This window comes from Chanodichthys erythropterus, chromosome 20 (assembly GCF_024489055.1).
Source record: "Chanodichthys erythropterus isolate Z2021 chromosome 20, ASM2448905v1, whole genome shotgun sequence".
NCBI lineage: Eukaryota > Metazoa > Chordata > Actinopteri > Cypriniformes > Xenocyprididae > Chanodichthys > Chanodichthys erythropterus.
Genome location: NC_090240.1, coordinates 6,457,795 through 6,601,973, shown reverse-complemented (window position 1 = coordinate 6,601,973; position 144,179 = coordinate 6,457,795). Strand labels below are relative to the sequence as shown.

At 40.2% G+C, this 144,179-nt stretch overlaps 2 protein-coding genes across 3 annotated transcripts in view; one reads left to right on the top strand and one right to left on the bottom strand.

Annotated features, from left to right (window-relative positions):
• spo11 (SPO11 initiator of meiotic double stranded breaks) overlaps positions 1–54,604 on the bottom strand; it is a 59,014-nt gene extending 4,410 nt beyond the window's left edge. The window contains exons 1-11 of the mRNA XM_067371248.1: positions 54,513–54,604; positions 53,238–53,351; positions 52,252–52,340; positions 50,185–50,251; positions 38,221–38,329; positions 37,989–38,075; positions 37,626–37,662; positions 25,841–25,950; positions 25,668–25,767; positions 24,534–24,571; positions 16,229–16,305 (exon numbers count right to left, since the gene is read on the bottom strand). Of these exons, the coding sequence (XP_067227349.1) occupies positions 16,229–16,305; positions 24,534–24,571; positions 25,668–25,767; positions 25,841–25,950; positions 37,626–37,662; positions 37,989–38,075; positions 38,221–38,329; positions 50,185–50,251; positions 52,252–52,340; positions 53,238–53,351; positions 54,513–54,604 (920 nt within the window). The remainder of the gene's footprint in view (positions 1–16,228; positions 16,306–24,533; positions 24,572–25,667; positions 25,768–25,840; positions 25,951–37,625; positions 37,663–37,988; positions 38,076–38,220; positions 38,330–50,184; positions 50,252–52,251; positions 52,341–53,237; positions 53,352–54,512) is intronic.
• A 22,434-nt stretch (positions 54,605–77,038) lies between these two features.
• bmp7b (bone morphogenetic protein 7b) lies at positions 77,039–143,918 on the top strand. 2 transcript variants are annotated; one of them, XM_067370685.1, is made up of 7 exons: positions 77,039–77,680; positions 115,926–116,118; positions 128,888–129,036; positions 133,585–133,788; positions 140,496–140,572; positions 142,536–142,646; positions 143,357–143,918. In XM_067370685.1, the coding sequence occupies exons 1-7, from the start codon at positions 77,281–77,283 to the stop codon at positions 143,504–143,506; spliced, it is 1,284 nt and encodes a 427-aa protein (XP_067226786.1). In that variant the 5' UTR covers positions 77,039–77,280; the 3' UTR covers positions 143,507–143,918. The 2 variants fall into 2 exon arrangements, with proteins under 2 accessions (XP_067226786.1, XP_067226787.1); XM_067370686.1 differs by lacking the exon at positions 143,357–143,918 and having other exon boundaries at positions 140,503–140,572; positions 142,536–142,642.
• The last annotated feature ends 261 nt before the right edge of the window (positions 143,919–144,179 follow it).

Genomic DNA, 144,179 nt, shown 5'->3' with positions numbered 1-144,179 from the left:
AATGCACAAAATTTTCCTCTGGGGGGCATGCCCCCGGACCCCTCTAGAGGGATCAATGTCCACACACCACAATCTCAAAAAATCCTGTGGGAAACACTGTTTTCTACACATCCTGGTTGTACAAACATGACATCAGTGCACTGCAAAGGCGTGCACTCATGCTCAGGATCTCAGTCCAGTAGTGTTTTTGGGATGAGGTGGAGCAGGAAGCTGGCAACATGAATGTGCTGATGCTGTCAGAATCAGGACGAAAATACCTGAGGATGTTTCCAGTGCTTTTTTGAATGCATGTCATTCAGACGGGTGAATTCATTTAACAGCTGACCACTTTTACATGCACTTTGTGCATTTCAATCCCTACAATCTAGATCAGAATCCAGATTCAAAGTCAGTAGCTCTGTTTCCATCCACCTTTATTTTTTTTTTTTGTCTTCCAAATTTTGGTATATGGCATACATAAAAAAAAAGGATGGAAATGTGCATAAATTCTAAAAATGCACATACAAAAATGTATTCGCTCTGCTTTAATTTAACCCCTCAATTTAACCCCTATCACCTACCGGTGTTCTTGGTCAAAAATGACCAGCCTGCAAAAAAATATAAATCTCTCGTTATGCTTCTTGATCACCAAATATTGAATTCAATTTTTTTGTCAGCTTGTTTTCTTTCAATAAGGACAGGTTTTGTATTTATTTATTTTTTAAACTGACTGATCATATGCCTTATTCATCTGAGCGTATGTACCTCAGTTTTTGAGTGAAAAAGTGATTTTTGTGGAAAATTTTACCAAAAAAAAACTAAAAAAGTACTGTTTATCACACTAGTGTGCTTTAATGTTAAGACAAGAAATTTGTTTTGAAATAAATTTTTATTTATTACAAAATGATACAAAATCACACTTGTTCCCGGTTTGAAGAAAACTTGTGATGACCGGCCTGCAGAAAAATAACTTATAAATCACTTGTTACGCTATTTTTATTACCAAATATTGGTTTCAATCTTTTTGTCCCCATCTTTTGGTACTGCGCCCAAACAAAATCTTACTGAAAGCTTACTGAAAGTTTTGAAATAAAAAATGTGAAACAACTTGATTAGATTTTAGATTTTGGCCTTGATTTTCTTGCAGCTTTAAAGTACAAAAAAAATATTTATATATATATATATATAAATATATATATATATATATATATATTTATATATATATATATAAAATATAAGGAATCATATTTTTACATTTTCCTAATTTTTTTTTTTTTTAAATTCACTTTCATATTTTTTTTCTTTCACTTCTAAAATAATCTGCCAAGTGTCCCCTTTATTAGGAGACCAAACTTAAAGGGCACCTATTATGCAATAATCCACTTTTATATGGTGTTTGAACATAAATGTGTGTTGGCAGTAGTGAACACAATCACCCTACAATGATTAAAATCCATCCACTCCTTTTTTTAATCCCCATTAAACCAAAGCAGTCTCATTAGAAAAGCCGTTTTGATCCTCATGCCCTGCCCACGGCCACTGACTGACAGTCCTGCATTACCATAGTTTCCGCCCTCAGTGAGTTGTACGATGTCCGCCTTTTTCTCCACGCTCCAGTAGCTGAATAGTAAACAATGTCTCATCAGTAATCCTGGTGTTCTGTTTTTGGATGTATGAGTGAACATAAGATTCTTCATCTTCTCCCAGTACAGGTGTAATGATTCACTTGTTTTCTCGATGCATTGATTACAAATCCTGACAATGCATATGCATCAATCTTGAAACATGTTTTTTTGAATCATGAATTGTTAATTTTGGTCGATAATCGATGTAAAATGCTAAGAATCGGATTAATCGTGTTTCTATAATGATTCAGTGCTTTAAAATATATAAACATTAAATTATTACATGCGCAAATTGATGGGAGGCGTTGTGCGCGTCACTCGAGCCCTCACAGCTAACAGAATTTTGTTATAAGAACATTCTCTAAATATTCAGTGTTGGTTCTGGGAACGTAAAAAACGTCCAGTTTTCTTGACGTTAGAGGAAAGTTTTTATAAGGTATAATGTTCCTCAAGCGTTCTTTCAACTTTATTTTGATCTAAAATTCAACATTCTAGGAATGTTGTTCCCTTTCGAAAGGGAACTATACACTGCGTTTGAACACGCTATGGGGAACGTCATGACGTGAACCAGTGTCTGAAAGCAATTATAAAATCTTACCAATCCCATTGGCCAGCTGAGCTGCTTGAAATTACGGAGCGCGCTTCTGACAGGCTGCAGCTGCCTTGGGAGCGTGTTAAGCAAGGGGCTGCACGTGGACAGCTTGACGAGCAGTTCCTTTTTGGCCATAACACAGCAGCCTTCCATTCCATCCTGATCTTCATGTTGAGATCGAGAAGGCATGAAAGAACCCATACTCGGCTCGTATTCACCGGCATGGGTATCGATGGTGTCGATGCCCCTATTGACGAGACGTTTGCGAACTCTCTCATCACAGGGCAGGCTCCGACACTGGAAGCTCCGGTCCTGCCTTCCAAGCCCCTTAAAGTGACTTCTTGCTTGAATGGCAGGGCATACATGGCAGCTGGTCAGGCTGGTGCGGCCTTACACACTATGGCGGTGTTACAGGCTTACCAGGCTGATTTGCTCTGGAACAGGGGCAGGGTCTGTCCCCTGAGGCGGTAGAAGAGCTGTGCCGCACCACTGATCTGGCTCTCCGGGCCACTAAGCAAACTGCTGCCTCAATTGGTAGATTGATGGCAGCAATGGTGGCCACAGAGAGACACCTGTGGCTGAACCTGGCTGACATCAGGGAGAAATAAAAGGGCTTTCATCTCGATGCACCGGTTTTGCCCTCTGAACTTTTTGGCACCTCTGTCGAGGCGTTTAAAATCTGCATACCGCTCAGATCTGATCCTGGGCCCAGACATACAGGAGGTCCTGGCCCGTCCCAATTTGAGGATCGTAGACAGGGCCAGAAGACCAGTGTTGCCTCTCGGGCACCTCCTCCTCCTCGGAGCAGGTCCCAGAGAAGGCAGGACTCCAGGAAGCAACGCAGATGCTCAGGCGCTTCTTACAGTCAGGCTGAGGGCTGGGCCCATGATAGTGGCTTGATAGTGAAGAGGCTCTTTTAGGCTTAAAAGAACCTTAGATTCCATCCTGTCCTGATGAGGAGTCTTCGGTGTTTGAGCCACAGGAAGGCGAGCTTGGTCTATATTTATGTTATAAAATATTTGACCCAAGTTTCCTGTATATATATATATTTTTTTTTTTCCTGGGCATGTAAATGAAAAAAAAAAAGAAAAAGAAAGGGGAATTTAGGGCTCTGAAGTTCCATTAGGTTGGCTAGAACTATTTATTTTTGGTGTTGGCAAACAAAATGGCCGCCTTTACAGCCACAATTGGTAGAGTAGTTTCTCCTCTGGTCATAGCTATAGTTTGTTTTGAGATTAGCACTCTTTACTTCAGATAGATCTATGTTTAGTGTCTGCCTCCTGGGCTGCTTGACATTGTTTGGCTTGGGTTGAGCTTTGCTCCTCTTAGCTCTAGTTTTAGAGAGTTATTTTCAGAGTAGCCTCCTCTCTAGTGAGAGTTTAGAGGCTGAGTTTAAGCCCCAGGCAGATCTATGCTTATGTGTGGCCCTATAGGCCCACAGCTACAGCTGGCCTAGGCTAGAGCTAGGGTACAGGTGATATACTAAAGCATTTCACCCTTTTTATTACTTCCCTTGTCAGGTTGTATAGTTTTCCTAGTTCTGGCCTCCACTTATCAGAGTTGTCAGGCAAAGGCCTATTACCCCTTTGGTGTAGGTGCAAGATAAGATAGCAGCTAAGGTAGAAGGCTATTGCTAGTCTCCCTGGTGCCGTTGTCTCAGATAGTAGGCCCCTTATCATTATATGGATAAGAGAATGCTAGTGTTGCGTAGGACCCACTTTTTCTAGAAAATTCATTCATACTGTGTTTTGTCTTTTCCCCTGAACCTCTTGAATTAACATTCAAGCTTGAGTGTAACGGTGTTAGCTTTGATTTAGCTCCCGTTCCCTAGGGTTCAGTACAGATGTAAGAACTTCTGGTTTGGTGAAAAGCGTCCATCTCACAGAGTTACAGCTCACACTGCGTCATGCAAAAACTACAACTTAAAGCATAAACAATGCTTTAAGTTGTAGTTTTTGCATGACAGTGTGAGCTGTAACTCTGCCACATGTTAGCACCTGTTTTTGTAGTTGTAGGCTTGGTTCTGGCCTCCTTTAGAGCATGGTGACTAATCCGTTCTCCCCTTGCTTTAAGTGTAAAAGGTGTTTTTACAGAGTACATGGCCTGCTGGATTGCATAGCTCAGGTTGAGTTTGTCTAGGGAACCTCACTATTCAGTTAGGTTCTTTTGTAGCTCCCTTAGAGTTTGAACACTGCCACAAGAGTTTATTGCATTGTTTGGAGTTGAAGGCTTTGATCTAAGCCTCCTTCTGAGCACAATAGCTTGTTGTGTCACAAGTTTTATTGGTAGAATTTTGGTCAGAGTTTTGCTCACTTAGAACTAGCACTGCCACAGGTTTGTGCCCGTGACGTCCGTGTCTTCTGAAGCAGTATGCCTGGTTTGGGCCTCTTTCAGAGCATGTTGGCAGAGTTTGTACTCCTCTTGCTTAAAGATATTTAAGTGTTTTACTGAGTACATTGACTGTTGGAATGTATTGAATAGAATTAAGCTCAGGTTGAGCTAAATAGTTAACCTCACTGGATGGTTTGGTTCTATACATGGCTCCCTTAGAACGCAGAAACTGCCATTAGAGCTGGCGCCATGTGTCTTTCTGAGCTGTAGGACCTGTTTGGGCCTCCTTTAAGAACATGATGGCGTAGATTTGTACTCCTCTTGCTTAAAGAGTAAAAGGTGGTTTTACTGGATACTGGAGACACACTGACCTGTCCATCTCGTCTTGTAAGTCAGGATGAGCAAGTGACAGGTGCTTGGTAAAGTTTGATGGTTCTTCATCATTTTTATATGCAAAGTAATTCCAAATTATGCATCTACTGCTCTCATTATTAATTAGTTTTGGGCGCGTTGAGCGAGATTCAACTGCTTTATCCATTTTATTCCTCTATGTTGTCACATTTGCTGGTTTTGTGTCAGTTTGGTTAGCACACTGCCACCTAGCGGTGAACTTTCGGAACAGCAGCATATACCGAAATGAGCAAAATCATAATATCGTACTTTCTGAAATAAAATATATACCGGTATTTTTCCAGTACCGGTATACCGCGCATCCCTACCCGTAGGGGGAGTGGTTCTGGCATTTCAGTTGAAGCTGCTAGTTCTGATGTTTGTCTAACCATTTTTTGGCAGGCACTCCCCTCAAGCAGGGTGGCGTGGGTATATCGGTCCCCATAGCGTTCAAACGCAGTGTAGAGTTCCCTTTCGAAAGGGAACGTCTAAGGTTACGTATGTGATCATGGTTCCCTGAGAACTTGGAATGAGACACTGTGTTACCTGCCATGCATCGGGGCTGCCTGCTAAACAGTCCCTTAAGACGATAAGGTACTGACTGCTTCTCTAGGCATTCCTTTTATACTTCCGGGTCACGTCGTTAATGACGTCATAGGCTGTCGCCGGCCAATAGGATTGGTGAAATTTGATAATTGCTTTCAGACACCGGTTCACGTGATGACGTTCCCCGTAACGTGTTCAAACGCAGTGTCTCGCGTAACCTGAGACGATTTTTAACCAAGAACATGAAAATGTTCATTTTCTTAATGTAAGTAGAATGTTATTTAAAGGTTAGTATGATGTTCCTGAAACATGCATTCAATCATTCAAACACCTGCTGTGAACAAGCACTGAAAGAAAGAGAAATAAGAACACAAATTAACTTTCTTCAGCCACAGCCTTAGATGAACTGAAGATTAAAGATATTCAATCCCTGATGATCTGATTAAACAACTCCACAAACAGCATTACCAGCTTCACTTATTGCTAACCAGACTGGCTTTATTTCTGTTAGACGTCTACAGAAGCTCTTATTGAGAATTAACACTCACTGGCGATACCAACACGTTTTTTTTTCTTACCAGTGTGAAAGTTTAATCTGTGGAATATCTTCTTTTATTTGTGTACACTCAGAGTAAAAACAAAATGTTGTGCTTTTTGTAAAATAAAGAAAACTAACATGATGCGTGATCTCTCTTCTCCCTCAGAACAAAGTCCAATCTGATAGTTGTCAGAAAATGATCTGTAACTTTGTGAATACTAATCACAAAAAAATTACTTATGTCTAAAAAACGTTGAAATGTCAGGTTTTAAAGTGAATATTTGTTTTCGATTTGACTTACACAATTTATGTAATCTGTATGAAAAGAGAGCCATGTCAGAAGACCGTGATTCAGCTCATTATCCGCTAATGCGGCCACGCCCACGGAGTGAGCGCTATTCAGACGCTATTGCTGTTTTTTCTGTTGTTTGATTTACATCATGATGAGCTTTGAGACATGATCACAGAGGGTTTTTTCACAGCCTACCTGTCTGAAAGAGCTCATTATTTATGCAGGTCATTAGAGCTCTTTATGCGAATCTTTTGTCTTCTCAGGTGAGAATCACCCATTATTCATGATGATTCACGCCTCCATGCATACTGTGTTTCTTGACCAAAGATGTTTTAGAAAATTTAAATCTCTCTATTGTTTTATATGAAGGAGTAAGAAGGATAATTTTTACATAATTTTGAAGCAAAAACTCTAGTCTACAATCTCCAATACCCAAAAGCCTTATGAACACATATATAATATTATTTTTTTGGCCTTATTTCGGTGACTTAAGGTTTTTGCTTTTTCAATAACCACGCATAAACATTATTCCTTCAAAAACACAAACATGTACATACATGTTCCTCACATATTATTGTAGCCTAGTTTGTGCTGTATACAGTGTAATGACACTTTTTCCATTAATATGTTTATGAACAACTAAAAAAAGCACAAATGTCAGGGCATGTCAAAACTTCTCCAGGCCCCAAATCAGCCTCAGACTCCAGAGGGTTAACAGAGGTTTAGATGTTAATGTCTTATTGAAAATGTTTAGTTTGAGGTCACCATCATGGCGATGAGTGATTGCTTTAGTTGAGCTCTTGACCCTTGACTTTTGTTGAGTTGCTTCTTTATCAGCAATTGCAGGTATTTTCAGAAAACATTTCTGCACTGATAAAGCAGATCAACTTGTCTGCTTTAATAACAGACGAATGACAGCATTAAAGTGGTTGAAAATCATTTTTTGCTGATTTAAGAAGATGCTATTGATAAATATAAACTCAACCAATGTGAAAAAGAACATTTGTAACATTGTTGTTGCATTTCAGATGCTGTGTATAAATAACACTGTCATTGGTAACTTTGTTAAAATCATGTTGTATGTCATTTATACACTCACAGACATCAACATTTGGCATATGAAACACAACAATGGTGACATGCTTGATGCCAGCATACAAAACACATTCATGGCTCCCAGCATGCATTGTGGCATGAATAAATTATGCAGCTACATTTTTTGATTGTCACTATTGTTGAGGTTTGTATGATAAGTGCTTATGTCTAAGTGTGTCGTTTTTAATTTTTAAAAAGTTTTGGAAAATATTACACAAATATTGCATGGACGGAGCGAACACATAATGTAAGTGTCTCACACACACAGTTCCAATGAATGATAAATTAAACTTAATGTTGTTAAACTGAATGTGCAAAGGAAACTGCTGAAATAACTACAACGTTTGTTACTATAGCAACAGTTAACACCTCGACAGTAACAGTAATCAACTCGGCTACCATAATATGTGAGGAACATGTATGTACATGTTTGTGTTTTTGAAGGAATAATGTTTATGCGTGGTTATTGAAAAAAACAAAAAAACTTAAGTCACTGAAATAAAGCCAAAAAAAATTTAAATCTGTGTTCACAAGACTTCTGGGTATTGGAGGTAGTTTTTGCTTCAAAATTATGTAAAAATTATCCTGACTACTTGTTCATATAAAACAATATATTAATTTAGTTTTTGTAAGACACTTTTTGTCAAGAAACACAGTATGCGTGGAGGCGTGAATCATGAATAATCCTATAATTCACACATGAGAGGAACCGGACATTTCCGGTTCAACGCTGCTCAACGCTGCTGCCTGCCAGTTGTCTGATCTACGCCCGGAGCTTCGTGGAGTTTATCCTAAATCCTTCTCTTTATTCCTATTCACATAATATAACTTTCTTATTTTTCACTAGATTACTTAACCTATTGCATAGTATTACTAAACGGAACGATTTATTACTAGCAATCCACCAGTGTAATCACCTAGTGTTAGCCATAGCCTGCTAGCTACCGTCTACTTTCTTTTTTCCTCTAAACCAACCTTCCTTGTCGATTGAATGGCGGATTTATCCGATGTATGTTATTCTGATCTGTCCTCGCCAGATCGGGAAGCTGTGGAGACGTTGCTGCCCGGCATTCATCGATCCACCGCGAGGCACAGCGTCTCGCACATCACCCTCGCCCCAGGCACCGGCAAGCGACCGAGACATCCAGCCAGCGAGTCCCGTGTGCGTTGCAGTTTTTCGGACGGCGTTCATCAAACACACGGTCAGTCATGTCCGACGATTATCATGTGTAGTAAATGCAACATGTACAGCTTAGCTCTTTCTGTCAGCAGTGAGACTTACACATGTGATAAATGCAGGGATATTGTCAGGCTGACAGAGAGAATCTCAGAATTAGAGACACGCATCCAAACTTTAATTGAGGATAGTGAGAATGAAAGGGCCTTAGATACTGCTTTGGATGCGACTAGCCTAGTAAACACTACACATTCGGTTCCGGTTTTAGAAGCCACGCAGCAGGCTAACTGGGTGACTGTGAGGCGGCATAATGGCAAGAACAAACACCACTCTTCCGTTCCGATTAGAACATCAAACAGGTTCTCCCCACTCAGTGACGCACCCACTGAGAATCCTGTTGAAAGTGCCCTAGTAATTGGCGATTCTATTACACGGAACGTGAAAATAGAGACACCAGCCACCATAGTCACATGTTTGCCGGGGGCCAGAGCACCTGACATCAAAGCAAATTTAAAAGTGCTGGCTAATGCTAAACGTAAATATTCTAAAATCATTATCCACGTCGGCACAAATGATGTTCGACTTCGCCAGTCGGAGATCACTAAAATGAACATTAAAGAGGTGTGTGAACTCGCAAATTCAATGTCAGCAGTAATTTGTTCTGGCCCTCTTCCTGTTCGTCGGAGTGATGAGATAGTTAGCAGGTTATCATCACTCAATGGCTGGCTGTCTAAGTGGTGTGCGCAGAATAATATAGGTTTCATAGACAATTGGAAAAGCTTTTGGGGCAGACCTGATCTGTTGAAAAGAGATGGTATTCATCCCTCCCGAGATGGTGCTGCTCTTCTCTCTAGAAATTTGGCAAATAGTCTTAGAGCTGAAACATGACAAACCAGGGCCCAGATCAGGACGCAGACAAACTGGCTACACCGACCGTCTGCTAGCCGCCTCACGTCACAGAACTCAGATAATTCACAGCACATAGAAACACTTTCACCTAGATATTATCACATAGAGACTGCGTCTGTACCTCGAACTAGTAAATACAAAAAACTTCCGAAACCTTTTAAGGGTGAAAATTTAATTGATGTTCAAAAAATGAAAATCACAGATAAATCAGATAAACAAATGATAAAGCTTGGGTTACTGAATATTAGATCTATTTCTTCAAAAGCACTTATTGTAAATGAAATTATCACAGACAATAAACTAGACTTGCTGTGTTTGACAGAAACCTGGCTAAAACCAGACGATTACATTACTTTAAATGAATCTAGTCCTCAAGGTTATGATTATCGACACAATCCTCGACAGAAAGGCAAAGGGGGAGGTGTTGCTGTAATTTATAGTAATATATTCAGAATCATTCAAAAGAATTTCAAATATAATTCCTTTGAAGTGATGGTGCTTTATGTAACATTATGTAAGTTGACATTTGTGCTGGCTACTGTATACAGGCCACCAGGGCACCATACTGACTTTATCAAAGAATTTGCTGAAATTGTATCAGAGTTAGTACTGGATGCGGATAAAGTCCTTGTTGTTGGTGATTTTAATATCCATGTAGATAATAATAAAGACGCATTTGGATTGGCATTTGCAGATATTTTAAACTCTATTGGAGTTAGACAACACGTGTCAGGACCCACTCATTGTCGTAATCATACCCTAGATCTAATACTGTCGCATGGAATAGATATTGATGCTGTTGAAATTCTACAGCAGAGCGATGATATATCAGATCATTATTTAGTCTCGTGCATAATACAATTAGCCAAGGCTACAAAACCACCACCCAGCCATAAATATTGTAGAACAATCACGTCTACCACTAAAGATTGCTTTATAAATAATCTCCCCGAGCAGTTTCATCGCCTTAGTATACCTGACAACTTAGAAGAACTCGATGCTGCAACAGAAACTATTGGCTCTCTCTTTTCCAGCACATTAGATGCAGTCGCTCCTTTACGTCTAAAGAAGATTAAGGAAAATAATCCAACGCAGTGGTATGATGAGCACACTCGGGCTCTAAAACGAGCTGTTAGAAAAGCTGAACGTAGTTGGAAGAAAACAAAACTAGAAGTTTTTCGCCTTTCGTGGAAAGAAAAAATTATTGAGTACAGAACAGCCATAAGAAATGCTAGATCTACTTATTTTTCAAATCTCTTAATAGAAAACAAACATAATCCTAGGTATTTATTTGACACAGTGGCTAAATTAACTAGAAACAGAGATTCAACTGCTGACATTTCCATAGAGCACAGCAGTAATGACTTTATGAACTTCTTTACTTGCAAGATTGATAATATTAGAGAGAAAATTATAAACATGCAACCGTCTACAGTTTCGCTTCAGACAGTGCACTGTAGTGTCCCTGAGGTAAAACTAGAATCATTCGCCGCTATAGGAGAGGAAGAATTATCTAAACTTATCAAATCATCAAAATCAACGACATGTATGTTAGACCCAATGCCGACTAAACTACTGAAAGAAATGCTTCCAGAGGTCGTAGGTCCACTTCTTGATATAATTAATTCATCTTTAACACTAGGACACGTGCCAAAAACCTTTAAGCAGGCTATTATCAAACCTCTTATTAAAAAACCTCAACTAGATCCGAGAGATTTAGTAAATTACAGGCCAATCTCGAATCTACCTTTTCTGTCAAAGATACTAGAAAAGGCAGTTTCAACACAACTGTGCTCCTTTTTTAGAAAGAAATGGAATCTGTGAGGATTTCCAGTCAGGATTTAGACCATACCATAGTACTGAGACTGCTCTCGTTAGAGTTACAAACGATCTACTCCTATCATCCGATCGTGGCTGTATTTCTCTATTAGTGTTATTAGATCTCAGTGCTGCTTTTGACACTATCGATCATAACATTCTTTTAAAAAGACTTGAAAACTATATTGGCATTAGTGGAATTGCTTTGGCATGGTTCAAATCATACTTATCTGACCGTTATCAGTCTGTGGTAGTTAATGAAGAGATGTCGTATCGATCACAGGTTAAATATGGGGTACCACAAGGCTCAGTATTAGGACCGTTGCTTTTCACTCTGTACATGCTGCCCTTAGGAGAGATAATTAGGAAGCATGGTGTTAGTTTTCACTGCTACGCTGACGATACTCAGCTCTATATTTCCTCGCGCCCTGACGAAACCTACAAATTCACAAAACTAACAGAATGCATAGCTGACATTAAAAACTGGATGACAAGAAATTTCTTATTATTAAATTCAGAAAAAACTGATATCCTAATCTTTGGACCAAAAACTTCCTCACGAAAAAACCTTGAATACTCTCTAACACTTGACGGGTGCTCCATTAAACCTTCGTCCTCAGTTAGGAACCTGGGTGTGCTCTTTGATACCAATCTTTCATTTGAAAGTCATGTTTCTAGTATCTGTAAAACCGCCTTCTTCCATCTAAAAAATATATCTAAATTACGACATATGCTCTCAATGACAAATGCGGAACAGTTGGTTCATGCATTCATGACCTCAAGACTAGATTATTGTAACGCTCTACTGGGTGGTTGTTCTGCTCGGCTTTTAAACAAACTACAGTTGGTCCAAAATGCGGCAGCTAGAGTTCTTACTAGAACCAGAAAGTATGACCATATTAGCCCAGTTCTGTCAACATTACATTGGCTCCCTATTAAACATCGTATAGATTTTAAAATCTTGCTACTTACTTATAAAGCTCTAAATGGTTTAGCTCCCCAGTACCTAAGTGAGCTCTTAATGCATTATAGTCCTTCACGTTTATTGCGATCTCAGAATTTAGGCCAGTTGATAATACCCAGAATATCAAAATCAACTGAAGGCGGCAGATCCTTTTCCTATTTAGCACCTAAACTCTGGAACAATCTTCCTAGCATTGTTCGGGAAGCAGACACACTCTGTCAGTTTAAATCTAGACTAAAAACACATCTCTTTGCTCTTGCATACACATAACACATTATCACTACATTAACATTTTTCAAATCCGTTAAAGGATTGTTACGCTGCAATAATTAGGTCGGCCGGAACCGAGAACATTTCCTATAACACTAGATATACCTGTACATCAGAATAAGAATGGCATCTACGCTAATATCTGTCTCTCTGCTTATCCTGAGGTTTGCCGGGTGCTGGATCCAGGCCGTATCCAGATCAGATGGAGAACCTGCGTCTGGACCTGACTACAACGTAGCCCAGGAGACAATGGGCCTAAAGATCCAATTCTGGCTGCATCTATAATTCAGATTTTTAATCCCCGTATCCGCTTACATATATTTATATATAATCTATTTTTAATCTCTATAATAAAAATGTATAATTCAGATTTTGATCTCCATATACATTTACATATATTATATATATCTTCCAAGGGGTTTTTTCCCTCCTAGGACTTTTTTCCCAGTGCTAGCACGCTGGGTTTTTCTCCTAGGGGTTTTTTTCCACCCCTGGAAGTCAGCCGACATTGGCTTAATGTAGCACCATCTTGTATATGTTACATATTACCACGCTTGTTTGTACAGTTTATTTTTAACCACTTCCCTTTTTTCTGTGCTTCTAATATGTAAAGCTGCTTTGAAACAATTACCAATTGTAAAAGCGCTATATAAATAAATTTGACTTGACTTGACTTGACCTGAGAAGACAAAGGAATCACATAATGAGTTGTAATGAGCTTTCAGTCAGGTCGGCTGTGAAAAAACCCTCTGTGATCATGTCTCAAGCTCATCATGGTGTATATCAAACATACAGAAAAAAACATATATTATATAATCATTATGTTACCTCCATGGCATTTCATATAGCCTTTTAGCTTAAAAGCATGCACATTTGGAGAAATATTGATGGATTCTCATATGTTTGTCAATTTTCTATATAGAGGAGTAATATTTATTCAATATTTATTGTCATCACTATGAGCACTGTATACTGTGTTTTCAATTCATACTTGTAGCCGGAGGGCGCTCTGTACACCTTTAGTCCACAAGTATCTCAGTAAAAGAAGAGGCATATCATGTGACATTCCAGGAACTAGCAGGCTTCCAGAGATCGCTTTAACATCCAGATAAACACTTTTGAAGACAATAAATACACGATCGAGATGATGTATACATGTATTGCCTCAGAATTTGTGTCTGAATAGCGCTGGCTTCGTGGGCGTGGTCGCGTTAGCGGATAATGAGCTGAATCACGGGTGTCTGACATGTGTCTCTTTTCATACAGATTACATAAACACAGAGTTTTTGTTTTTGATTTGACTTACACGATTTAAAACCTGACATTTCAAAGTTTCTTTAGACATAAGTCTAATTTTTTTGTGATTAGTATTCACTAAGTTACAGTTCATTTTCTGAGAACAATCAGATTGGACTTCGTTCAGAGGGAGACAAGATCACGCATCATGTTTTATTTTGCAAAAAGCACAACATTTTGTTTTTACTCTGAGTGTACACAAATAAAAGAAGATATTCCACAGATTAAAATGGTGTATAACACTTAATTGTATGTGCAACACTGATTTATTAAGTATTTATTGAAGTATTTTGAGTCTCTTTTACACTGGTATGAAAAAACCGAGGTGGTATCGCCGGCGTGACCACCGACCCGAGGGAGTTAAAGGGACACACACTAAAACAGCGCACTTTTGCTCACCCCCCAAAAATGGCAACTGTATATACATTTTCTGAGGTATTTTCAGCTAAAACTTCACATACACTCTGGAGACATCAGATACTTATTTTAAATGCTGTGAAAATTGTTTTAAATGTGCCCTTTAAGTCTTTAAATTTAAGTTGGGGTCTGTTTCCTGAAAATGTGAGTGACATTTAAGGGGTTAATAGCACAGCGTCTCAAATGCTGTTTAATGCCAGTGCCAAAGTCTGTCATCAGAATTATTTGATATAATGATATGGCATCTGCCTCCGAACAAGATAAAATGACAGCGTTTACTGCGTTTCGTCTCCATGCTCTGATGTGCAAGTAATTTATGATGTAGGAAAAAAGAGCCAGTGGCTTTCCCAATTGCAGCAACTTCCATTTTATTACAAATATTTTGTGACAATTTCCCAGGAAGTGAAGATTTTTTTTCTCTTGAACATGTAAATGCTACTTAATTCACAATTGTTTTATGCACTAATCCAATTTTAAAGTTAAATTCGCAACTTTATGGAAACATAGCTATAGTCATTCTATTTGATGCAAACACTGCACTTTATATAAAATATAGGTTTATTATATAGATTCAGGTCAGTTCTACTTTCTCACCAAAATTAAGGTTACGCTGACTTGTGTACATTTTTTTATGAATCGATGATACACGAAATTGGGTTCACGAGAACGAGACATGATATTTTATCAATTTTTAAGAAATCTTCAATGACAAAATATGTGACAAAGTCACAAAATGCAAAACATTGCATTCTAAAATATTTTTTTAACTAATCTAGGGCTGTCACTAACGATTATTTTGGCAATTGAATAATCAGGTAATATTTTTTGGTGTGAATAAAAATAGAACTAAGTGAACAATAGCCTTTTAAAATGATTTAAACATATATAGTAACAATGAGGCAATGGTAATTGGTTCAAATAAAGTATCAAAAGCAAGTAATCATTTGGTTTTATTGAACAACATTGTTAAAATACATGTAATATACTACAAACAATAATCAACTCGTGTACGCATTATAACAAATGCCTGCAGAGGGTGCTAACCGCCTGGCGAATGTTGTTGTTACAATTTACAGAATGATCAAATTTTTGTTTAATACTGGCCAAATAACATTTAATTCAAATGTCCACATAATCTTTAATATTTGGCCACTTCTTTATGATAGAAATGCTATAGCCACTGTAATTTCTTAAACAAGAACATGTGGACATAAAAACATGCAAACTCAAAGTGAGAATTGAAACTTTTATTCTGACAATGCGATAAACAGCAAATCACTCCGAAACCCGCAGCGCATATATTTATTTAATTGAATTTAATCAAATTAATAAATTAATTTAATTGAACAACATAATTCAAGCACTGTAAAAGGTTTTGCCACAAACTCAACTCCATGCTGATATCACGAGACAGCTTTTCACCTCAACGAGAAATACTGCCACGTTTTAATTTCACTAAATATTACTGGGTCTATATCCAGACACGCAGCATAATCATGTGCACTTTCAGCATTTGAAAAAACGATTCATTTTTCTGGGGTGATGTTTTGTAAAGTATGCCAGATCATGGTGGTCTGCTGCATTCTCTATAAGCTACCACTTAGAACTGGGCTAAAAGATGGGAAATTGCAAATTTTTGTAGCGTGGCATTAATTACCATACTAAAGGACAAAAGAAACATAAGTGATACTAGATAGTGTGCCTTGCAAAGTGGCCATTGTTTAACATATAATTTACATGGTGCCAACAAGGAAATTTTATATTTTTTCTACTTCTGTAATTTACTCTATTTTCCTAAAAAGAGGTTCTGATTTCTGAAGTCCATGACAGTTGACACATCCACTTAAAAATAGCTTTCAAGAGGAAGGAAATAAAAAACAGCAACAGCAACAAAAACCAAAACAAAAAAAACCCAGAAAACGGAAACCAGAGCAAGCCCAGCCTCAATCACAAACCACAGAGCAGAGTAATGAGTTGACTTTCCCAAACCTCTGGATGTCTGAAGGCAGGAGGCCCAACCACAGCACACTGGGGACAGTCAGACTGTGGGCCTCGAAGGCCATTGACTGTGGACAAATGACAGTTAGAGTTCCTAAAGCTGGACGGCCAAAAGACATTAAACGAGCCAACATGATTTACTAAGTATATGTTTAAGTTTGTGTATATGAAATGTTGGATGCTTTGGAACGCATGCAAAAAATTATTTACTAAATCAGAATTTTTGTCTTTTTCAATATCAAATTTAATAAAATGTAATAATAAAAATGTAACTAACAAGCAAAACTGTTTAAGTATTGTTTTCAGTGACATTTTAAATTAAGGTTTTGTTTTTTGATGTTTTGAAAACAAATCTCAATTTGTAAGAAAAACTTCAAAAGTTCGGTGTCAGATATTTTTTTAATGGAAAAATGTATTCAGCAAAGACAAACTGATCAAAAGTGACAGTAATTAAGAAAATTTATAATATTATAAAATATTTCTATTTCGTATAAATGTTGTTCTTTTGAACTTTCGATTCATCAAGGAATCCTGAATCACGGTTTACACATAAAATGATAAGCAGCATGATTGTTTTCAATATTAATAAGAATTTTTCATGAGCAGCAAATCAGCAAATTATTACATTTTTAAATATATTACATTTATTTTAAATTGTAATACTATTTAAATTCCCTTTGTAGTCAATTTTATCCCTTAAAACTCATCTTTGATCACCAAAATGACATATTTAAAGTGCCCCTCTTTTGCTATTTAAAAGGTTCTTAATTCCTTTTCGTGAGCCTGCTCTGCTCTGATTGGCCAGATGGCCCAGTCTGTTGTGATTGGTCTACCGCTTACAGCGCATGTGGAAACAAACGGCCATTACCACAACTGATTCAGCTACAGTAAGACTTAGACAACATTGGGGAAGCGAACCCATAGGGGACGCTGCGGAGGCCACAACCTACCCTTGTAGGGGAGGAATTACATGGGAATACACATATGGACTGGCCCTGGGCAGTACGCATATGGAGTCCCTGGGATGGCTCCAGCCTAGAGATAGGACAAGACTCATCTGACAGGTGACAGTAGAGCTGACTCTGCTACGGGAAAGACAAGCTCACCGTAGGGAGTTTAACCGTGGATAATACACATATGGGACCACTCACGTCGGGGGTCACAACATATGGCACCCAGCCAAACATCAACGTTGGTGACGGACGTTTGGCCTAGCATCAGACACCCCGCAATGTCCGAGCCGCAAGGGGTGGCGGAGGAACTCGACAGGGTTCGCCAAGAGGGGAACTCGACTGGCGCAAAGGATGTACATATCCGGCCTAGGGGGCGGGACTGGCATAGCAATCCGACACTAGATAAGGGAAGATACCAATTCTACACGAAGGCTGTAGAATCTAGAGAACGTGTTGGGTGTCGCCCAGCCCACAGCTCTACAGATATCTGTCAGCGAGGAGCCGTGCGCCAGCTCCCAGGAAGAGGCAACTCCTCTAGTGGAGTGAGCTCTTAACCCGAGCAGGCAAGGCACGCCTTGGGACTGATAAGACAAGGCGATAGCGTCTACTATCTAGTGGGCCATCCTCTGCTTGGAGACAGCCTTTCCCTTCTGCTGGCCTCCATAACAGTCAAAGAGCTGATCTGAGGTCCTAAAGCTTTGCGTTCTATCCACGTACAGGCGCAGAGCGCGGACGGGACAGAGCAAAGCCAGGTCTGGGTCTGCCTCCTGCGAAGGCAGCGCTTGCAGGTTCACTACCTGATTTCTGAAGGGAGTGGTGGGAACTTTGGGCATATATCCAGGCCGGGGTCTCAGGATAACGTTTGAGTCACCAGGCCCGAATTCCAGGCACGATTCGTCGACCAAAAGTACATGCAGGTTCCTTACCCTCTTAACCGAGGCCAATGCGTCCAGGAGAAGAGTCTTAAGGGACAGTACTTTTAACTCCACTGACTGCAAAGGCTCGAAGCAATGACTCCGGAGAGATGTAAGTACCAGGGAGAGATCCCAAGAGGGTATAGAGGAAGAGCGAGGTGGATTCAGTCTCCTCGCCCCCCTCAGGAACCTGACAATCAGGTTGTGCTTTCCTAAAGACTTACCATCAACTGCATCATGATGTGCGGCAATAGCAGCAACATACACCTTGAGGATGGAGGGAGACAGCCTGCACTCCAAGCCCTCTTGCAGGAAGGAAAGTACAGACCCCACCGAACATGATCAAGGGTCCACTTTTTCAGAGGAACACCATTCGACGAACAGGTTCCATTTCAACGCATAGAGGTTCCTAGTAGAAGGAGCTCTAGTGGAAGTGATAGTGTCTACGCATCCCGTCCAGGGACCAGACATGGAGTTTCCAGAGATCAGGGCGCGTGTGCCAGAGGATGCCCCATCTATAAGTCAGAAGGTCCTTCCTCAGAGGAATGGGCCAAGGAGGTGCTGTCGCGAGGAGCGTCAGTTCCGAAAACCAGGTACAAGTGGGCTAATATGGAGCCACTATCAAGACCTGCTCCTCGTCCTCTCTGACTTTGCACAGGAGCTGTGCGAGAAAACTCACTGGGGGAAACGCATATTAGCGTTGCCAGAGCATCCGTGCCGTGTGCGCCCTCGATCAGGCAATAAAACAACTGGCAATGGGCTGTGGGCCATCTATCTGTATGGCCCCGAAACACTGCCAAATCAGCTGGACCACCTGGGGATGAAGTCTCAATAACCCTGGAAGCGGAGGCTGTTGTGAGAGCTCATCGGCTGCACAGTTGAGCACACCTGGGACGCGAATGGCACAAAGTGACCTCAGATGCTTCTGACACCATAGCAAGAGATGGCGGGCGAGTTGCGACATGCAACAGGAGCATAGACCACCCTGATGGTTGATGTACGCAATGGTCGCAGTGCTGTCCGAGCGGACCAGTATGTGCTTGTCTGTCAGCAGCTCAGTGCAAGACGTACTGCTAGCAACTCAAGGAAATTGATATACCAATGCCGTTGAGGCCCCGTCCACAGACCTGACACTGCATGCCCGTTGTATGTGGCTCCCCACCCGGTGGCAGAAGCATCTGTGTAGACCAGGCAAGTTTGCTCTTGTCCCAGTTGACCCCAAGACCCAACCGGCTGAGGTGAGCTAACACCAATCCCTGTGTTCGTACAACTGGTTTCACGAGCTGGCCAGAATGAGCCAGTCGTTGAGGTAGTTGAGAAATGCTAACGCCCTGTTCCTTGAGCAGAACAATGGCCACCATCGCAACCTTCGTAAAGATGCGGGGCAACTGGGCCAGCCTGAAGGGTAGGACTTTGTACTGCTATCCCGACCCTCGAACACAAACCGTAGAAACAGTCTGTGTCTAGGTAGAATCGAGACATGAAAGTATGCGTCCTTCAGGTCAATCGCTGCGAACCAATCCTGGGGACGGATGCATTCGAAAATGCGTTTCTGCATAAGCATCTTGAACAGCAGCCTGTGAAGGGACCGATTCAGAACACGCAGATCCAGGATTGGCTGTAGCCCACCGCCCTTCTTGGGTACAATGAAGTAGGGGCTGGAGGGACCGGCTCGACTGCATCCTTCACCAGGAGGACAGCAATCTCTGCCCGGAGGACACGTGCATTGTCCAGGGACACACAAGTGTAATGGACACCCCTAAGCACCAGGGGACGTTGGGCGAATTGAATCGCATAGCCGAGTCTGATGTTACGAATGAGCAAGCAGGACGGGCCGAGAAGCGCTAACCAGGCTTCCAGACTCCGACCCAGCGGGACCAAAGGCACCACAGATGTACCAGGCATGGGGCAGCGAAGCAGAGTGCTGGGACCCGACTTGGACGGCATAGTGGCCTGAAGTGGGGTCAGACTCTGCAAGGTAGCAGTGTGTATGGGAGACGGCACATAGAAGGCGGCCTCAACCAACACACTGGGACCTGCTGTCAAAGTCAGAGGGCGAGACAGAGCACCACTGCACACTGCCAGCCGCACCCTCTTGGGACCTGGAGGATTGGGAAACAGCTCTTTTTGTGAAAAGGTGGGTACCGATGGACTCCAGAGAGCCAGGGTGGGACAATACAAGACACAAATTCCCCCGGCCCTCCTCCGGGGGAGGGAGAGATGTGGGCATAATTTCCTGAAGAGCTGACATCCTCTCCTCCAGGTCACCTGTCTCAGGACCGCTTCCTCGTTCTCTTGCCACCTGGCTTGGCTGGGGTCTGAGCGGGCTGGGTGCCGCGTCCGCGACTGGATCCCTGCTGTCTGGCGGGAGTAGGCTGCTGCTTTGCTGACTTAGCAGGGGCGGAGGACGACGCAGGCGGACACCCTCAGCAACGAGTAAAATGAGGCTGTGCGGCCAGCGGTTGGGTGGAGGTAGCAGCGGACCACCGGGGCAGGATGTGTTTAATAGCCTCAGTCTGCTTCTGTGCGTCCAAGAACTACTGGGCAAAGCTCTCGACCGCATCGTCGAATAGGCCAACTTGACACATGGGGAGTCGAGGAACCGATACTTATCAGTCTCCCTTCATGTCTGCCAATGTCGGCTACAGGTGGCATTGCTGGACTACAAGAGTAGCCATCGTCTGACTAATGGAACGCACCATCACCTTAGTCGCCCGGAGGGCGAGGTCGGTGGCGGCGCGTAGCTCCCCCAGTAGCTGTTGGTCAAGACCACCCTGGGGCATGTCCACAAGTGCTTTGGCCTGATAGACCTGTAGCAGGGCCATGGCATGCAAGGCAGACCTGTCCACATGCTCTGTCAAGCCTGAGGAGAATTTACAGGCCCAGGATGACAGACGCGGTTCACCGATACTTTGGCTTCACAACTTTGCAGATCATTTACATTCACGGACAGCTACATTACACATTGCATGAAAGTTAATATTTGAAAAAGTGTAACAGAGGCACTTTAAATGTTTTTCCTTGAAAAAAAAAAAATCTTCATGCCTTAAAATAGCTTGAATGTAACTCTAGTCTACACCCTTGCCTCATTTAGAATGTGGTTCTATGAATATGCAAATTAGCCTCGCCTCCAATCACTAACACCAGTTCAGAGATCTACTAACTGACGATAACACATTGACGTGATCGGTTACATGGTAGTTTATGACGTCAGAAATACCACCGATTTCAAACTCTGTTTTTGAGACTGTCTTTGGTTCACTGCAGTTTTAAGGAGAAATTACTCAGCAATGGTTTTGACTTATGAATTTGCACATGGTTTGTCTTAAAGCATATTAAGCCACACCACATAGACATATAAACAACATTAAAATCTTGTATTTCACCACAGAGGGATTTTAACAATACATCTCATAATATGTAATAACATTCCACAATATTACTGTTTTTACTGTATTTTTGATCAAATAAATGCAGTCTTGATGAACAAAAGAGAGTCTTTCAAAAACATAAAAAAAAAATGAATGGTTGTGTATATTGTCCAAGAACAAGTCTTATTATTTAACACAATATTGCTTCTCAATAAGTATGTAAAAGCATATATATATATATAAATATATATATTATATATATATATATATATATATATATATATATATATATATATATATATTCATTTTTTTCCCCTTATTAATGTACACACAGCAGCCCATATTGACAGAAAAACACAGAATTGTTGACATTTTTGCAGATTTATTAAAAAAGAAAAACTGAAATATCACATGGTACTAAGTATTCAGATCCTTTGCTGTGACACTCATATATTTAACTCAGGTGCTGTCCATTTCTTCTGATCATCCTTGAGATGGTTTTGCACCTTCATTTGAGTCCAGCTGTGTTTGATTATACTGATTCGGACTTGATTAGGAAAGCCACACACCTGTCTATATAAGACCTTACAGCTCACAGTGCATGTCAGAGCAAATGAGAATCATGAGGTTAAAGGAACTGCCTGAAGAGCTCAGAGACAGAATTGTGGCAAGGCACAGATCTGGCCAAGGTTAAAAAAAAAATTCTGCTGCACTTAAGGTTCCTAAGAGCACAGTGGCCTCCATAATCCTTAAATGGAAGAAGTTTAGGATGACCAGAACCCTTCCTAGAGCTGGCCGTCCGGCCAAACTGAGCTATCAGGGGAGAAGAGCCTAGGTGAGAGAGGTAAAGAAGAACCCAAAAACCACTGTGGCTGAGCTCCAGAGATGCAGTCAGGAGATGGGAGAAAGTTGTATAAAGTCAACCATCACTGCAGCCCTCCACCAGTCGGGGCTTTATGGCAAAGTGGCCCGACGGAAGCCTCTCCTCAGTGCAAGACACATGAAAGCCCGCATGGAGTTTGCCAAGATGGTGAGAAATAAGATTCTCTGGTCTGATGAGACCAAGATAGAACTTTGTGGCCTTAATTCTAAGTGGTACGTGTGGAGAAAACCAGGCACTGCTCATCACCTGTCCAATACAGTCCCAACAGTGAAGCATGGTGGTGGCAGCATCATGCTGTGGGGGTGTTTTTCAGCTGCAGGAACAGGACGACTGGTTGCAATTGAGGGAAAGATGAATGCAGCCAAGTACAGGGATATCCTGGACGAAAACCTTCTCCAGAGTGCTCAGGATCTCAGACTTGGCCGAAGGTTTACCTTCCAACAAGACAATGACCCTAAGCACACAGCTAAAATAACGAAAGAGTGGCTTCACAACAACTCTGTGACTGTTTTTGAATGGCCCAGCCAGAGCCCTGACTTAAACCCAATTGAGCATCTCTGGAGAGACCTAAAAATGGCTGTCCACCAACATTTACCATCCAACCTGACAGAACTGGAGAGGATCTGCAAGGAGGAATGGCAGAGGATCCCCAAATCCAGGTGTGAAAAACTTGTTGCATCTTTCCCAAAAAGACTCATGGCTGTATTAGATCAAAAGGGTGCTTCTACAAAATATTGAGCAAAGGGTCTGAATACTTAGGACCATGTGATATTTCAGTTTTTCTTTTTGAATAAATCTGCAAAAATTTCAACAATTCTGTGTTTTTCTGTCAATATGGGGTGCTGTGTGTACATTAATGAAGGAAAAAATGAACTTAAATGATTTTAGCAAATGGCTGCAATATAACAAAGAGTGAAAAATTTAAGGGGGTCTGAATACTTTCTGTACCCACTGTATATTATATATATATATATATATATATATATATATATATATATATATATATATATATATATATATATATATATATAATCTGGTATTGCTAGTTTTGATTCTAAACATCTCATAGGAAAGAAAAAAAAAACAAACAAACAAACAAAGAAACAAAAAACATGATTGCCAAAATCTGCACTGTCAGACAAGGATTTACTTCAGCTATATTTTACTTTGTCACACCAGTATAGCGATGCCCCTGGGTAGTTGCAGTCAGTTCCAATGTACTCGGCAAATGTATTGTTTTTTATTTGAACCGTGCAATAGCGCCAGATACTCTTTAATCAGTAATGACAATCGGAAACATAATTAAGTTATAGTATTAACAAGATGACCCGCTAAATTAATTTTGGGAACGATGACTGACTGAATGTATTTTTAGTCCAGTGCCTGTATATAAGATTAGTATTGAATAAGTTCAGAGGCTGTCATATGTGGATCAACTTACTTTGTTGTGCAGTTTCAACAGTTTCAATATGAAAAATAACTTTTATATTGATTAAATGGATTAATTGCATTTTGCAAAAAAAAAAAAAACAACAAAAAACAAAACCTTGTCATGTATTTATTGCATTTTGGGGGGAAAAATCAGTTTTTATAATAAATCTTTGAAAATCAAAATCTGGATTTTAATTTTTAATGTCAAAGGTGCTATGTGAAAGTTTGAAACAGAAAATAGTGGTTTTCATCTTGCCACTTTCTTGGTAAAGAAAACACATTTTTCTCAAATTAATCAAAATGGATTTATAGCGTTTTGGAACCAAACTCTTTATATATATAATTTCTTAATTTTGATTATATATATATATATATATATATATATATATATATATATATATATATATATATAGACACACACACACACACACACACACATACTGGAAAATGACAAAAAAAAAAAAAAAAAACCTCATTAAGTAAAAGATTTTTGCTCTGCATGATTCTGTATGTGAACATGAGTTAAACATCCGAAATGTAGCCATATACTCTGCAGATGTGTCACATATCCACATGTAGAAACACTTTACTTTTTCCACAGGGTAAATTTTAAGTTCATGAATGAGTGCTTCCTCTTTTTTGTCTTGCCACAAAGAGAGAAGAATAATTACATGTCACTGCAATGCAAAACTCTGTGCAGACCTCACTGGAAATTGCACAGAAATAGTAGGAAACAGGACTTACCAGTGAGCCATACTTGTAGACGCACATGATCTCAATGCCTGGGGAAAAGAAAAAAAAAAGAGACTGATTCTGCAATCACCACCATACCCTTGCAATTATCCTTTGGGACAACTTAATTTGCCCAAGAACAAAGTAAAGCATTACACATGCACAGAGAGCGCTGGAGTCATTGATAATGACAGTGTCAGAAATAGCAGGGGCCTCCATGTTCATGCTAAAATGCACTAGACCTGCCACAAATGAAAATCACTGCAAGATTGGTTGTTCTCAGGGTCAGATCAACTCTAAGCATGCCTGTGTTTGTTGTCTCTGCATTAAGTGCACGTGTGTTCATCGTTCATTAACTTTACTGAGTATAAATTACATGATACCATTTCGATTGAAACTTGTATGTCATGTATTTAAACATTTAGAACACTTAAAATATTAACTTTAATTGTAATATTGAATAATACAGTACAGTTAAAATATAATCAAATACTTTACATGTGCTTGAATGTTAGTCAACACATTAAAATAATTTTACTTATTTAAAGCGTGTCAATAGTATTAAAACAATGACTTAAAATGTATCTTTAAAGTAAAACCTAATTTAACGTTTTTATGAATTGCACTTTTCAATAGTGTACTTAAGTGTATTAAGAAAAATAGTCATAATAGTGTACTCTTTTCAGTACACTTAGCTGGAGCTGGCGTTTTATTTCATTAATATTATATTATATTTCATTAACAATCTTTGAAAAAATATACTTTAAAAAATTGAATTACACTACAAGTGCACATTCAATAAAATTAAGTGCACTTGAACGCGTGTTTTCCCATTCATTGACTGTCAGCTCTCCTGTCCCCATGTTGAGAGAAATTGGCAGCAAGTGTAGAGGCGTTGTCTTATTTCACTTTTGATGTGAAATGGCCTTTACATTTGCCACAAATAGTAACGTAACACATTAATGTTTATTCCATAAAACCTAAGTAATAGAATTAGTTACTTTTTAGGGAGTAACACAGTATTGTAACAAATTACTTTCCCCAACAATGGCTGTGGGTAGTTGCCACCCTAAAAACCCCTCACCCCTGAATGAGCAATATGATGCTTGACCTACAAGCATGATTAATAAACGTGTGTGTTTGTACCATGAGGATCTGCATCCACCAGAGCAAAAACTGGGATGTGTAGTGTGTCCCACAGTTTCCTCACCATCAGTCTGCTGTTGACATCAGGCATACCTTTACCCTGATAAACACACAAGACCAAACATTCAGGCCTTGAAAGCACACACTAGCACTGATCTAACAAAGACGCTTACAGTTATGATGATGCATGGAGAAAGTTTGGTACAAAAATCATCGTCCAGTAGTCTTTGGAAAGTTGCATCTTTCTCCACTATCAGAACAAATTTTGCAGATGATACAATGTCTTATGTTGCTGAGGAATGTAATGGAACAGAGTATGAAATTCATATAGTTTTTCAAATAAAATATAAATGATAATATTTCTATATTTTAATGTTTACAGTACACATTCATGAATTAACCCTCTGGAGTCTGAGGCTGATTTGGGGCCCTGGTGAAGTTTTGACATGCCCTGATATTTGTGCTTTTTTCAGTTGTTCATAAACATATTAATGTTTAAAAAAAGTGTCATTACACTGTATTCAGCAGGAACGAGGCTACCATAATATGTGAGCAACATGTATGTACATGTTTGTTTTTTTGAAGGAATAACGTTTATGCATGGTTATTGAAAAAACAAAATACTTAGTAAAAATTATCCTGCCTACTCGTTCATATAAAACAATATAGATAGTTAAATTTTGTAAGACACTTTTTGGCAAGAAACACAGTATGCATGTATCACAGACACACCAGGCTCTTCACTCAACCAATCACAACGCACTCCCTCCCCTGAGTATTAACCCTCTGGAGTCTGAGGCTGATTTGGGGCTTGGAAAAGTTTTGACATGCCCTGACATTTGTGCTTTTTTCATTTGTTCATAAACATGTAAATGACAAAAGTGTCATTACACTGTATTCAGCACAAACTAGGCTACAATAATATGTGAGGAACATGTATGTACATGTTTGTGTTTTTGAAGGAATAACATTTATGCGTGGTTATTGAAAAAACAAAAAACTTAAGTCACTGAAATAAGGCCAAAAAAGTATAGTAAATCTGTGTTCACAAGACTTTTGGGTATTGGAGGTTGTAAACCAGAGTTTTTGCTTCAAAATTATGTAAAAATTATGCTGCTTACTTCTTCATATAAAACAATATATTGATTTAGTTTTTGTAAGACACTTTTTGCCAAGAAACACAGTATGCGAGGAGGCGTGAATCACCACTGAAATTGGGCCATTCTCACCTGAGAAGACAAAAGAATTGGATAGTAATGAGCTGAAATGACTTGCATATTAATGAGGCATTTCAGTAAGGTAGGCTGTGAAAAAAAAACTTTTGTGATGTCTCAAGCTCATTATGACATATGAAACATACAGAAAAATATCACAATATGAAGTAATGGTTTTATATTATACTTTAAAATATAATGTATTTCTGTGATGCAAAGAGTCTGAATATAGGCTTTTAGTTTAAAAGCATGCACATTTGGAGAAATATTGGATTCTCATATGCTTATGTCAATTTTCTATACAGAGGAGTTATTTTTATTTAATATTCACTGTCATTACTATAAGCGCTGGTGTTTTCAATTCATCCTTGAAGTCGGAGGGCGCTCTGTGCATTTTTAGTCCACAAATTCATCTAAAAGAAGAAGAGGCTATTCCATGAATGGAGTTTCCAATTCATACAGCAGCAGGAGGCAAAAGAAACAAAAACTCATCTAAAATTCATCCATAGAAGAAAAGTAAACAGGAACTAACTGCATGTCTTCTAGAGATCGCTAACCATGACTTTTACATCCAGATAAACACTTTTCAAGACAATAAATACACGATTGAGACGATGTATGCATGTATTGCCTCTGAGTTTGCGTCTGAATAGCGCTGGCTCCGTGGGCGTGGCCACATTAGCGGGTAATGAGCTGAATCACAGATTTCTGACATGGCTCTCTTTTCATACAGATTACATAAACACAGAAGGTTTGTTTTCGATTTGACTTGCATGATTTAAAACCTGACATCTTAACGTTTTTTTAAACATAAGTGTAATTTTTCTGTGATTAGTATTCACTAAGTTACAGTTCATTTTCTGAGAACTATCAGATTGGACTTCGTTCAGAGGGAGAGGAGAGATCACGCATCATGTTAGTTTTCTTTATTTTACAAAAAGCACAACATTTTGTTTTTACTTTGAGTGTATATAAATAAAAGAAGATATTCTATAGTTTCAATTGATATATTACTTATGTCTCTATGACAAAAAATGACTGAGTATTTTAAGTCTGTTTTGCTGCAATGTGAAAAAAAACCTGCAAAACGCGCCGGCGCGTTTTCAGACCTCAGAGTGTTAACAAGCTCCACCTGACACTCATCACAGTCACCATCAGCAGCACTACATAAGACACTCCAGATCACTCAGTCATTGTCCGGTCTCGTTAACGCATACCTACCTGTTATGCATACCTTAAGGACTCCTTTAACGCCTGCTTACCTGTCTCCAGTGTTCTCTATGACTCCTAGTGTACACATTTTAACTATTACCTGTGTCTCCATCCCCTTCTGTGTGTAACAGACGACCAGACCTACACCGTCAAAATACAAGATGAGCCATCTGGATCCATTTCAAGACCTGGTCAATGCACTTTGTCGCACTCTAACCAGCACTTCCACTCCGACACCTACAGCGACCACTTCCTCTTTCCCCGCTGCATCTCCTTCACCCGTTGCGGTCGCCAGTCCCATGGCCAAACCGGTGCCCTTCACTGGTTCGGCGGATGACTGCAACGGATTCCTTCTGCAGTGTTTGCTGGTTCTGGAGATGCAACCGCACCTGTATCTTGAAGACAGCACTAAGGTGGCGTACATAATCTCTCAACTCGAAGGAAAAGCTCTCCGCTGGGCCGAACCACTCTGGACACAGAAAAATCCCATTATCAAGTCTCAGGTTTCATTAACCATTTCAAGGAAGTGTTCGGGAAACCAGCCTGGGATTTGTCAGTCGGTGAGAGATTATGTCAATTGAAGCAAGGTTTAATGTCTGTGTCTGATTATGCCCTTCAGTTCTGAACCTTAGCTGCAGCAAGTGGCTGGAATGAACAAGATCTTATTACCACCTATCGTCAAGGGCTCGATCCATGTGTTGCATCTCGCTGCATATGAGGATTCCATCGGCCTTGAAAAATTCATCCAGTTATCCATTAGGTTCGCCACTCATATGCAACTGTCTCGAAGAGCACCAGGGCCAGCCGCTATTCCCATCTATCCTCCGCCAGCCAGAATCAGTCAGCCACCCAGAACTACCAATCCACTCAGTAACTGGAAAACTTCTTTGTCAAGTTCGTCTCAGTGCGGGACCTCTTCGGCATTCTCCACATGGAGGAAATCCATCTGCTGGTTCTGGAGGAATCAATGGCTGACGTGATTCTAGGGCGCCCCTGGCTTGAGCAGCACAAACCCATCATCTCCTGGAGGACAGGAGAGATCCTGAAGTGGGCTAACCAGTGCTTTAATGACCGTTTTCCTCAGTTTCCTGTTCCAAATCTTCCAAGTTCTGAAGAAGTCCCAGTCTGCGCTACTACTGTGGAAAGTCCACTCGAGAAACGTTCAACGGACATCCCTGCCTGTTACTCCAACTTTAGTGATGTCTTCTGTCCTAATAGATTCTCCAAGCTGTCTCCTCATCTGCCATGGGACTGTGCAATCGACCTCATCCCCGGTAAGCCAGTTCCCAGAGGAAAGATATACTCATTGTCAATCCCTGAGGGGAAGGCCATGGAGGAGTACATTAACGAGGCTCTGGCACAAGGCTACATCCACCCATCTTCTTCCCCTGCTGCTTCAAGTTTTTTCTTTTTGGCGAAGAAGGACGGAGGCTTGCGGCCATGCATCAATTACAGAGCTTTAAATAAAATCACCATCAAATTCAGGTACCCACTTCCTCTCGTCCCATCAGCGTTGGAACAATTACACAGCGCCACTGTGTTCACCAAGTTGGACCTCTGCAGTGCCTACAACCTCATCAGAATACGTGAGGGGGATGAGTGGAAGACAGCTTTTGTGACACCTACTGGCCACTACGAGTATCTCGTCATGCCGTATGGACTTGTGAACGCCCCCTCCGGATTCCAAGACTTTATGCATGAGGTGCTCCGGGAGTTCCTCCACAAGTCAGTCCTGGACTACATCAACGACATTCTGATATACTCCCGGAGCATGGCTGACCATCTCCGCCACGTTGTGGAGGTCCTCCAACGCCTGAGAGACAACCATCTGTTCCTGAAAGCCGAGAAGTGTACCTTCCACCAGTCCTCAGTGTAGTTCCTGGGTTACATTGATCGCAGTGGCGTCCGCATGGACGAGAGGAAGGTATCTGCTGTCAAAGACTGGCCAACTGGCCTACTTCCGTGAAAGAGTTACAAAGGTTCCTGGGTTTTGCAAACTTCTATCGTCGCTTCATCACACATTACAGTTCCATCACCAGTTCTCTCACAAACCTCCTCAAGAACAAGCCCAAGTCTCTGTCCTGGACTCCAGCCGCCACACAAGCCTTCAACATCCTCAAGGAAGCCTTTACGACTGCTCCCCTCCTGGCACACCCAGATCCAGAGCTCCCTTTCGTCGTCAAGGTAGAATCCCCACAAGCTCCATCCATGTGCCTTCTCCCACAAGCTTAACCCGGCGGAGGTCAACTATGACATCGGAAACCAGGAGCTTCTAGCTATCTAGCTTGCCCTGTAATAATAATACTAATAATGCATTTTATTTAACGGCGCCTTTCAAAACACCCAAGGTCACCTTACAGGTAAACAAGCAATAACAATATACATTATATAACAACAAAACTTAAAACACACATGCATCATAGAGACAGTAAAATTAGTAGTAAATCATAAAAAAGCCTGTGTAAAAAGGTAGGTCTTAAGACGGGATTTAAAAGTATGCAGACTGTCAATATTACGGATATCGAGAGGGAGAGAGTTCCATAGGCGAGGGGCCGCATGACTAAAAGTTCTAGCTCCCATGGTAGTTAAGCGTATACGTGGTAAGACAAGAGAAAGTGTGAGTGAGGATCTTAAAGTGCGCAAAGGGGTGTAGATATGAAGAAGATCAGTAAGATATGGGGGAGCGAGACTGTGCAATGCCTTGAATGTGAGAAGCAGGATTTTAAAGTCAATTCGATATTTCACTGGTAACCAGTGAAGTCGCTGGAGAGTTGGTGAGATGTGCATGGTAGAAGGGGTTCTAGTAAGAACACGAGCCGCAGAGTTCTGAACCAACTGAAGTTTATAGAGAAGTTTTGAAGGAAGACCAGTAAGAAGAGCATTGCAGTAATCAATACGTGAAGTAACCAGTGCATGAATGAGAATTGCAGTATTGTTCATTGAAAGGGAGTGACGAAGGCGATTAATATTACGTAGATGAAAGTATGCAGTACGTGTAATATTATTAATATGGGCTTCAAATGAAAGTGTGCTATCCAGAATAACACCCAAACTCTTAACCTGTGAGGAGGGATAAATGGGATGCTGATCAATATCCACAGAAATACTGTCAGATTTAGTCAGAGTGGATTTTGTCCCTACAAGTAGGACCTCGGTTTTATTATTATTAAGCTTAAGAAAGTTAGCTGAGAGCCAGTCTTTAATTTCAGCTAAACAATGGGACAAAGAAGGCGGTGGAAGAGAGTCAGGGGGTTTGGAAGACAGGTAGAGCTGGGTGTCATCAGTGTAGCAGTGAAAGTGAATACCATATTTCCTGAAAATGTGACCAAGTGGGAGTAGATAGATAATGAATAAGAGTGGGCCCAAAACAGAACCCTGAGGAACACCAGAAGTGACTGTAGATGATCTCGATCTGAAATGCTTTAATTGGACAAACTGGGTGCGACCAGAGAGGTACGATATAAACCAGGACAGGGGTGTGCCAGTGTTCCCAATAGAAACTAACCTGTCAAGGAGTATCTTGTGCGAGATGGTATCAAAGGCTGCACTCAGGTCGAGAAGGACAAGTATGGTTAATAAACCAGAGTCAGCTGCCAACAACAAGTCGTTAGTGATTTTCACAAGAGCTGTCTCTGTACTGTGGTGAGGACGGAAGCCGGATTGAAAAAGCTCAAACAGTTTATTATTGGAAAGATGGTCATAGACCTGTGTTGCAACACATTTTTCCAGGATTTTAGAGATGAATGGCAAGTTAGAAATTGGACGGTAATTATCTAGGTTAGATGGATCAGCCCCTGGTTTCTTAAGGATTGGGGAAATAATAGCAGATTTGAAAGAGGAGGGTACAGAGCCAGAAGCAAGTGAACAGTGAATAATTTTAGTGATTAGTGTAGATAATGATGGTATGCAGGCTTTGACTAAGTGAGTTGGTAAAGGGTCAAGCCAACAGGTAGTAGACTTGGATTCCCGGATGAGACCCAGTATCTCCACCTCGGTCGGTAATAAAACTGTTATGGCTGTTAACGGCCAATGCCTCCACTGTAGGAGTGGAGGCATTGGCTCGATGGAGCTAATCACCCATTTACGGTTCTTACAGACCATAAGAACCTCGAGTATCTACGGGACATTAAAGAACTAAATCCCTGCCAAGCAAGATGGGCGTTGTTCTTCACAAGGTTCAAGTTCACCATCTCATACCTCCCTGGATCAAAGAATGTGAAAGCCCTGAAGAAACTTCCGGCGATCCAGAACCAATCATCTCCGGGAACCTTTTGGTCAGCCCCATCACTTGGTCTGCTGAAACACTCCCCGAGCCGAGTGCCTCCACCAACGCCCCACCGGGTTGCCCCCAGGGATTGCAGTATATCCCACGGACATGGCGCACTCCCCTCATTCACTCCACACATTCTTCACTGGGAACTGGCCACCAGGGGTCAATGAAACCCTCTGGCTGCTTAAACAGCGCTTCTGGTGGCCCAATATGGCATCCGACATCAGGAGGTACGTACAGGGGTGCCGGGAATGTGCCATCTCCAAGACCCCGCGACATCTTCCCTCCGGGAAGCTCCAACTTCTGCCCGTTCCCAACCTCCCCTGGTAACACCTAGGAGTAGACTTTATAACAGATCTTCCAAATTCCAACGGTTGCACCTGTGTATTGGTGGTAGTGGATCGATTCTCCAAGTCATGTCGATTAATTCCCTTGCCTGGACTACCAACGGCTATGGAGACTGCAGAGATCTTGTTCAACAATGTGTTCAGATATTATGGACTGCCCGAAAATATTGTATCTGACCGTGGATCACAATTCATCTCCTGAGTATGGAAATCGTTCTTCAAGCTCCTAGGTGTGACCATAAGTCTCTCTTCTGGCTACCATTCCCAGACGAATGGGCAGACAGAGAGGAAGATCCAGGAGATCGGCCGTTTCCTACATACCTTCTGTCACGGCCAGCAGGACTCCTGGAACCAGTTTCTGGGTTTGGCAGAGTACACCCAGAACTTTCTACATCAGTCCACCACAGGTCTTACTACGTTTCAATGCGTACTCGGTTTCCAACCCCCACTGTTCCCCTGGGATGGGGAGCCATCAGACGTCCCTGCAGTAGATTACTGGTTCCGGGAGAGCGAGAGGGTCTGGGACTCAGCTCATCTCCAACTCCAGCGGGCCCTACACAAGCGCAGGACGACAGCGGACCTTTGGTGTTCCCAAGCACCCGATTACCAGCCAGGACAGAAGGTCTGGCTTTTCGACCCGGGACATCAGGATGCGCCTGCCCTGTAGGAAGCTCAGTCCTAGCTTCATTGGCCCCTTCACCATCACTCGGAGGATCAACCTTGTCACCTATCACCTGCAGCTCCCTCCTGAGTATAAAATTCACACAGTTTTCCACGTTTCACTGCTGAAATCTCACTATCCTTCTGTTCTTCCCTCCACAGAGCCTGGCGAAGCCAAGGAATCCCCCCTTCCACTCATCGAGGACGAAGGAGCGGCCTATACAGTTAACGACATCTTGGACTCCCGGCGCCGTGGTGGTCACCTGGAGTACTTGGTCGACTGGGAAGGCTACGGTCTGAAGAGCGGTCATGGTTCCCCAGGAATGATATTCTCGATCCCAGCCTTCTCGATGACTTCCATGCCAGACATCCTTACCATCCAGCTCCACGCTGCAGGGGGTGTCACAGACACGCCAGGCTCTTCACTCAACCAATCACAATGCACTCCCTCCCCTGAGTATTAACAAGCGCCACCTGACACTCATCACAGTCACCATCAGCAGCACTACATAACGTTAATGCATACCTACCTGTTATGCTTACCTTAAGGACTCCTTTAATGCCTGCTTACCTGTCTCCAGTGTTCTCTTTGACTCCTAGTGTCTCCGTGTCTCCAGTGAGTGTCATCGTGTCCTGTCTGCTCCACGTCTGCTTGCATCCCCGTTCCCTGGGAAAAGATAAGAAACCAGTCACCGCTCCAGTCACAAATTTGCCATTTACTCACCTGCTTTCTGCCATTCATCCTCTGGTTCTTTAATGAACACATCTTAACTATTACCTGTGTCTCCGTCCCCTTCTGTGTGTAACAGCATGGAGACATGAATCATCATGAATATTGCTGTGATTCACACCTCAGAAGACAAAGACCTGCATAATGACCTGCATAATGGCCCACATAATGAGCCCTTTTAGTCAGGCAGACTATGTGAAAAAAAACCCTCTGTGAACATGTCTCAAGCTCATCATGCTGTATATCAAACATACAGAAAAAAACAGCAATACTGTGAAATATTATTACCATTTAAAATAATGGTTTTCTATTATATAATTTAACACTCTGAGGTCTGAAAACGCGCCGGCGAGTTTTGCAGGTTTTTTTTCACATTGCAGCAAAACAGACTTAAAATACTCCGTCATTTTTTGTCATAGAGACATAAGTAATATATCAATTGAAACTATAGAATATCTTCTTTTATTTATATACACTCAAAGTAAAAACAAAATGTTGTGCTTTTTGTAAAATAAAGAAAACTAACATGATGCGTGATCTCTCCTCTCCCTCTGAACGAAGTCCAATCTGATAGTTCTCAGAAAATTAACTGTAACTTAGTGAATACTAATCACAGAAAAATTTAACTTATGTCTAAAAAAAACGTTAAGATGTCAGGTTTTAAATCATGTAAGTCAAATCGAAAACAAACCTTCTGTGTTTATGTAATCTGTATGAAAAGAGAGCCATGTCAGAAATCCGTGATTCAGCTCATTATCTGCTAATGCGGCCACGCCCACGGAGCCAGTGCTATTCAGACGCAAATTCAGAGGCAATACATGCATTCATCGTCTCAATCGTGTATTTATTGTCTTGAAAAGTGTTTATCTGGATGTAAAAGTCATGGTTAGCGATCTGTATAAGACATTCAGTTAGTTCCTGTTTACTTTTCTTCTATGGATGAATTTTGGATGAGTTTTTGTTTCTTTAGCGCCCTCCTGCTGCTGTATGAATTGGAAACTCCATTCATGGAATAGCCTCTTCTTCTTTTAGATGAATTTGTGGACTAAAAATGCACAGAGCGCCCTCCGACTTCAAGGATGAATTGAAAACACCAGCGCTCATAGTAATGACAGTGAATATTAAATAAAAATAACTCCTCTGTATAGAAAATTGACATAAACATATGAGAATCCAATATTTCTCCAAATGTGCATGCTTTTAAACTAAAAGTCTATATTCAGACTCTTTGCATCACAGAAATACATTATATTTTAAAGTATAATATAAAATCATTACTTTATATTGTAATAATATTTTTCTGTATATTTCATATATCATAATGAGCTTGAGACATCACAGAAGGTTTTTTTCACAGCCTACCTGACTGAAATGCCTCATTAATATGCAAGTCATTTCAGCTCATTACTATCCAATTCTTTTGTCTTCTCAGGTGAGAATGGCCCATTTTCAGTGGTGATTCACGCCTCCTCGCATACTGTGTTTCTTGGCAAAAAGTGTCTTACAAAACCTAAATCAATATATTGTTTTATATGAAGGAGTAGGCAGCATAATTTTTACATAATTTTGAAGCAAAAACTCTAGTTTACAACCTCCAATACCCAAAAGTCTTGTGAACACAGATTTAATATACTTTTTTTTGGCCTTATTTCAGTGACTCAAGTTTTTTGTTTTTTCAATAACCACGCATAAATGTTATTCCTTCAAAAACACAAACATGTACATACATGTTCCTCACATATTATTGTAGCCTAGTTTGTGCTGAATACAGTGTAATGACACTTTTGTCATTAATATGTTTATGAACAAATGAAAAAAGCACAAATGTCAGGGCATGTCAAAACTTCTCCAAGCCCCAAATCAGCCTCAGACTCCAGAGGGTTAAAATATAATGTATTTCTGTGATGCAAAGCGTCTGAACATTCATGTTACCTCTATGGCATTTCATATAGGCTTTTAGCTTAAAAGCATGCACATTTGGATAAATATTGTTTATGTCAATTTTCTATACAGGGTAATATTTATTCAATATTTATTGTCATCACTATAAGTGCTGGATACTGTGTTTTCAATTCATACTTGCAGCCAGAGGGCGCTCTGTGCACCTTTAGTCTACAAATGACTCAGTGAAGAACAGGCATACCATGTGACATACCAGGAACTAACAACAGAGGCTTCCAGAGATTGCTAACCATGGTTATAACATGCAGAAAAACACTTTTGAAGATAATAAATACACGATTGCGACGATATATACATGTATTGCCTCAGAATTTGCGTCTGAATAATAATAATAAATATTATGAATAATGCTCGCTCCGTGGGTGTGGCCTAATTAGTGGATAATGAGCTGTATCACGGATGTCTGGCATGGCTCTTTTCATTCAGATTACACAAAAAGAGAACAATTGTTTTTGATTTGACTTACACAATTTAAAACAATGTTTCTTTCAACATAAGACTCATTTTTGTGTCATTAGTATTCACCAAGTTATACTTCATTTTCTGAGAACTATCAGATTGGACTTTGTTCAGAGGGAGACGAAAGATCGCGCATCATGTTAGTCTTCTTTATTTTACAAAAAGCACAACATTTTGTTTTTACTCAGTGTACAAAAATAAAAGAAGTTCTATAGTTTCAATTGATAGTTACATAAGAAAATATTTTGAGAAATGACTAGGGCTGCCCTCGACTTAAGATTTTTATAGTCGACTATTAGTCGTTCATTTAAGCGTTTAGTTGACTAATTGTGCATTTATATTAATAATCTATTAATCATAACAAGCCTTTAATTGATAATCAGCTCAAGCTCAAGCGTGTGAAGCTTGGCACAGCGCACCGGCAAACGTAATGATTGTGAGTGTGACATGAAAAAACATATGGAGACTGTCATTTTTAATAATTTACTGATAATGTTTTCTGTGTTTTCGACGATGCTGACTGGTCATCTCTGCAGAAGTGGACGCGCCTATATGCAGGTTTCATATGGATTACATAATCTGCTACTACTTACATGTTTCAAGTGATAGTCATATTTGGGTTCAATGAATGATAGACGAATGTTTGGATTTCCTGCCGTTAACGATCTATCCCTCACGGACTATGTGACTTCGCCACTTCCTGTGAAGTTTTTTTTAACTGGCTAATAAAGTCTCAGTCGACCAAGTCGACTATTAGGGGGAAACCCTAAAAATGACTAAAACCTAAACTGAAAAAAAAAAAAAAAAGACTGAATTTTGCACCATCGACCCTGTTATTGAACTGAATTAAATCAACATTGAACTGACTCAAGCTGTATAATGACACTATTGTCTTTTTAAAAGTTGCTTTACAGCAGAATTTGAATTCGTCTTATATATGATGAAGTTTGCATCACTGATTCTGAGATTTTCCTGTTTATTAATGTGAAGCTATTTTGAAACAATCTGTATTGTATAAAGCGCTATATAAATAAAAGTGACTTGACTTGACTAGGGATTAGGGTGGCGTTCCTTTTACATGGTTTAAGTAAACAGGAAGGATACTTCTGATTCCATTAACATTGGAAGACACAGGGACAGCCTGGGAAGAAAAAATGAGAGAATTATGAAAACATTTCAAATCATTTCACAGCAAAAATGGAAAAAACTTGTATGGAAAAAATAAAGTCATAACTTCAAAGAGACAAAATGACTGAGTAGATTCAGAATGGTGTGTCAGACCAGTGGTCAAGTGGAACAGCTTTTGAGTTATACTGATGTGATTGTTTGACAGATACAGTCAAAATGTTGCGGGTCAAATTACAGATGAACGGCTTTGGCCAGAAGGGGATTATATGAATCATGCTCTGGCATACAATGAGCATTAAGTGAGCTTTACGGAAAGGTTGGCTGGCGATCTGGACTCACTGTGGAGTTGGAATTGCAGTCCACCTTTGTGCCATCTTCCTCCAAATAACACAGATCACCTGAGATAAAGCCTTTGGATGTTGCAAGCTGCGAGGATTATTAAAAGAAATTATTTACAATCTCTTTAGTGCATATGTAAAGGTTAAATAATAAATAACACTGACTTTATTATTTTTGCTTTTGTGTGAGTGTATAAAAGTCTATATTACACACTACAGCCATATGCACATACAACATGCAGACTCCTACGAGGAACCTTGAGCAAGCACGAAACGTCATCCACGATGGAATCCAAGGTCCTCTGTGTCCCAAACAGCTGTGGATCATTATAGTATATGTCCCTGATGGATAGAAGAGAAAACATTTCAGTGCGCAGGTGCCCTTGACAAATCACGTCATAAAAATCAAAGGTTCCACCTGCTCCAAATATCAGATGATTTATGATGCGGTTTGCTGATTTATAATCACATCATCACTTATTTCCACAGGTGGTTTGAATGAAGTGGTCTGCAAAAGCTGACAAAAATGTTAAAGGGTTAGTTCACCCAAAAATGAAAATTATCCCATAATTTACTCACCCTCAAGCCATCCTTTTAATTTTTTTGGTGAACTAACCCTTTAGATATTTAGACATGAAACAGGTAATATCTAAAAGGTGCTGGAGAAAAAACTTGCCAAATTATAGTCCTGCAGTATAACATGCTGAACTCCATCTAAAACTATTTTAAACACCATTTTACTCATTCTTTTATAATTTGTACGCATGCAAGCATGGAAGATGGATTTTTTGTACTTTTACACATGTATTTGTGTAGGTGATGTGCCGATCAGCTCAAACATCACAAGAATCCGCTTTTAAAAATTGGTCATCCGCCAACAACCCAGCCACACTATGATTTTCTCCGATTTAAATATCTGCACCCGACCCACACCCAGTGTTGGGTAAGTTACTTCAAAAAAAGTAATTAATTACTAATTACTAATTACATAATCAACGTTGTCGGTACTGACACAACCAAAAGTGCAAAAGTTGATACCACGGTAAGAATATTTAAAGATACAAATAAAACAATACTATAGGCCTATTTTTTTTTTTTTTCAGGTAGGTCTAACAGTATCAAGTAAAAATACCACAGAAGTTGAATAATCAAATTTAAAATAACTCTGCATAGTCATAACTGTATGAATTAAATATAGATTAATCCTTATTAAAGCTTTTCTTTTGTTGTTTGATTATCATTTATAATACAGACAGTCAATAATAGACAGTAGCATTTTTTAAAGGCTGCTATCACTAATACCTAATAGACGGAGACAATATGCTGTTACATGTGCTGTTCACATTCACATAACCAATGCAAATATACGACAAGACAGGCATTTTAACATAACTATGTGTGTATTTGAATGTTTAAGTGTAATAAACTGCGAAAATCTGACACTCGCGAGAGGCGGTTATGTGTGTGCGCTTTGGTTGAGAGCGCACTGACTGAAAACTGTCTCTCAGAAAGCACGCGAGTGGTTTTTCCTCCCTAGGACATAGCTTTAATTTTTCCGTTATGTTCTTGCCTACCTGTGTCAAAAAAGTGAAGTAACTGCTATTTCCATTCTGCAAAACAGTCACTCACTTCTGCCGACATCTTCAGACAGCGACTACACAGCCAACTGATGCACTCAACTGCACTACAGCTAACGATTTTAAAAAGGCAGCGTTCACTTTTACCTTTAGATGACAAATTTAGATTTTAAATTCAATATTGATTTATACAGAACTGTTGAACTAATTTACAGTATGTAATGCAAGTACATTATAAGTAACTGTAATTAAATTACCTAAAAATGAACAGTAATCCCTTACTTTACTTTTGCAGTGGATAAGTAATTTAATTACAGCAACAAGCAACACTGCCCACACCTGATCATCATATTCCAGTAATTCAAATTCTCAGTGTTAAGCGTGATGATATGCATATTGCACTGATTTTAAAGTAAAAAGGTCTTATTTTGGCAAAATTATATGTCTTTAATAGAAGCTTTACTACCCTAAAACTTAAATTAGAATGTCATTGTTTCTGACAATTCCCAAACACACATGCACAAGACATTAAATACGTTCAGCCCAAGCAAAGACTGGATCCCCGCTAGAAATTTTACGTTCCCAGAACATTACGTTACCTTGTAACGTTCCCAGTACGTTCAGAGACGGTCACGATGTGGAGTTCTTTTCAGATTTGGGAGATGTTATTTGGTGGACCTTCAGGGAACATTCAGGATGTTTTTTGAACGTTTGGGGAACCATATTACATTGGAAATGTTCTCAGAACATCCCTGTTGCCCTTGTCAAAAAACTGAATTGAAAATTAGAGCTAAATTGAATAACAAAAGTGGCTGTTCAAACAAAAACTATTTTTTTCTTAAATGTCTTACAAATAAGCTCTTTACAGATAATTAATATTATGAAACCTTTTCTTTAAAATGTTAATCTCTTGCAGTAAGTCATTAGCTAACAACAGCACATGCATGAGCAAATGTAACTTTTGTATCAATGCATCAGCAACTACACAGTTACTGCTTTTAAATAAAGCAACATGCAGCATAACATCAGTGTTTCTGGATCATCACTGACTGAAGCACAGGCTCTACTCTCCAGCACAATGGTAACCTCACAAAACCCAGACAACAGAAACAGAACATTAAACACTAACAGATCTCTCTAGATCTCTGCATCTTCACTTATAGAGCTTGGCAAACTACGTCACTGCGCGTTGCATTCTGGGTAGTCGCCGCCATGTTTTAGGTCACGCTCAGGAGCGTACAATGACAATAAATACAACTCACCAGATGAAAAAACGACTGTAATTACGTTAATTTTTTTAAAGAGCTGCTTCTACTTGCTGAGAATAAAGGACTAATATTTGAATCCCTTGTGTTCATTCGATCGCTCAGTCGTGTGGCCAGGACACGATATATACACACATAGAAATCATACTGACGCCTTCTATCGGACCACACACAGGACCAAAGTTATTTCTCTATTGCAGTTTTTAATAACTAAGTGGCACCGATATATCTGCCAGATAAAATAATAAACACAATATAGATTGATCTCAGCCAGCATATCATCATATCACCCTGATTTCTTCATGTTAAAGCATTAAGGGATAACATAAGAGCATGACCATCTGTAATGCAGCTCTGAAATTAATTATATTGTGGAGTCGCTACACCAAGTAAGTTTTACTGGACCTAAATGGAATAAATACATGATTTCTTACAGAGAGCTAAACCAAGCTTAACGTCTCGGTTACGTATGTAACCCTCGTTCCCTGAAGGAGGGAACGGAGACGTACGTCAGTAGTGACCGACGAATTGGGATATCGCTAGAGAGCCCCTATCAGCTTCAAGAAAACTAAAACAAGCCAATGAACATTGGCGTGCGATATTTGCATAACGCACCCCTCCCCATCCGGGGCATATAAAAGGGGGAGGAGATGCAATCGCACTCTGTTTTTCGCTGAGGAGACAACTGGTGTCCGCACTGCAGCGAGGGTACAGAAACTGTGGTGACGGGACGTACGTCTCCGTTCCCTCCTTCAGGGAACGAGGGTTACATACGTAACCGAGACGTTCCCTTTCAGTCGGTCACGTTCGACGTACGTCAGTAGTGACCGACGAATTGGGATCCCAAATAAAACGCCACAGTTACGAACCCCTTCCAGTGCCCAGCGCAAGCTCTAGCCACCCGTCGCACCAGGGGGACGGAGAAGGGGGCGAGCTTACGCCGGGAAGTCTACTGCTGTTCCGAAATACCCACTAAGTAAACTAGACTACACTGGGAAAGCGAACCCAAAGGGGACGCTGCGGAGCCACTACCCACCCAGAGGGGAAGGAATTTACGTGGAACATATGGCCTGGCCCGAAGGGCAGAACGCATACATGTCCCTGGGATGGCCCCACCTAAGTAGGGGGAGACTCATCTGACAGGTGACAGCAGAACTCTGCTAAGGGAAGACACGGACTCATCGTAGGGAGTAACCGTGGACCATGCACATATGGAATCACTCGCTAGAGGGATTACAACATATGGAACCCAACCAACAGACAACACCGAAGGTGGATGTTGGTCTGGCATCAGACACTCCGCAATGTCCGAGCCGAAGGGGAGGCGGAGGAACTCGACAGGGTTCACCGATCGGGGAACACGACTGGAGTCAAAAATGCACGTATCCAGCCCAGAGAGCGGGAATGGCATTGCAAGCCGACACAGAGAACAGGTTCAACGCGTCTACCGGCTAGTGGAAGCGAGTACACGGGAAGAAACCGGTTCCACACGTAAGCTATAAAACCTAGCAAACGTGTTTGGTGTCGCCCAGCCCGCAGCTCTACAGATATCTGTCAGCGAGGCGCCCTGAGCCAACGCCCAGGAAGAGGCCACTCCTCTGGTGGAGTGGGCTCTCAACCCGAACGGGCAAGGCACGCCCTGGGAATCATAAGCCAGGGCGATGGCATCCACAATCCAGTGGGCCATCCTCTGCTTGGAGACAGCCTTCCCTTTCTGCTGGCCTCCATAACAGACAAAGAGCTGATCTGAGGTCCTAAAGCTTCGAGTTCTATCCACGTAAACGGGCCAGGGCTGGGTCTGCCTCCTCCGAAGGCAGCGCTTGCAGGTTCACTACCTGATCTCTAAAGGGAGTGGTAGGAACCTTGGGCACATATCCAGGCCGGGGTCTCAGGATAACGTGAGAGTCACCAGGCCCGAATTCCAGGCACGATTCGTCGACCGAAAATGCGTGCAGGTCCCCTACCCTCTTGAGCGAGGCCAATGCAACCAGGAGGACGGTCTTAAGGGACAGTACTTTTAACTCAACTGATTGCAAGGGCTCGAAGGGATGATGCTGAAGGGATGAAAGAACTACGGAAAGATCCCAAGAGGGTATGGAGGGGGGACGAGGCGGATTCAGTCTCCTCGCTCCCCTCAGGAACCTGACGACCAGATCGTGCTTCCCCAAGGACTTCCCATCAACTGCATTGTGATGTGCGGCAATGGCGGCAACATACACTTTGAGGGTGGAGGGAGACAGCCTTCGCTCCAGACCCTCCTGCAGGAAGGAAAGCACGGATCTGACCGAGCATGATCGGGGGTCTTCTCGGTGAGAAGAGCACCACTCAACGAACAGGTTCCACTTCAACGCATAGAGACTCCTAGTGGAAGGAGCTCTAGCGGAAGTGATAGTGTCTACAACCGCTTGCGGGAGATCATTTAGAACCTCCGCATCCCGTCCAGGGACCACACGTGGAGGTTCCACAGGTCGGGACGCGGGTGCCAGAGGGTGCCCCCTCTCTGAGTCAGAAGATCCTTCCTCAGAGGAATGGGCCAGGGAGGGGCTGCCGTGAGGAGCATCAGGTCCGAAAACCGTGTCCGGGTGGGCCAATAAGGGGCCACCAACAAGACCTGCTCCCCATCCTCCCTGACTTTGCACAAGAGTTGAGCAAGAAGGCTCACTGGGGGAAACGCATACTTGCGAAGACCCCGGGGCCAACTGTGTGCCAGTGCATCCGTGCCGAGAGTACCTGCGGTCAGGGAATAGAACCACTGGCACTGAGCATTCTCCTGGGAGGCAAACAGATCTATCTGAGCCTCGCCGAAGTAATGCCAAATCAGCTGGACTACCTGGGGATGGAGTCTCCATTCGCCCGCAAGTGGAGGCTGCCGTGAAAGCTCTTCGGCTGCACGGTTGAGCACACCTGGGACATGACTGGCACGAAGCGACCTCAGATGCTTCTGACTCCATAACAAGAGATGGCGGGCGAGTTGCGACATGCGGCGGGAGCGTAGACCACCTTGATGATTGATGTACGCTACGGTCGCGATGTTGTCTGAGCGGACTAGAACGTGCTTGCCTGTCAACAGCTCCTTGAAGCGGCCCAGCGCAAGACGAACTGCCAGCAACTCGAGGCAATTGATATGCCAATGCAGCTGAGGCCCCGTCCAAAGACCTGAGGCTGCATGCCCGTTGTACGTGGTGCCCCACCCTAAGGTCGAGGCATCTGTGTGAACCACAGCGTGCCTGGACACCTGTTCGAGGGGAACTCCTGCCCGCAGGAACGAGGGGTCTGACCATCGAGTGAGGGCACGGCGACAGCTCGGTGTCACAGGAACACAGAACGTGCCACGTTGCCACGCCCATCTCGGGACCCGGCCGTGGAGTCAGTGTTGGAGCGGCCTCATATGAAGCAATCCGAGCGGCGTGACCGCGGCTGCGGATGCCATATGCCACAGGAGCCTCTGAAGGGCAGGACTTTGTACTGATATGCCCGACCCTCGAACGCAAACCGTAGGAAGGGTCTGTGACGAGGCAGAATCGAGACATGAAAGTACGCGTCCTTCAGGTCTATAGCTGCGAACCAATCTTGGGGACGGATGCATTGAAAAATGCGTTTCTGCGTCAACATCTTGAATGGCAGCCTGTGAAGGGACCGATTCAGGACTCGCAGATCCAAGATTGGCCGTAACCCACCTCCTTTCTTCGGTACAATGAAGTAGGGACTGTAAAACCCTGACTTCATATCGGCTGGAGGGACCGGCTCGATTGCACCCTTCGCCAGGAGGACAGCAATCTCCGCCCGAAGAACAGGAGCACTGTCCAGTGACACCTGAGTGTAGTGGACACCTCTGAACACCGGGGGACGCCGGGCGAACTGAATCGCATAGCCGAGACTGATAGTGCGGATGAGCCAGCGGGACGGGCTGGGAAGCGTTAACCAGGCTTCCAGACGCCGAACGAGCGGGACCAAGGGCACCACAGGCGCACCGGGAGTGGGGCAGCGAGGCAGAATACTGGGACTCGACTCGGACAGCACAGCGGCCCGAAGTGGAGTCAGATTCTGCGGGGTGACAGCTACGATGGGAGACGGTACACGTGGTACGGCCTGCACCATCGGGGCGCCCCCTACTGGCGAAATGAGAGGGGGCTGCGGACACCAAGGCAGAGCCCCGGGTCCTGACAACCGCGCCCTCTTGTGACCTGGAGGATGAAAGGGAAACAGCTCTTTCTGTGAAAAGGTGGGTGCTGCTGGACTCCGGAGAGCCAGCGGCGGAACACATACAACAAGTTTCTCCCGGCCCTCCCCCGGGAGTGGAGGGGCAGATGGAATCCCCCCCTGAAGAGCTGCTACTTCCTCCTCCAGGTCGCCCGCTTCAGGATCGCGACTTCCTCGACCTCTTACGACCTGGCTTGGCTTGAGCGGGCTGGGCGCCCCGGCCGGCGCCGGCTCCCTGCTGTTTGGCTGGTGGAGGCTGCTGCTTGGCCAACTTAGCGGGAGCGGAGGACGACGCGGCCGGGCGCCCTCGGCGACGAGCAGGCTGAGGTTGCGCCGCCGGCGGGGTGGAGGCAGCAGCAGGCCGGCGGGGCAAGACGTGTTTAATCGCCTCAGCCTGCTTCTGGGCAGCAGAAAACTGTTGGGCGAAGCTCTCTACTGCGTCGCCGAATAGGCCAGCCTGGGACACGGGGGAGTCCAGGAACCGATATTTATCGGTCTCCCTCATGTCAGCCAGGTTTAGCCATAGATGGCGCTGCTGGACTACCATAGTAGCCATCGCTTGACCAACGGAGCGTGCTGTCACTTTAGTCGCCCGGAGGGCGAGATCGGTGGCAGCTCGCAACTCCCCCAACAGATGCTGGTCAAGACCACCCTGTGGCATTTCCGATAACGCTTTTGCCTGATACACTTGCAAAAGGGCCATGGCATGCAGGGCGGAGGCGGCCTGCCCACAAGCTCTATAAGCCTTCTCCGTCAGAGAGGAAGAAAACTTACAGGCTCGGGACGGAAGGCGCGGGTCACCACGCCAGCCGGCGGCCGTAGGGCACAACTGCATCGCTACAGACCGTTCGACTGGAGGGATTCCCGTATAGCCTTTAGCCTCTCCGCCATCCAGGGTGGTGAAGGCGGACGAGGGGCCTGGCCTCGAACGAACACTATACGGCGTCCGCCAAGACCTGGTCACCTCGTCGTGCACCTCCGGGAAGAAAGGCATCGGGGCGGGACGCTGAGGACCAGCGCGACCCGCCCCGAGGTACCAATCGTCAAGCTGAGAGGGGCCGGGACAGGGTGGAGGGTTCCACACGAGCCCGACGCTCTCGGCAGCCCGGGAAAGCACAGCCATCAACTCAGGATCCGACTCGGCCACAGCCGCCACCCTGTGAGACGGGGGCTCAGCAGAGTCATCCTCTCCCGAGGACTCATGCTCGCCTTCCGATACCGTGATCGACATCTGGTCCTCCGCAGGTGCACCGAAGGACAATACCGGACGCTCCGAAGAGGGCCCGGCATGACACGGCGGTAACACCACTGGCTGCAGTGCTGCAGAGGCGGCAGGGGCCCGCGGAGCAACACTCGGCGGGGAAGCCCTAACCGTGACCCTCAAGTCACCCTGCCTACACGCCGACGAACCGTCACCCCGACCGGAGCCAGAGAAAACGGCCGCACGGGGCATAGGGGAGGGGACCCCCGCTCCCTGAGAACCAAGGAACGAGAGTCTCGACCTCAGCACCGCGATAGTCATGTTCCCACAATGAGAACATGAACCATCTACAAACGCGGCCTCAGCGTGCTGAACGCCCAAGCACGTGATACAGCGATTGTGCCCATCAGCAGGGACCAGGGAACGACCACACCCAGTAGCGCACAGACGAAATGCCATCTCCCCAGATGCAGGGTTCGTCTGTAAAGTCTAATAGAGGGGGAAACTCACAGCTCTTTTGTGAATGAGACACACAGGGAGTGTCACGAAGTGTGGTAAACACACACACACGGGACCCGGCCAAATCGCAGACCAAACAATTGGAATTACAGCGGAACGCTGTTTCACAGCCGATGTTGCCGCCCGGACCCGGAAGCTCGTGGACTCGCTGCAGTGTTGTTGCGCCAAACACGGTAAGAACGCTGTTTCTTCTTGTTTTAAAGATCTTCTTAGCTGTAGGACACCAAAGCTTGGCTCCGAAGCGAAAGACAGAGTGCGATTGCATCTCCTCCCCCTTTTATATGCCCCGGATGGGGAGGGGTGCGTTATGCAAATATCGCACGCCAATGTTCATTGGCTTGTTTTAGTTTTCTCGAAGCTGATAGGGGCTCTCTAGCGATATCCCAATTCGTCGGTCACTACTGACGTACGTCGAACGTGACCGACTGAAAGGGAACCATGAATCAAAGATGTGCTGCTTTATGAACACGGAGAGTGATCGCAATGAGCTATTTCACAAATAACATTTCTTAAACGTGTTTTCGTACATTATTAATGGCGTGAGCACGTACATATTCAAACAGATCAGAAGTTATGAATCTGTAATAAATACAAATTACAAAGCCACATTTTGGTCAAGTTTATTTTCATTGAGTTTCACTTTCACCATTGTGTCGTTTCTAAGCTGGAAGGCAGAAAATGAGGGACATTATAGCATGCTTAACGTGGCTTAATTTATCAAGACAAACAAAACTTAGTATGCTTTATTAGTTTGGTGTTTACTACAGAAAAGCAGATGAGCCCAGAATATGAACGCAACACATTTAACACAAGCATTTTCCTCTCATAAAGAAAACACTTAATGGACAGTGACTTAACGTGTAATAAGACGGGTTCTGTTCATATTCTGGGCTCATCTGCTTTGCTGTACATAGTTTCTATGGGAGGAGAACGTTTAACGTGAAATTAAATGCGTTGCGTTCAAATTCTGGGCTATTAGTATGATGTTTACTTACATTACGCCAGCATTACGCCACGTTAAGCTTTTTATAATGTCCCAAAAATGGGACAAAATGACGCTTTATTTCACATCCGTTTTCCACGCTGGTCAGTATATGCAGATAGTTCATAACACAGCCAGCGTTTACCATTCTAATATGTTTTTAACTGTATATTATAAATTTTAACATCTTCCTCCACTATTTCCCAGTCTCTACTGTACTGTCCGTGACCTAAAGTCCCAGAATGCAATGCGTTGCTGACGTCACGTTCCCAGACTCAATTACAAATCAATATTGACTTTATTTCTTTCATTCCAATCTTCTTAATGAGGTGTTGTTGTTTTATCAAAATTTATAAATGTCACCGTTACAGAGGTAAGCGCTTAATTTAGTTGGACTCCTGATCCTTCACATTTTGACTTTACTTTTTCTCCCATTGTTGTAACTGTGTGTTTCTAAAAGCACATGTCACAAAAATTATTATTTTTTTGCTATAACAAGTGTCTTGATAACACAATTAAAACAGCCAGAAAAAAAATCTAATGTTAAAAAGTCAAGAATCAAGAGCCTATCTAAAGCAAACGCTCACCTCCATAATGGTGACTTCAAACTTTATTATTTTCTATAAAATACCCACGTAGAAGGCAACGTTTTTGTGACCTTGAGCAACTTTGCCTAAAAGTTCTTTAAAAGTGATTAAAGTTCTGAACCTCTACAGAACATTTGGGACAAAAACATCCTCTTTTGGTAATGACAGTGTTGCAGTTCAAGGTTCCTTATATGACTTTAGGGGGACATTCCAAATTGGTAATTTTATGGTCAAAAAAGAATGTTACAAAGAGGACATTTGGGATATTAACAGAATGTTCCCACACGGTTCTCTGTTGGTCATTTAATAACGTTCCTGATATGATTTTAGGGGGACATTCTATTTTGGCTATTTTATGGTAGTGCGAAAACGTTACAAAGAGGACATTTGGGAAGTTAACAGAACGTCCTATAGTAATAGTCCCCTAAAAATTCCCAGAACGTCCTGAATGTTCCCTGAAGGTCCACCAAATAACATTCCCCAAACCTTAAAAGAACTCCACATTGCGACCGTCTCTAAACGTACTGGGAACGTTACTAGACAACGTCCTTAATACCAGTGGACGTTCTGAGAATGTTCTGGGAACGTAAAATTTATAGCGGGTAACCTGTCACCTAGTAACGTTCCCAGAACTTCCCAGGAGTTCTTTTAAGGTTTGGGGAACATTATTTGGTGGACCTTCAGGGAACATTCAGGATGTTCTGGGAATGTTTAGGGGACTATTACTACAGGACGTTCTGATAACTTCCCAAATGTCCTCTTTGTAACGTTCTTGCGCGACCATAAAATAACCAAAAAAAAAACGAACCCTTAAACTCATATCGGGAACGTTATTAAGTGACCAATAGAGGACCATGTGGGAACGTTCTGTTAATGTCCCAAATGTCCTCGTTGTAACATTCTTTTTTTTACCATAAAATAACCAAAACAGAACGTCCCCCTAAAGTCATATAAGGAACTGCAGCACTTTCGTTACCAAAAGAGGACGTTTTAGGAACGTCCCGAATGTTCTGTGACGGTTCGGAATTTTCATCACCTTTAGAGAACTTTTAGTGAACATTGCGCAAGGTCCTGAGAATGTCGCCTTCTACGTGGGATATAGGCTTTATTAGTTTTTACAGCTGTTACACATACCCAAAACATTATTGGTCCTGATTAACTACTTCACTAAAACGCTTCCACACAGTACTTTTCTTTCCCTTTGTTTTTATTTCTCCCTTTTTGACATTTCTCTCTGATCTGTTTTGCCTCCATTGCTGCTTAACAAGAGAACCCCACAATTGTGTCTGCAAATTAGTGCCTGACAAAAAAAATAAAAATTTAAAAAAAAATTTAAAAAAACATGCTAATATTTACATTGTGTTGGAAAACACTCTTCTCAGAATAAGTTTGTCTACATTTTGTGTACATTTTAGTTAAAACTGTTGCAGTAGAATTAATTTCTCATGTAGGTTTTTTTCCCTATGTGTTCTATATAAAGTCCACTAGGAGCTGTTCTAGGTAACTGTTTTCCTTTATTGGTTTTCCCTAAAGAGTTACATTGTTTTTGAAAAAAAAAGTAAAAGTGATGCACAATCATTGTGTTTTACTGTGAAATGAGAGTTCCTGTCTTTATTAAAATCAAGACATTCATTATCTCTCATTTGCCTGCGACAAACCTGCAATTAATTGGAAGGATATTTTTTATTACCCGACCTGCGGATTATCCGCAGCGCCCGCGGATATAACCGTGATCCGCGCATCACTAATTTGTCTAAACACAAGACCATGAAAAATGATCTTGTGAAGATGAAAAGTTTTAACCACATTTTAACCTATTTTGTGGAGTTTGTGGACATGTTGTGTGTTGACATGACTATCACTTACCTTTTAGTAGCATAGGAGTCACTTTGTACAAGTTTGTAAATAACAGACAAGAGCTTCAAAATCAGAGCTGTAAAACAGTAACATACCAGAAACAGTCATATCTGAAAAGATTTGTTACAATAAAATTTTACATTTTCTGCCTGTGCAAAACTTTCCACCACAATTCTATGTGCAGGTGGTTGCCAGGGTGCTGCTGCTATACGATTTCTAAGACGTTTTAGTGTGTTGCTATGCAGTTGCTAGGATGTTGTGTGTTGTTATTTACCAGTCCAAGTCAAAAGAGCCTCTATGATATTCTGGGGCCTGATGTATAAACGTTGCGTACGCACAAAATGGGCATAGAAATATGCGTACGCATTTTTCCACGCACATATCGGGATTTATAAAAAATAAACTTGGCGTAAATAAGTGCGCACCACAAGGATGCTCTTGACCGTGCGTACGCACTATTTTAGAAGAGTATGTGTTTTGGCGACACCAACTGGCCCAAATAGCAATAACTATTTAAAATGAAAAACTTCTAAATTATCCTATTACATCACCCAATAAATCAAATTGCATCAACCTGAATTATCATTATCAGCATTCTTAACCAGGTGCAAATAAATTTGAATTTACTATTTTTTTTTTTTAATGAATGGGCTATAAAAAGGTATGTGCGTATATAACATATCATCATAATGGATGCTCCCCCCCAGGGGAGACAAAAGTGATATGAATTGAGATAGTAGATGTGCTACTTTCGATCACTTTTCCAGTGACACACTGTTTTAATGGCAGCGAGGAGCGCTGGAAGCACAATAATTCCTCTTTAAACTAAACTGCAGATGTTATGACAAAATATTTTTTCGAGAACGACGATCAGTGATGCACACTTAACTTAGATATTATGGAAGACACTGCTGGATTCGGTGGTCGAACGGTCCGTTGTCCAGTTTGAATAGGTCCAATAATATCTTACTGTACAACTACAGCTGCAGGAGGTGTTGATGTCGTGTGAAGGATCTTCAAACAATTACCATTTGAAGGATATCATTTGAGTAAAACGGTAAGATTTGCATGTTTTCTTTTAAAAATACTTTGTCAGTGACGCGCCGAGACAGACAATTGTATTTACATTGCAGTAAATAAGTGCCTATAAATAATAGCTTATAAACTTCCTAAAAGTTATGTTCACCTTATCAGCAAAACTGCATAAATTTGCATAAATACTATCTGGCCAGTGGAAATGAATGAATCATCTCTATTCTAAAACCTTTTTCTGAAATATTTTATACAATTTTGTTTTATGGATATTTTGATATATTTATTCTAAAACAAAGAGGATATTGGATTATCTTTATCAACATAATGTGTGGCACAAATTGCATTTATAGTGCATATCTAATATTTTCCAATGTCTTGTACCTTTGACGGTGTCAACCGTGGATGTCACGTGGATGGGAACGTGTATGGAAATGATATGCAGATGAGGTTATGCATAGTAAAACTAGGCGTCGTAAGCTCCATATATGGTGATGTCGGGGAGGAGACGGGGTGGAGATGCACGTACGCACAATCTTCCGCTGACTGGGATTCATAAAGGGATTTGTGCGCAGGATCTGGCCCAAGCCATATATAAAGACCAGGGGCCTCATTTATAAAACTTTGTGTAGATTTCATCCTCAAAGTGTACGTATGCGCAAAAGCTAGATTCTGCGTACGCATGTTTTTATAAATCAGATTTTTTTTGTGCGTACGCAGAATCTAGCTTTTGCGCATACGTACACTTTTAGGATGAAATCTACACAAAGTTTTATAAACGAGGCCCCTGGTCTTTATATATGGCTTGGGTCACAGCATTATTGCAATTCTATGGAGATTTTTTTGCATGTTTTATTGTACCCCAGGCAGAAAATGTATGTCAGATTACTTTGTGGAATGAATTACACTCCTCAGTTTCATAACTGTAAATTTCGATATGTCCTTGTCAATGTCAAAAATAGATTTGTATGTTTGGATGGTACTTACTATTATATTATCTGTAAATATGTATATGCAAAATCAAGTAATCCAGGGTGATCTTACCAAATTTTGTGGTTGACGAAGCGCAGTCACATCGGAGAGCCGTTACAGAGGCATCTTCCTTAAGCACCAAACCAACAGACTTCTGAAATCTGAGAATAAAACCAACATTGCTTTTGCTTATTTCCATTTTCTTTTCCTTTTTATTAGTTTTTTGTTGACTGATATCTGGAAAGTCATAACATGCCTTGAATATGCACAAGAAATGAAGATGACTTCAGGTGTTACTTCATGTCTGGGTGTACGGGTGAAATGTTTTGGGGGGAAAAATAAAATCTCGATGTCTCATCTGAGAAATCTTATGATGATCATAACCAAATGTTGCTCTGGGAAATCTAAGTACTGTAAGGTTTTAATGTTGTGGGGGATGAAATTATTCACTTAAATGAGTGTTTCATTCTGCTATCTGCTATTAAAACTATCAGTCATTTGCACGAAGGATACCTTTATAACATAAATAAGCCAAATGCCAAGTCATTCTCCAAGTTGTCAAGCCCCTGGCCTTAGAGGGGCCCAGATGAAACAGGCTTTAAGCTTTAAGGAGGTTTGATGTAGATCTGACCAGACAGTTTTCTTTGTTCTGCACAAGAGCTATTACACCGCGCACAGTGAAAACCTCTTCATAGGATTGTAAGTGTGTACGAGAGAGGGGGCTCATCCAATCATGAAATTACAGCTATTTAGAGTCAGGAAGTTACTTCATTTGACTCATCAAGGTTCAGATGAAGTAGTACAGACAGACAGATGATAGATAGACAGATGATAGATAGATAGATAGATAGATAGATAGATAGATAGATAGATAGATAGATAGATAGATAGATAGATAGATAGATAGATAGATAGATAGATAGATAAAGTGAGACAAAGATAGATACAAACACAGAAAGATAAATAGGCCTAGACAAAATGATACATATATATTTTACAAACTTATTTAAATAAAGAACTGCATAATTAGACTGTATAAATAAACATGAGGCACACACCTGACATTGGCCCAGCTGGATCTTTTCGTCACTCTCAGCACAGGTGCTTCATCTTTAGACACAGTGATGACTATCGTTTGAATGACATTCTCAATGCGCGCCAAAACATCCTGTCTGTGGATGGGGGAGAAGTTATATTCAATTATAATGCCCAAACAGACAGGATGACCCTTAAGAAAAAAAGAAGACTTCAAGTTCATTTTATTAAGTATACTTAAGTAATGTTCAAGTGTTTTTAAGTATACTTCATGAAATATACTAATATCAATGTACTAGTAGTAAACTTGTAAGTGTACTATTTCAATACTGCTTGGAACTAAATTGGCCCACTTCTTAGTATATAAAAGTATGTTTAAGTGTACTACAAATGTAACAGTAGTAAACTAAGTGCACAACTAGTTCACAACTATGCTTCTCATCTGTACTATAAGTGAACTTATATGTATACTAGTAGTTTATTATTTTAATATTTGTAGTACTTTTTTAGTTTATGAAAGTACACTTTGAAGTGTACTCTCTGTAAACTACTAGTTTAGTAGTTTTATAATGCAAGCATACTTGTAAGTTTTCTTTAAGTGAACATAGCATCATACTTGTAGTTTACTATTTATATATAGTTTTTGCACTTTATACTACTATGTTCCAATTTAGATATTAATTTTTATACTTGAAATATACTTTTAACTGTACTTTAACTCTTTCCATTTTAAAAACATTTTATTCTAGCTTCATGCATCCTTTTTATCAACACTTGCCTGTGGGCAAGTTTCATAAAATAAAAAATAAAAAAATATATATAAAAAAAAGCAACATTTTAAACATTTTTGTGAAATATTATGTCTGGACATCAGAACTATAAATATTTTCAAGCAATAAGTTTATAAGACAGTATGTAAAACTATGTGGGGGGGGGGGAGTATTTAATAGGCTAACGTTACTCAAGCAAAAGATTAAACAAAACTACAAGTCAAGATTAGAATACTTAATAATACTTTTAAGAATATCTTGATCAAAAGATTGAGTAAGTACATGTACAGTCCATAGACATATACTAAGACAGTATAATTCAAATATGCTTGTGCAGTTTTAGAGTAACATAGTATAAAGCATGTGTCTGAGAAGTAAAAAGTATGCTGAAAGTATACTTTTTCTAATTGTTTTAGTTTAAAAGAAGTATACTAATAGCACACTTGAATAAACATCTTTTCCGTAAGGATAGTGAAGGCAAACTTTAAAATGAGAAATAAAACATAATATTTCTGCTCCTGGTGTCACCTGCTGATGTCCTCCTGGCGTTGGTCTGCCATTTCCAGACTCTCGCGCAGCGTCTCTCTTAAACTATCAACCTCAGTAAACAGGTCAGCCATTTAGATGAAGTATCTAAACTGAAGTCGAAATAGTTACAAATGTTTTGCCTCGCTGCAGTTGTAGTTGTTTGTAGGTGGAAAACGGTTTAGCACTTGGAGCGAGTTAGCGGATTAGCGTAAGAAGTGATGAAGCTCTCAACAAGTCGACGGAATGAGTGTCACTATTTTGTATATTAACGACTAAGTGAGAACGTAATCGAAGATGAAAACACTGAATATACTAAACGAGGTTTTGGTATGTATTTTGTTAAAATAATCTACTTAAAGTTCAACGCGTCAGATGTGAGCAGATAATGGCTATGCGCGCTCCTGCAGACCTGCACAGTTATTTGCCGCGCGCTTGTAAAGATTCTCTATTTTAGAATAAAAGTTGAACCAGTCTAGCGACTGAAAAAAAATACCTTTTATGTTCCACAGAGGAAAGAAAGTCGTATGAGAAAGAATACAGGTTTAGAACATCATAAAGTGTGAAAAAGCACACTTTAGCTTACTTAAAAAAAAAAAAAAAAAAAAAAAAAGTAGGCTACGTATTACGAAAATAGCTTACTCAAGTGTGAACTAAATATATTTTTTTCGGACACTAAAAAAAAATTAAATTAAAATGCATTATAGTTTAAATGCATATTAAATGCAGTTAGTTAACTTGAGTTTTTCTGACCTTCATATACTTAAGTAGGCCTAATATATGCAATTTCATATTTCTATTGTCTTTAAATATGCTTAAAGTGTACTGGCGAAATGCCAACTTTCATGTTGAATCTTGTATGTCATGTATTCAATTTGTAATAACTTGTAATGACGAAGTTGCAATTTAGTATATTTAAAATATAGTGCCTATATTTAATTACTTAAAGTATGGTACCACTTAGTATGGGGAACAATTCTCACTTTTAACTAGTTGCTTATTAGCTTGCATATTGGCTTTTTATCACATATTAATGCCGTATTCTGCATGACCATATTCGCCCATACATAATCTTAAATGCTACAACAACTACCTTACTAACTATTAATAAGCAGTAAATTAAGAGTTTATTGAGGCAAAAATTGTAGTTAATGTGAATATTTGTTCCCCGTAAGTGTTACCTCAAGTAGCCTATTGTGCTTTAGTATGTTAGTCAACGCATCAAAATAAGTGTACTTCATTAAAGCATGACAAAAGATTATTAAAACATGTTGATGTAAAATGTTCTCTAAGTGAAACATTTGATTTGAAATCTGAATTTGAAAAAGTACTTAAGTGTGTTTAAAAAAGTAATGAAAGCACTCTCTTTAAAAACACTTTCATTTCATTATTATATTATCTGCTATTTTTTTCCCCCTTAAATATAGCCCTATTTTATGGTAGTTCATCTAAAAATATATTTTGATCTATTCTTTAACCTGTTAACTGTCACCCCCACTTTTTTTTTTTAGACAAGAAAATGCACTATCCAAACTTAAATGGATGTAATTCAAGAATACTTTGGAGTATAGACATAAGGCTGGTCTTGTTTTAAAGATGAAATTTGGCAGATTATTGTAGAAGTGAAATAACTTATGTAAGTGAAACAGAAAAAAAGTTATAGAAGTTTAAGTTTATGAAAATGTAAAATGTAAAAATATAATATTTAATATTTTATATAAAATATATATTTTACAAAACAAGTTTTACTCTAAAACTGCAAGGAAATCAAAGCCAAAAAACTCAAGTTTTGTTCCAAATTTCAGGTTGATATCTCAAAAAATGAGCTTTCAGTAAGATTTTGTTTGGGCGCAGTACCACACTTTTTCACTAGATGACAACCAAGCTCCATTGGTGACTATATAAAGGCGCCTCCATTTCTATATATGGTTTTAGTGATCTGAACCATATATTTCCATCATTTTCATACAATTTATGAAGTAGACATCCTATATAGATGTAGTATGGGAAGTTTGGCAGAAAATTGATATGAATTCAGCCTCTAATAAACATAAAAATAACATGAATGTGGGTTATAGATCGCCGCCACAATCATAAATGTATTTTTTTTTTCTATTAAAAAAATTTTCAGACCTTTTTTTCTCAAAAAATTGAATGGATGTTATCTTTTGGCATGAAAACAAACATGTTTCAACCAATCTTTAATGATTTTTCATTTTCATCGCTATTTCAAAATAAAGGTCTGAACATGCCTTATGAGTATGAAAATATGCTTGTTGCAAATTGATAAATTACTGCTCCTCTGTAATTTATTTTGAAAATCAGTCACCAAATATGTAAACTAGAGATTCTAAGCTTTCAAATGATATATAGTTTAGTATAGAATATTACTGTTTTAGATATGTAATGGCTGTGGGCCCACCGGTGGGCCCGTGACAGTTAACAGGTTAAATATGGCTGCTATGTGTTATGCTGATTCTGAGCAATGTATGAAGCTAGTTTGAAATGAGTTTAAGAATTTTATGTTAATTAGGTTGTCAAGAGAGGGATCTGATCTTGTTGACAATGTGTGAAAAAAATTGTGAGACTAAGGGAGACAGAAGGTCCTTGCCCCTGACCTGACCTGACAACCTCCATACGGCTCCTCAAAGAACATCTGGGCATCTTCTCCTCTTTTCTTGAGTGACATTGACAAGCAGTTTCCGTAACACTTGAGTTTAATCTGCAGATAATTGCTATCTCTCCAAAACCAACACAGCAACACTTCACAGCCAGCTCTTATAGATTGTGAAAGGGTACAAAGAGGCAGCCTATCTCTCTTCCTCTGGGCTGAGGTTGTAGTCAACCTCATGTAGTTGTTTCTCAGGGTGAGTGTTTGCTTTATTGGGCCGAAGTGCAGGGTTATAAGGCCGCACAAGGGGGAGTTCGAGACTTTTTGAAGGGAGGGGGCTGCAGGTGATGAGGATTAGCTGAAGCCAGAGGCCCCTCTGAAACCAAATACAGATCTGTCAGTCTAATCCCCACAAATAGAAAACAGAGCTGCCTCGGCTCTGCCTCTCTCCTTTCTCATTTGGCACATACCCCACCACTGCTTCATCTCTTTCACATCTGCCCTTTGCCAAACACTGCTTGCCCTCAGCCTGTAGAAGCATCCCAAAGGAGGAAGTGACTGATAGGCCCTGGCAGTAATGGTCAGCTCTGCATAACCTCACAAAGTGATGAGATAAAGAATGTAGGAGGGCTTTGACTTTAGTGATGAGAGCCGTGCAGGTCCTTGGATGAGTAGCTTACTACCAACCTACTGTTGAGTATGTATAGTTGCGGTCAGTGTTGAGGAAAGTTGATGCACTACAATATTGCTTTACTCTCTAAAAAAAGTATTCTATGTTTTTGGCAAATGTAAAGGCCCTTTCACACCAAAAGTGAAATGAATAAGCCTAAGGCTGAAGGAAATACAAAAATCATGCCTGTACAGTAGAGGGCACAGCTCAAAGAAACCTTTCAGCCGTGCTGCCATTCTGGATTAAAGAAGAATAGAAAGTTCAACACTCTTACTTCAGCAATAAAAACAAAAAAAATGAAACACAATTGTGATGTTCATCTAATGTCATTTTTGCTTATTTGTATGGTTGAATTGGATCATCGAGACTACAAACAAAAAGTATGTTTGTGTTATTTAAGATATTTAATTATTGCTGGTTTGCGTAATATTCTGTGTTTGCATTTCACTGTTTTTATTCATTTTGAGGAATACTGAATCTGTTTTTGTGTAAGTGAGATAAGTAAAGTGAGATTTAGTCTAGAACTACAATGACTATCATGTTTACCCACAACACCTCTGAACTTACTCCTGATTTCTCTCAACATGGGGACAGGAGTGCTGTCAGTCAATACATTTGAAATTAAAATTACTTCCATTGCTTATTTGAAAAAGTAACAGATAAAATTAAAAGTAATGCATTACGTTATTGAAAAAGTAATCTGATTACAAGACTCACTTGTAATGAGTCTATTTTTTGTTTGTTTTTTCCAAAATGTTAATTTTACATAAATAAGATATATTTATTAATATTGCATACGCTTCACTGTAATTCACCATACAAATACTGTGACAATGTTACTGCTATTATGGGATGCCTGTACATATTACTTATAAACTCTTAACCATAAATTTCATTAAGTTATATAATGTTAATATGTAATCTCGAACCATACCAAAATCTGCTTGTGTACTGATAACTACAATAAAAAAAATACAGGTGGTACCATAGAAAGCCACATGAAGAATCAGAGCTCATCGTAAGTGGCCTGTCCATAAAACATGTCCAATACTCATAGACAGTAAACAGAGTCACTCACACAAAGTCCAAACAACATCAGGGTAACATACAACACTAAAAAAATAAATAAATAAACATTAACTAAATAACAGAATTTCTTTTTCTACAAATATTACAAATATTTTTGATAAAACTTTATTTTGAGCATTCTTTTGACTATAAGTAACTTTGCAAATACATGTCAACTAACTCTTATTAGAGTATTAGTAGACTGTCTGCTTAATATCTACTTACTCTTTATTGTGATGGTCCTCCAATAGACATTCTACGGACTATAAGTAAGAAGAAATGTAGGTGCAATGTTACTTAGTCAACAGAATGTGTTAAAGGGACCATCAAAATAAAGTGAAACCATGTTTTGTATTGATTTAATCAATTCACATAACAAATGAAAAGGATAAACTCCTGAAAAGGATGAAGATGTGTACTTAAACTCACCGCCCCTAAACTCACACCTCAAAAAAATGTACAAACGAGATTGTGCGAATTAGTCACCAATTCAACAAAATGCAAAATAGTCATGAATTGCCATGAGATTGTGTTAGGAGTAACAAGGACAATTAACTGGCCAATTGATTAATTAATGCATTTAATAATTTGGCAAATGCTTTTAAAAACCAATGAGGAAGATAAGCATAAAGCGGTCATATAAGGAGTCAGCAATGTTTAAAGTACTGCAAATCAAAGTTAGAATGTAGGCCAGAAAGGCATAAAAGTGCAGGTCTCAAGAACAAATATACAAAGTTCAAGTCATTTTGTAAAAACTGTCAAAGCATGGGAAACTAAAGATCAGAGATCTAATGCAATAACATACAAACACATGAGCGGAAACAAGAATCTCTCCAAGCTTTTAAACAGCTGCCTGAGTGGCCATCTTGCACAAATATGTAAAACACACGGCAGAAATGCAGTGCTACATTTGTTGCATGTAAGAAGCCCAAAGGACAGAGATCTGAAGCCGCATTTTCTTTTTTCTTCCTTCCCCTTTTCACAGCTGTGTCTCATATGTTTGTGCGGCCTCTCGCAGTGTCAACTTTGCTATTCCTCGGTCCCACCTGGCTGCCAGTGTTTTAACAGCCTGCCGTGATGCTGGATGCTCACACCCGGGTGTTCCGAAAATCTAGACCGGACATAACGGCTGGAGGAACGCGCTTTGCCCTACTCGACCCTCCCCAAATCTTCACTGCTTCATTTGAGGGTCAGTTTACCCTGAAAGAGTTTTACTGTATCCTTCACAGGGCCGTCCCACTGTTTCCCATCCCGCTGCCTTCAAAAGGCCGCCCCCCGCTTTGAACCAGACAACATGCGAAATAAATATTACTCTGACCCATGTCTCCAACTCTTGGTGCCAGAGTCAAACAGAGCGCAAGAAAAGGAAAAAAAGGAGAGAAGCTTTAGCAGGCCTTTGAGGTGGTGTGGAAGAGTGTCAGTACGTGTCAGTTATTCCAGGCTGAAATTAGAATCTTTTGGAATCTTTTTATTTCAATTGGAATCTTTTGATTTCAATTTGAATCTTTTGATTTCAATTGGAATCTTTTGATTTCAGTTGGAATCTTTTGAATTCAACATCATCCTCCAAACTGCAGGAGCTAAGATGATTATGACTTAGGCAGACAGATTCATGTGACAGTAACGTACAGAGTTTTGAAATAAATTGTTTTTTTGATAGAAATTAATACTTTAGCAAGAACAGATTAAATTAATTAAAGTGACAGTAAAGACATTTATAATGTTAAAAAAGATTACTATTTCAAATAAATTCTTTTGAACTTTGTATTCTTTAAAAGGGACCTATTATGCTCATTTTCACAAGATGTAATATAAGTCTCAGGTGTCCCCAGAATGTGTCTGTGAAGTTTCAGCTCAAAATACCTCAGATAATTCATTATACAATGTTGTAAATGCCCATTTTTGAGTGGAAGCAAAAACATGCTGTTTTTACGCATGTCTTTAAATGCAAATTAGCTGTTGCTCCCCACCCCCCTATCCAGAAGAGGGCGGAGCCTGTACAGCTCGTGCCTCAGATACTCTTCCAGAAACTAAAAAAATCTGTTTGGTTTTGATTATCATCTCGGCCACACTCATGTGACATTGTAGTTCTTTGTCATGAAAGTTTATTATCTGCATACGTTTTAAAGCCATAACAGTTTAAACTGCTGGGGTCGTATTCACAAAACATCTTAAGGCTAAAAGTAGCTCCTAAATCGCTGATTTAGGAGAAACTCTTAAAAATAATGTCAGTCCTAATTTTAGGAGTCCTAAATTTTTGCTTTAGGAGTATGTCACAAAGCATTTTAGCACTAAAACTAGCTCCTAAATCTGTGAAACATTAGGAGTAGTCAAGAGGACTCCTAAGTCACTAAGACCAAATCACAAACAGTCCTAATCCACCCAAAGACACTGTACACCATTGAGGCATTGCACTTAGGTGCTGAACGTTTTCTTCATAAATTCAATTCAATTTTATTTTATAGATTTAAATCTACAATGATGCACCAAAAATAAATTGTTAACAAATAAATAAAAATGGTCAGATTACCCGTGGCAGTGGTTTTCATGAGTTCACACTTACAAATGATTGAATAGAGTAATATATATAATAAGCGTATTTGGTGTACTGTCCAAGGGGATCGAGGGCTCCGAGCTTGCAATTTAGCAACGTTCTCCCCATATCCCCAGCTGAGAGTAAGGGAAAACTGTCGAAGTAACTATAGGCGAGTCGGTTCTCGTCTGTGTATTTATTCCTCTTCTCATGCTGATTAGAAAGACTGTTTGAATGTGTTCCTCCCAAACTTTGTTTATAAAACATAATTTGTCACTTGAATTCTGCATTCTCTTGAGATGCAGACATCCAAGAGGCAGACAATTAACTACAAACCCGATTCCAAAAAAGTTGGGACACTGTACAAATTGTTAATAAAAAAGGAATGCAATAATTTACAAATATCATAAACTTATATTTTATTCACAATAGAATATAGATAACATATAAAATGTTGAAAGTGAGACATTTTGAAATGTCATGCCAAATATTGGCTCATTTTGGATTTCATGAGAGCTACACATTCCAAAAAAGTTGGGACAGGTAGCAATAAGAGGCCGGAAAAGTTAAATGTACATATAAGGAACAGCTGGAGGACCAATTTGCAACTTATTAGGTCAACTGGCAACATGATTGGGTATAAAAAGAGCCTCTCAGAGTGGCAGTGTCTCTCAGAAGTCAAGATGGGCAGAGGATCATCAATTCCCCCAATGCTGCGGCGAAAAATAGTGGAGCAATATCAGAAAGGAGTTTCTCAGAGAAAAATTGCAAAGAGTTTGAAGTTATCATCATCTACAGTGCATAATATCATCCAAAGATTCAGAGAATCTGGAACAATCTCTGTGCATAAGGGTCAAGGCCGGAAAACCATACTGCATGCCCGTGATCTTCAGGCCCTTAGACGGCACTGCATAACATACAGGAATGCTACTGTAATGGAAATCACAACATAGGCTCTGGAATACTTCCAGAAAACATTGTCGGTGAACACAATCCACCGTGCCATTCGCCGCTGACGGCTAAAACTCTATATGTCAAAAAAGAAGCCATATCTAAACATGATCCAGAAGCGCAGGCGTTTTCTCTGGGCCAAGCCTCATTTAAAATGGTCTGTGGCAAAGTAGAAAACTGTTCTGTGGTCAGACAAATCAAAATTTGAAGTTCTTTTTGGAAAACTGGGACACCATGTCATTCGGACTAAAGAGGACAAGGACAACCCAAGTTGTTATCAGCGCTCAGTTCAGAAGCCTGCATCTCTGATGGTATAGGGTTGCATGAGTGCGTGTGGCATGGACAGCTTACACATCTGGAAAGGCACCATCAATGCTGAAAGGTATATCCAAGTTCTAGAACAACATATGCTCCATCCAGATGTCGTCTCTTTCAGGGAAGACCTTGCAATTTCCAACATGACAATGCCAGACCACATACCACATCAATTACAACATCAATGCTGCGTAGAAGAAGGATCCGGTTACTGAAATGGCCAGCCTGCAGTTCAGATCTTTCACCCATAGAAAACATTTGGCTCATCATAAAGAGGAAGATGTGACAAAGAAGACCTAAGACAGTTGAGCAACTAGAAGCCTGTATTAGACAAGAATGGGGCAACATTCCTATTCCTAAACTTTAGCAACTTGTCTCCTTGTCACAGATACGTCAGGCTCCACCTCCCTGCAATACCCGCGCACTCAATATCCCCGCAATCACCAGCACTATATCTACCACACTCACACACACAGTCTTTGTCCGGTCTCGTACGTTATACAGACTCATCTATACTTACCTCAAGGACTCCAAACCTGCTACTTACCTGCTACCATCGTCTCCAGTGTCTCCAGTTTTCCTCTTGTGTGCCTCTCTCCGTGTGTGTCAATATCGTCTACCACAAACTCCATCTACAAGCAACAAATGACAGTATCATTTCCCTTTCATCACATCAAACTCTCAATCTACCATTTACTCACCTGCTCATTGCTGTTGTCAATAAAAACAACCTTACTTGCTTTTACTTCTGCCTCCGTGCCGTCTGTATTGTAACACTCCTCAGTCCCCAGACATTTGCAGACTGTTATAAAAAGAAGAGGGGATGCCACACAGTGGTAAAAAATGGTCTTGTCCCAACTTTTTTGAGAGGTGTTGATGCCATAAAATTTAAAATCAACTTATTTTTCCCTTAAAATGATACATTTTCTCAGTTTAAACATTTGATATGTCATCTATGTTGTATTCTGAATAAAATATTGAAATTTGAAATGTCCACATCATTGCATTCTGTTTTTATTCACAATTTGTACAGTGTCCCAACTTTTTTTGGAATCGGGTTTGTATATACTAGTTTAATTAGTGACACTTAGCCTACATTTTAAAACCTTTATTTGAATATGGCAATGAACTGTAACTTATGAATACTAATGACAAAAAAATGACACTTGTGTCTAAAGAAACGTTGAAATGTCATGTTTTAAATCATGCAAGTCAAATCGAAAACAAACATTCTGCGTTTATGTAATCTGTATGAAAAGAGCCATGTCAGAAGTCCAAGAGTCAGCTCATTACCCGCTACTGGGCCACGCCCACGGAGCCAGCGCTATTCAGAGGCAATACATGTATACATTGTCTCAATCGTGTATTTATTGCCTTGAAAAGGGTTTATTTGGATGTTAAAGCCATGGTTAGCGATCTCTAGAAGAAATGCCTTAAGTTCCTAGTTCCTTTTCTTCTTTATATGAATTTGTGGCCTAAAGGTGTACAGAGCGCCCTCCGGCTGCAAGTACGAATTGAAAACACTCATAGTGATGACAATAAATATTACTTCTCAGTATAGAAAATTGACATAAACATATAAGAATCCATCAATATTTCTCCAAATGTGCATGCTTTTAAGCTAAAAGCCTATATAAAATGCCATTGAGGTAACATAATTGTTTAGACACTTTGCATCACAGAAATACATTATATTTTAAAGAATATAATAGAATACCATTATTTTAAATTGTAATAATATTTCACAGTATTGCTGTTTATGATGAGCTGAGACATTATTACAGAGGGTTTTTTTCACAGCCTACCTGACTGAAAGGCCTCATTAATATGCAAGTCATTTCAGGTCATTATTATGTGATTATTTTGTCTTAGGTGTAAATGGCCCATTATCCATGCAGATTCACGCCTCCATGCATACTGTGTTTCTTGACAAAAAGTGTCTTACAAAAACTAAATCAATATATTGTTTTATGTGAAGGAGTAGGCAGCATAATTTTTACATAATTCTGAAGCAAAAACTTTAGCCTACAACCTCCAATACCCAGAAGTCTTGTGAACACAGATTTAATATACTTTTTTTGGCCTTATTTCAGTGACTTTGAGTTTTTTGTTTTTTCAATAACCACGCATAAACATTATTCCTTCAAAAATACAAACATGTACATACATGTTCCTCACATATTATTGTAGCCTAGTTTGTGCTGAATACAGTGGAATGACACTTTTGTCATTTATATGTTTATGAACAACTGAAAAAAGCACAAATGTCAGGGCATGTCAAAACTTCTCCAAGCCCCAAATCAGCCTCAGACTCCAGAGGGTTAAATCACTGACTCCTCCCCCATCAGCAATCACTGTGTGCATACTCCATGGCAACGAGGTCAACCCCGCCCTAACTCTTAGCATAAGACTTCAGTCTATTCCTTAGTAAAAGTTGGTCTCAGCAGCTTTGTGAATAGGTTTTAAGAGAAAACTCTTAGCTAAGAACTTTTACTGCTGCGCACACATCCGAAGCACACACACAGAAAGCTGGATGTCAGACGGCGTGTCCAGAGAGTATTAAACTAAGTTGTCTTTCACGTCTTGTTGTGCTTAAACTGTCAAATACACAAGGTTATGTCAAAAACGGGAGTCAGGGGAGTCAGCCACATTCATTTACACGATATACTGATACACAACCTATGAAGCTAGAAGCTAGAGAGCTGAGATGCAGGGATAGTTTGTAGGGGTCCTCCTCGTCTACTTACTTTCTCTTCGTCGTCTTGGTATCATTGTATGCTCGGCAAGACCGTTTTGTGCTTGAGCTCCAGTCAAGTGAACAAAAGCGCCACTCTCATTGGTCGGCCAGTTTTTAACGCGGTGCGTCAAACCAAAAAAACGAACCCGTTTTTTATAAAATTACGCTTTTACGCCTCGCGTTTTTCGTGTCGTGTGCACACTCACATTGGCGCCCTTTGTTTAGTCACAAGGCATTAAACATCGGCGATAATCGTGCGCGATATTCATTCCAGTGTGTACAGGCCTTTAATAAGAATAAATTTCTTACTTGAATGCTGCTGTTAAATGCTCTGGCGAGGAGATAAACATGTCAGACTCTGTATAGCTCACTCAGGGCAGGGTCTATTCTAATAGGGCAGAGTCCGTCAGCAGTCGTGGGTGGGACCTAAGCAATGTGACATCACATTGCATAGAAACTGCAAACGGCTTATTCTGAGACATTGCTTATGATTTATTGGGATTTAAAAAAAGAGTGGGTGGATTTTTACCATTATAGGGTGGTTTTGTACACACACTGCCGACACACATTTATGTTTAAACACCATGTTAAAGTGAGTTTTGCCTAATAGGTCCCCTTTAAAGAATCCTGCAAAAAAAAAAAAAGTATTGTACTTGTAAAATGTTTTCAGCGACAAAACCTAATAACAAGAAATATTTCTTAAGCAGCAAATCAGCATATTAAACTGATTTTTGAAGCATCATGTGACAGTGAATACTATACATTATATTTTTAAAAACGGAATAAGTTATTTTAAATTGTAATACTGTTTTAATGTATTTTTTTATCAAATAATTGCATCCTTGGTGAGCATAAGAGATTTATTTCAAAAACATTACATAATCTTACTGACCTCAAACTTTTGAATGGTGGATTTGACTGCAAAGATAAAATGCAATTTATTTTGCTGTGGCTCTGTGACAGTGTTTTAGGATGACTGTGGAACAAAACTGTCCTTCTTTCTTCACTTGATTACTCAAATTTACATCACTCAACAGTTTGAGCTTGTTTAGACTGAGAAGAACTGTGACCTTTTTTTTATCTTGCTTTAAAGACATGATGCAATGTGAGTCCTCCATTGAGTCAACAATCAGGAAAGCATTTTTTTTTTTTTTTTTTGCTTCATGTGATCAGGGTATTAGCTAAGTTACTCTGTATTGTCTTGAAAATACTTTGTAACAACATGGCAAGTAATCACATTTGTATTCCACTGTGCCCAGCTATATTAAACAAAATGTCTAATGTATGAAAATTTTGTCATCATTTATTCACCTCCATGTATTTCCAGCTGTCTAAGCATCTGTTTTCAATACAAGGAAAGTGGATGGTAACAACTTATATTCCTGAAGCCATACGAAAGCTTTTTATGAAGTACAGACTGAGCTATCATTCAATTATAATCATGCCTTCTGTCGTAGCTCTTGTATCTCATTTGTGGTCATGTTTTTCAAACTTGTCATGTCGTATTTGGTCAAGTAACATACAAGAACCAATACCTTTTTGCCTCTGACCTTGACAGACTAAACAATAGAAATAAGATTTCCATGTCAAAGAAGGCAGAGCCCCAGAGTCACACCTACTTATTACACACTCACCATGGACCTGTGGTAGTTGAAAGTTCACTTTGGCAAGCTGTTTTGAACTCCAAATTAACATTTTGGCCTCATTTTGTTCAAAATGACATCACAAATGAAAATCTTTTCAGAATATTGTCAGTTCCCATTCAGTCGGTCACGTTCGACGTACGTCGGACAGACCGACGAATAGGAATCTCGCTAGAGAGGCCAATCTACTTCGAGTGTAACTAAACGAGCCAATGCACATTGGCATGCAATCATATGCATCAGCTGCTCGCCTCGCAGCGCGGGTATATAATCTGCTAGATCTAATCTGGGGTATATAATCTGCGAGTGTCTGCTAGAAGACGAGTCAAGCTTTTTGGTTGAACTTCTCTTTTTTTCCGAGTGCGGGCGAACAGCACAGCAGCGGGGTCGAAGTCCTCTCTTTTTCTGTTTTTGTTTCGTTTGCCGTTTTTGAGCAAATAGCTGTTTGACAGCGTCAGAAGGCTGTTCTCACGGCCGGTACGGTGCGCTTTTGAGTGCTGAAAAGCCGTTTTTACGGCTGGTAAGAGTGAGTGCCTTCAAAGAGAGAGAGAGAGCACACGACAGGCTGCATACAATCCCTGTCTGTGTTGCAGTGGCCGTTCCCCTGCGTGCTTCAGCACTTCTAAAAGAGTGAAGTCCCTGAAAGAGCTTACACAAGTAGATTTGCGTCTTTTTAAAGATGACATTATACTTGTGTTTCTGGATGCGGTCACTGACGGCCACGATCACCGTTTCACATGTCTGGGCGCGTGCTGAAATGATGTTCGTGGGTGTTCATGTTTTCATACGAGAACATGACACGCCGGTCGTGACTCTTCTTTCTCCGGGAAGCTTGAGTCCCCTCTGTTGTTGGCCAGCTGCCGCTTGTGTGTAAAAGCACAGCCGCGGGTCTGCCCGACACTCTGGGAGACCGTGGAGATCAACGAGAGCAAACCTCTCGCTCCTCTGCGTGTCGTGTGCCGTCGAGCTGCCGGGCTGCAGCGCGGGTTGTCGCGGCAACCCAGTGCTCGCTCGGCGCTCTAGATGCGCGGTTCCCTTGCGTAATCTCCATTTTAGCGCCCTCTCTGGTGCACCAGAAGAGGTCTACTTTGCTGATATGGCTTGGGTGACATGAGGTTGAGGGGTTCCTTCGGGGAACCAACCCCCTAGGGCCCCTCCCTCTCTAGCGCATTGCAAGCTGTGCAGTTTCTGGATTGGATTGCTGGTCCTTCTCATAGGGGAACCTAGCATTTCATTCAGAGCTCCAGCTGAGGGACAGACTTCGATTGCAGCATCGGAGAGAGTGCTGTTATGCTCTGGAAATGAGGATGACGCTGCCCACTGTAATGGTGTGTGCTTATGCTGACTCAGATTCGGAGTTTACAGCCATGCTTTCCTGGGTCTTCCAGATGTGCATGGAAAACTTGGCAGTATGGGGGTATATTGGTGCCATAAATATGGAATGCCAAAGGTGCCAAAATCTGCATAAGTTTTTCCTCTCTCACTACCCTCTTGGATGGGGTGGCTGTACACAGACCACACCCACCCTGCATGTGAGGCCAAGGCACTCTTTTTGCATGAGGGTAGTTCTGTGCTGGGGTTGAGCTGCGCTTGTTGACTAACCGTGATCAAAGTCACAGCGCAGGCCCTCAGCCAGACGATGTCCACCTCAGTGGTCCAGAAGTGCCCCCTGGCTTACCTTGTGAGGTGTGAGAGGTTGTCAAGCTAAACGCTTTCTCAATGCTCCCATCTTACGAGGTGGCCTTTTCGGTGACACTGTCGAGGACTGAGCCCAGCGGTTCTCCTCAGTTATTAGCGGATCGGGGAGCTTCCCATGACAAACCATTGAGTTCCTCTTGGGCCGCCCCTCAGTCTGCTCGTTGCCAAGGGTGTCATCCCCTGCAAGAAACTCCGGCCCAGCAGGCTCTGCTGTGTCCATTGCGGGGAGATGACTCCTCCCGTCTCTGCAGTTTAAGTGGTTGGTGAGAATCACCTCTGAGACGGGCGACCCAGAGATGGGTGGGGCTGCTCTTTCACCCCTGGAGTGTTGCCTAGCACACTGCGACGCCCCTTCGTGCCGCTTCACAAAGAGAGCCCCCCGAGCCGCGTCCCTGTGTTCCACCTCGCTGCTCTGCTGCGGGTACACCGGTGTTGCCTAGCACACTGCGACGCCCCTTCGGGCCGCTTCACAAAGAGAGCCCCCCGAGCCGCGTCCCTGTGTTCCACCTCGCTGCCCTGCTGCGGGTACACCGGTGGTCCCTTTGGTCCTGCTTGTACGGTCTCTGCGAGCCTGGTTAGCGCTCCCCAGTCCGTCTCGCTGGCTCCTTTGGACCATCAGGTTCGGCTTTGCGATTCAGTTCGCCCGGCATCCCCCCCCAAGTTCAGGGACGTCCTCTTCACTACAGTGAAAGATGCCGATGCCCCTGTCCTGCGTGCGGAGATCGCAGTCCTACTGGCGAAGGACGCGATAGAGCCGGTCCCTCCAGCCATTTTGAGGTCGGGGTTCTACAGCCCCTACATTGTACCCAAGAAAAGCGGCGGGTTACGACCAATCTTGGACCTGCGAGTTTTGAATCGGAGCCTCTACAAGCTACCGTTCAAAATGCTCACGCAGAAACGCATTTTCGAGTGCATCCGTCCCCGAGATTGGTTTGCAGCGATCGACCTGAAGGACGCGTACTTCCATGTTTCGATTCTTCCACGACACAGGCCATTCCTGAGATTCGCGTCGAAGGTCGAGCATATCAGTACAGAGTCCTACCCTTCAGGCTGGCCCTGTCTCCCCGCGTCTTCACGAAAGTCGTGGAGGGAGCCCTTGTTCCCATGAGAGAACAGGGTGTTCGCATTCTCAACTATCTAGACGACTGGCTCATTCTAGCACAGTCTCGGGATCAGTTGTGCGAACACAGGGACTTGGTGCTCAGTCACCTCAGCCAGTTGGGGCTTCGGGTCAACTGGGAAAAGAGCAAACTCGCCCCAGTGCAGAGGATCTCTTTTCTCAGTATGGAGTTGGATTTGGTCGAATAGATAGCACGCCTCACAGAGGAACATGCTCGCTCAGTGTTGAACTGCCTGAATACGTTCAACAGCAGGACAGCAGTCCCACTGAAGTTCTTTCAGAGGCTCCTGGGGCATATGGCGGCTGCAGCGGCTGTAACACCGCTCGGTCTGCTTCATATGACACCGCTTCAGCACTGGCTTCACAGCCGAGTTCAGAGATGGGCATGGCAGCGCGGCACGTTCCGGGTGCCAGTCACTCAGGAGTGCTGCCAAACCTTCAGTCCGTGGTCGGACACTTTGTTTCTCCGGGCAGGTGTGCCCCTAGAACAAGTGTCCCGGCTATGCTCAGGAGTTTGGACGGGACCCCATCTGCATTGGCACATCAATTGCCTCGAGTTGCTGGCAGTACGCCTTGCTCTGAGCCGCCTCAAAGGCCTGCTTCGGGGCAAGCATGTACTGGTCCGTACGGACAACACTGCGACCGTTGCGTACATCAACCGTCAAGGTGGTCTACGCTCCCGTCGCATGTCGCAACTCGCCCGCCATCTCCTCCTGTGGAGTCGGAAGCATCTGAGGTCGCTTCGCTCCATTCATGTTCCCGGTGTGCTCAACCGTGTGGCCGACGAGCTATCACGAGCTGCGCTGCAAGGAGAGTGGCGACTCCACCCCCAGGTGGTTCAGCTGATCTGGAGAGAATTCGGAGAGGCTCAGGTAGACCTGTTTGCCTCACCAGAAACCTCCCACTGCCAGTTGTTTTACTCTCTGACCGAGGGGACACTCGGGACAGATGCACTGGCTCACAGCTGGCCCCGGGCCTGCGCAAATATGCGTTTCCCCCAGTGAGCCTACTTGCACAGACCCTGTGCAAAGTCAGGGAGGACGAGGAGCAGGTCTTGTTAGTTGCGCCTTACTGGCCCAACCGGGCCTGGTTCCCAGAACCCTCACTCCTCGCGACAGCCCCTCCCTGGCCCATCCCTCTGAGGAAAGACCTTCTTTCTCAGAGACGGGGCACTCTTTGGCACCCGCAAACTCCCGGAAACTCCATGTCTGGTCCCTTGGACGGGACGCGGAGGTTCTAGGTGACTTACCCCCTGAGGTACTTAACACCATCACTTCGGCATGTGCACTGTCTACGAGACGTGCTTACGCCTCGGAGTGGAACCTGTTCGTCGAGTGGTGCTCTTCTCGCCGGGAAGACCCCCGAAGATGCTCGATCAGAGTCGTGCTTTCCTTCTTGCAGCAAGGGTTGGAGCGTAGGCTGTCCCCCTCCACCCTCAAAGTCCATACTGTTGCTATATCCGCTTACCACGACCACATAGATGGCAAATCTGTTGGTCAGCACGACCTGGTCATCAGGTTCCTTAGGGGGGCGAGACGGTTAAATCCTCCTCGTCCCCCCTCCATACCCTCTTGGGACCTCACTCTGGTGCTGAGAGCACTTCAGATTGCTCCCTTTGAGCCTTTGCTGTCAGCAGACTTAAAGATTCTGTCTATGAAGACTTTGCTGCTGGTGGCATTGGCCTCCGTCAAGAGGGTAGGGGACCTGCAGTCATTTTCGGTCGACGAATCGTGCCTGGAGTTCGGGCCGGGTGATAGCCACATGGTACTAAGACCCCGGCCTGGCTATGTGCCCAAGGTTCCTACCACTCCCTTCAGGGACCAGGTGGTGAGCCTGCAAGCGCTGCCCTCGGAGGAGGCAGACCCAGCCCTGGCTTTACTCTGTCCAGTTTGCGCTTTGCGACTGTACATAGACAGAACCCAAAGCCTCAGGACCTCAGACCAGCTCTTTGTCTGTTATGGAGGCCAGCAGAAGGGAAAGGCTGTCTCCAAGCAGAGGATGGCCAACTGGATAGTGGATGCCATCGCCCTGGCTTACCAAGCTCAGGGCGTGCCCTGCCCGCTCAGGTTGCATGCTTACTCCACGAGAGGTGTCGCATCCTCCTGGGCGCTGGCTCGTGGCGCCTCGCTGACAGACATTTGTAGAGCTGCGGGCTGGGCGACACTTAACACGTTCGCTAGATACTATAGCCTTCGTGTCGAGCCAGTCTCCTCCCGTGTTCTCGCCACAGGTCAGAGGCACGGAGAGGCCCCGGCTTAGTGTCGGCTTGCTGCGCTACATGCGCTTCTTTTCTCCAGAGAGTCCCTACAAGGCAGACCCTGTCGAGTCCTCCGATATCCCTTCGGCAGCCGACGTGACGGAGCGTCTGGCGCCAGGCCTATACTCCGTTGTATCCTTGAGAACGTGGTTTAGGCTGGGTTCCATATGTGTGACCCTACGGGGATCCCATATGGTTGGTTCCACGGTTGCTCCTAAACAAAAGCCCGTGTCTTTCCCTCTGGGAGAACCTACCGTTCATCGGGTTGGAGTCACCCCAGCTCTTCCATATGTAGCACAGCCCTACAGGGTTAGTCCATATGTACTTCTCCACATAACTCCTTCGGGGAAGGATGTGGCTTCCGCAGCGTTCCTTTTCCAGCGAAAGGGTGCGCTTTCCCAGCGTTATCCAATAGTCTCACTGAATGGGTTTTGAGGAACAGCAGTGATAGACTATCTCTGTGTTAGCCCTGTCCCACCATCCTCAGGCAAGGGGGTTCAGGTGGCTTACAACAGAGCGCTGGAAGGGGGCAGCTCCTGTGGCGCTTTGGTAGGGATTCCTATTCGTCGGTCTGTCCGACGTACGTCGAACGTGACCGACTGAATGGGAACGTCTCGGTTACAAAGGTAACCCTCGTTCCCTGAAGGAGGGAACGGAGACGTACGTCCCGTCGCCACAGTCGCTGTACCCCGCTGATGCTGCCGCCTATCCGGTTCGGCTCCTCAGCGAAAACCTGAAGATGCAACGCTCCTGCTGCTCATTATATACCCGCGCTGCGAGGCGAGCAGCTGATGCCTATGATTGCATGCCAATGTGCATTGGCTCGTTTAATTACACTCGAAGTAGATTGGCCTCTCTAGCGAGATTCCTATTCATCGGTCTGTCCGACGTACGTCTCCGTTCCCTCCTTCAGGGAACGAGGGTTACCTTTGTAACCGAGACGATATCCTTCCATAGACAGCCTTCGCAACTGAAACTTTGACACTTCAAAGAGTTTATAAAGAGATAGGAAAACTAATATATACAAATAAAGTGGTTTAGTCCAAATTTTCTCAAGTGACTTGATCACTTTTTATGTGATTACAGATTTAATTTAGGCTTTTACTCAAATGTAAACACTGATTGGCAAACGTAAGCAGAAGAATAAACCTCTTCCGAAAGCTCAAAGCGCTACATGATTTGGATTAAACCTCTCGATTCATATTTATTAGTTTTCATTTTTTAGTGTCAATGTTTCAGTTGCGAAGGCAGTCCATGGAAGGAAATCTGACAGCATTCTGTCATCAAAAGATCTTAATTTGTGTTCCGAAGATCAACAAAAGTCTTTGTCTCTGATTTGGTGCGACATTAGGGTGAGTAAATAATGACAGAATTTTTATTTTAGGGTGAACTAACCCTTTAAGCATTGTTCAGAACATAAGTGACAGTGTCCTTTTTAACATAAGCATAAACAGTCATGCATTGTTTTCTGTATTCCTCATCTCCTTTGCGTAAATGCCTGGCTTTTGTGTACATTCCCTGCTAATAAAAGTCTGTTTTCAAGAGGGTGAGTGAGGCTGAGAGAGAGACTGCACTTGAAAGAGAGAGTCATTGGGAGATATCAGGGTGCTGTTCTGCTTAACTTCCCCCGGTCAAAAGCTCCTCAGTGTGGCTATCCAGGCCGGCAAATCAGCCTGTGCCCGCTGTTTACTGTGCCGGTCACAAGGGCCACCAGTGCTGGAACAAAGGGGGGTCTGTTCCTATTGTCCTTCCCCAGAATGACAGCTCTCTGTTGGGCCGAGAGGGGGACTGGGGGGCCCTGGCTCCCACAAACAGGGATGGAGGACAGTTTTAACTGAAACCATGTCCTTTCCTTTTAAGTCCCCAATCAGACGCTGCCTCAATGTAAACACCTGCAGCCATTCACTGATTCTATCTAATGGAACCGGAAAGCACTGTTGACATGGTTCAGGCTACTTCTAATAGGCTTTTAACACGGATCGGGGTATAAACGGATATTGAGCACAAGAAAACACAATTCAGATGGATTCACCACATTTATTTTCATTGCAAATCAAAGGACTGAAAGTATTCCTAAATAAGAAATGAACACAATAAGGGGCGTAAAGCAAAGAGCGACTTCCTCTCCATCCATCCATCTTCCCAAAACCTAAATCAAAGCAGCTGCTGTTTCACATCTGGGACTGCCTTGTTCCCCTGGTGCTGAATCCACTTTAATGAGTGTATACCTGACACCTGTACTCAAGGCAAAGCTGATAATGAAAACAATAGGCCTATCTCTTCAACTGTACACTTGTACACATGGCCCTTAACTGTACAGGATGTCTGGAGGTTAATGTGGCAGGGTGACAGAATAAACAACTCAGGTGAGCTTCAGAAGCGTCACATTAAAATGAGTGTTTAAGAGGTGCTGAGGCTTAAGGGGCAGGTGGGATTGGCCTCACACAAAAGCTGTCCACCATATGAGTCCATACATCTGGCTGTTTCAGTCATTATGAGCATTTATATAAATCACAAAGCAGTTCTCTGTAGCACCTGAAACCATTGATTCTCTTTAACAGTAAAGAGATTAAATGGAAACTTTTGCTTAGCCTTCTGCATCTCATATTTTTCCCTTGAGAAAAAGACCCCAATGTTACGTGTCTCCTCTTAGGTTTTAGGGTGTGTTCACACATGGCAGGTTTGGCTCGATTTAAACAAACTGTGGTGCAATTGCTCTGTTAGTGTGGTTCATTTGAATAAGTGTAAACGCTGCCACCTGAAAACCCTGATGTGCACCAAGCACACTGTAAAACTGAACAGTGAAAGCAATTAAATGAAATAAGTTCATTTTACTCTAATAATAATGAAAGTTAATTGTACTTAATAGAAATAAGTTGCACAAACCCAACATTTCATTGTAGTAAGCTGAACAGTTTGAGTTGAGTTGCATCAGATTTTTAGTTCTCAGTATGCTTGGTGTCAGATTGTGTTGAAATTTAGTGTTATTTTGTGTGTTTTTGTTATGTTGGGCCCCCTGTTATGTTAGTTTCGTAGGGTTACCATTGTGGTGAAGAGTAGAGCCTGTGGTTAGGTTGAGGATGGGCTGCAAAACTTTTAAGGCCACATATGCTGTATGTTGTTTGATTATATACATGCAAGTATATAATGATAGTCTCTTTGATGGCTATTAAACAATGTGTTCTATCTAATATTTAACCAAGATCTGAATGTGATGTTTATGTAAATGAACTGTATGTAATTACATTATGATGAGTGGGGCGAGGCTAAGAACTGTGGGAGCGAAGGGATGCCAGTGACCTGATTGTTAATGAGAGACACCTGTGCACCACACTGGCCTTGCTCCGTTTAGTGCAACAATTGTAAGTTTTTATAATTTAAAAAAAAAATTAGTTAGTTTACTTGAAAGTTTTGAGGTAACAAGTTTCCCCAAATGTTTTGAGTATTCTGAACTTATTGAGTTTTACAGTGCAACTGGATTGAGACCACTTGTTCGTGTTGCATTTCATATGTCATTTGAACTGCACCGGAGTTTGTTTGAAAGTGGACCATAACCTTTTCAAAGACGTGTAAACAAAACAAAAACAGGATGTGATGCACAAGATGCAACCCTAAAAGAACAAAATGCTCAAGCACATCTTGTCATAGTCGAGATGTTGCACATCACATTTTGGTACAGGCATCAGAACCGCATCTCCTCTCAGCAGATCATCGCTTGTGTGTGTGAAAGAGGGATTCCTGCTTCTGTTTTGACTCCTTTACACATTTTATATCCTCTTCATGAGCTGTCGGCTCCATCATATACCATCATCTGTACACACATACAGCGAGTGCATTTAGCCCAATGCATTGTTTTGGATGTTCATCAAGTACAGTGGCAAAATATACGTCATAAAAGCCGTATTTTTTTTTTTCTTTTGTATTTTACATATATCCAAGTGTAATGAATTATTGATAAAGAACAAAATGTAGGTTCTGTACATTGGTTGTTGATTTGATTTTGAGATTTGCATGAAAACATGACCTTGCAGGGACGGGTTTAAGCAGACTAAATGATTGAAAAAAAGTCCTGTACACACACCACCAGAGAGAAGTCTGACATTTTCACCGGAAGGTCCAGATTAAACATATAGGTCAAAAAAAGTGATTACAAATTATGCACTAATTATTCACAATAAGATCTAATGTGAATTTAGAAAATTATGTTAATTTCCATTTCATGCCAATTTTAAAGTCACAAAGAGGCAATATTTGAAGTTTTGCTAAAACAAGCTTAAGAGTTGAAGTCTTCAAGGAACCATTCAAATTCAAATCTCCACCAGTCCAGTGTCTTATGAAATAAGGTGTTCCCATCTCAGATCAAACTGTCAAAGGCATGTGTATACTTGCAGCTGTGTAATGAGCGTGCAAATTATTCGGTAACCAGGAATTTCAGTCCAAGTTTATCTTAAAAACGTTTTTGTAATATTTTAGCTGTATAAGTCTACAATAAAGTGATTAACAATAAAATGAATATTTCTGTAATGTTCATGCACAGTGTTTTGTTGATGCACTAAACAACACTCAAGCGAACACTTCACCTTTATCATCTAAACGTTCGAAACGTTTTACTAATGTTTGTCTTACTTTTGAGATGTTCTGATTGTAATCTCTGCCCTAAGGTGAGATCTCCAGCACTACAGCTAATAACAGCATTATAATTCACTCTCTTTGACATGTTGCAAAAAATATCTTTAGCTACACGGCGAGACGCGCGTCAGGGCAGCAAGTTGTCGCCGCAGGTGCATTTCTGAAAATGGGCATCCATGAAGCGCGTAAGCAACCACTACACATCATCACCGACAAGCATCTACGGAGATAACCCTGCCGTTATCAGTCGCCTGCGTTCTCATACCTCCCACTCTCCGTTTTGTTAGTGGAGTTTATGCGTCTCCGCTTCGCTCCTCCTCCTCCTCCTCCTCCAGTTTGCCATCTGTATTCGGAATCCGCATCGCGTCTGCAGGTTGAAGAAACGCAACAGGTTATAAGTGCGTTAATGAATCTGAGAGTGTTCTCTAGTGGGCGAAATGTGGGAACAAAATAACTGATTATACCAGCGATAACGTTTCAGTCATCACCTATTTGGATTGGCTCATTTATTTGCGTGAAACTCTGGGCGAAAGTTCATCATGGTTTCATTGCTGGATTTAAGCGCTCTTGTTCTGTTGCTCGTGTGGGGATACTGCGTCCTGGCAGACACGGTCTTTACAAACTTTACTCTGGACAACGAGGTCCACTCTAGTTTCATCCACCGGCGCTTGAAGAGCCAGGAGCGCCGGGAGATGCAGCGGGAGATCCTGTCAATCCTCGGGTTACCGCACCGGCCGCGGCCGCACCTCCACGGCAAGCACAACGCTGCGCCGATGTTCATGCTGGATCTGTACAATGCAATGTCTACTGAGGGAGACGAGGAGGGTTTCTCGTACCCGTACAAGCCCGTTTTCACCACTCAGGGACCGCCAATCGCGACTCTTCAGGACAACAACTTTCTGAACGACGCGGACATGGTCATGAGTTTTGTTAATCTAGGTAAGATTGTCACGCGCGCACTGACAGTTCTGGGATGTCAAATGACACATTTCAACCCTCTTTAGATGGTCTTATAGGAAACTGCACCCACCTTATATTGAAACCATTAAAAATCCATGTTTACAGTGCAAACTGTAAATTATTTGTTTACAATGCAAAATTAAATAATTGAATATTGATGGAGTTTCATCATTTGAGTAAAAAAAAAAAACACTAACTTTTGAACACAACTTTGACAAAAAGTGTCCATTTAATGAACTTTAGGCTCTCTGGAATACTTGTTTCTGATTGGTGAGCTGATCAGTCAAATATTTTTGATAGTTCTACATCAGGCCATGCTTCTGATTGGCCTTGCAGCTGTGTTATATTCCACATTATAGTGGACAGCTATGAGGCGAAACACCTGTTTACCAATCACAGCATTCTGTTATGTCAGGGACTATATCTTCTAGCAGATGGAGGCCTCTTCATGAATTTGCATACCAAAACAGCCTGGCCACAATATTTATATATACATGTAGTAATAGTTTGATAAAATCAATAAAGCACATATGACCATGCTAAGGTTACTTACTATGATGGAAATAATAATGAAAGTGTTTTAGGAGTAAATCACATCCAGGGGCCTTCGGTCCAATTGTACCCTATTACTGAGAACTATATGTAAGGTAAATCTTAGAAAAACCACATATTTTGGAGTCAAACTTGATAGTTTTACAAGAAACAATATAAAGCTGCATAGCTCTGAAAATGTTTGTTTAGATGTTCTTGACAAAGTTGGGTTCCAATAGCACAACTGATGCGGTACTTATTTTGGAAGACAAAAAACGACTATGAAATTGCAGAGCTTAAATGTGAAACACCATGATGGGGAATACAGTTATATTCTACCTGATAGCCCGTTCAAATAATAGCACTTTTTGAGTCAAAACTAATATAAAAACATTTACTCAGATTTATCCTCTGTCTCTTCATGTTTTTGGCATTGACAGGAAAGACCTGCCACAGAAATCAGATAATAACAGGGCTGAGTGAATAATAACAGGCCAAAGAATGGGGATTTTCCCCCCCGAGAGTCTTAGATATTTTATTTGTTCCTGGGCCAAATAGCATGCATAGTTCTCTCCTCCATTGTTTGTTTGATTTTATTAGGCCACTTATCTGCAGAAAGTCTTAACCTTGGCGTGATTTCCAAGCCCCTAATGCTGGTGAACTCAAACCTATATTTGCATTGTGTGTTTTGGGCAGTGATAATAAAGCGCTGTCACATTCCCAAGCGTCTGCTGTCTCAGCGCCAGCTGTGTCCTCTACTAATATTCAGGTGTTCAGGGTTGGCTGTCTGGGAGCTCAACGGTCTCTTTATCTTCAGTTTTTTTTTTCCTTTTTTTTCTCTCTCTGCAGTAATGATATCAGCTGACAGAGGCACAAGTGTTTTGCTAAGTGCAAAGTACGTCTCATGACTTGTTTGCTCAACTGCAGTGAGGAAGCCTATGGGGCCGCTCACACATATTCTAGCATTCAAAAGTGACAATGAAAAAAAATGACCATGGTAACCATAGTTTCTTCCAATAACATTTATTTTTGCTACTGTAAAACTATGACATGTAATATATACAGTGTTCAGAATATTTCTGTTACTTTGATTGTCTTTTTTTTTTTTTTTTTTTTTACCATGTTAGCTACGGTCCCAATGTTTCAGTATAAAAACAGTAACTGTAATAATAACTCTCGTATTTTGGCAACACATCTCGTGTGAACGCTCCCATGGTCACCTTTCAAGTAGCTTTTAGTCATCCACCTTTACACCTCCACCTAAAGTGTAATCTTTGACACCGCCTAACTGAACGTTTCATAAGAACCTGGCTTGTCTTATCAGCGAGCCTGTTATAGTTTCCTCATTAAAGCGTCATCATCTGTACGCAAGCACAACACTGCCATGCAAAGTGTGATTTATTGTCTGATAAGAGCAATTATGTTGTTAAGGGTGTGATTTGTATCTCTATTTATTGGGAAAATGGGTTGTATGTTATAGTTTAGTGATGATCTGAATTCTTCTTGAATTCACTATGAAATCAAAATGGACAATTTTTCTTATTTTTTTTATGGAATACGGCAGTATTTATTTCAAATGATTTATCCGTGCACATCATTTTTTTTTTTTCTTTATTCATGTGGCCTCGTAATATTTTATCGTAATAACTTCCCCTTCCTCTTGCAGTGACATCTCTTCTCTGATGGTGTGTTTACTGGCGTGAGGGCGGGGCAACCTGTCACTCACATGAGATCCACCAATAGCAAACCACAACCATCCAATCAATTCCCCATGGACAAAATCAAGTCCCGCCCTACATTTTTTCTTGTTCGAGAAGCGTTTCACTCGGATATACGTCACAATAGGCATGAAAAGACTATTGCAACTTCTGTTTCATGCCAACTTTACACTATAAAGCCATGTTTCCCTCTTTGACTTTCTTTATACGTGGAGCAATAAAATATGTTTTGTATATACAAAAAATGCAGGTTTGGAATGACATGAGGATATGTAAATGCTGATGCTGATCAAGAATTAAAAATACATTCTTTGGTACAATTAAAAGAATGATTAATCTGAAAATGACTAACATGTGTGTCAATGTGAGTGAATGAATACAGGGAGGGAGGTGACAGTGTTTCCTATTCTGAAATGTGTAATTATCCAGAGGACTGCTGTATTGTGCCTATTTTGGACAAGCACTGACACAGATGGATTTGACCACAGAGGCTTGCAGTATCAAGGGCCTCTCTTTATTTCTGCTCTGCTTTCTCTCTTTCCGAGGAGAGACATCAGCTTTAAATGAAACAACCTGCTGTAGCCGCTCTGTTCAACCAAGCCAAACTGCCACAGCACACCTTTTATATTGAATAAGCTACAATGTCAACAGAGACTTTCCCCTTGAGCCTTTTGCAGAAAATGTGCAGATATGTATATATTAACTTAATTTTCACAATGGGTTACATAGTTGTTATATTGCATTAGGTCCAGAGAACATGCATGGATGCCATACGATACAAGTGTTTTGCTTCTTTCACTGAATCTGCGATCCATAAACCTGACAGTCAATCATAACAAAGATGTTTTACATAAGCAAAATGAACAGGGGAAAAAAGAGTTCACAGAGAAACAATATGCGATCCAATAACATCTAAAGATTTTTTTAATGTTTACTGGAATTGGATTTTCCACAATTATGAAATTCCCAATTTTTAAAATCTTTTTAGATCCTCGTAGTAAAGAAAACATCCCACATTCTGTTGTAGCTTGCAAAGTTTTATTCTTCAATCAAAAACCTTTTTCAGTCATTTTCCTAAAATAAAAAGAAAGAATAAATAAATAAATACACAAACAAACAGAGCACATGTTAATTGGATGCATCTTGCTATGTGACCTTATGCATTAGCCTATCTAATTATCTGTGCCATGGCTTTGCTAAAACAAATGCATGTCTTCATTATGCAGTTGCAGCATGTTCACTGTGAGAGAAAAGCTGCTTTGTGAGCTCTGTGCCTGAACCTTGTGATTTGATCAGATTTATTGAATCTTTTCGGAGCGATTCTGAGAAAAGGCAAGCGATTTGCAATTATGAACAAATGCTATGTTTCAGAAGCAACAGAAATGTCAGTATCAGTACCAAGCCAGTCAGTGAGGCAGCGTTTTTGTATGAATGCCATCGTGTCTAATGATCTCGAATGAATTCTAACTCTTTACATATAACTGAACACATATTTAATGTCTACAATTCTTTCTTCTTTTTCCTCTGAAGAAATGGATTCATCTCAGCAGGAAATGTTCTCAGAACTTTATCTAAAGTTCTGGCAAGGTTCTCTCAAAGTTATGAGCAAACATTCTTCTAGTAACATTTCTAGAGTGTATTATCAGTGCCTGTCCACTTTTTTCAGCAGCGTTGAATCCATTATTTCTCCCATAGGAATAGTCTTCATTAAAGCTTTATAAGCCATGAACCAAGCCAATCAGCTACAAGGTGAAGTTTATTGCAAATATGGATATATTCAAATATTTAAGTATTTTGAGACTGCAGAGGGATACAATTACGTCATTTGCAGTGCTTCATGGGAGTGGGAGGAGCTAAAGAGATCTTTTGGCGTTTAGCTTGATTTGACTCTCTGATTGGGGTAATTTTCTGTACAGCATCATGGGTAATGTAGTTTTCCACCAGTAATTCTGCTGTGAAACATGATTATTTTAGTTAGAAATAATGCTGGTTAATGGCTTCAACAGAAGCAAATACTATCAATTAATAACCTCGTAGCTCACAGTAGGGCTGTCTTTAAATGTTTCTAATTTATCATTAAAAATTTATTTTCCCCATGAAAGTTATATGTTGTTTAATAATCTTCTCAAGCATTACAACAAAACTACAATTTTTCAACTTTTCAGGCATTTTCAGATGAAGCAACCTAAGTGTTTCTCATATATGACTGACAGAAAGTGTACTTCTTGCACCCTCCATCTTGATTATTCATACTCTTTCCTTCTGAATGAAGCTGGGTGGCATTCGCCCATTCTAAAATATTATGACAACAGTTGTGGATCTGATTTCACAGATACTCCTCTGAAGCACGGTGGAGGTCCGCTGAACGACAGGCTCTAAAGAAGCTTTGTTTGACATGGCCAGACCCTCTTTATACCTACAAATGTTTCATAAGTCTGGGGCACAATTTACGACAGACATGTGGGTGTCTCATTGCTCCAAGAGAATTAATCTTTTTTCGTCTGTCAAATGAAGTGTGTTTCAATCCAGCACAGGTGTGACTCACTAAAACTGTTTGTACTGTAGCACTGGAGGCAAAGGCTTTGTACTTGGCATTTAGAGTTTTATAGAGCCAGCTGTTTCTGAGTTACATGTATGTGACTTGAATAATGTTTAAGATACACTTTTGTTGCCTTTTGATGATATTCAATTTGTCTACCCTTGTGAAAAAGAAATGTGCTTAATTGTATTGAATGTGCACTTGTAGTGTATTTCAATTCTTAAAAGTATATATTACAAAAATTATTTTCATTATATTAATCATTCATTATTCATATTCATTATATTAATGAAATAAAATGCAACTTAAGTGTACTTAAAGAGAGTTCACTTATATGACTATATTTCCTAACACACTTAAGTGCACTTTTTAAAAGTGAACTCAGCTTCTGACATAAATTACATTAAAGTATATTTTAATTTGCTTTGCTTGAAAATGTTTGTCAGTAAATTCAGCAGTACACTATAACTAGGGGTGTGATGACTAGCTCACGAGACAAGACGATACATGATATTTGGATTCTCGAGACGAGATGATATTTTAACCCTATTTTTAAGAAATCTTCAGTGATGAAATATATGCAAATATATGTGCATTTTGAAATGTTTTAATTAATCTAGGGCTTTCACTAACAATTATTTTTGTAATTGAGTAATCATTTGATTATTTTGACAACTGATTATTCGATAATATTGTGTTTGTGGTAATAAAAATAGACCTAAGTGAACAATAGCTCTAAAATGATTTAAAATACATATAAATTAACAATGAGGCAATAATAATTGGTTCAAATAAAGTATCACAAACAAGTAATCATATGGTTTTATTGAACACCAAGTTAAAATACATAATGTAAACTTATGTACATTACAAATTATAATAAATGTCTGCAGAGGGCGCCACACTGATTGTTGATTGTGATTGTTGTTGTTACACTTTACAGCATGATTAAATCCTTGTTTAATACTGGCCAAACATTTAAATAAAATCTCCATTTATCTTTAATATTTGGCCACTTCTTTACAATAGAAATGCTACAGCACTGTAATTTCTTAAACAAGAACATGTGGACATCAAAACATGCAAACTCAGAGTGAGGGTTTAAACTTTTATTTTGAAATTGTGATAAACAATTTGCATATTTAGACACATATTAATGTATTCTCCTGTGTAGGCATAGGTTTATTTGGAGAATTTAAAGACGGGTCCTCCAGTAATGGGCCAGTTTTGGCCATGATTGGGCTAGTTTCATTAGCAATAGGGCAGGTTTTTTTGCTGCCCTGGCAATCCTGATTATGACTTGCTTTTTTTCTGCAGAATACAAAAAAAGATATTTGGAATTTGGAACAAAATGAATAAATGATGACAGAATTTTAATTTGGGGGTAACTATCCCTTTAAGTGTGCGGATCTTCCTACTGAAGTTATAATCAGAGTATTTTAATATTCATTATAATATTGAGTATATCTCCCAGCTCTAGTTGTGTCAATCAGATATGTTGTGTCATTTGAGTGCCCATTAAAGGGCCTGTGTCTTGTTAAGTAGTGATAACAGAGATGTTACTATGCGTCATGTGTAGAGTAAGTGGGTGGGTCACTGATTTGTTTGGACCCCGGGGCACATGGCATTTTGTCTCTGAGTCACCTTAGTAAAAATCCCAGCTGTGTAAATGGCTTACGGCATGTATGTAAAATGTAAATGCAACGCGCCGCACGCAACACGAGTCAACACTGCGGAGGGTGTGTGAACACTCCAGGGATCTAGAACATGCTTTTCAGTGTGTGAAATACAGGTTACTACTCAGATAAAAGCACATAAAGGAGGGATATCTTAATGTTGATGCCTAGCAGAATGTTTATGCTGCTGTTTTCCAAATACTTAAAGTGGATGGTGACTATCAAGTAGCCTACCTCAAAGGTAGAAAAAAAAAAAAAAAAAAAAAGGTCTAAACATCTTGGATGATGCTTTCTTTACGTCTTTTGCCTTTTGTGTGATCAATAATGATCTACTGGTAAAAAAAATAAAAAAAAATAGCAAAGATTAAAAGCTATAGTGTCTTCAGCATCCCTTGGATGTATAAACTGTATGTAATGTTTTCAGACACTTTATTTCATGTTAATAGCAATTAAATTAAAATGTATTATAGTTAACAAGATATGCAATTAGTTGAACTTAAGAGTGCTTTTTGACCCAAGTCCTATCTTTATATGCAATTACATAATTATTAGTCTGTTGAAACATGGTTAAAGTGTAATGCTGAATGTACTGAAAAGCATTTATGGTAAACTAAAATATAATTTCATGTAATTTTTATTGATTTTATTTTATTTTATTAAAGTCATTTAAACTGTACTTTGATTTTTAGAAATTATTACAAAGTGCACTTTTTAAAAGTGTACTCAACTGTGTTAGGAAACAGTCATGAAAGTGTACTCTCTTTAAGTACACTTAAGAAACATTTTATTTAATTAATATTACAGAATATTATCTGCAAGTACAGCTTTTTAAAAATATATGAATTTAAAGATGTACATCTTACCGTTTTTACAAAGGTTCACATTTTCATGAGCAGGGCAGATATCAACGTTGTCTTTAATTGAGTAAGAACACTTTGTAGTTCATTCCTGTAAAGTCAGACTTACATTTTTTAGATGAGGTGTCCCTATCCTAGCGTGTCAGGACACATACAGACGTGTCCAAAGGCAGAACTATAATTCTGGCCACTCCAATATTCTCTGAGGATTCATTATCTCTTTTCACCTAATGTGGAAGCCAAGGAAAAGACAAATGAGAGAGAGAGCTAAAGGAGGTGAGGGGCTTCTGAGTAGGACAGAGTGGAAGAAGGACCTGTTGTGTAGTCACTACTCTTTATGTTTTGTTGCTTCCTTTGTTGTGATAAACCATATTCTAGTCTTCATCTTTGTGGCTATAAACAAGTGCAGACAACACTTTTTTATATAGGGTCACTGGAACACACAGCACTTGTTAGGACAAATATGAAGAATATGAAGGTCTGTTTCAAATCTTAGTGAGTTGCCTTCTACTGCTTATGTCTAAGGTAGAATCCTAACTGCATTGGATCCACATCAATCACAGATTTTTGACACTCTACATCCGCAGTAGATCACAAATAGCACCCCTTACCTGCAGGAGACTCGACTCACAATTGATTCCAATAGTTTAATGTTAGCATGATGCTAAGCTAACAGTGCAATTGTACTTCAGTTTTGATGTGAACGCTTAGTGTATAGCTTTCCACAAAGCATTCTTGAATTACAACCATTTATGTTTGGATAGTGCATTTTCATGTCTATGTGAAAAGAGGTTGACAGTTATTTAAACCTGTTTTTCTCAAAATTCCGTTCCTGAAAATCAGCGATTAGCCGAATTCAGATAACCATAACTTTTGTTACAGACAATCTATCAAAGAAGTAAAAACAGATTTGGAAAGGGCTCAAATCTAGCTCATATGGTATTGAAACCTGTGATATGTAAAATTTCACCATATGATGGGTTTTCGCAGATCACACCACATATATTAAAATAATGTGACTCTAATTTCAATTAAAATGCTAAAATACACATAAAATCAAGATGTAACCTAAACTTATATTTGTCTTAGAAATTGTTGAAGGCCTTATTGGCCTTCAAGTCAAAAGATCCCTGCTCTAAAAATAAATAGATTCAGTGTGTCAAATGCTGAGATTTCTTCTGAAAATAGTGTGCTAGATTACTTAACTAAACACATTAAGAAGTTACTCTAAATTGTATTGATAGGTACAACAGTTCACTAAAAAATAAAAATGTTCTCCTCACCTTCATTTCTTGAGCATGCTTGAATGAACAAATATTGCCTAAAACAGTCATTTTTTTAACTATATAAAAATACTTTTACCAATCCTTTTTTTGTATCAAATAAATTATAAGTAGGTTGTATTTGGTCAATTAATTATAATTGATGATTAAAATCTGGTCTTGGCCAAAATAATGTAGAACAGACTGTTTTGGAACAAACCAAGAATTTTCCTTTGACCTACAGTGTCTCAAAAGACAGGTGCATTTTAACAGTTTAGTCGAAATCAAGACTTCCAGCAGGAATTAGTCCTGATGATTTAATGAAGATCTCATCCATTATGAATTAGACTGCTTCTCTCTGTGATGCTCAGACTTCCACCAGTCTGAGAGTAAGATGGAGAGGGGTGAAATGAGTTTGACATGACCTGACCCCAGCTGTTAGCTCAAACGCACCCCAACACTTTCCACACATTGGCTGACCCCGTGCTGAGAGTCCCGTCGGGTGAGGAAATGGCCTGTCTGCTACCTGCCATGGGAAAGAGACGTCATTACCCCATCATTTTTTATGGGTCTGTTTTCCATCTCTCAGCCTCACTAATGCGCTATTTAGAGTGTTAGTCATAGCTCACTCTCATGCAAGTGGAATCTAAGATAGATAGATAGACAGATCTATAGATAGAGGGAGAGATGAGAGGGAAGGAGTACTTGTGTGGAGGATTGTTAGTTATTAGGCCTCTAATAGATTCCTCTTCTTTTAATAGGTCACATTTACATCACAGTCTCTGGAAGATTCATAAAATAAAACAGAGCTCTTGGCATCATGAGCCACACTTCGAAACATGCTGAATAAAGGTGAACTTGCGTGTTTTACCATTAATACTTAGCAGATGTTTAGAGGAAACAGACAAAGGTGATGATAAAATGCACAAAAAGTACATAAAGCAATCAGAAGGATAGTTCACACAAAAATGAAAACCATCATCTGCTGATTCACCGACTCACTCTCATGTCATGAAACACAAAAATGTACAGGTTAATACTTTTTTAAATAACATTTTCAAAGGACTCTTTACATGTCATGTGGTGTAACCATCATGTAAAGAGTAATAACATATTTTCCTTACACCTGTACATTTTAATGATAAAATCTGAATAATTATAATAATAATAAATATTTTTAAAAGGTTTAAGTTTTTTTGGAGTCGCACCACATGACTTTTTACAACCTATGATTTGAGTTTTTTCCCTCATGGTTCTGCATGACTTTAAAAATATTAAGAATCAGCTAGCAGGTTTGCCAAAATATTAATCATGAAAATATAAAATATACAAAACTACTTAATAAGGTTTTGTTTTCTTCTTTTAATTAGTTTTTCTCCCCTCATTATGATATCAGGACAGTTGTATTACTCTGATATTTTAACTTTATTCCTCAGAAATCACATGATTATCATGGAAGATGTGTATTCAAGTCATGAATGAATTGCATGTATTTTTAGATAAATTAGCAGCCTTTACATTTTGCTACATGACAATCTTCCTTTTTGAGTGAACTGTCCCTTTAACCTTTTGTTCTGAATCTCCTGTGGTTTGGTGAATGCAGACGCGTGTCTGTATTTGTGTGTATGTGTGTGTGTGTGTGTGTGTGTGTATCAGTGAGCCTCTCATTAATGCACAAACTCTCTGGAGTCTCACTGTAACAATGGTTAATACACATGAAAGTTGATTTCTGCCTGACGCGCACACACACACACACACACACACACACACACACACACACACACACACACACACACACACACACACACACACAGATCTCTGGGGACACTCAGGCTCATGGCTGGCAGTAATGTTTTATAGTGACTAGGTAATCAGAAGCCTTGTTGGGAAGCATGATGTAATAGGTAAATTTATTAGGATTAGCAATGTGTCATTAAAAGGCATCTGACTCAATGCACATTCACAAGTGGACTCATCATACCATTGTTTTGCTGTGTTTTACATGGCATGCTTGTGTCTTGGAAGAATAAACTTGCATTTATCATTTTCCCTGGACTATTAACAATTTCTGTCATGGAAAATATTCAGGGGGACTCTAGGATTTCAGTACAAAGGGAGCCTTAGTTTTTGGACATGAGCTGATGTGGCATGCAAGATGTCACAACTAGTTTTAATATCAACTTGAATGACAATTGTTTTTAAATATACAAATTATGGCATCTGTTTTTTGCATGTTGTAGTTGTTTGCAGCTGTTGTCATTTACTCATCCTCATGCTATTTTAAACCCATTTGACTTTCTTTCTTGCGTGGGCCACAAAAGGAGATGTGTTGCAGAAAAGCCGCTCTTTTCTACACACTGTTGAGCTTAAAAAAAAATTGCTTTTTAAGCAATATTATAACAGATTTCTGAGAGGAAAGGGCTGAAAAGATTTATGTAAAATCTTCCCCTCCATTGATGATTTGCTTGGACTGTTTATTGTGATACATTTACGGTGCTTTTTTGTCCTTTTTGGTGCTCAATGGGTCATTCTGCTAAAGGTTTATTTTTGTGTCCCACAAATAAAAGAAAGTCATGCATGTTTGTGATATCATGAGTGTGAGCAAATGATGACAAAAGTTAATTAATTAATGAAACAAAAGGCTACCAAGTGCACTTAAAGAGAGAGAGTACACTTTCATGACTGTTTCTTAACACACTAAAGTACACTTTGCAATAATGTCAGATTAAAAGTACATTTTAAAGTGCTATTTTAGAGGTTTGTTAAATGTCTCTTGTGATTGGTCTACTCTGCTCTGATTGGTCAGATGGCCCTGTCTGTTGTGATTGGTCTACTCTGCTCTGATTGGTCAGATGGCCTAGTATCTTGTGATTGGTCTGCTCTGCTCTGATTGGTCAGATGGCCTAGTATCTTGTGATCGGTCTGCTCTGCTCTGATTGGTCAGGGGCACGTTCAAGCTCAAACCAGTGTGCAACGTTTTGCTATGGTTTCCGGGTTGAACGACATGTTTCCTGGAGACTGTGTGCAACGGGGTTTGAGATACGTTACCTCTTGTTTGGTGGTTGTGTCGAAAATGTCAGCCCAATCAGCAACAGCATGTATATAAACCACGCGGTATTAAGTAGTGGTAAGTAGTGGATTATCCTTCATCTGAAATGTTTGTCTTTTAATCCTGAAATGTGAGGCAAATGTTGGATCACAATAATTAGAAGTTTCCACAAATCCCTTCACTTGATTCGGATGTTCCCTTTTATTCTGGACGGCAAGGGCAGTTACTGTAACATTGAGCGTATTTTGCAGTATTAAACACGTATTTATATCGATTTCATCAGGCTCCGAAAATTCTTCAAAAAGAACTCAAAGAATGGCCTTCTCATCTGCCATATTCGCAAAGCTTGCGTCATCAGAACAGGGTGTTCAACGCACCACCGTTCCCATTTAAAAACATTTTGTCGGGGCTGAACGCAGCCCTGTTGTGATTGGTTTACTCTTCTCTGATTGGTTAGATTGCCTAGTCTGTTATGATTGGTCTACTCTGCTCTGATTGGTCAGATGGCCCAGTCTGTTGTGATTGGTCCACCGCATACAGCTGAAACAAAACAGACATAAATTTAGTTCAGTATCTGCTTATGTGTATCTAAAGCTCTATAGCAAGACAAACCACGGACACTAAAATGTAGGACAGTTTCAGCACAGAATCATGCGCGACCATTTATTTGTGATTTTCTGTAAAATGTGTCACTTTGATATCATGTCAGTCAAAACCATCCCTTTCAGTCACCTGACTCAATGTGTACTAATAAATGTTCAGTGCAATCATGAGATGGTCAGTTAGAGTATAGCTGTTGTTGCTAAAACATTAAGCAGAGTGCCTTCCTTTTAGCAGCTATCTTATTCCTTTCTTCTTTGTGCCCCTTTTCCATGACTTTTTGTTCTTTCTCTGTCTCTGTGGAAGGGCCTTCCTAGCATTCCTGCTCTCAGCGGGCTGCCCTTGGGACACTGCCAGAGGTTAATACAGATGTTGCTGTGCATCTGCTGGCCAAAGCAGCTGTACGGGAACTTTATCTGCTCAAAGTCCAAACACACACACACACACACACACACACACACACACACACACACACACACACACACACACACACACACACACACACACACACACACACACACACACACACACAAACTTACCCCCCACTTCCTTCTGTCCCTGTTTCCACACACACACGTTTGTCTTTGGGAATTGTGGGGACATTCCATAGGCGTAATGGTTTTTATACTGTACTGTACTGTATTTTCTATCGCCCTACACCAACCCTACCCCTTAACCTACCCATCACAGGAAACTTTGCACATTTTTACTTTCTCCACAAAACTCATTCTGCATGATTTATAAGCCTTTTGAAAATAGGGGTAATGTCCTCATAAGTCACCCTTCTCCTTGTAATACCTATGTCATTATACAAATTTGTGTCCTGATATGTCACAAAAACACGCACGCGCACACACACGCGCACACACACGCGCACACACACACACACACACACACACACGCGCGCGCACACACACACACACACACACACACACACACACACACACACACACACACACACACACACACACACACACACATGTTTGTTTTTGTGAATTGTGGGGACTTTCCATAGACTTCAATGCATTTTACACTGAACAAACTGTACATTCTATCCCCCTACCCTGCCCCTACCCCTAAACCTAACCCTCACAGGAAACTGTGCAAACTTTTACTTTTTCACAAAAACTCATTCTATATGATTTATAAACCCATTTACATTGTGGGGACCGCTGGCTGGTCCCCACGATGTAGGTGAACTCAGGTTTATATTACATCATGGGGACATTTGGTCCCCACAATGTAATATAAACAAAAGCACACACACACACACACACACACACACACACACACACACACACACACACACACACACACACACACACACACACACACACACACACACACAGAATCTCACCTGCTGCACTTATTTTCCAACACTCTTTTCCAAGCATATAAACTGTAGGTCTAGACATGTCAGTTCCTTCTGTGAAGGACTTGTGTTTGCTGGTTGTTGATTTGACTGGTGCAGATGGACAAGTCTTGGAAGTTATAACAAATGATAGAGAGTGAGTGAGAGAGAGGAAGATTACCTCTCATTAAGAGAAAATTTTCCCATCGGCCTGCCTTGGCACCAAATAAAAGGGAAGTTTTTGACAGAATTTGTTTCCTCTTGTTGAATTTGATTAGTACTCTTGCCTTGACATGTTGTCTTGTGTAACTGAAGTGTTACTTTTCTGCCACTTGGAGATCACAATTGCTGCTTTCTATATTTAAAGCTGCACTATGTAACTTTTTTTGGTCAAAATTAACAAAATTGAAATAATGAGTCAATACACCATCAATCCTTCTTTATCCATTCAGTATGGTATGCCCATTATAAGTGTTTATATTTTAGACCTATCTGGATGGTTTTCATGGAAAATTGTGTACTTTGACACGTCTGGTGTGGGTGTGGCAGAGGTTAGTTTTCACAATGAGCAAAAAAAGTTGACATGGAGCAGCAAAATCGGCAACCTCCGGGGAATCACCTGTTAAAAAAAGAAAAAGAAAAAAAGCAAACAGAGGAGAGTCTGCTGGCAAAAAAGAGACTGTGACAGAGCTCGTAATAAAACAAGAATCAGCATTAGCTTGGCGTTTTGGAGATGGCAAGAACTGAGGGATTTGTAATGTTGTCAAAGTGACATGGAGATGATGTGTTTTTATTACTCAACAGGTGAATAAGGTATTTTATTGAAGCGAAAAACAAACGTAATGTCTGCACACTGATAACTGCTCCATAAAATTATTTATTGCAACGTTTCAACCATCAGGTCTTCGTCAGGCACTGATGAACGAAACGTTGCAACAAATACTTTTATGGAGCAGTTATATCAGTGTGCAGACATTACGTTTGTTTTTTTGCCTTAATTTTTTTTTTTTTGCTTCAGTTTGTCTCCTTTGGCCTGCACCTGAGCCTTGTTTGGGTTTGAGGAATGTGCAGAGTTTTTTTTTTTTTTTTGTATTTTTGAATTTAAGGTATTTTATTGAACAGTTAAATTGCCATATGTAGCTCTCTAACAGAGTTAATTGTAAAGCATGATTTATTGTGAAGGCTCATTTCATTATGGTTGTTGTTGTGCTGGAGATTTTTTTTTTCAATGAAGTACCGTGTTTATTACTGGGTAAAGCTGCATTAACGTCTTCAGCTAGTCAGCTTCAAATCCTTTCCATCTAAACTGGTTTCATCTCTTAAGCCTAGCAGTGAATGTTTTATGAGCAGTAGGATAATCATATTCATCCGCAATGTTCTTCCACAAAATGCATGCAACATTTTGTAACCCTTAGAGGGCCAAACATTACATAGTGTACCTTTAATTTCTTTTTTTTGCATTTGTTTTATCACTTTTTTTGCTTTTTCTCTGTCCTTTTCTCTTTGTGAAGGGATAAAGCTCAACTTGCCCATTTGTTCTTGGTGCGAGTGCAGTTCCCCGCCTGTCCCGTCTGCACACAGCTTCAGAGCATCAACATTGTGTAACATTGTTATAGAGAAGCAGGCCACAGATCTTGCTGTGCTGGGAAATATCAGACAAAGTGCAACAAAAGATTCCTCAGCTGTTTTCTTTAGTCCATTCAACACAATATAAAAACTATAAGAAGAATCTGAAGAACAAATGCAAGGAATGTCAGTGCATTGATGTCAGTTTTGAGTTTGACTCATTGACTCTTCACAGAGAGCCAGACATGAAGAATGTATTAGTAGCACTGTTTTGTCCTCCTTGAACTGATGCCTAACCAAACCCTGAGATCCACACTTCATTTGGAAGAATATAATTTTTTAAAATGAAAAGCTTCTTCAAAGAAAAAAAAATATATACTATCAGCTCAAGAAACACTAGAATATACTAGAAAAAAAAATAATTTGTTAAAAAAAATCCCCTTAAAACCCTAACCAACATTCCCGTGTGACATGTTGTGACAGAGTGTCCATATATTTGCATGTATTCCTGCTTGTGTGTGTATAAAAAGGATTGTCTTGTACACAGAACATCATAATGCATCACAGGATGTTAGCACATACTATGAGCCAAATAAAAACCCATTACTGTACAGCCGAGCAATAACTGCAAGGCATCATTTATGAGAACCTGAAATGTGTGTCAAATTAGTCTGAAAAATGAATACGGCAAATATTACATCAGTTTATTAAGGAAATGCTTAATCCGCAAGCAGCTTGGAGCTAAACAGGATTCTTTCATTAATTCACTAAGAGTTTCTGGATCTAATTAAACTAAATAAACAACAGTGCAACAGTACAATCCAAACACACTGTGATGTATGTGATGGGGCCTTTGCTAATGCGGATTGATGTTTATTTTCCGTTTCTGTGTTTGCATACGTTATTGATTGTACATTTGTATGCATATTAAAAAAAACAAGATGAGAAAGGTGTATATTGGTGGTCTCTGGGCGATGTTTTGGTCTCTGAAAAACACCTGCTGGTTCATAGCTTGTGTAACGAGGCGGGAGACTCAGAGAAATCCATGTGCAGCTTTTATTAAAGAGTAATCGTAGTAGTACAGGCAAGGGTCAGAGAACAGCAGATACAGTGTCAGAGGCAAGACGTAATCAGAATCGGTACCAGGCAGACAGTCAGGGCGGGCGGCAGACAAGGCAGGAGAATCCAGCGAACAGGCAGTAGAATCACAAGGCAGGCGGCAGACAGAATACAGAGGTAATAAACAGTCCAGGGTCATACACGGGGAAACAATACAAAGGTAAATAACGCTCAGAAATGTCAGACTACGCAGAACAAGACTTTGCGATAGTGTGTGCGTGCGAGTGTCTTTTATAGTCCCGGATGATAAGGATCAGGTGTGTGTAATCAGTCCAGGTGGGGATTATGGGTAATGTAGTCCAGCATGACTCAGTACTCAGGCGAGGGTGCCCTCAGGTGGTGATCGGGGGGAGCCACAGAGACCGTGTTCATGACAGCTTGTAATTATTAATTCATTATGAACGTGAAAGATTTGCAAGGGGTTTGACTACAGTGATTTCAGTGGCTGTGGCCAGGATGTTCTTTACATTATTAATCTTCTCTGCTGATATTAACTTGCTGTTCAACACATGGATATGCATGCTGATTATTTCTATATCTCTGCCACAAAGAGTTATTTCACCCAAAAATGAAAATTATCCCATAATTCCAAGCTTCCAAGCATTATAATTGGAGTGAATGGTACCCTAGATTTTGAACCCCCAAAAAAAGCTCATCCATCCATCATAAAAGTAATCCATAAGGCTCCAGTGGGTTAAAAAGGCCTTCTGAAGCGAAGCGATGTGTTTTTGTAGGAAAAATATCCTATTTACAACTTTATAAACTAATCACTGGCTTCCGTTCCGTCTGTGCATACATAGGATGTAGCTCCTCTTCTCTTAAATCGATTTTTTTTTAAACTTATAATTTTATAATTTTTGACCAGCTTTTTGTTTCGCTCTATCCTCTGAGCTTCTGTGTTCGTCAGTTCTCACCTGAGCTTACACTATGCCTTTGTCATACGACCTATACATCATACTGGGGTCAGAGGTCAATCTTCCGCCTGAACTCGACTTTCTCGTGAATGCGATGACGGCCGTTATCGGAAGCCAGTGATTAATGTGGATATTTTTCTTACAAAAACGCATTGCTTCAATTCAGAAGGCCTTCATTATCGCCCTGGAGCTGTATGGATTACTTTTATAATGGATGGAAAAATTAATTTTTTTTTTTATATAATTCCAATTGTGTTTGACTGAAAGTAGAAAGTCATACACACCTACAGTAGAATAGCTTGAGGGTGAGTAAATGGGATCATTTTCATTTTTGGGTGAAATACAAAGTTCTGGCATGAAACTCTAGATGGCGCAGGCTAATAGGTCCTTTAACACACCTGCTAATCATCACATCATTATCTATAGGTCACATATGATTGGTTCCTCCTTTTTTAGTAGCCAATGAGCTGCGTGCTTAATCTTTAAATACATGAGTTAGCATTGCTTAGTAGCGCAGCGTGCTTCAGAATCATCTAAGATAAGTACATGGGTTTTACACTATATCACTGCATTTTGTGTAGTCTGCTTTACCAATTCTATGTCATATCAACAGTCTGTTAATGCTTTGAGAGAATTACTAAGCATTTTAGCAGCTAGCGCATATGCATGTGTATAATGATACAGAGACAAGCTTGCTGAACTTAAACGGAAACAGGTTTCGCCTTGTATCACATTCTAACGAAACTACAGCAAGTATTTTGTACAGCAGCAGCAGCAGCAGTAGTATGGATAACAATTCAGATAGCAATGGAGCGGATATCAACAACATAACATAGAACGCAGCAGACGTTGCGGTGCGTGCAGGGCTAAAGTAACCTGTTGCTATGAGTTTGAGATGAGTTTGTGTCGGCTAATGAGTGATCATGCAATGTGAATATGTCATGATTAAAATGCAACAATGTTTTCATCTTATTTACATACTAAGTACATGAGCAGCGTATTCGGATTTTATTGGGCATATACTTTTCATACTACAGAACGAACAGCGATTTTGCAAGGTCGGTAAGTCATTTAATTAATGGATTTCACGTATAATGATATTTATCATTTCTGCTTACTCTAGAGCGTGCCAAGGCAGTTCTCCAACGAGGCAAGAGCGCCTCAGTATGCTTAATGTGTATTTTGTGTTATAATCTGTATAGTATAAACGTGTTGCGCTCTGGATAACATTAGGCGTTTTCTATGCAGCGTGTTGCAGCGGCTGGAAGTGTAGCCGAATTATGGACGCGCTTTGTTGATCTGAGCGGTGGCTGCATGACTGTCAGAAATCTCTCTTTGCTTAAAATGCCGAGGTATTCATTAACAGGAGCGTAAATAAAAGACACTTTGTAGTGTGGTGGTCAGCCATTGACGTAGTCGAACTTGAGTTCGCTACTGAGATAAGTGAACGTTTTACACGCTCGCCGCCATACGTTTCATTTGTGTTTATATGTGAGGACCGACAGCCGGTTGCACGCTGAGAAATTATGTTATAGGATTCACTGTCAAATTGCATCAACCGACATAACCATTTTATATGGGACAAAGATATAATAGAAATGCATTAGAATGCAACTTAGACAAAATAGAATATAAATTAAAAATATTTAGTTTTATTAATCTCATTCACATTATGACTGTAAATCTAAATGTTTCATAGTATTGCTCAACTCAACAACTCTTCAAGGCTGATGTTTCGTGTACCTACGTGTTCGGGCTGGGTCAGCTGAGGCATGTTGGAGTCATGCTCATTAATTTTCCGTTCATCCAAATGAGTTACTTTTAGGAGTATACAGGGTCCAATGACATTTTCAAACGATGCTACGTCATTATACAATTATTTGCTCAGGTGGTCGTGGAGGGTTTCTCATCTCTATTAGCCTGCAACGTTTTACCATTTGTTAAAGCCACACATAATGCGCGTTCTAATTGGTATGTTTGAGCTTTGGCTCAGACACACATAGACATAGGCCACTAGAGCTAAGCCATTCGGCGTGGTAGCCCAGGCACACATAGTCTAATAGACCACTAGAGTTAAGCCATTCGGCGTGGTAGCCCAGGCACACATAGTCTAATAGACCACTAGAGCCAAGCCTTACAGCCCACTGTCGTGGCAAAAATGGGCCGGGCACACATAGATAGTATACACACGGTTCCTATGGCTCTTCGCAGCAGCAGCAGTACATATGTTTTGGCGGTAGATCTGCTGGGGGGGTCAGGGTGAATCATCATCTTGCCTTCTGCTTTGATGGGGGATCTCTGACATACAATACACCGGCTTGTATTGTCCAATATCATGTCACCTGCTTTGTTGGGGGGTTATTCATGTACGCTATATCGTACAGCAGCAGCATGTCTTACTTGCTCACAGCAGCGGGTCGTGTATGAATTGGCAGTAGCAAGTCCCGTACTTGCTCTGCAGCAGCAGCAGCAATAATCAACAGCAGCAGCAGCAATTAAGCAGCAGCAGCAGCAGCGTAGCAGATCTATTCCGCCAAGACCAAAAATATCTACATTGTCATATCCATTACCATACCAAACACTCCGAGAGTTGTCATGACAGAACTAACCCTTTAACACCTGTCACAAAGCAAATGGGATACGTAATGATCAAAGATGATATCTCTTTAATTGTCTATATTGATTTTGTGTACGTAAAAGAATTATCATGCACGTAAATTTTTTTTATGTTTTAATATATTTGTAATTACACATTAGTAATGATAAAGTTGCAATTTAGTCCATTTACTGTAAAAATATTAACTTTAAATGTAATATCGGGTAACACACAGTTAAAATTGTCTGTGAAACTGGGGTTATATGTGGTTAGGGTTAGGATTACGGTTTAGTTTAGGGTTAGTTGCATGTAATCATGCATAATTATATTGTTATTACTACCATAAGTACATGTATTATGTAACAAGGACACTGTAAAATAAAGTGTTACCACAAGTACCTTACATAAGTTTTAGTATGTTAGTCCACACACCTAAGTGTACTTTCAGTTCAATTCAATGGCAGAGTCTAACATACAGCTCTGCAAGAGGGGCAAACGAGAAGAATGTAACATGGAAGAGTGTCAAGGACTGTGAAGGACAGGATGGAGAGAAGCTGAGAAAGAAAGAGTGAGGGATGGAGAAGGAGTTTTCAGGTGTCCTGCTGAGAAGAGGAAGAACACCAGTTGGGGCTGTGGGTGTGAAGGCGGCTGATGGGCATGTGCACTAATCTGTTGTGTCACTGCGGCCTCTCCTCTCATCCTGCCTCAGAGGTGTCAACCTACTGAAACGTGTCACACTTTGACAAGGCCCTTTTTTGCACCACCTGTGATCCCACAATGCTTTGCTACAAATTAACACAAGGGCTGTGTTTAACTCCACTTTTAGACATACAATCGCAAACTTCCCTAAGCACGTCATCTCTGGGGAATCCCCACCGCCATTTTGAAATGCATTCAACTTTGTCAAGTGGGCGAGGGAACATTGGACTTTGAACTAATTGGACAGACCCTCGACCCCTTGATTTTGACAGAAGAAACGAGTCTACACAATATATACACTTCAGGCAGATCCCTAGACCCCAATGCAACACGATTTTGGCATCACAGCATATCACACTTAATTTACCTTCAGTTATTTTGACATGTATTAATATTATTATTATTGTATTAATATTGACATATTATTAATATTAATATTTGTATCTACCTTAAGCTGACTGTTTCTTACACAGTTATAGTTTATTGTATTGTTATTTTCTCCAACAGCCCAAGCATACATACAGGACTAGAACTGTGTGTAAAATAAATTCATAAAGGGAAAAAACAAAACAAAACAAAACAAACAAACAAACAAAAAACAACAACATCATAGCGGTTTCCAAGCGATCAAGGGCTTTGGGCGTTCCATTTAAACGCATTGCAAGGGTTCCCCCAGTAGTGGGCATTCATGCAACGCAAGCAATGGAGGGAAGTTAGCGAGGGAAGGCCATAAGAAATGGACACAGCCAAAGAATGTCACATAGTTTACTTGTAAGTTAAGAAAAGTTAAAACACTTGACTTTAAATAGATGAAATGTTTGAAATTAGGGAGCGTGTGATTTAAAGGGGCCGCAGCGTGAATCGGTGCATAGTTAATGATGCCCCAAAATAGGCAGTTAAAAAAAATTAATTAAACAAATATATGGGGTATTTCGAGCTGAAACTTCACAGACACAATTAGGGGACACCTTAGACTTATATTACATCTTGTAAAAACTGGTTCTAGGGCACCTTTAACTAACTGTTAACTATGACTTTTGCCTCAAACTCCTAATCACTGCTTATTTATAATTAGTAAGGTAGTAAGTTTAGGTATTGAGTAGAATTAAAGGGATTTTTCACCCAAAAATGAAAATTCTGTCATCATTTACTCACCCTCATGTTGTTTCAAACTCATGAGACTTTCGTTCATCTTCGGAACACAAATGAAAATCTTTTTGATGAAATCTGAGAGATTTCTATCCCTCCATTGACAGCTACACAACTGACACTTTGACACTTTACATATAATCATTGATCAGCGAACATAAACAAGCTCAACCAAACCTGCTTGATGTGTGAGAACAATCCTCATTGTTTCTTGAGGAAACTCAAATGTGCTCCGTAACACAAGAATGAACCTCATTGGTTCTCGCATGTCAAGCAAACATGCTTGAGCTTCTGTTTACCACAACTGATGTGTGAGTTGATGAATGTTTATATGTAAATAAAAGCCTAAATTAATCTATTCATCATATAAAGTCATCGAGTCTCTTCAGAAAAGTTGGACTAAACCACTCAATTCATATGGATTAGTTTTACAATGTCTTTATTAATGTTTTGAAGCATCAAAATGGTAGTTGCATAGCTGTCTATGAAGGGACAGAAAGCTCTCAGATTTCATCAAAAATATCTTAATTTGTGTTCCAAAGATAAATGAAAGTTTTATGAGTTTGGAACAACTTGAGGGTGAGTAATTAATGACAGAATATTCATTTTTGGGTGAACTAACCCTTTAAGGGATGTAGAATATGGTCATGCAGAATAAGGCATTAATATGTGCTTTATAAGTATTAATAAACAGTATCCTAGTAATATACATACTAATAGGCGAAATTAATAGTGAGAATTAGACCCTAAACTAAAGTGTTACCTGATTTTTTAAATGTTTTTCAAAGAAGTTATTCTCACCAAGGCTGCATTTATTTAATCAGTAATACAGTAAATGTTGTATAGTGAATATGGACAGAGCACAGATCTGAATGTCCCAGAATGCTTGTTGCGAGCTGGATTTGAAACACTGGGTGTTGTCGGGCGGTCAGGAGGATGTTGGTGAGCCATTTCGTGTAGGTTGTAAGTGATGAAGAGTGACATCATCTCTGCAGTTCTTCTGTGTGTGTGTAACAAGAACAGCTGTGCTCCGTTTAAATGCGAGAGGTCTGCTCGTAATCCCACAACTAAACAGGGTGTGCGTGTGTGTGTGGAGGAAGTGCTTGGTGAGATGCTCAACAGCTCCAGCGCTTCTTTCCTGTGGCCAACACATGTGAGAGAAAGAGACCAGCTGCCAAATTAAGCGGTTTGAGCATGTGCCCTTTAGAACAGCTTAAAAAAAAAAAAAAAAAAAAAAAAAAAACGCAGACAGGAAATGTACCTCATAATTTATAGAGCAAAAACAATGTAGTGACAGTAATTTAATAATAACAATGAGGGGAATGTAAGTGTATGTATGAGCAAGAGACAAAGAGAATTAGAACGAGACGAGGGATAAATAATGTGTGTTTTCATTTGTCTATGTTTAACGGTGTGTTTCCAATTAGAGGTCACATTCATCTCATAATCGTTTTGCGCGTGCGCGCACACACACACACACACACAATGTGTGATGTTTTGGTCTAGCTGCATTGATGTGTTTCAGTGGAGGAAGGTGAGTTTGATTTTTTTATAGTAATTAAGTGCCACACATCACAGGAAAATTAAATTTGTAAACATTTTTTCTGTTACCTACTGATATTCTCTTTAGTGCACAAATAACAAATATCTTGTAACACTTTACATTACCCATTTGTCCCATTAGTTAATGTTAACATTAACAATGAGCAATATATATATATATATATATATAAAGCTTTGTTAATATAAGATAATAAAAATACTGCAAAATAAACTGTTCATTCATCCATTAAATAATATTAACAGATACAACATTGATTTTAATAATGCATTAGTAAATGTTGGAATTTAAGATTAAAGCTGCAGTCCATCCGTTTTACATATTTGTCGCCATCTCTGTTTGAAACCTGCAATTGCAGTTATTTGCGTAATTATAATCTTTACATGGGTTGGGTATCGGCACGGCTCCTCGGCACGGATTAATCTAATTTTTGCTGTCCGTCATAGCACCAGTGTGGATTCTGAACTTCAGAATCACAGATTGTAGTCTTGGAAGTATGACTAATATAAGAATTTTCACCAGAAAATGTCATCTGAACAAGTAAATAACGTCTGCCACTTTTGTTCTGACCAACTGAGAAAATGTTGGTTATTACAATGGAGCTACCAATAGTGATTCAATTTAACTATCGATTAGCTCGGATCATGTCAAACCAAGCAAATTATTATTGTTATACTTTGTTCTCAAATTGTTAATGTTAACAACATCAGCATTGCGTTACTATGTGTATTTAGCGTGTATTAGCGTTAACTGTAGATTTCAATTTCTGTAGCCACTTGGTAGTCCAAAAGACAAAAGTCTTTTGCTTTTGTCTATGGGTGAATCTCCAGTTATGATTGTCATTTGGACCTTTCTGGATTACAATCCAGCATCAAAATGTTAAGTTTAATTATTGCTGCTTCTGTGAGAAAAGGCAATAAATGATCTGCTACCAGCAGCATCCTCACATGATATAGTCTACTAGCTGGGACTTTTTCCTGCAGAAACCCACCAGTAAAGATTTTATTACAAAACATTATTACAAGATTACCGGTGTGAATCGGGCTAAGGTGAGGAGATTTTGAACACTGCCTGGATATATATACTTGCTCAAATTTATTTTGGATCATTTTTAGCCAAAAAACTTTAGGGACTGTGGCTTTAATAAATACCTTTTTTTTTATGAAAATATTTTTTCTTGTTTATGTTCATAGTTCATGTTAAATTGTGTAGTTAACTGGTGTTAATGAATGAGACCTTATTGTAAAGTGCTACCAATATCTTAAAGATAGATAACACAAGCACAACATCAAAACATTTAACAAAAAGAAGTTTATTAGATCATATGTTATTAAACATTGTTCAGCTATATAGCTGCACACAAAATCGCATATCGAGTAGGTACTTTTGTTGTAATATGTAATTACTTCACAACTGAGTCCAGATGTGCTGTTCATTAGTGCTGGGGATTTTCAGTGACACTCTCTACAGGTATACATTGATATGCCAGGTGGCAACAAGTGACTGTATTATGAATGAGTCATTGAATCATTCACTCAAAAGATTCACAACACATTAGGTGTGTTCGACTTGAAGTATCGCAGCAGTGTATGACATCAAAGTACCGCAAGAGTGATTAGAAAGCAAACAGCTCCATATGCTTTTGAATCGCTCTCATTGTACTTTGATGTCATACACTGATCAGTCTGTGCAGTGCCACTTCAAGTCGAACACACCTACTGATTCTTTCAGAAACGAAACACCACTACTGTTTACTCAGAGGCGCAACATTTGATTCTTCTTTGACTTAATTTGGGTCTAACATTATCTAATTACTTATCATTATAATTACTGTTTAGTTTCACTTTAGACATAACTTACTGTGTTTACATGAATACTCGCCAAGATGTGCATTTTGACACATAAATGTATATATTTGACCGCTCAAGCGCAATAAGTTGTGAAAGTGAACTGAATTCAGCACTCGTGTGGGATTTGCGCCATAGAAAGCCACCTGTCAGTACTGAATTCAGTTTTCTGTTGCGGTTTATTGTGCGTTTAATAATTCATCATCAAGCATGTCCTGCTCTTTCTTTCTTCATAGATAAAATATATCGAAAAATCTCTATTGACATCGTCATATTGCCCAGCCTTACTCCACGCCTCCCCTGACATGCTCTCACACCCCACATTTTGAAAACCCCTGGTCTAAACAGTATAGTATGAAAGCTTGTTTCCGCCACTGAATAAAACATAATAATAATAATCGCGACTTTTTATCTCAAAATTCAAATATAAACTCGCAATTGAGTATTATGGTCAGAATAATTCAGATTTTTTTCTCAGAATTGGACTTTATAACTCGCAATTCTGAGTAATATGCGAGTTTATATCTAGCAATTCTGACTTCATTTCTTGCAATTGCAAGTTTATATATCGCAATTCTGAAAAAAAGTCTGAATTGTGAGATGTAAACTCGCAATTGTGAGATAAAAAGTCGCAATAATCTTTTAAATTGTTTTATTCCGTGGCAGAAACAAGCTTCCATAGTATAGACATATCAATACATTTTTCATTTTATTGTGACTATCGCTGACATTTACAATGACAGAATAATAAAACCGTATCCGCAACCATTACTTTCACAGAACGACAGAAGACTTTTACTGTGCTCTTTAGGTATGAAAGGTATAAATGTTGTAAGTATGGAGCATATGCACTCAATCTGCAGAGCTCCAGGTGGGCAACAGGTTCAGCAGGCCTCTGGGGTATCGATCATTACCTCTCATACAAACCAAGCGTATGTTGTGCACATGTGTGAGACTGCAGAAGCAGGAGTGATGCAGGGCATAAGTACTAATGGGATTGTTTGTGTTTGCATGTATTGGGATGAAAAGAAAAAAAAAAGCAGTGGAAACAGGCAGCTGTTCAGATGCCTGTGGATTGAGTTTCTCTAGCTGCTCATATAAATGCTGTCTCCCTCTCTCTTTCTCTCTCTCAGTAATGTTTATTTTACACAGGTAGGACAACCATGCCGTTAGCCACTTGTTTCCTCCCAGAGGAAGTCATAAATGTGCCCGCTTGTGTTTAACTGCGCCCAGCCCTGCTGCTAATGACTGCCATTCATGTGAAGAGGAAGAGAGATAGAGAAAGAGATGGAAATGAAGGGATGATAAGTGAAGAGGTGATGTTTTAGAAGCTGCAGGCATCACGGAATGCTGAGGTGATTATTCCGTTGGATTTGTTCTGGTCACCATCCAGAAACAATATGATGTTTCAAACCAGTTTTTATCCAGATTTCTTACCCTGTCTAGAGGAATGTGAGGAGTTTGCACAACCCACAAAAAAGCTTCAGTTTTGCTTAAGCAGAAGAAACATGCTAGATAGATTAGAAGACACTCATAACCACGCAGAACTAAAGTAGCAACAGATCTTTTCTTCTGAATTGTGATGTACGTCCAAGTGTAAAGGGTTATTGGAAAAAAAAAAAAAAAAAAAAAAAATAGACCAGGGACTTGGTTCAGTTGTTGATTGATTGATTTTTAGATGTGGTCATCACTCTCAAAAGAGGAAACAGATGAACATGAGCTTGCAGGGGTGAGTTTTTAATGGACTAAGTGATTGGAGAAGTCCTGTATACATCACCAGAGATAATTTGTTGTTTTCATTGGAAGATTAGCAGTAATATATTTTTTAAACATTACAAAGTAAAAAGATCGAACTTAAATTTAGGAAGGCTGGCCCGTGTGGTCCGATCCAACAGACAAGCTACTGTAGCTCAAATTGCTCAAGAAGTTCATGCTGGTTCTGATAGAAAAGAGTCAGAATACACAGTGCATCGCAGTTTTTTGTGTATGGGGCTGTATAGCTGCAGACCAGTCAGGGTACCCATGCTGACCCTTGTCCACCGCCAACGTAAGCAACAGAACTGGACCACGGAGCAATGGAAAAAGGTAGTCTGGTCTGATGAATCGCATTTTTTTATACATCACATGGATGGCGTCGCTTACCTGGGGAACACATGGCACCACTATGGGAAGAAGGCAAGCTGGCGTAGGCAGTATGATGCTTTGGGCAATGTTCTGCTGGGAAACCTTGGGTCCTGCCATCCGTGTGGATGTTACTTTGACAAGTTCCACCTACCTAAGCATTGTTGCAGACCATGTACACCCTTTCATGGAAACGGTATTCCCTGGTGGCTGTGGCCTCTTTCAGCAGGATAATGCACCCTGCCACAAAGCAAAAGTGGTTCAGGAGTGGTTTGAGGAGCACAACAACAAGTTTGAGGTGTTGACTTGGTCTCCAGATTCCCCAGATCTCAATCCAATTGAGCATCTGTGGGATGTGCTGAACAAACAAGTCAGATCCATGGAGGCCCCACCTTGCAACTTACAGGTCTTAAAGGATCTGCTGCTAACATATTGGTGCCAGATACCACAGCACACCTTCAAGGGGTCTAGTGGAGTCCATGCCTCGACAGGTCAGGGCTGTTTTGGCAAAAGGGGGATCAACACAATATAAGGAAGGTGGTCATAATGTTATGCCTGATTTGTGTATTTTAAAATGAATTGCATGCCATTTAGCAACACAAGTCAGCTTTTATTAATATGATATTCTAATATTGATCTATATTACTGCAATGTGCAACAAGTGTCTCATATCAGCCACCGAGCGAACGCACAGAGTAGTGTTAACACAACTTTAAACACACTCAAATCTATTTCACGAGTTCACACAAATAAGTCAGATTAGGAATAGGAAGTAACCAGGTGAGTGTGAGGAGACGGGATGGTGGAGGGATGCTGAAAACTGTCAACAAATCATGGGTGAGTTGACTGTGTTTACATATAGGCCTGCACTCATGCTGATTGGGTAGATATGTTGATTACTGATTGTTGACAGCTGGTTGGGATGACATGATGATTGGATAGATTATTTGACCATGCTCCTCCCGAACTTTGTTAATAAAACATCATTTAGTATGATTGTTTTGACCAAGTAAAACAGCTTCATTAGAATGAAATTAAATAATGTGAATTTAAGTGATCAAGTCCTGTTGGATTGCTTTCCCTTGGCTGAGGAGGTGAAGACAACAACTTCCATGATTCCACACTCATTTACGGCTTCATCACGGCTTTGTTATTGTTTTGAATAAGCAACCTCTAGTGGTGAAACTTACATGCTGTGCCTTTAAAGGTGGTATACAATGTTTGCTGTGTATAATAAATGTGCCCCTAGTGGCACAACACAGAACTGCAAAAATATTGACAACATATCCACCTGTCTGCCATTTGGGGTAGGACTACCTTTTTGATCAAAACAACCTATTGACTTGTCAACTAAGCCCCGCTTTAAATACATTTTTAATGTTTTATAGAAACATTAGGACCAGTTCTTACAATATGGTATCAGCTGTAATCACTTTCAAATGAGACTTTTTCAGTTGACAGAGAAGCATTTGTCTTCATTCTGATTTATAGTCTCAATTTTTATCATGTTACTGTATATTCAACATGTCCTGCCCCAATAGAAAATAGTGTTCATTGAACTATTTAATGGGGTATTTAAAAATAATACACTACAAAAGAGCATCACAGATCTTTTGTGAAAGAACAGAAGACTGTATGGAGGCTGGAGAGGAGGCTGCTTCACATCTGCTCGACACAGTCGATAAAGTTCTCTTTAATGTGGAAGCCATGACAGAGAGATTAAGGGCCTGCCGTGGCCCAAGCTCAGAGAGGGTGTGTCTGTCCACAGTGGGAGCGCACCTGCAGCGGGCCACGGGATTGGGGTACTACTTGGATTTGGGCTTTTGAGGGCTTTATGGATGGGCGACGCACGCTTACTTGTGTCATCACTTCTGGCTGCTCTGAGCCTGGAGATCTTATTTATTGGTTACAGGGTGGAACAGAACAACTGCTGCAATCATTCACTCTCTGTGTGTGTGTCCACACAGATGTTTCTTAGAGTAGTTTCGCCATGATGTATCTGTAGCCACGTGCATTGTGTTTGTAGCCATGTGTTTTGAATGTGTGTGTGTGTGTACCTGGTATTCCCTACATTATGGGGACCACAAGGATACTAATACCTTAGTAGACAAGGATAGTAGATCTTATGGGAATTTTTCATTTTTTTTTTTCTCGGTTCCTATGAGGAAAAAAGCTTATAAATCACACTAAATTAAGTGTTTTGAAAATCTAAAAATGCAGAAAGCTTTCTGTGATGGGTAGGTTTAGGGGTAGGGTTAGTGTAGGGTGAGAAAATATACAGTTTGTACAGTATAAAAATCATTACGTCTATGGGAAGTACCCAAAAAAACATAGAAACCAGTGTGTGTGTGTGTGATCTCATTTACTGTGAAGCCGCACATGTGCTCAGACAATGACGCCAAATGAACTAGGGGAAAAATGTGAAGTGACTCTTATTAAATAGTTCAACTATGACACTCCTCTGCTCTCGCTCTGCTGATGCCATTGATGAACAGGTGGCCATTTGAATCATTTGTTTCTGGTTTGGTTGAAAGCATTCAGAACACTGTGTAATTTTGAAGATGCAGCCAAATTGCCCATCACCTAGATTCCTGTTCCCATAGGATCTTTTCTAGTTTTCTTTTCTAACACAGTGGATCCAAAAAGTATTTGGACAGTATTGCAACACAAAAAAATTAATAGATGTCATTAGATGAGAAAATGACAGTGCAAGTAGCATCTACAAACAAATGATTTTCAGAACCATATTTTCACATTATATAGCTTTTGTAAAGGGGTTTTTAGTGGATGTATGAAGTCAGTTATCCTCAAGTTCATTGTCGTAGAAGTTATGCTGCCTATTGTGCATTATGTGCTATCTATATTATTATAAATATGAGTTTCCCAGTCAGAAATTGGACATTGGAAAGCCTCTCAAGTTATATTTACGACTGGGAAACTTTTGATGATAATTTGGATGCTGGGTGAAAAAGCACTACAGTTCAGCTAATTGTATTTAATATACATTTAAGCGATTAGATTGTATAATGATCAAGCACATCGTAAGTTATTATAGTTTTAGTTACTTGTTAATATTATATATTTTAATGTTAAATGTTGGATTGTAATTCTGTATTTGTAATTTTTGGTTTTGGTTTCTTTTTGTCTTTATTGTTTTAAGTATATGTTGTGACAAGGGCGCGTAATGAATGAATGAGCATATGAATTTCCCCTTGTGGGACAATAAAGTTTACCTTCCTTCTTCATTTAAAATATACACAGTACAATCTCCAGAGTTAAATCAACTCTGCTCAGAGTACATATGGCCCCTCTCTAAATAGTGGTTAAGTAACACTGAAGCAGAGTTAAAGTTAATGAGATAATTAAGCAATTAATAAGGCTGTGACTGAAGTCAGTTGTAGTACTTGTGTTTCTCTTTTCTTCAGTGATTCTGCTTGTTAACAGCAGGTGTTCATCACTAATGCACAATCATAATTGCTTATTTATCTCATTAACTTTAACTCTGCTTTAGTGTTATTTTAACACTATTTAGAGAGGGGCCATATGTACTCTGAAGAGAGTTGATTTAACTCTGGAGATTTTGCTGTGTAGTACATTTTAATCTAATTATAAATAATATGCAATTAAGAGACCGAAAACATTACATTCAGTTCACACTTAAAATATATTATTTTAATGTATATTATTTTCTGTGACAAAAATTCTTTTGAAAGAATGCTAAAGTGTAGTTTACATGCATGTCTCTATGCATGTCTCTATGGGTGCTCTGGTCTACATTATCAGTGTGTGTTTGTTTGTCAAGCTCATTCCTGTAGGTAGGTTTACATCATCCATTAAAATCTACAGAGAAATGGAAAAGCACTTAGACCAAACTGTTTGATCTTCCCTGACAGAAGCAGAGAAAGACTAAGGGAGAGACAGAGAGAGGGAAACAGGAAGAGAGATGTGTGTGTGAGAGAGAGAGAGAGAGTGAGACAGAGATAGAACTGTAAAAAGTGCTGCTTTGATACACAATTAAAATAAAGTCCCAAGTTACAGTAAGTGATGACTTCAGAAAGGGAAAAAAGAATGCAAAAAAAAAAAAAAAAATGTACCTACCAAATCTGTAGCCATGTCAATACACTCATGGTGTTCATTTGAGTGAAGTGAATTCACATTTAGCTTGCAACATTTTCTGATTAAACTTTCATCTGTTGGAACTAGTGGTTAGCAAATGTGTTCCATCATATTAGGCCATGGTGCTCATGCAGATAATGTGAGTTTGAATCTAGCTAGCAACCTTTCCTGTTGTTATTTCTTCCTTTTCTCGCCATCATTTCCTCCCTAGTATAATATGAACACTGTAAAAAAACAAACAAACAAACAAACAAACAAAAAACCCTGTAAAATGTATGGTAAAACCCAGCAGCTGTGGTTGCAAAAACTTTACCGTAAAAAATACGGTAGCGCAATTTAAGGTTTTATGGGACAGCACTTAGTTTACTGTCTATTTTGCAGTTCAAAACCATATAATTTAAAGGTTTATATTGTAATAATTACAGTTCCTAACTGTTTATTTTACAATGTACCTGTACAGTAAAAAACTTGTTTCATTAACTGATATGATAATGTTAATTTACCAATCTACTGAAGTTATATCTGTTTTGTACCTTTGTAATACACTGAAAACCACCAAACACAGTGGTGATGAGAGTCACATGATGAATTAAAATTTGTCAAAAGCAGCTTTTCCAAAAGCTGAGAAGGACAATACTAATATATATATAAGGTGCAACTATGACGATAACAGCACAGAGAAACAATATCGCTGGAATCACTCTCAGAATTATATATTTTTTTTCCCAGCTGATGAATGATAAAAACATTGACAGCCAACCAGAATCCACCAGACTTTAAAGAGCTTGAGCATTTAAAGTAACAGTCGACAAAACTGCAGCGCGTGCTTAGAATAAACAGAACGATATTGTCCGCTGGTGTGGATGCTAAAATAGTAATCAATATAGTTATCTTTATATTTATCATTGTTGGTGTGAACGGGCCTTTAGAATGTGTTGAAATCAGCATGTGTTGAATGATGCAGGTTAGTGCAGCTGTCAGATGTGCAAGAACTCTATTCAGTGTTTGTTTTCTTCTGGCTTTGAAACCATAAAAGTATTACATAATAAGAAGCATATTTGTTATGGAGACTTTACTGCTGTAGAGGTCTAGGTGTCTCTGTTAGAGCTGTTGCTCTGTGCCAAGCGGGCACAGGTGGCTCTGGTGTTACGTCTGCCCTGCGAGGGGGCACCCTGGGGGTTCAATGGAAGGGCAGCTCTGAATTAGAACGGTGTGTAAACAATTCCAGTCCTCTGAGAAGAGCGGGACAATGAGACACGGAATGCCCCCTGCTAATCGTCACTGCTGGGTAACTGGATCCATGCGCACTCTCCCTCTATTGCTTTCACCTTACTGCACAGTAGGGCCTTTGTGCTGTTTGCTGCCATTCTAAAGGCGGTATGAAAGAAGGATGAGGAAAGGTGGTGGATGGAGAGGGCAAAGGATGGGTAGAAAAGATGATAAAAGGGTCTGGAGGAGGAGATGAGAGAAGATGAAGGGAGAAAGGGATGAAGGGACAGAGAGTAACTGAGGATAAATGAGGTGAGCAGGTAATAAAGCAATGCTTCACAACTGCTGGGTGACGACCTGAAAATGGGGGTCAGTTCTGTTACAATCATCAGGGAAAAGTAATGCTAAATGCAAATAATAACATGCAATCATAAATGATGCATAAGTAGGGCAGCAAAACAGACATTTTAGCTTCTTAAAATAAGGAAAAATGTAACCTGGTTCACTGAAAATGGAACGAGATACTGTGTCATGTTGTAGACGTCATGGGAATGCCAGGCGTGACTGGTGGCTAAAGCACGTAAAACACATCAATCTTAATTGGCTGACGGCAATACTATGATGTCACATGGACCATCCTTGCATATAAAAGGTTGCCTGTATTAGACGTCATCAGCTTCATTGAAGGAGATGTGCAGGCGTACCCAAGGCATGGCAACGTGACTCAGCATCTCATTCCCTTCTGAAGGAACTGGGGTTAGATACATAACCCTAAGACTTTCCCTTTCGAAGGAACTTAATGTCGTGGCATGGTGTTGACGCTATGGGAACGTTAATACCAACTATGCTGAGGGAATACCTGCTGCAGCTAAGCTGTGAACTATGCACAATCATAGTGAACTAGGCAAAACAATTTTACGGCCGAGCCGGGAGCTGAGCATCAACAATTCACTGGGCACACTATGTGACTTATACAACAGCCTCATTCCCTAATAGCCAGTGACAACAGGTTCTAGGGAAAAAAACCCAGAACTCCATGCTCCAATACTTACTTTGTCCCTATTTTAGCAGAGGAACTCCATCACAGGTAACTCGACTTCCGAAAGCGGGACAGGCACCTGCCTAGAGCTCAGTATCAGAGCTGTATTCCATAAACATTGTCACCACTATGTTCTGGTAGTATGCTTAGTCCATAGACTAAGCACCAGTTAAAATCCAGAGTCGCCCTGTCATGCCAACTTGCCACAGAAAGCGACCCTTGCACAGGGGAGCATACGACCCTACTTAAAACCCCAATAAATAATTGAGGGAGACAACATGAGAGAATGGGAACTAGAGTGCCTGCTCAGATAACTCATTTGTCCAGCTTTACACCTTACTTTTACCTTGGGGAGCGGCTTCACAAAAAAGGGGCACACAAGGCACATCTCAGCGTGTCTAGCTTAAACTGCTGTACAGGGAAGCATACAAGAGGATGGTTAGCAATGTGATATGGCCCATGCCGTGCTTGTTTGTGCTGACACAAAAAAATATGTATATTTCAGTCTGTCCAAGTACGGTTTACAAATGCACTATACAGGTGACAGAGAGAGAGTGGGCATTTCGGCAATGGCTGCTATTTGTGGCGAGCAGGGTGGGCTGAGAGCAGTGGGAACAGCGAGGCTGGTAGCAGGAGTGTTAAAGGGTTAGTTCACTCAAAAATGAAAATTCAGTCATTAATTACTCACCATCATCTCATTCCAAACCCATAAGACCTTCGTTCATCTTACATTCAGCATTTCCAGGTTCTACGTCAGAACACCGGCTCAGTATTGGTCAACACTGATCATGTGAGCAGCACGACACATGGGTGTGATGCTGATGCAGGAGCTGGCCAATAATGAATCACCGTTCTGACGTAGATCCTTTGATTTGTTTTTGTGCACAAAAAGTAGTCTTCTCGCTTCAGAAAATTAAGGTTGAATTGCCATGAGCCATAAGGTGGTAAAGCAGAGGAGGCAGACTCATCTACCTTGGCTCTACCCACCTGCAACCCCCTGATCGAAGCTGCCGCACTGTTTCAGCAGACGCTTGACTTTCATCCCTTTAATTTTTTTTTACAAGAAAAGAAGTCAACAGAGCCTCATCTTAAATGCACATACAAACAAAGTGGCTCCTGAAGACAAAATAGCTGATGACATCTAAAGCAGGTGCCCTTTTATGTGCATGGGTACTCCACATGCTGTCATAGTATTGCCATCAGCCAAATTTGGTGTGTTTTACACATGCTTCAGACACCGGTCACACCCGGACACGTTCCCCTAGCACCATGATGCAGCATTGAGTTTTCTCGAAAGGGAACTTTAATTTCGTGAAAACTTTTTTCTTTTCTTTTATTTAAAATATTACTAATATAATTATTTAAATCTTCTATTCTAGAAGTTTTTTTTTTTTTTTTTTAACTGCTTCAATGATTATTAATATTTGAAAAAAAAAATGGTGCAGCCAACATGTTCATGTTCAAAGTTGTTCAACATGCAGAAAAAATAACATCAAACAGGATATATCATTTTCAGGACTCTTGCAGACCCTCATGACTGTGTCAAGGTCAATAAATCTAACTATGAGATCATTTTTCCTTTATTGGATGAGGCAATGTTACTCCAGGATGTAGAATGTCATGTGGTATGACTCCACAAAAACTTTAAAATAATAATACAAAAAATATTAATGAATTAATATTCATGGTTTTTGTATAAAAATGCTTTCCCTTACATTTATATTTATTCTTTATTTTAGGTTTTTTTTTTCTTTCATATATTCAACTTGTAATTACTTGTTATTACTTTTCATTTGGTTATACCACATGACATTTTTTTGAAGTCATTAAATTTGAACTATTCAAAATTATATAAGTTTTTAAAAATCATAAGAAAACAACATGAATACAAAAAGGACATTTCTAAGAACTAGAATTTTATTTATTATTATGAACAGTCTTCATAATACATATCATTGACCCAAATCATTTTGGCACTGTGTTGGGTCGCTACTTGATGTCCGATGTAAAACCAGTTGAGAACCAGAATAGATCACAGACTCTCGGAATCTATAAAGAGATACGTACAGCTTAATTTTCACACAGTTCAGTCTGTTCAGACCATGATTCACGGCTCTCAGTAGAGCAATGAGGATGACAGCTGCTCTCACTGGCTCTGATGCACTGACTGAAGAGTCAACAAGGCTGCTATTGTCTGTGTGTGTGCAGTACTCTCACACAATGATAAAAGACAGAAGAGGAGTCAGAGAGAGACAGAGAGCTATCTTCAGTCCTTGACAGGGCTTATCATTCACTGAAAAGTTTGACACATTAGATATGTTCTTCTTATGATTTATCTGAAATATTACTGTGTACAATGAGCACATTACACACCAAATACCGTAAGCTCACATACTGTAAGCACAGTAAAGATCATTTTGTGCGACAAGCAGAAGACAAATCATTTTGGCATGAATTTTTTTTTTTACAATGGCTTGATTGTCATTAACCCTATAAAGCCTATACTGATTCATTTTTGATAAGGCCTCTAAATAATCAAATAAATCTTAAAAAGCTGTTGTATACAATCTACTTCATGCCTTCTGTTGTCTGAAGTTTATACTAGTTAATACTTTTTAGTGAGTAAAAGGCCTTTTAATAAAAAACAAAAAACACATCTCCCTTCAGGTCGTGATACGTTTGAGCTGTGAAATCTTTACTCATTTTTATAAAGTGAACATACGGAGAGTATTTCAAGATGAAAACTTACTGAAGAAAAAAAATAAATAAACAAGAACAATTTAGGTTTATTTGATTATACATAATTTTATTTTAAATAAATCCATCAGGCTTTCGAGGAATGTTTATTTGTTCATCTCGCAATCATTATTGTTTTGCATTTCAATATATGTTTTGCCCCAAAATAAAAACTACAGAGCTTTGATAATAAAACTAAGCATTTAAATATCATCTTACTTCTTGATATATTTCACTGTAATCTCACTGTAATTTCACTGATTAAATCACTGTAACCTAGAGCTTCTGTATTCTGTCAGGTCAGTTTGAAGTTATCCATTCGTATAATGTTTGGAAAGAAAAGACAGGTCAACTAAAAACATTTGTCTTTTTTTAATAAAACCTCTACAGCTTTTTTTCTGCCTTTTAAATATAACCACGGTTTCCAAACTTAAAAGGTCATAATTGGCAAAGATGTCACAATGACTGTACACTGTTCGAAAAGGTGTGCAAAAATTGTCCCAAAGCACTTGTTTTTATACTGGCTTTTAAATATCTGTGTTATGCCAGGAACTGTATATACAGTAACTGAAATGGGCCACTGGTTTTACAACGAATGGGAGAAATTGGAACGGCCAATATGGCAGCTTTAGTAAAAGAAGTCTCTCCTTCCAAATGAAAGAGCCAATCGGCAAAGTCACTACATGGTCTTTACGTGAAACTTGCGTTCAACCTTTGCTCTCTACACTGCACATTGCATTGGCTGGAGCAACCTAAAATTTTGTTGTTTTAGCTATTTGAAGAAACAATGTTTATGATACTCATGTCAGATTTTATTGCTGATTTGAAATATATCCATATTTCCACATTCAATTAGAGAGGATCTGTACTTGCAAGACTGAAAATATTTGCTTGATTGCTTTCCCCAGATGGTCGGTGTGTGAACTGAAAGGGACCTTGATTCCGCACTTCCCAAAAAAAAAAAAAAAAAAAAAAAAAAAAACGTGTCGGTACCTGGCTTCTGTAGCCAATTTCACTCTCTTTTCTAATTTCTTGTTTTCAAAGTAAAGAAGATGTAAATCAATCATGATTCCAAAGTATCTGAATTCCAGTGTTACTGTAGGTCATCCAGAAATTAAAATTCTGTCTTCAGTTATCATGTCTTTTAAACATTGTATGATGATGATTATGTTAAACTGCAAATGAGATTTATGAAGGCGAAACTTTTCAGTTCATGACTAATTACATCTTGTCATTAACTAGAAGTTGTATAGACTATTTTTTTGAGGCTTGACAGGCCTTCTGCTTACTGTAAGCTTATATGGAAAACAGCTGTGTGAACATTTCTCAAAACACCTTCTTTTGTCTTCAACCAAAGAAAGAAGATCATACAGTAAACACATGAAGTACACATAAGTAAATGATGACAGAACTTTCATTTTGGGTTGAACAATCTTTTTACTTCAAGTTCCTTGGCTACCAAAACACTCCAGGCTCAGTGTCAGAATCTACCCTCTTTATGAAAAACATTCAGACAGTTTTCACAATGATAAAATGTAAACACAATTTGATCAGCCAGTTTGAATCAAGTCCCAAGCTCACAAAATGTGAGAGATGCCTTCTGCCTCACAGAGTCCAGATGATGGAGGAAATAGTGAAAAAGAAAAAGAGAGAAAGGGCTTGAGAAAAAGACACATAAAGCTGTCTGCAGGACTATGTCTCAATCAGTGGCTCTGGAGAGTTCAAACATCTGTCTAGAAATGTGCTCTGTGTTTATGCATGAAAAACCAGACAGGGGTGGCTTGACTTGCCTTCAGGCAGCAATAGTGAAAATGAAGGTGACATTTGAGTTTAAATGTAAATGAGTTCTAATGTAAATGAGTACAGTGTAAATGCCAAGCTAACTTTCACTGTGGTGGAAATGTTTTGACACTGTTTCGAAGTGCTGATATAAAACGGATGCATCTCTTTTACTGTTTATCTTGTACAGTTGAACATGATAAGGAGTTTTTGCCTGTGAGGCGCCATCACAGAGAATTCCGATTTGACCTGTCCAAGATTCCTGAGGGTGAGGCGGTGACTGCTGCAGAGTTCCGGATCTACAAGGACTTTGTTCCAGAACGCTTTGACAATGAGACCTTCCGCATTAGCGTCTACCAGGTGCTGGAAGAACACTCAGACAGGTACATCTACATTCTACATTCAGTATCTTGGTTAGTTCACCCAAAAATGAAAATTCTGTCATCATTTACTCACCCTCATGTCGTACCAAACACAAGACTTTTGTTCATTTTCAGAACGTCTCGGTTACAAAGGTAACCCTCGTTCCCTGAAGGAGGGAACGGAGACGTACGTCGGACAGACCGACGAATAGGAATCTCGCTAGAGAGGCCAATCTACTTCGAGTGTAACTAAAACGAGCCAATGCACATTGGCATGCCATCATATGCATCAGCTGCTCGCCTCGCAGCGCGGGTATATAATGAGCAGCAGGTGCGTTGCATCTTCAGGTTTTCGCTGAGGAGCCGAACCGGATAGGCGGCAGCATCAGCGGGGTACAGCGACTGTGGCGACGGGACGTACGTCTCCGTTCCCTCCTTCAGGGAACGAGGGTTACCTTTGTAACCGAGACGTTCCCATTCAGTCGGTCACGTTCGACGAACGTCGGACAGACCGACGAATAGGAGTCCCTACCAAAGCGCCACAGGAGCTGCCCCCTTCCAGCGCTCTGTTGTAAGCCACCTGAACCCCCTTGCCTGAGGATGGTGGGACAGGGCTAACACAGAGAGAGTCGATCACTGCTGTTCACCAAAACCCATTCAGTGAGACTATTGGATAACGCTGGGAAAGCGTACCCTTCGCTGGGAAAGGAACGCTGCGGAAGCCACATCCTTCCCCGAAAGAGTTATGTGGAGAAGTACATATGGACTAACCCTGTAGGGCTGTGCTACATATGGAAGAGCTGGGGTGACTCTAACCCGATGAAGGGTAGGTTCTCCCAGAGGGAAAGACACGGGCTTCGTTTAGGAGCAACCGTGGAACCAACCATATGGGATCCCCGTAGGGTCACACATATGGAACCCAGCCTAAACCCGGTTCTCAAGGATACAACGGAGTATAGGCCTGGCGCCAGACGCTCCGCCACGTCGGCTGCCGAAGGGATATCGGAGGACTCGACAGGGTCTGCCTTGTAGGGACTCTCTGGAGAAAAGAAGCGCATGTAGCGCAGCAAGCCGACACTAAGCCGGGGCCTCTCCGTGCCTCTGACCTGTGGCGAGAACATGGGAGGAGATCGGCTCGACACGAAGGCTATAGTATCTAGCGAACGTGTTAGGTGTCGCCCAGCCCGCAGCTCTACAAATGTCTGTCAGCGAGGCGCCACAAGCCAGCGCCCAGGAGGATGCGACACCTCTCGTGGAGTGAGCATGCAACCTGAGCGGGCAGGGCACGCCCTGAGCTTGGTAAGCCAGGGCGATGGCATCCACTATCCAGTGGGCCATCCTCTGCTTGGAGACAGCCTTTCCCTACTGCTGGCCTCCATAACAGACAAGAGCTGGTCTGAGGTCCTGAGGCTTTAGGTTCTGTCTATGTACAGTCGCAAAGCGCGGACTGGACAGAGTAAAGCCAGGGCTGGGTCTGCCTCCTCCGAGGGCAGCGCTTGCAGGCTCACCACCTGGTCCCTGAAGGGAGTGGTAGGAACCTTGGGCACATAGCCAGGCCGGGGTCTTAGTACCACGTGGCTATCACCCGGCCCGAACTCCAGGCACGATTCGTCGACCGAAAATGACTGCAGGTCCCCTACCCTCTTGATGGAGGCCAATGCCACCAGCAGCAAAGTCTTCATAGACAGAATCTTTAAGTCTGCTGACAGCAAAGGCTCAAAGGGAGCAATCTGAAGTGCTCTCAGCACCAGAGTGAGGTCCCAAGAGGGTATGGAGAGGGGACGAGAAGGATTTAACCGTCTCGCCCCCCTAAGGAACCTGATGACCAGGTCGTGCTGACCAACAGATTTGCCATCTAAGTGGTCGTGGTAAGCGGATATAGCAGCAGTATGGACTTTGAGGGTGGAGGGGGGACAGCCTACGCTCCAACCCTACTGCAAGAAGGAAAGCACGACTCTGATCGAGCATCTTTGGGGGTCTTCCCGGCGAGAAGAGCACCACTCGACGAACAGGTTCCACTTTGAGGCGTAAGCACGTCTCGTAGACAGTGCACGTGCCGAAGTGATGGTGTTAAGTACCTCAGGGGGTAAGTCACCTAGAACCTCCGCATCCCGTCCAAGGGACCAGACATGGAGTTTCCAGAGGTCTGGATGCGGGTGCCAAAGAGTGCCCCGTCTCTGAGAAAGAAGGTCTTTCCTCAGAGGGATGGGCCAGGGAGGGGCTGTCGCGAGGAGTGAGAGTTCTGGGAACCAGGTCCGGTTGGGCCAGTAAGGCGCAACTAACAAGACCTGCTCCTCGTCCTCCCTGACTTTGCACAGGGTCTGTGCTAGTAGGTTCACTGGGGGAAACGCATATTTGCGCAGGCCCCGGGGCCAGCTGTGAGCCAGTGCATCTGTCCCGAGTGTCCCCTCGGTCAGAGAGTAAAACAACTGGCAGTGGGAGGTTTCTGGTGAGGCAAACAGGTCTACCTGAGCCTCTCCGAATTCTCTCCAGATCAGCTGAACCACCTGGGGGTGGAGTCGCCACTCTCCTGGCAGCGCAGCTCGTGATAGCTCGTCGGCCACACGGTTGAGCACACCGGAGACGCTTCCTCAGATGCTTCCGACTCCACAGGAGGAGATGGCGGGTGAGTTGCGACATGCGACGGGAGCGTAGGCCACCTTGACGGTTGATGTACGCAACGGTCGCAGTGTTGTCCATACGGACCAGTACATGCTTGCCCTGAAAATGGCCTTTGAGGCGGCTCAGAGCAAGGCGCACTGCCAGCAACTCGAGGCAATTGATGTGCCAATGCAGATGGGGTCCCGTCCAAACCCCTGAGACTGCATGCCCGTATTACGTGGCACCCCAGCCGGTGGCAGAAGCATCTGTGAACACCACAGCATGCCGGGACACCTGTTCTAGGGGCACTCCTGCCCGAAGAAACAAGGGGTCCGACCACGGACTGAAGGTTCGGCGGCACTCCTGAGTGATTGGCACCCGGAATGTGCCGCGCTGCCACGCCCATCTCGGGACTCGGCCGTGAAGCCAGTGCTGAAGCGGTCTCATATGAAGCAGACCGAGCGGTGTTACAGCCGCAGCAGCCGCCATATGCCCCAGGAGCCTCTGAAAGAACTTCAGTGGGACCGCTGTCCTGCCATTGAATGTATTCAGGCAGTTCAACACCGACCGAGCACGTTCCTCTGTGAGGCGTGCTATCTGCTCGACCGAATCCAACTCCATACCGAGAAAAGAGATCCTTTGCACCGGGGCGAGTTTGCTCTTTTCCCAGTTGACCTGAAGCCCCAACTGGCTGAGGTGTCTGAGCACCAAATCTCTGTGTTTGCACCACTGATCCCGGGACTGTGCTAGAATGAGCCAGTCGTCGAGGTAGTTGAGAATGCGAACACCCTGTTCTCTCATGGGAACAAGGGCTCCCTCCACGACTTTCGTGAAGACGCGGGGAGACAGGGCCAGCCCGAAGGGTAGGACTCTGATACTGATATGCTCGACCTTCGAACGCGAATCTCAGGAATGGCCTGTGTCGCGGAAGAATTGAAACATGGAAGTACGCGTCCTTCAGGTCGATCGCTGCAAACCAATCTCGGGGACGGATGCACTCGAAAATGCGTTTCTGCGTGAGCATTTTGAATGGTAGCTTGTGGAGGCTCCGATTCAAAACTTGCAGGTCCAAGATCGGTCGTAACCCGCCGCTTTTCTTGGGTACAATGAAGTAGGGGCTGTAGAACCCCGACCTCAAATCGGCTGGAGGGACCGGCTCTATCACGTCCTTCGCCAGTAGGACTGCGATCTCCGCACGCAGGACAGGGGCATCGGCATCTTTCACTGTAGTGAAGAGGACGTCCCTGAACTTGGGGGGGGAAGCCGGGCGAACTGAATCGCAAAGCCGACCCTGATGGTCCGAAGGAGCCAGCGAGACGGACTGGGGAGCGCTAACCCGGCTCGCAGAGACCGTACAAGCAGGACCAAAGGGACCACCGGTGGTCAGCGAGGTGGAACACAGGGACGCGGCTCGGGGGGCTCTCTTTGTGAGGCGGCCCGAAGTGGCGTCACAGTGTGCTAGGCAACACTTACCTGGCTCCACGGATGGACAGAGGGAGCAGTCGAGGCTTTGGCTGCCCGCTGCTCGCTGCTGTCCGCTGGCGACAGAAGAGGGGGATGAGAGTGGTGAGGTTTTTCTCCTCCCACTGCTCTCCAAACCCTTTTCAGACCTGGAAATGGAGGAACTGCTCTTTAAAATTTGGGTACCGCTGCCTCTTGGGTCAGTGGCGGAACAGAAACAAACCCAATAAAGGATTTACCACCTGGCCCTCCTCCAGGGGTGGAAGAGCAGCCCCACCCATCTCTGGGTCGCCCGTCTCAGGGGTGATTCTCACCAACCAGTTAAACAGCTGCAGAGACGGGAGGCGTCATCTCCCCGCAATGGATACAGCAGAGCCTGCTGGGCCGGAGTTTCTTGCAGGGGACGACACCCTTGGCGACGAGCAGACTGAGGGGCGGCCCAAGAGGAACTCAATGGTTTGTCATGGGAAGCTCCCCGATCCGCTACTAACTGAGGAGAACCGCTGGGCTCAGTCCTCGACAGTGTCACCGAAAGGCCACCTCGTAAGATGGGAGCATTGAGAAAGCATTTAGCTTGACAACCTCTCACACCTCACAAGGTAAGCCAGGGGGCACTTCTGGACCACGGAGGTGGACATCGTCTGGCTGAGGGCCTGCGCCGTGACTTTGATCACGGTTAGTAAACAAGCGCAGCTCAACCCCAGCACAGAACTACCCTCTTGCAAAAAGAGTGCCTTGGCCTCACATGCAGGGTGGGTGTGGTCTGTGTACAGCCACCCCATCCAAGAGGGTAGTGAGAGAGGAAAAACTTATGCAGATTGGCACCTTTGGCATTCCATATTTATGGCACCAATATACCCCCATACTGCCAAATTTTCCATGCACATCTGGAAGACCCAGGAAAGCATGGCTGTAAACTCTGAATCTGAGTCAGCATAACCACACACCATCACAGTGGGCAGCGTCACCCTCATTTCCAGAGCATAACAGCACTCTCTCCGATGCTGCAATCGACGTCTGTCCCTCAGCTGGAGCTCTGAATGAAATGCTAGGTTCCCCTATGAAAAGGACCAGCAATCCAATCCAGAAACTGGAAACTGGAATCCAGAAACTTGCCGTGACAACCCGCGCTGCAGCCCGGCAGCTCGATGGCACACGACACGCAGAGGAGCGAGAGGTTTGCTCTCGTTGATCTCCACGGTCTCCCAGAGTGTCGCGAATCTACTTGTGTAAGCTCTTTCAGGGACTTTACTCTTTTAGAAGTGCTGAAGCACGCAGGGGAACGGCCACCGCAACATAGACAGGGATTGTGTGCAGCCTGTCATGTGCTTTCTCTCTCTTTGAAGGCGCTCACTCTTACCAGCCGTAAAAACGGCTTTTCAGCGCTCAAAAGCGCACCGTACCGGCCGTGAGAACAGCCTTCTGACGCTGTCAAACAGCTATTTGCTCAAAAACAGCAAACGAAACAAAAACAGAAAAAGAGGGGACTTCGACCCCGCTGCTGTGCTGTTCGCCCGCACTCGGAAAAAAAGAGAAGTTCAACCAAAAAGCTTGACTCGTCTTCTAGCAGACACTCGCTTGCAGAGAACAGGAACAAACACCGTTCGGCTCCGAAGCGAAAAGCTGAAGATGCAACGCACCTGCTGCTCATTATATACCCGCGCTGCGAGGCGAGCAGCTGATGCATATGATTGCATGCCAATGTGCATTGGCTCGTTTTAGTTACACTCGAAGTAGATTGGCCTCTCTAGCGAGATTCCTATTCGTCGGTCTGTCCGACGTACGTCGAACGTGACCGACTGAATGGGAACACAAATTAATATATTTTTAATAAAATCTGAGCGATTTCTGTCCCTTGAATGACAGCTACACAACTGACTCTTTGACACTTTAAAAAGTTCATAAAGAGATCATAAAACTAATCCATATGAATTGAGTAGTTTACTCCAAATTTTCGGAAGAGACATATTTAACCCTCAGGATTTTTGGGGCCTTGGAGAAGTTGACATGCCCTGACATTTGTGCTTTTTTCAGTTGTTCATAAACATATTAATGGAAAAAGTGTCATTACACTGTATTCAGCACAAACTAGGCTACAATAATATGTGAGGAACATGTATGTACATGTTTGTGTTTTTGAAGGAATAACGTTTATGAGTGGTTATTGAAAAAACAAAAAACTTAAGTCACTGAAATAAGGCCAAAAATATATATATTAAATCTTTGTTCACAAGACTTCTGGGTATTTGAGGTTGTAGACTAGAGTTTTTGCTTCAAAATGAGGTAAAAATTATGCTGCCTGCTTGTTCATATAAAACAATAGATTTAAATTTTCTAAAACATCTTTGGTCAAGAAACACAGTATGCGTGGAGGCGTGAATAATCATGAATAATGGGGGATTCTCACCTGAGAAGACAAAAGTATTGCATATAGAGCTCTAATGAGCTGCATAAATAATGAGCTCTTTCAGTCAGGTAGGCTGTGAAAAAACCCTGTTTGTCTCAAATCTCATCATAATGTAAATCAAACATACAAAAAAAAAAAATAGCAATACTGTGAAATATTATTACAATTTAAAATAATGGTATTCTATTATATTCTTTAAAATATAATGTACTTCTGTGATGCAAAGTGTCTGAACAATTATGTTACCTCTATGGCATTTCATATAGGTTTTTAGCTTAAAAGCATGCACATTTGGAGAAATATTGATGGATTCTCATATGTTTGTAAATTTTCTATACAGAGGAGTAATATTTATTCAGGATTTATTGACATCACTATGAGTGCTGGATACTGTGTTTTGAATTCATACTTGCAGCCGGAGGGCGCTCTGTACACCTTTAGTCCACAAATGCCTGAGCACTAAAGAAGAATAGGCAATCCAGGAAATAACCGAACTAACAGAGGCCGGAGATCGCTAACTATGGCTATTCAAAACACTTTTCAAGACAATAAATACACGATTGAGACGATGTATGCATGTATTGACTCAGAATTTGCCTCTGAATAGCGCTCCTCCATTGGCGTGGCCGCATTAGCGGATAATGAGCTGAATCACGGACTTCTGACATGGCTCTCTTTTCATACAGATTACATAAACACAGAATGTTTGTTTTCAATTTGACTTACACGATTTAAAACCTGACATTTCAATGTTTTTTTAGACATAAGTCTAATTTTTTAGTATTCACTAAGTTACAGTTCATTTTCTGAGAACTATCAGATTGGACTTCGTTCAGAGGGAGACGAGAGATCACGCATCATGTTAGTTTTCTTTATTTTACAAAAAGCACAACATTTTGTTGTTACTCTGAGTGTACACAAATAAAAGAAGATATTCCACAGATTAAAATGGTGTATAACTCTTAATTGTATGTGCAACATTGACAGAGTATTTTGAGTCTCTTTCACACTGGTTAGAAAAAAAACACTTAGGCTTTTACTTTACATATAAACATTCATCAGCATACACATCATTTGTGGTAAATGGAAGCTCAAGCATGTTTGCTTGACATACAAGAACCAATGAGGTTCATTCTCGTGTGTTACGCAGCACGTTTGAGCTTCAGCAAGAACCAATAAGGTTCATTCTCGTGCGTTACGCAGCATGTTTGAGCTTCAGCAAGAGATTTGTTCTCGCGTTTCAAGCAGGTTTGGTTTAGCTTCTGTTTATGTTCACTTATTAATGTTTATATGTGAATAAAAGCTAATAAAACCTAAATTAAACCTGTTCATCATATAAAGTGACCGTGTCTCTTCAGAAAATTTGGACTAAACCACTCAATTCATATGGATTAGTTTTACGATCTCTTTATGAACTTTTTGAAGAGTCAAAGTGGTAGTTGCGTAGCTGTCAATGGATGTACAGAAATTGCTCAGCTTTTATTAAAAATATCTTAATTTGTGTTCCAAAGATGAATGAAAGTCTTACAGGTTTAGAACAACATGAAGGTGAGTAATGACATGATTTTCATTTTTTGATGAACTAACCCTTTAAGGGCTCCAAGTACAAAGCACTCAGGCAAGCAAACACACATCTGTCAGACACTAGGTGGTGCTATAATAATGTCCTTTTAAACATTTCTGCTAACATTAGAACAGTGTGGGCTATAATTATTATTTGAATTTTTATGAATCTTTGGGGCAAAACAAAGACTATAGAATAACACAAGACGCGTCACTCGTATTGTTTTGAATGGCAGAAGGTGCAATGTGCAATATGGCGGAATAAGTCCCGCCTCCTAAATAAGAGTCAAAAGCCATTGTGTCACTGCAGCTGCCATTAGAAGCTCCAGTTCCTATAGATACAGTCAGACGCGCGTCTCTGAAATGAGACACAAGAGATGCGCATTTAGGACTGTGCATGCGCATTAGCTTGATCCAGCCAGAAAAATAAAATTTTTTTGTCATGATTTGAGTGTTTAGAAACACAATATATGAGACAGTTATTGTCAGATTTCATTGGTGATTTCAAATATGAAATTTAATCGAAAGCTTGGCATACAGCTTTGGAGAATATGATGTTTCCCCATTCAAAGAGATAGGAGCTGCCCTTGAATGCCTGAGAGGCGTTTCAAAGATGGCCACCGGGTGAAATGACTTGTCTTAAAGGGACTTTGGTCAAAATCTAAAAAGGTATAAAGCTAAAATCTAAAAAGCTTAGTTTACACTTATAAAAATTCTCTGCTATTTAAATGTTGTTGTTTTTTTAACTTCTTAAAAAAAAAAAAAAAAAAAAAAAAAAAAAAATTGTTGGCTATTCAGCTGATCTTCATCAAATTTTGCACACAGCAGTTAGGGACAGTGCTGGCAAAAAATCACTTTGATTCAAAGAAGTGTTGCAAACTTAACACAACTTATTGAAACTTTATACACATAAACAACAGGACATTGAGACATACAACTGCTATAACTGAAAACCGTGTGATCGATGAAGTTTAAAATTGGTGTGCATCTTTTTTGGTGGACATACCAACAGATCCTCTAATATGACTAGCTACATACACTTGCAGCAATTTCAGTGACTAATAACGCCAAATCTGAATGGCTTACCATAACAAAAATGGATCATGTGAAAACGAGTATGTGTTAACTAATATTGTGAACTTACAATATTGTACTTACTTTACTCTGAATCCTACAGTGCTCTGTTAATCAGTTGATCATATTCATATTAATTTCTGGCATTTTGCATTTTTTGAAAAAAAGAAAAGGAAAGAACAAAAAAAAAAACCATCATCAGAAATATAAAAAAATATGTGGGCCTGCATAATTTTTTATGGTGAGTGTTTCTTGCCTGTGAATTGGTTTCCAAGGAAAATCCTTTCCTCTTGAGGGCTGTAACGCTCTCAACCCCTCTGAAGCATAAATGCTGGACACATTTGATTTGTGTTTCCTTTCCTTCTATTTCTTTTTGCCGCACACACAGTGCTCAGTTTATTTAACCATCCCAATGCAAACTTTACTGTTGCACCACACCATGTTTCCTATTCCAACTCAGCAGCTTCCCTCTCAAAGAATCAGTTGTGCACCACAGGGCTTCCCTTCACCACACGTTCAGGACCTTCGGCATGACCCATGCTGTAAATTGGGTTCAAGAGCGTCTAGCTCCTCCTACGTGCTGCTCAACCCCTCCTGAAGGCCTCAGTTGCCACAACAGGTCTGTGGGGAACAACACACCTCATTGTGCTCCCATCAGGGAGAGAAAAGAGACAAAAATGGAGTGATAACTGAGACTGAATTGGACTGAGGCAGCAGATGTTGAGCAGACCAGGTGTTTGGATCACACACACTGAGCACCTGAACTACTCTGGGGCTTTGAAACCTGTGAAGTGTGTTCATGTAGTCCCAGTCTTTCTCTCCCTGTAGCGTTTTCCCTTGTCTTTTGTTGTATACTGCTTTTCAGTCCCTTACGCTGTCTTTTTGTCTTGCTCTAAATTCCTCTGTTTGATTTAGTGCAGGGCAGCCACACTGTGAGATCAACAGCCGTTTATAAAGCCATTATTGTCAATTAAGGAAATGAAGTGCTCCCTAGGGCTTTACCATCTGGACCGAGAGCTCTGTTCATCACTCTCCCATTTCTCCCCTTATTTCACTTTTCCCCTCTGTTTCAAATTATCTGACACCTTCTGCATCTTTCACCATTTTGAAAATAATTACGTTTTCAATTAACAATAGTTTACTGTACAAAATCAGTGCTGACAGGTTGTAGATTATAATATAATATTAAATAATAACCATTAATTTTAAGGTTTTAATTCATGCAAATGAAAATCATTGACAGAACCTGTGGATATGTTTATATAAAATATTATGTTAATATAATACTCATCCAATAAAAGCCTGGCCACTTTATTAGGTACACATTGCCAGTACCTTTTGCCTTCAGAGCTGCCTTAATTGTTCATAGATTCAACAAGGTGCTGGAAATATTCCTCAGATATTTTGGTCCATATTATGACAGCATCACACAGTTTCTGCAGATTTGTCGGCTGCACATCCATGATGTGAATCTCCAGTTCCAGCACATCCCAATGCTGCTCTATTGGATTGAGATCTGGTGACTGTGGAGGTCATTTGAGTTTAGTGAACTGATTGTCATGTACAAGAAACCAGTTTGAGATGATTTGAGCTTTGTGACGGTGTGTTATCCTGCTGGAAGTAGATCAGAAGATGATACACTGTAGTCATAAAGGGATGGACATGGTCAGCAACAATACTCTGGTAGATTGTGGCATTTAAACGTCGCTCAATTGGTACCAAGAGGCTCAAAGTGTGCCAAGAAAATATCCTCCACACCATTACACCAGCAGCAGCCTGAACCATTGATACAAGACAGGATGGATCTACTTTCATGAGATTTATGCCAAATTCTGATTCTAACATCTGAATATTGCAGCATAAAAATCCAGACTTATCAGACCAGGCAACATTTTTCATCTTCTGTTGTCCAGTTTTGGTGAGTCTGTGTGATTTGTAGCCTCAGTTTGCTGTTCTCAGCTGCTGGAGCTCATCTGCTTCAAGGTTAGACGTGTTGTCCATTCGGAGATGCTCTTCTGCAGACCTCGGTTGTAACGAGTGCTTATTTGAGTTACTGTTGTCTTTCTATCAGCTGAACAGTCTAGTCATTCTCCTCTGACCTCTGGCATCAACAGAAAAAATGTATTTTTGTGAGTGGATATGCATTGCTAAGGACTTAATTTGGACAGTTTTAAAGGCAGTTTTCTCAATATTTAGATTTTTTTGCACCCTCAGATTCCAGACTTTCAAATAGTTGTATCTCGGCCAAATATTGCCCTATCATAAACCATACATCAACTGAAAGCTTATTTAGTCAGTGTCAAAATTGACACTTATGACTGGTTTTGTGGTCCAGGGTCACATATATTGAGGTAATTAACTTAAATAATATATATTTAATATATTACATGTATTATAGTGTATGTTCTGTATTCTGGAACTGCATGTTCTTCGATTTAAAAAAAAAGAAAATAAAAATTAATAGGGCTGTCAAGAGATTTTAATCTAATTAATTACATGATGTGCAGATTAATTAATCTAATGAATTAACTATACATCAGAATTGGCTGGGAAAATTACCCCCAAGAGATAAAGTCATTATTGTGTTAAATAAGAAAGCATCAAATAGACATTACAAAAAGTAGCTTTAGAAATAAATATTTTATTTGACTCTTTTTAATATACAAAATCTTTGGCTACTATGTCCATGACTTTTTTGTTCATAAGCTGCATCAGAATTGGTATTTAAATATATTTACAGACCGTTTACTGCAGCTCAGAGGTGGCATGAAAGCATTTACACTGCAATTACAATTATATAATCCCATGAGATTAATGGGTTTTAAATGGGCATTAAAGGGATAGTTCACCCAAAAATGAAAATTCTGTCATAATTTACTCTTCCTCATGTCATTTCAAACATGTATGACTTTATTTCTTCGTTGAGTAAATTATGACCGAATTTTCATTTTTGGGTGAACTAATGTTATTATTAACATGAAACTAAAATTGCCAGTAGGTGGAGGTAAATGTTGTAATGAGTAAGTTTCATTCATCCAATTAGTTCTTCAAACATCTGATTCATTCAGGAATTAAGTAAATGGCTCTCTTTATGAATGGTCCATTGAATCATTGGTTCACCTGATTCGTTCAAAACGCAGATTCATTCAGAAATGAATGCTGTGTGCTGCTCGGAGAGGCACAACAGTTCTGCTGTGGATTTATATGTAATATTTTCTTTGAGCAAAAACAGACAATATTGTGTTTAAAATATAACACAATATTAACTTCTTTTTATTGAAATTTTGTATAAAATCATTATCACATTTGCACTCATGCTATTCGGGACAAAAATAGCACTTGTGTGATATAGCAGTTGTTGCTCTTGTGATATTTCTTAACCGTATCATATGATATGAGACAAAACCTCATACAAGGGCATTTTTCCCTGATATCTTGGATTTTAGGGTCATATAACTGCATTCTATAGGCCACATTAAAAAATATTGCACTTTCCTCTTGTACACACAGTTGTACATTATGGGCCTCTTCTAAAAAAAATAAAAAAATAAAAAAATAAATAAATATGGGCATCTGACAAATTACACAGTATTAACGGGGCTGGCACATTATTCCCCATACTTGCATTTGTTTGGTGTGATATACTGCTCTTATTAGACGTGACATATGCGCTCTCTCCATTAGGGATTCAGATTTGTTTCTGCTGGACTCACGAGTGATCTGGGCAGCAGAAGAGGGCTGGTTAGTGTTCGACATCACAGCCACCAGTAACCACTGGGTGCTGAACCCAGGCCGGAATCTGGGCCTGCAGCTGGCTCTGGAAAGTTTGGACGGTAAGTGGATGTGCACCACAGGTCACACGTTCAAAATATGAAACATGTACATTATGTTGCATCACAGACTGCAAAAATTAGACCATTTCTGAGACCACATTGCACAGCACTCAATTTGTTTTGCATTCACTTTTGTGTGCCGTTTAGGTTCAATGCAGTTCAGTTCAGTAAATGTTTACAGTGTCTCTGAAGGGCAATTTATTACATTGCATTTAAAAGCCATTCAAAGAAAAACATCTACAGTGGGGTTCTAAATGTTTAAGACCACTAGTGAAAATGTGTTTTAGTATATATTTGTATTTTTCTAATTTAATTAACTTTTTTGAAAGCAGCACTTGAGCTGCATGAACTCCACAAGTTTGTGTCAAAACTGATAATCATATTCTCCAGCATGACTTGAGATTTAAAGACCATCCCCTTATGAAAAAGAAGTGCACTTTTAAATGACTTTAGTTTTAAAAAGAATACTTGTAATGAAAGTGTAAACTAAATGTAATGTGTTTGGACACTTAATTGCATATTATTTGCAATTAAATGAAACTGTATTATAGTTTAAATTTATATTAAATGCAATTCAAGTTTAGAGAACTTTAGAGTTTTTGACCCTAAAGGACTTCACATGTAATTTCATAATTATTTCTATTGTCTTTGAAATATGGTCAAAAGGGTACTGCCTAATGTACCGATAAGCATTTATAGTAATTTACTTTAATATCATTTTATTATAATTTATATTGTAACTTGTATGTCATGTATTTAAATTCTAAAATGGATTGTGATTAATCACATCTAACATAAAAATTGTAAATATATTAATATATTTGTGTGTGTGTGTATATATATATATATATATATATATATCTATCTCACACTTTAATGTTTCAGATCATCAGACAAATTTAAATATGAATCAAAGATAACACAAGTAAACACAACATGTAGTTTTTATGAAGGGGAAACAAAATCCAAACCCACATGGCCCTGTGTGAAAAAGTGCTTGCCCCCCTGTTAAAACATAACTTAACTGTTGTTTATCACACCTGAGTTCAGTTTCTCTAGCCACACCCAGGCCTGATTACTGCCACACCTGTTCGCAATCAAGAAATCACTTAAATAGGATCTGCCTGACAAAGTTAAGTAGACTAAAAGATCCTCAAAAGCTACACATCATGTTGAGATCTAAAGAAATTTAGGAACAAATGAAAAAGAAAGTAATTGAGATCTATCAGTCTGGAAAAGGTTATAAAGCCATATCTAAAGCTTTGGGACTCCAGCAAACCACAGTGAGAGCCACAAATGGCGAAAACATTGAACAGTGGTGAACCTTCCCAGTTGTGGCCGGCCGACCAAAATTACTCCAAGAGCGACGACTCATCCAAGAGGTCACAAAAGACCCCACAGCAACATCCAACGAACTGCAGGCCTCACTTGCCTCAGTTAAGGTCAGTGTTCATGACTCCACCATAAGAAAGAGACTGGGCAAAAATGGCCTGCATGGCAGAGTTCCAAGACGAAAACAGCTGCTGAGCAAAAAGGGAAAATACTCAAAAGTCTCTCTTACTACAAAAGTTAAACTTTTTGGAAGGTGTGTGTCTCATTACGTCTGGTGTAAAAGTAACAACATTTCAGAAAAAGAACATCATACCAACAGTAAAATATGGTGGTGGTAGTGTGATGGTCTGGGGCTGTTTTGCTGCTTCAGGACCTGGAAGACTTGCTGTGATAAATGGAACCATGAATTCTGCTGTCTACCAAAAAAATCCTGAAAGACCATGTCTGGCCATCTGTTCGTGACCTCAAGCTGAAGCGAACTTGGGTTCTGCAGCAGGACAATGATCCAAAACACACCAGCAAGTCCACCTCTGAATGGCTGAAGAAAAACAAAATGAAGACTTTGGAGTGGCCTAGTCAAAGTCCTGACCTCAATCCTATTGAGATGCTGTGGCATGACCTTAAAAAGGTGGCTCATGCTCGAAAACCCTCCAATGTGGCTGAATGACAACAATTCTGCAAAGATGAGTGGGCCATAATCCACAGCGTTGTAACAGACTCATGGCAAGTTATCACAAACGTTTGATTGCAGTTGTTGCTGCTAAGGGTGGCCCAACCAGTTGGACATGTGGGTTTGGATTTTGTTTTCCCTTCATAATAAAAACCTTCATTTAAAAACTGCATGTTGTGTTTACTTGTGTTATATTTGATTCATATTTACATTTGTTTGATGATCTGAAATATTAAAGTGTGACAAACGTGCAAAAAAAAATAAAAAATAAAAAAAAAACAGGAAGGGAGCAAGCACTTTTTCCACACCACTGTATGTGAGCAATATCACACGAGTAGCAGTGCGATATGGCTGTATATCAGTGTGATTACTAATTCTAAAAAGTCACTTCAGAACTAGTAACAAAGGAATGTTGAGTCACTTCACTGAAGTTTATTGTATTATGTAGAGTATTATGGTATTATGAGAGATCAATCAACTAAATTAGAGTATTGTGAAAGGTTGATGTCCATAATATTATATCCATTATAAATAATCTGTTTGATTGTTCGCTGAGGAAAGTGATTATTTGTCTTTGTCCTTTAAAAAGTTAAGGGGATTTCCCATAGCGCTAAAACAACTTCCTTGTTCTGACTTACTCATAAAGACAGTCTTTGCTGCCATCTAATGGTGTAATAATGTAACTTTCACTGAAATATTTAAATTAACAACAATAGCTAAGATACTAGGAAAAAACACAAGCAATTCAGTCAAATGTAAAAAAGCAGTGCTCTAGTACAGGATTTTATATATAACAAATTATAAATATAACATAAATATAAAGTTATGAAACATTTTTTCCTTAACCCAAATTGTTTTGCTCTGGAACAGGTAATAGATTAATAAGACCAATGATTGCCCATTTGATATTAGCCTAAATGAATTATATCTCATGTTTAATCACTATCTACATAAGAACCAGCAGCAAATACCTGAAGCACTGGCCAAGATGAAGCTGTTCTCTGTGAGTACATGAGCGCTGAAGGGTTGCTGACGGCCTGAAGCTCACATCTGTGAAAGCGTCTAAATAAATTGTAAAATAGGTGCTATGTTTACATATTAATCACATATTTGAGGTCTAAATAACTACAAACTCTTAAAACTACATTCTGTGACATGACAGTAATATTTAAAAAAACAACAACACATAAATAAACTTATGTTAGATGTGATTAATTGATTTGACAGCACTAATTTAATTATATTTGTAATTACACATTTGTAATGATGAAGTTGCAATTTAGTACATTTATTTATTTTTTTACTTTAATTGTGGTTAAAATTATAATGAAGTACTTTGCATTTGCTTTAGTATGTTAGTCAACCACGACAAAAGATTATTAAAACAATGTACTTTAAAGTAAAACTTGTAATTTGACATTAAAAATTTTAAAGGTGTACTTAAGTGTGTTAAGAAACAGTCATGAAAGTTTACTCTCTTTAAATAGCTGTGTTGATCACTAATGCTTAGTCTAGAGTTTCATCAGAAATCACTATTAATTGTGAAGTTTAGTCTAAGACCATTGCATGGTTTGGATGTCCTAAATAAGTTCTAAGTAATGCAGAATTGAACCTACTACTTTTTCACTCACATTCTTTATAGCCAGCCGCAGTGGGGGTGTGTTCTGTACCGTAGCTGCGTGATAGGAAGGTGTGTGTGTGTACAGGATGTTACTGGTTTTAAGTGTTAGCATGAAAACAGGTGCAGTGTATTATGGGGCTTGTGTAGATCAGTGAGCTTGTCGAGACATGCTTGCGGGACGCCTGCCCTGTCGCCGTAGGCAACCGACAACCCGGCTTTACCTCGGCACACAGACAGAGAGAGCATTCCTTCCTCTTTGTAAGGAACACACACACACACACACACACACACACACACACACACACACACACACACACACACACACACACACACACACACACACACACACACACATTAAAGTAGCCGGTGTGTAGGTAAAAGGAGTCCAGGATGGCACAGAGACAGAAACAGATGTAAGTGCAGGAATTCTCTGAGTAAACAGGGAACTAAAAGCGCTCTTGAGAGCAGGAGAGATTACACAAAATAAACATCAGAAATTGCATATTCTTGGAGAACACACACACACTTTCTTTCACAAGTGTCTTGATTTATAAGACTGTGACCGAACTGATTATTATATAATGCATATTATGTGATTTATTAGATCACAGGGCTCTGACAATATAAAGGATTGCTAAAATGTCCTATTGAGTGATGTGTGGGGTGTTTAAACAGTCTATCTTAAGAACTGATTCACAGAAACACACACGGAAAAACACACACGCAGGTAAAAAAAACATCTTTCAAGGGGCCTGTATAACCTTGAAGTGCTGTGACTGCTTCTCTTCTGGGGTTTGTAGCTGTAAAACATTTGCACTAACAATTTCAAAATGCATTTCTTTCCTATCAGATCTCAGAAAAAATGATTTCTGCTAGTCGTAAATGAATGGTGTATATGGTGAAATCTCTGTGTATCCCCCTGCAGGCCAGAGTGTGAATCCATGGGTGGCTGGGCTGGTGGGGCGCAGCGGCCCTCAGAGCAAACAGCCCTTCATGGTGGCCTTCTTCAAAGCTACGGAGGTCCACATCCGCAGCATCCGCTCTGCACAGGGCAGCAACAAGCAGCGCAATCCCAACCGCTCGAAAACCACCAAGGGCCAGGAGGCGCTGCGTGTAGCCAATATTGCAGGTGTGTGTGTGTGTTTGTTTTCAATATTGAATACAGAAGTGAGAAAGCCAGTGAAGAAAGACAAATGTAAAGATAGCAATAACAAAACCAAAAGAAAAGTATTTAAAAGAAAACCATGGTAAACTTTCTATGGTTCCATGCCCAAATGGAAATAGCATGGTAATTTTTGCTTGGTGCTGGAACTAGGGCTGTGTCCAAAATTGCCTCTTATATTCTCATTTACTATTCTCTACATCACGGCACTAATTTAGTCCACTTGAAGGAGTGAATGTAAACGAGAAATGCAAATTAGGACACTGACCGCACCAAAAGGGCTGCCGCTTTTGCATTTGTGTTTGCTATTTAATAATCATTTGTAATAATTAAACGATTTATCTTGAATTTTATCATGTAAACTAGCATGTATAATAAACCTTATTAAACTATTTAATAATCAATTAAAAAGGAATTTACACCTATGTGATATTACGCTCTAGCCACATTGGACCAGCGGATTGGAAAATGATGAATGCATGATTCAGCTGTTGACGCCATTTTCTAGTCAGACGCGGGAATTCATTCGGGGTGACCCTCACAGAGCATTATGGGTATTTTCTAGCATTTGTTGTACACATGTTATTGCTGTGCACTGGATAATGGCCACTACAGTTTTGGACACCACTACAAATGGCTGTCCCCTCAAATAGTGTCCTATTTAAGGGTATAGGGTGCGATTTTGGACACAGGATAGGACTCCCTTGTGATAATGAAGTGTGCTTAATTGTATTGAATGTGCAATTGTAGTGTACTTCAAATCTTATTTTAAACAACTATTATTGCAGATAATATAATGATAATGAAATAAAAGGTCACTTAAGTGTACTTAAAGCGAGAGTACACTTTCATGATTGTTTCTTAACACACTTAAGCACTTTTAACAAGTGTACTTTGTAATAATGTCTAATTAAACGTTTTATTTAAAAGAACATTTTAAATCTCTTGTTGTACTTTAAAGTAGTACACTTATTTTGATGTGTTAACAAATACTGTAGCACATGTATTTGATTATAATTTTGGTTACACTTTATTTTAAGGTGTCTTTTTTTACACTGTAATTATACATTTAAGTACTGAGTAATATTAAGTAACTACATGTACTTATAGGGTTAGGATTAGCTTGGTTTGGTTTAGGGTTAGTTGCATGTAATTAGTTTAACAACGTTTAACAACACTAGCCACGTGGCACATAGCTCATACAGAATAAAGTATCTGTGTTTAAAGTTTTTATTTCACACATTCTCCTGCACCAAACATTAACCAGCACGGTGTAGTTATGCACACATATTTCATCAAATCTTCTTCAAATGAATTATATGTGCAAACTGGACACTGATACAGTGGTGTAGCCTATCTGATCGTGACGACATGATTATTCTAAAAGACTGATTTTGAGACTGCAGTGCTTGTAAACAAACAAAGTACCTTATTATTAGCCCTATTAAATATTCTTTCGCATTTCTCCCTTGTGCTTGGGAGTTTGTAGTCATTTTCTCTGTGCTCATATATTAATATTTATTATTCTGTATAATGAGTGTGTTCTATGTTTGTGCTTCATTGGTTGTTCTTTCCCCTACCAATTCTTACCATTAAATAACTATTAAATATGACTTTTGCCTCAATAGACTCCTGACTACTGCTTATTAATAGTTAGTAAGGTAGTTGTTAAGTTTAGGTATTGGGTAGGATTATGGGATGTACACTATGGTCATGCAGAATCAGGCATTAATATGTGCTTTATAAGTACTAATAAACAGCCAATATCCTAGTAATATGCATGCTAATATGCATGCTAATAAGCAACTGACACACTTTCCATGGAAATAAAACACAAAAGCAGAAACTTCGAAGAATCTGCACAGCTCAAGCTCACAGCTCAAAAACAGCCAAAAAAAACAATTAAACACTAAAATGTATCATAAACAGTATTGGGCACGTTACTTAAAAAAAGTAATTAGCTATAGTTACTAGTTACTTCCCACAAATAGTAACGGAGTTAGTAACTGAGTTACATCATTATAAAAGTAACTAATTACCAGGGAAAGTAACTATTGCGTTACTTAAAAAAAAATATATGTCAAATAACTTGAATGCCCCCATTATTAAATATAAGTCTAAGAATAAATCATTCTTGATCCGACTCGTGACTAATGAACCGCCCTTGCTCATGAAATTTCTCTGTACTGTACAATACGTGTTGGTAGCCATTAAAGAAAATGTAGTTTCACATATATGTTTAAATAGTCCTATGTTATGTTTTAAATTAATTTACCTTATTATGAAAAGTGAACACCATGGGAGATATGGAGTCGGTCAGACATGATTTTAAACACTTCATTAAGTTTTGTTTTATAGAAAGCCTCTCTTTAAAGTGAATTTCGTTTTATAAAAATTAAATTTTAATCAACGTTTCATCAACCAATTTCCTGGATTTAATAAATAAGAAGCAAATATAGCAGACAATAATCATGGATGCGCGGGCACGATCACTGGCACGTGAACTGGAGTGCGACTTATAGGCTAAATCAACCGAAACTCAGCGTATAGGCTGCTTGCCTCGCAGACATGAGAAATATATCTATAGAAAGCTTGAAATATCTAAAAACGAAAAGAAATAGGCGACTCTGGTTATCCGAATGAAATGTACATTCTCTCGTGTCCACTATATGCGGAGATGATGAGTGTCAGCAATGTCAACTTCATCTTTACAGCCGACACGGATTCAGAAAACATTACTTTATTAATAAACAATTAAAATGTCTCCTTGCTGTTTTTTGTCATATTCATAATCATTAATTTTGCCGGTTCTTTATGACAAGCCTTTATTACATAAACGCTCATTATTAGTTTATTCTCTCCAGTATTTAAGAAATTAAATTAATATAAATGTGATTAGTCAACTAATGGCTTAAATGAACAACTACTAGTCGACTAGAAAAACTTATTTCACATATTTTCGATCCAGCATGTCACAAAGGGTATTCTGGCTTGAGCTTGCACTCAGCTCGCATGTTCTGACACACACACACACACACACACACACACACACACACACACACACACACACACACACACACACACACACACACACACACACACACACACACACACACACACACACACAGACAGAGCATCGTACATTATTATCAGTTTAAAATAAGATTTGCAAGTCCTATGAGATAGAGCTTACTCGGATGAAAACCACTTCAGTGAGCTCAATTATAGTAACACGGCATTTTTTTTGCCAGTAACGGCAACGGGAGAAAAAGTAATTTGTTTGATTACTCGTTACTGAAAAAAGTAACGGCGTTAGTAACGCCGTTTATTTATAATGCCGTTATTCCCATCACTGATCATAAAATAGTGTCTATTTACACTATATGCATATAAACTGCAAACGAGTGTTTAATAATATTAAAAGTGTTTATTGGGTAGGGTTAGGGGAAGGTGTAGGGAGGGTTTTTATTCTCCCAATAAGGCAATATCCATTTAATAATTTTAATAAATTTAATCATTCACACCCTACGATATTATTGCATCCTGTCAATGTACAAAAAATACTGACTCTTATTGCAAAGAACTGATACTTTTACATGGTGTATATAGATCTATCACTATTTTCACCTAGTGTAAACGCCATGTATTGCTATTATTAAAATTGTATTTATTTCTTTTTATACATAGATGTTGTAAAGCACATTGGTCAACATGTGTTGTTTGAATAGTGCTATACAAATAAAGATGACATTGACATATCTCTAAGAAAGTGCTGCTGTTGTCACAATGTAAATAAAATATATTGCCGTTTTCACTTGGTTTAAATAGCCTCTGCCAAAAATATTCACTTTGTGCTTTATTTCAAGTCTTCTGGAGCCATATGAAAGTTTTGTGTGAGAAACTTGCAGGTTTGGAACATGACAGTGAGTAAAGGATGATTTTCAGGTGAACTATCCCTTTAAGGCAAGGAGAACCAGAGCTAAAATTTGTGCGAGAGTGTGTGTCAGTGTTCATATGGTTCCTATTACTGTGTAATTCTCTGCAGGTTCTCTCACAGTAATAGCATTATAGTATTATTAAATGATATTAAATGAATCTGGGTCAATGTACTGCATAGGTATGAGGGTTATAGGGATTCAGGCAAACTTCAGTGACCTATCCCTCATATTTATCCATGTCTCTCACAGTTTAGCCTTATCTTCAACACCCTGTCACACATTTAAAATCAGACAGTGTCCATATTTGAAATGTTTTCAGCTGTTTGAGCAGAAATATTTGTGTAAAACATTCTTCTAACAGCAATGACAGCATGTCACCAGCATGTGGGTTGTACATCCCATATTTTTTAAATATCAAATTACCTTTATTTTGTCACAGCATGAGTCATGATTTGCAACTTGCAAGTTTGTGACAGAAGAAGGGAACGTTCACACTTAAATTTAAATGCATATATCTATGGAGATACAATCGTTCCAATATTCCAGATTAACAGATTATGATCCACAAATAAATGTAAAGAGATTCACAAATAATAATCATATGCATAAATAAATAGAATGGGATCCACAAATATATGTCAGGAATTTCACAAAAATGAATTAAATTCACAAATAAATAAAATTAGATTTGCTAATAAAAAACATTCAAAAATATGTGACAAGCACAATTCTGCCTAGCATTAATTTATGAATCACCACCTGCACATTTGTGAATCGCTTTTTGTGCATTTGTGGATCGCTGCACGCAATTGTGATCTCTTCCTTTGCATTTGTGAATCACCTCATGCATTTGTGGATTCTGAAACATTCTAGTGTCAAGAGTGCAGGCAAATCCACAAATAAGTCGACTCCACCCACCAACTACTCAAGCCAGTCAGATAATGACCACATTGTGCTGACCAATCGCGGCACGTTCTCACTACAACCAGTCACGTTTTGCTTTACAATTGTGAGCGGTCTCGCCCTTCATTAGGAAGGTTCTTACATTGGCACAGTACAAAGATGTTTAATGGTCTATCAAAATCTAAATTTTAGACTGTGTGTCAAGCCAAGCCAAACTATTATAATTTATGCGCCATTTGAAAATGACAGAGAAACAGTGCTCTCTGTTATGGGGACAACGCTATGGATACAGATGCATTATGGAAGCATCACATTAATCAAGAAAGAACAGAAAGCTTCAGCTATTAACTAACTGGATTCAACATGCGAGTCTGACGAATAGATAGACGAAACTGTCGTCACACAACACCCAATACTCAAACATTTTAATGACAGATATGAGCAGCAAATCAGCTATTACACATCAGGCCCATAAGTAATATTTTAAACATTAATAAAACATTTTAACATTTCAATTGTTTGTAGAGAAGATATAGAGAAGATATACCTGAGTTCACTGACAGGTTCACTGTAAAAATCAAAACTTCAGCAGATTTGAGTTCTCAACTTGTTTTTGTAGGAGATTCTCAACTTCAACAAAGTTTTTATTTGCATTATCCACTCATAAAAACCATAGTACATGCCGCAGTGATGTAAAGACTTGTACTGTTCTATCACTGTTGGTCATTCAGGCTCATGTTTGGTATTATGCAAGTGTGGAATACTGTACTTCAGGAGTAGAATGGGTCCGTTTACTACCGGTGACGTGTTGTGTTGTGTTGTGTTGTGCCGCGCCGCTTATAGACAGTAGCTGCATTTATGGACCGTAATAATGTGATCCGTTTGTTTATAATGATTATAATGCATTCTATTTGCTGCATCACACCGCTTGCACCAGGTAGAGGTGTTATAGCATGGGATCTGTGAATGATCATAATTAATGCATAGACCTTTATCCTGATTCACTGATCCTGATGGCAGCATAAAGAAACATTAAACTCCAAAAATTTTCTTTTGAAAATCTGTTTTTTTGATCACTCAAACAGCACTTCACCTCAATTCGAACGAAGAGCCAATTGAATAGTACAGAGCTCCTTTCAGGGTTGCAAATCTGTTCCTGCCCTGATTGTAAAGCAAAACGTGATTGGTTGTAGCAAGAACGTGCCGCGATTGGTCAGCACAATGTGGCCGTTATCTGATTGGCTCGAGTACTCAGTGGGTGGTGTCGACCTATTTGTGGATTTGTCTACAGTCTTGACTGTAGAAATGTTTCAGAATCCACAAATGCGTGAGGTGAACCACAAATGCTCAGGAAGAGATCCACAAATGTGTGCAGCGATCCACAAATGTGCAGAAACCGATTCACAAATGTACAGGTGGTGATTCATAAATGAATGCCAGGCAGAATTGTGCTTGTGACGTAAAAACATATTTGTGAAAATTTTGTTATTACCAAATCTTTATTTATTTATTTGTGAATTTAATTCATTTTTGTGAAATTCCTGACATATTTGTGGATCTTATTCTATTTATTTGTTCATGTGATTATTATTTGTGAATCTCTTTAAATTTATTTGTGGATCATAATCTATTTATCTGGACTATTGGAACAATTCTATCTCCATATATATCTGCTAAATGATGTCAGTTTTAAGGAGTAAAACTTTTTGGGAAAATAATTGTTCGTAAAACCACTGCTTTAGTTGACTCTAAAAATAGACATGTACTTAAATGTACAAACGTATGATCTGTAAAAGGTTTCTACAGCAATCCTGTCTCTCTCTTTCTTTTCAGAGAACAGCAGTGCTGATCAGAAGCAGGCCTGTAAGAAACATGAGCTGTACGTTAGTTTTCGAGACCTTGGATGGCAGGTGTGATATCTTTTGTACTTTTGTACTTACCACTTAACTTATTGTTAGTTTCTGCTTTATCTTCCCCCTCATATATATATATATATATATACACACACAAACAGTACAGAATGTTGGAAACACAAAGATTTTTAATGTTTTTAAAAGAAGTTTCGTCTGCTCGCCAAGGTTACATTTATTTAATTAAAAATACAGTAAAAAACAGTAATATTGTGAAATATTATTACAATTTAAAATAACTGTGTACTATTTAAATATATTTGACAAAGTAATTTATTACTGTGATGCAAAGCTGAATTTTCAGCATCGTTACTCCAGTCTTCAGTGTCACACGACACGATCCTTCAGAAATCATTCTAATATGCTGATTTGCTGCTCAATAAACATTTATGATTATTTTCAATGTTGAAAACAGTTGTGTACCTTTTTTTTCAGGATTCCTTGATGAATAGTAAGTTCAAAAGAACAGCATTTATCTGAAATACAAAGCTTCTGTAGCATTATACACTACCGTTCAAAAGTTTGGGGTCAGTAAGAATTTTTATTTTTATGAAAAGAAATTAAAGAAATGAATACTTTTATTCAGTAAGGATGCATTAAATCAATCAAAAGTGGCAGTAAAGACATTTATAATGTTACAAAAGATTAGATTTCAGATAAACACTGTTCTTTTGAACTTTCTATTCATCAAATAATCCTGAAAAAAAAAATACTGTAAACACATATTTTGTACAATTGTACACATTAAATGTTTCCTGAGCAGCAGATCAGCATATTAGAATGATTTCTGAAGGATCATGTGACACTGAAGACTGGAGTAATGATGCTGAAAATTCAGCTTTGCCATCACAGGAATAAATTACTTTGTGAAATATATTCAAATAGAAAGCAGTTATTTTAAATTGTAATTATATTTCACAATATTACTTTTTTTACATTACAAAGTCCCTAGTTCCTGGAGAAAGTGGCTTATGTTAAGACTGTGTCTTAAGAACTAAGACCAATTAGCAGTTAATTACGGGCAATCAGTCTAACTTTTTGGTATCAAATTAGACCAATCTACGTTTTTATGTAACCGATTTAAAAAATGTATGTCTTAAAGAAAAAAATAGCATGACTAACTTGTAAGACTGGTCTAAGTGCTTTATGCAGCTGGCCCAATGATTTATTAAGTCCACTTGTCATGCAAACAAACTGTGCTTGAGAGCTGTCCTTCCAACCACACAACTTTGTGATGCTGTTGGCAAATGATTGTTGGAACTATGATTTCGGGAAACACCGACTCATTGAACTATGTTAATAACGACGAAACTTGTGACCAAAGTTGGCTAATGATGCTTTCGGGAAACGCACCCCTGGTTAGGGCTAATAGACCACCACATTACAACCAGCAACAAACCAGCTAAAATTTTCCAAAAAACAGCTTAATTGGATTTAACCTGTTTTTTTTTTTTTTCTTTCAGCAGGTTTCCTCTCACAGCTCTGTTCCTTCTCACTCAACATTTCACTTTATCTCTAACTGTGTTTATGGCTCAAACCATTTTATGACTCTGTGTAGCTCAGGTCGTTCGCTCCATTAGGCTCAAGAGTACGAGCCACAGCAGTCAAGCAGAGATAGGAGAGCCTTGTTTCTGTTTATACACCGATAGTCTTGCCACCTGTAGCATATCTGTCTCTCCTACTGGATCACAGCACATAAACACTCACTCAGAACAGCTGGCGAGGACTCAGAGACCCCGACTCTACCATGTGGGTTTATATACCCCCCCACCCTCATTCCCTTTTGAACCATAACATTTTACACATACTTCAGCACGATTACAATTTATTGTGATCACAATCTTGAGCGATCTGATGTGCATCATGAAAATAAAGAGCATCTGGTTGGGAAAGATCTAGCTTCAGGATTAATGACTGAAGGTGGATGTTGTGTTAACAGATCTGTTCTCTGTCCATCTCTCAGGATTGGATTATAGCTCCAGAGGGTTACGCTGCTTATTACTGTATGGGAGAATGTGCCTTTCCTCTTAATTCCTACATGAACGCCACAAACCACGCCATCGTACAGACATTGGTAAGTCTGTCACCATCTAACCTGGGTCCAAAATGTACTTTTTGCCACAGCTGCCAATGATGAACCAGACATAAATATTTATAATGCTGCATCTTTTTTTTAAGAAAAAAAGAAATACTTTTATTCCTCAAGGATGCATTCAACTGATCAAAAGTATCAGTAAAGACATTTATAATTTTACAAAATGTTTATGTTTCAAATAAATGCTGTTTTTTTTAACTTTATGTTCATCAAATAATCCCGAAAAAAAGTGTCATGGTTTCCACAAAAATATAAAGCAGCACAACTGTTTTTCAACATTGATAATTATCAGAAATGTTTCTTGAGCATAAAATCATCATTCTAGAATGATATCTGAAGGATCATGTGACATAGTACACTGGAGTAATAATGCTGAAAATTCAGCTGTCATCACAGGAATAAATTACATTTCACAATACATCCAAATAGAGAACAGTTATTTTAAAGGTGCCCTCGAATGAAAAATTCTATTTATCTTGGCATAGTCAAATAATGTAAAGCTCTAATATGTAAAGCTGCCGTTCCTAAAACTACCATCCAACTGGCAGCAACTCAATAAAACCATAGTGTTAATTTTGAACCTCGTGTCTAACAATACAATAACTCTGTTCCAAAACCTAGTAAGATGCTTTATCTTTTATCTGTGTAAATACTTTTGTTTTGACCTTTGTATTTTTTTTTTCTCTCAGGTTCACTTCATCAACCCTGAAACGGTTCCAAAACCATGTTGCGCCCCCACACAGCTCCACGCCATCTCCGTCCTGTATTTTGATGACAGCTCCAATGTCATCCTAAAGAAATACCGCAACATGGTGGTCAGAGCGTGTGGCTGCCACTAGAGTCCTATATCACACAGACACACATACAGTATAGACAATACACCCACAGTCACACATCTGACTGCTCTTCATTTGCTTATTTAAAAAGGAGCACTCAAGGTCAATGTCCTAAAAACCATATGAAGATCTCAGGCCAATTCCAGGATTTATTTTACCATGGACAAAGTGCAAAATTGTCTTATATGTACAACAATGTTTTAAATATGGCAAAAAAAGGAAAGGAAAGACACAAACACCAACATTTGTATGCACACATATACATGCTCACATGTACACACTTTTATATGATACTTGTGCTTTCTACTGTGTAAATAGTTTTTTCAACAAAAGAAACAAAAAAGTGTATTTATTTTCCTGGTCTTCCAACATGGAGTCTAAACATCCTTGTCTTCTGGTCTGTTTTTAATGCGTCCTCCACACTGTTTTAAAAAAGACATTTCACCCAAATTGTTCTGGACCATAACACTTTTTACAAATGCTGAATAATTCCATATCATAAATTTCCGACATAATTGGATTACCAGCTGCCATATAACACTGATACAATAACATATCGGTGTAATGTATACAACAAGCATTAATTTTTGTATTTTTAGGACTCACTTAATGGATTTTCCAAACTATGCTAGTGTAGTTTCTTCACCCTTGTGAAAAAGAAGTGTGATTATTTGTA

Excerpts from the sequence above, each read along its gene's own strand:
- bmp7b (XM_067370685.1), top strand. The coding sequence starts at position 77,281 with ATGGTTTCATTGCTGGATTTAAGCGCTCTTGTTCTGTTGCTCGTGTGG. Across the intron at positions 77,681-115,925 it reads CATGAGTTTTGTTAATCTAG|TTGAACATGATAAGGAGTTT; the intron begins GTAAGATTGTCA and ends TATCTTGTACAG. Across the intron at positions 129,037-133,584 it reads GGCTCTGGAAAGTTTGGACG|GCCAGAGTGTGAATCCATGG; the intron begins GTAAGTGGATGT and ends ATCCCCCTGCAG.